The sequence below is a fragment of the Trichosurus vulpecula genome, chromosome 1 (genome assembly GCF_011100635.1).
Source record: "Trichosurus vulpecula isolate mTriVul1 chromosome 1, mTriVul1.pri, whole genome shotgun sequence".
In the NCBI taxonomy this organism is placed as follows: Eukaryota; Metazoa; Chordata; class Mammalia; order Diprotodontia; family Phalangeridae; genus Trichosurus; species Trichosurus vulpecula.
In genome coordinates, this window is record NC_050573.1 from 42,975,679 (window position 1) to 43,119,857 (window position 144,179).

The 144,179-nt window shown below is 39.7% G+C and overlaps 1 protein-coding gene across 1 annotated transcript; it reads left to right on the plus strand.

The window, feature by feature from the left end:
- The first annotated feature begins 10,960 nt into the window (after window positions 1-10,960).
- GLT1D1 (glycosyltransferase 1 domain containing 1) lies at window positions 10,961-120,384 on the plus strand. Its single transcript, XM_036744799.1, has 12 exons — window positions 10,961-11,115; window positions 32,138-32,286; window positions 37,808-37,913; window positions 43,894-43,945; window positions 52,376-52,412; window positions 55,065-55,121; window positions 63,335-63,430; window positions 66,862-66,911; window positions 90,018-90,061; window positions 90,769-90,889; window positions 95,458-95,556; window positions 117,403-120,384. Exons 1-12 carry the CDS (start codon window positions 11,048-11,050, stop codon window positions 117,547-117,549), a joined length of 1,026 nt encoding a protein of 341 aa, XP_036600694.1. The 5' UTR covers window positions 10,961-11,047; the 3' UTR covers window positions 117,550-120,384.
- Window positions 120,385-144,179: the final 23,795 nt, after the last annotated feature.

A 144,179-nucleotide genomic window follows, 5' to 3' on the forward strand; every position in this document is an offset into this window, starting at 1 on the left:
ACACACCCATACACATATTTAAGTATGTGTATATATGTGTGTGTGTGTGTGTATGTGTCTGTGTATACACACACATCAAAAATACATCAAATTCATTAGGTCGGCATGTGGTAGGGAGGTGTTAAGAGGGAGGATAATACCAGGAAGGGAACAAGCATATTTGTGTGTGTATGCATATATGCGTGCTTGCATGCATGCATGTATGTATATATGCATGCATGTCTGCATGTATGTATATATCTACCTGTCTGTATATCTCTATCTATAAAACACCTCAAGTAGAGACAATCTAAGAATAATTGGAATACCTCAAAACCATAATTATAAAAAGACTAGACACTGTAATTCAAGAAATGATAAATGAAAACTACTCTTACATTTTAGAACCAGAGGGAAAAGTGAAAATAGGTGAAAAATATGAAAAAATAGGTTAAAAAAAATCAACTCCTGAAACAAATCCTAAAAGGAAAAGTTCCAGGGATGTCACAGGCAAGATCCAACACTTCCAGGTCAAGGGAAAAAATATCACAAGCAGTAGGAAAGAAAGAGTTCAAGTACTAAGGAATAATATTCAGCATCACACAGGACACAGAAATTTTTCACTGTGAATTAGTGGAGATCTTGGAAGACGATATTCCAAAAGACAATAGCCATAGGCTTACAATGAAGAATGATTTACCACGAAAAGCTAAGTATAACTCTACGAAGGAAAACAAATACACTGCTTGAATGGGATGCAGGACTTTCAGGCATTCCAGATGAACAGACCAAACCTGTATAGAAACTTTGAAATACAAACACAAAGAGTCAAGAGAAATCTAAAAAAGAAAATGTTTTTTGAATACAGAGGCTATTTAATGATCAAGGCATAGCATTCTAATAGGGGGAGAAGAAACAAGGGTCCCTTCAGAACCCTGATGTCTTCAAAAGGTATCACGGGAGTTAAATAAGAATATAAGTGGTGAGTTGTGGTAGTTGTGGTGGGGTATGTTTCTGTTCTGAGGGTTTGAAGAGGACAATGAAAAGGGAAGAGAAAAAGAATACACTAGCAAAGAAAAGAGGATAGAATTCACTATTTCTTATAATTTGGGTATTTGAGAAGATTATACAAACATGGAGGAAAGGATGGGGGAAAAGGTATTAGATAAACCTAATTCATATCTGAAATTGAAAAGGAGGGTTGGACACACATATACATACATATACACATACACATACACATATAGACACACACATATACATAAGTATACACACAAAAGTTTAATGTAGAAATACAGCAAACCCAACAGGGATAAAGGTGATGAGACCAGTGATCAGCATGAGGGGAGTGGTATTAAAAGGGAGGATAATACCAGGAAGGGAATAGTTACAAAGAAAACAACTTTCTGATCTCAAAACAGGGATTAAAAGGGGGGAAGAACTAGAAAGAGACTGCATTTGAACTCAGATCTTCCTGATTCCAGGCCTAGCACTCTATCTACTGTATCACCTAGCCACCCTTTAACAAAACTTAGACTACCAGCTTCATGAGGAAACTGTGAGAAAAGTGCTTGGTAAATCTTAAGTTGCTATAGAAATGTGAATATTACAATTAGTATATAGGGAAGTGCTTATCAAGGTGGTCAATGGCTGAATGTGAATGGAATGGAATATTATTGTGCTGTAAGAAATGATGAAAGATATTTCTGAAAATCCTCAGAAGTTGGACCTGAGGTAAAACAAAGCAAGCAGAACCAGAAAAATAATATACAATGACAACAAATATTTGAAGGAAAACAACTTTGAAAGATTTAAGAACTCATATTAAAGCAATAAATAATTATATTACCAGAGGACTTATGATAAAACGTGTTTCCCATCTCCTGACGAAGAGGTGATGGATTCATCAAGGTGTTGAAGTAAGCAAATACTTTGTTGGCAAGAGTTTTATGTGGATTTGCTTTGTTTGGCAATGCATATTTATTACAAGGATTTCCCCCCCAGTTTTTATTTTTGAGAGGAATGTTTGGGGGAGAGAGAAATAGTGATGGTGATAACACCCCCAAAAAGAAAAGGAGAGCCATTGAAACTTTGAAAAGTGCAGAGAGGTATATAGAAGGATATAGAGAAGGAAACATGGACAAGCAGGGCGGTTTTGAAAGTAATGAGTTATATTTATTGTATCCTTTTCTTTTTAAGCAAGCAGTATGGAATAGATTTGTGTTTTCAAATGCAATTCTCTTTTTGTATTCTATTTTTGTTTAAAGAATGCTTTTTTTGTTGTTAAGTTCAGAATTAAAGCAACAACAAGAAGACTATAAATTGTAGAGAAGGTGCTGTCCTGCATCGTACAGGGAAGTTCCCTGTACCATTTTAATAGCAGGTCCAGTCTCTATCCTATTAGAGGCAGTTAAGTGGTGCAATGATAGCACTCTGGACCTAGGGTGAGTGAGACCTGAGTCCAAATTCTACCTCAGACACTTACTAGCTAAGTGACTGAGTGATCAAGTCATTTAACCTCTAATGCCTCAGTTTCCTCAACAGTAAAATGGGTACAATAACAGCATCTACTTCACAAGGTTGTTGTGAGGATCAAATGAGGTAACAATTATAACATAATGTGTAATATATTAATGCTTTATTCCATTCCCTATGAAAGGCATTGTTGTGTAGCAAATACACCTCTGGACTTGAAGTCAGGAGATGTGTGTTTCGACTTTGGTTCCACCATTCACTAGCTGTAAGACCCTGAACAATTTAAGATTCTTTGAGTCTCAGCTTCCTCATTTGGAAAATGGAGATTAACAAGGCTGGTGGACAGGGAATAAGCATGTATATAGTGCCTACTATGCACCAGGACTGTACTAAGTGCTTCATAAATACAATATCATTTGATCTTCACAACTTTGTGAAATAGGTATGATTATTATCCCCATTTTACAATTGAGGAAACTGAGGCAGACACAAGTTGAGTGACTTACCCGTGGTTATACAGTTGGGAAATATCATGTTTCCAGCCATGTTGTCAAATGCTTTCAATGAGGATGAACTCAGCACCAAGGTCAGCTACCACACTGATGGTAAATTCTTCAACTTGAAAAGGTTACAAGCCAAGACCAAAGTGGAGGGAGTGTTTATGCATGATTTTCTGTTTGCAGATGATTGTGCACTTAATGCAGCCTCTGAAGCTGAGGTGCAATGAAGTATGGATCAATTCTCCGCTGCTTGTGCTAATTTTGGTCCAACAATTAACACCGAGAAAACACAGGTGCTCCATCAGCCGCCACCACACCATCGGTACATGCAACTATCAGTTACAGTAAATGGAGAAGTTCTGAATGGATAAATTCACTTAACTTGGTAGTGTTCTTTCCAGGGATGTACACATTGATAATGAGGTTGACGCATGCATTGCCAGAGTTAGCTCAGTGTTAGGGAGTCTCCAAAGGAAAGTATGGGAGAGAAGAGGTATTAGACTGACTACCAAACTGAAGGTCTACAGTGCTGTGATGCTGACCTCATTGTTGTATGCCTGTGAAATCTGGACAGTCTATCAGAGCCATGCCGAGAAACTGAATCATTTCCATTTGAGTTGTCTTAGGAAGATTCTGAAGATTACCTGGCAGGACAAAGTACCAGACACTGAGGTCCTTACTTGAACTAAACTGCCAAGCATTCGAACTGCTTCAGAGAGTGCAACTCCGATGGGCTGGCCATGTTTGAAAGCAAAATGTTTGTTTGTCAAAAAGATTATTTTATGGAGAACTCACACAGGGCAAGAGTTCACACGGTGGTCAGAAGAAGCAATACAAGGACACTTTCAAAGTCTCTCTTAAGAACTTTGGAACTGATTGTGTGACATAGAAGACACTGGCACAGGCCACTCAGCATGACACCCTCAAGGTGCTGTGCTCTATGATCAAAGCAGAATTGAAGTAGCTCAAAAGAAACATAACATGTGCAAATTTAGAGAATCCACCCCAAATAGTCACATGGACTACTTGTGCCTGACTTGTGGGAGAGCATTCCAAGCTGGTATTGGTCTGATCAGCCACAGTCAGACACACTGTAGCGTGACTCTAGCATAGTGATGTCATTTTGGTTCTCTGAGAATGAAGGACAACAACCAATCAACCAACCACGTGTCTGAGAATGGAACTGAAATCAGATCTTCTTGACTCCAGGCCTAGTGATCTATCCACTGTGCCACCTAGTGGCCATGAACAATAGTCAGAATACAGGTTTCATGGGGAAACTCAGAAAAGCGCTTTGTGAACCTTAAGTTGCAGTAGAAATGTGAATATTACTACTAGTGTTATTTATCCATTCAGCAATCAATGTGAACTTGTTGAGAGCCTTCTAGAAACCCTGAGCTAAACACAGTACATACAATGTCAGAAATTAAACAGTCCCTGATCTCAAGGAGCTTCCATTTTTTTGGTGGGAGGATTGGTTGGGGAAGAAGGCTACCTAAGTAAATACAAAATACAACAAATATAACAGAAGTTTAATTCTCCTATTAAATTGTAATGGGGCTCTTTTCCCTCCCTCTCCAAATCCCACCTCCCCATGTAAGTATTCTTCCCTGATTCAAGTAGGGTTGAGGGGAGCGTCCCATCACATTCCAAATGGATCTATAATCTCATTGGTTTGGTTTTTCCCATTAATAATGCAGAAAAAAATCCAGCCATGGCTGTCCATCTTGTGTGAGTCTTATCCAAGTCTTTCTGCAAGTTGACCACAGTGAGCAATCATAGAACTCTTTCGGGAGGTTCCATAGCATTCTGGGGGTTAGATTCAACCAGTACAAGCAAACTGGAGCATCTGGAGGCCCTTACCACCCAAGGGGAAGAGGGTATTCTTTATCATGGGTGAGGGGTGGGATTAAAAAAAGTTCCACATTGGAGATGGCATTTGAGCTCAATTTTGAAGGAAACTAGGGATTCTAAGGGGTGGAGGTGAGGAGGGAGGGCATTCCAGGCATAGGAGTCAGCCTATACAAAAGTGTAGGGGTAGGAAATGGAATTTAATGTACAGGGAACAGAAAGTAGGCCAGTTTCACTAGAACATATTCCTCCACAAAATTCCTCCTATAATTCATGCTTCATGAGAATTTGAAGATGATCTAGAGGTCTAAAAGGCTCTGCCAGCAGAGCTCAAGTCATGGTAAGTAAGTCTTATCTAAACGGGAAAATTTTAAATATAGCTCAAATATAGGCTGTATGTTTGTCATCTGAAGAACAGTCTAGCTAAGAGTGGATCATAAGGACCATAGACTTACAATCAGTAAGAACTTTGGAGACCACCTAATCCAATATCTTCATTTTACATTTGAGAAAAATAAAGTTCAGAAAGGGGAAGTTTCTTGCCCAGGGCCACACAGCTCAGGTAGCAGAGCTGGGATTCCAAGCTGTGTTGAAGAAAAAAATATTAATACTCTATGCTTTAGGTACAAGTCTGCCAGAAATGATTTTATTTAATTTAAGCACTGTTGGGTCTATATGACTTCTGACAGAGAGAGAGAGAGAGAGAGAGAGACAGAGAGACAGAGAGAGAGACAGAGGGACAGAGAGAGACAGAGAGAGAAATGGAGACAGCTTAGAGACAGACAAACACACAAGACATAGAGAGATATCCAGACTGGAATAGTGTCCCCTATGCCCTCCCCCAAAAGAGCTTGAGGTAATATTTATAGGAATCTTGAAGAAAGAAAATGTTATAACATTTTAAAATATAGGCAATATTTTAATGTCATGATCTTACGCATACCTAGGTACTCTTAGTTCTAAATTTAATTGCCGCCCTTAATTCACCTCCCTAAGAAAGGCCTTTTTGTTCTTAATTTATCACCCATCTTTCTAAGGGAAGGGGACAAGTCTGGCAAAGGCTTTTAGACCAGAGAAATATTTATTTCTAAATAGGTTTTTAGAAAAGAGGTTTTTAATATACTACCATTGAAGAGATTAGGGAACCATGTGTTTTTTGGGGGTGGTCAAGACCCCAAAATACCAACACACCGGGTCCTGCTAGAATGAATTGGACTCAAATCTTCTCACAGCCAAAGAGAGACAAAGTTTATTACAGGTCTGCCATATTGGATTGTCTTAAGAAATCTCACCCTTTGTGATGTTTTCACAAGAGGGTCAGATTCCATCTGAGGTAGATGGAATCTGAGCACCATCATGGAGGCAAGATGAAACTTATATACATAAAGATTGTGGGAGGGATCCAGGGTGGTCTTGGGGTGATTGGAGGAGGGGTTTAGGAGGGTCTTGAGGAGGAGTCTAAGGAGGAGCTTAATGGGACTGGGATGAGGTCAGACTCCAGGAACCAAGTGAATGGGATTAAGGGTGGGAAGTAGCTGGAGGCTACCTGGAGATAACAGACAATGTAGGGCTAGGCTAGTTTAAGGGTAACAGATTTAGGCATAGATATTTTGGTAGGTTTCAAGGGTGGAAACTAGACAGACAATTGAGGGCTAGGCTAGGTTAAGAGTAACCTAGCCTAGAGATTTGGGTCTAGCAATAATGAAAGGTTAATGGCCTCAGTCAAATACCTCATCTAGTGGAAGATTCAAGGAGAGTTCAAGGGGGCTCCCACAATCTAAACCTCATCACCACACCTCTGACTGCAATCCCACCATTGAACTCACTCAATCAGAAGGTTAGCCATGGAGGAGGGGGAGGAGACTTTTTTTTTTAAACACAGCAAATTCATGAAAACTACTAAGCTCTAGAACTCTTGGCTTTCTTCAGGACTAAGCTTAAACACTGTCTTTTTCAGGAGGCCTTTTCTGATCATCCCCCATTTGCTGGTAGTACCTCTTCTTGTGAGATTACCTTTCATTGCTACACTTTATCTATGTCTTGTGTAGACATACTTAGTGTTGCTTTTGTTCAGTCATGTCCGACTCTTCATGACCCTATGGAACATAGCCCCCCAGGTCCTTCTATCCTCTCTATCTCTTGGAGTCTGTCCAAGTTCATGTTCATTGCTTCTATGACAGTATGTCATCCTTTGCTGTCCCCTTCTTCTTCTGCCTTCAATCTTTCCCGACATCAGGGTCTTTTCCAATGAGTCCCGTCTTCTCATTATGTGGTCAAAATATTTAAGCTTCAGTATTTGACCTTCCAGTTGTGCGGGATGAAAAACCCTCATCAATTAACCCTCAGCCATCTCAGGGTGGGAACAGAAATAAATTTTATTCAATTCTCCCAAGAATTGGGTGTCCTCTGCTAGCACAGATAGGTGCCAGCAAAGGAGGTGCTTTACAAGGGGCAAAGCACCAATAATTACACCTAACACAAGAGAATTCCCACCCACCTCTGACCCTTCTCACCATTGGCTGGGAGGTGGGCTTACAATCTGAGCACGAAAGCTAGACAAAGAACTGGGAAATTGAGGCACAGAAACTCCAATTCCCATTCCCTTAGTTAATGATTACAACTGAGGTGACATCTACAAATCTAAACAAGGAGAATAGGATAAGGGGAGGGGAAGACCCTCTCCATTCTTCTACAATACTTTTACAGTAAAGGAAAGCAGGTCACAGTGACCCTATTCTTACTGAACAAATCTTTAAACCAGAACCAGAAGAACGAAAAGTTTCAGAGTAAACTTTCCCAGAGGCTGAGCCATCAGATTCTCACAGCCTCATTTTTTTTTACTACCCTATTTCTTGATTTTTAAATATTTCGTAGTATAGATATAGATATATATTTATACATATCTTCCTTGTGAAGTCTTCACATTTTATTTACCTCACACAATGAAGAGCCTGACTGATTTGATTATGCCTACCCAGATGCACATTGTTTCTCCCATGAAAATTTAAGCCCCTTGTGGACAGGGACTGTTTTTGGATTTTCCTCTGTACCCTGTGCTTAGGGCAATGCCTACCACAGAGTAAGCAGTTACAAAATCATTAATGATTGATTGGTTGGTTGGGAGTCCAATCTCTTCATATCACAGGTGGGGAAGCTAAGACCTAAAAAGGAAAGTAACTGGCATAAGATTATGAACTTAGGAGAGAAATCAATATTTCTTTCCCCTTTTCTATTAGTTTTTTTTATGTTTAAAACTTTTTTTCATTTTCTTGAAATCTTTTGTTTTTTTATCACCCTCATTTTCAGACACATCCTTTCCCTACTTCCCTTACCCAGAGAATCATCCCCAGTATCAAAGAATAAAATAGAGAAGAAAGAAGGAAGTTCACCAAAATAACCTAAATCAGTGTTTGTTGAGGAGTTCAAAAGGACTACCAGACAAGATGAGGTAAACAGTTGAGTGTGTGGTTGTGTGGTTTGTCCTTCTTTCTCAAAGAGGACAATGACATCCGGGAGATGATGACATGACTTGGGGTTGATTTTCATTTGAGTGATGGAGGGCTGTACAAGGTCATGAGCCTTACTTTCTCCTCCAGAGCCCCCTGGATCCGGTGGCCAGATACTTATCAGGAAGACTGGAGATGGCCTAGGATACAGTGGGAGAAAAGGGCCCTTTTAAGCTAAAGTCTTTTCAAGTTCTCGCGTTGAGGGAGGTAAGGTCCATTCAGTGAATAGACCTCTTTTAGAAGTGAATCCAGGGATGGCCCCTTTAGTAACAATAATAATAATAATACATCAAACTGGGAGGGTAAGACCTTCAGGATTGCTGGCCAAAAGAGAAACAGTTCCTATTTACATTCACTCTGAGCCAGGAGGGCCCAAAAAACAACCATTAAGTGGTACTTGGGCAGGGACCTATTGTTGTCCAATCCCTGCAATCCAGAGTGAATTTGGCTTAAGGCTTATCACGTGTGGGAAATTAATTTATCCCTCTCCTAATTAGGATTTTTATTATAGGTTACTTGTTTCCTAAAATATTAAAGTTTTATCATAAAAAGTTTTAATCCTGTACTGTCTTTATGCAACTGACCTTATTCAAGTCTCTACCTCTCTGGGCCACAGTCCCCTCAATAGTAAAATGAAAAGATTGGATTAGATCAGGGATGGGAAGGAGGCCAAGTTCCCCAACCCTGGACTAGCTTCATTCTAAGGTTTCTACCAGCTCTAAATTATATCTTGGGCAGCTAGGTGGTACAGTGGATAGAGTGCTCGGCCTGGAGTCAGGAAGATCCTGAGTTCAAATTTGACTTCAGACTAGCTGTGTGAACCTTGGCAAGTCACTCAACGCTGTTTGCCTCAACTTCCTCATCGGTAAAATGAGCTGGAGAAGGAAATGGCAAACCATACCAGTATCTTTGCCAAGAAAATCTGAAATGAAGTCACAACAACAGAATCCTATCTTCTGTAAAATATAGATGTGGATTGGATCATTTGTTTAGAAATGGATGGAATTCAATCTCCTGCTTCCTCTCCCCACCCTGTTCTCTTTCTACTTTCTCTTCTTGGCTTTATTTTACTGAAGAGCCTGAGGTTCTGAGAAATGATGTGATTTGCTCAAGTTCATTCAGGTAGTAAGTAACAAAATTCAAATTTGAATCTAGATTTCTACATTGTTGCTTTCCAGCTCTAAATTCTATGTATCTGTGCCTTACATGTTTCTTCAAATGGGGGTACCTGGTCACACATCCACAGAAGCATCTGACAGGCAATTCAGTTCAATTCTTGGTGCTATTGAGAAAGGGAATATGCTGTCTGGGAAGTAGAAATAACAACAATACGGCATTTCCAGCTTTAAGATTTGCAAGGGGCTTTACATCCATTTGCTTCTTATTTGAGACACAATAACCCTGTGAAGTCAGTATGGGCACCACCATTATCCTATTTAGAGATGAAGAAACAGATTCAGAGCTGGGGACTTGCTAGGAGGTAATTCACACTATTAGGCACACTATCGTACTACTAGGAAGTGTTAGAGATTAAGTTTGAACTCAAATCTTCTTGATTCCAAGTTCACCACTCTATTCCCTCGATACACCAGGCAATCTCTCCATGGGAGTCTTCAAACTAAGGCTAAGTGATTCCTTATTCAAGTTGGGGATAGTGAATGGCTGGCATTTAGGTAACACTTGAAGATTTACGAAGCACCTTATAAATACTGAGGTCTTACAACAACCCTGGGAGGTAGGTGATCTTATTCTCACTTTGCAGACTAGGTAACTGATGTTAAGTGACTTGCCCGGAGTCACTTAGCTAATGAGTGTATACAGCTGGATTTGAACTCAGGTCTTCCTGATTCCAGGTCCAATGCTGTATTTACTATGCCCCTGGGAAAATCTGGGCTCCTACCCTGCTCTGACCAGCAGTTTCTAACGACATCCATTCCCAGACAGATAGTACCGAGGACATTTCTGTGACCTTATTCTTTAAATCCCTTAATATCACCACTTAGATCCCTTCCAACGCCGAAAAACTGATTCTGAAACATTTAAGTGCCTACCGCACGCACAGCACTGTGCTAACTTCCCAGTATAAGATATTAAAAAAGTCCTGACCCTGTCCTCAAGGAGCTCATACTCTTCTTTGGGGGCAGAGGCTTTCGCTTTTATATTTGTATCCTCAGTTCTTAGCTCTCGGCCTGGCACAAAGGAGGCGCTTGTTGATTGGCTGACAGGAATAGGTAAGCATAAGAAACTGAGCGGTGAAAAACTCCAGGAGGGAGAAGATTACTCCTGGGGGGGTAAGGGTGGGCAATGCCAGAGGATGCTGGTGAACCTGGAGACAAGTTGGCTAGAGATGTCCCGCTGCCTCCTCTCTTCTTCATCTCGTCTTGTCCTGGCACCAGGGGCCGCTCGTGCTCTCGGAGATGCTCGATCAGCTGGGAGCATCCCCAATTCACCTCCCTTAGCCTCTCCTCCTCACCTCCTCCGCCCCGCCCCCATCCCATTCTTCCCCATTGCAGCCAAAGATAGACCCTGGGGATGGATCACGCACTCGCCAGGGTCCCAGGGCGCGCACTGTCTCCTAACCACGTGAGGGGTCCAAGCCGCCTGAGTGAGGGGCTTATCTAGGGGCGGGGGCGGGGCCTGGCTGGAGGCGGGGCTGGGGCCGGGGGCGGCGCTGGGAGCCGGATCCTCGGCCAGGCCGGTCCATGGCCAGGGTTCCTTGTGTCCCCGGCTGGCATCATGCGGATCCTCTTCCTGGCCGTGCTGCGAGCGCACACCGGCAACGCCGTGACGGCCGCGCGGATCCGGTACGTGCGGGGAGGCACGGGGGCCGGAGGGGGGAGGAGGATGCGCAGCCCGGTTCAGCCCGGCCCCAGTTCCCAGGGCCCAGGAGGCCCTGCTCCCAGCTAGCCGAGCTAGGGAGGGCCCCTGGAGCCCCACTGAGGACCCCTCGCCGCCGCCCATTAATGTGCCTTGTGCCTTCATGCCATTGAGGAGCCAATCCCCTTCCTCCATATATCCTTTCTCCCATTAATTTCCCCTCCAAAATGCACCCTGCCCTGCTTATTAATGTGCCTTCTGCCTCCCCCTATTAATATGCCCTTACTCCCAATTTATATGCTCTCTCCCCATTAACGTACCTTCCCCCTGCCCATTGATGTGCGTCCTCCCCATTAATGAAGGCATCCTTTTCCTCCAACAATTCACCCTTCTCCCATTGCCTCTTGTGGCCTTCTGGTTAATGCACCCTTTCACATTCCCAAAATGCACCCTTCTGTTCATTAATGTGCCTTATGCCCATTGATGTGCCTTTCCCCTATTAATGCACCTTCTCCTTCCAAACATGTACCTTTTCCTTCCCATTAATATACCTTATGCCCTTCTACCATTGAGGTACTCTCCCGATATGGCCGTCCCCTCATTGCATTTAATGTACTTTATGCCCTCCTTCCATCAACATACCTTCTAATAATATGCTCTTCTTCCTCCAATAGTGTATACCCCATCCCTGCTCATTAATGTGCCGTATGCCCTCCTTTATTAAAATGCCCTTCCTCCCATTAATATACCCTTTTCCCATTAAGACCTCCCCCACAGTAATATACCTCTCTTCCCAATGATGTGCATTCTCCCATGCTGCCATTAATATGCCCTCTACCACTAATATGACCTTCGTTCCATTAATATTCCCTCTCCCTATTAATGCACCTTCCTCCCTCCAATAAAGCATCCACTACCCAACCCATTAATATGCCTTATCTTCTCCCCCTCTTCCCTTAGGATGCTTCCTCCTGCCATTAGTGTACTTTCAACCCTCTCCTATTAATATACCCTCTCACCTCTTAAAATGCCCCCCACTAATACATTTCCCCCACTTCTTCATTAACACACTCTAAATTTGGGTCAATTCCACATTAATTTGTCAAGAAAAAGAGGCTGATGTTAAAGAACCATCTGGGAAACCAGGAAGACCTGGCTTCAAGTTCTGTCGAATTCTGTGTGACCTGTGACACCAGAGAAGGTGCCCTACCAGCTTTGGGAGAGGGTCTCTCTCTCCCTCTCTCTCTCTCTCTCTCTCTCTCTCTCTCTCTCTCTCTCTCTCCCCCCCTCCCCAGGGAATGCCCTGGATAGAGTACTGGGCTGGGATGACTCATCTTCCTGTGTCCAAATCCATCCTTACTGTGTGACCCTGGGCAAGTCACTTAACCCAGTTTGCCTTATTTTCCTCATCTGCTGAATGAGCTAGAAAAGGAAATGGCAAACCACTTCATTATCTTTGCCAAGAATACCCAAAATGGGGTCATGGAGCGTCAGACGCAACTGAAATGTCTGAACAACAAGAAAATATGTATATATTCATAAAAAGTAAGCTCTGTGAGGGCAAGGTCTATTTCCTTTTTGTCTTTGTCTTTCCAGGGTCTAGCATTGTTCCTGGCAAATGTAGTTCTTAAGAAATGTTTGTTGATTGATCAAGTGAACCTGATGGATCTCAGAAGGACCGATCTTAAAAATTAATTAATTTATTATAATTAATAATTGAATGCCTTTATTGTGTGACTGACTTTCTCTACAAGAATATAAGAATCTCTGTTCCACACACATATACTATATTGTAAACTGTAGTAATAACATTGCTTTACTGGTCTGTATCCTCTCTTGAATTTTCCTTTTATTTTTGATACTGTTTTTAAAAAATTTATATATTTTATATTTATATATAATATAATTATATCTATATCCATATATATTTTCCTTTCTCCTGTCCTAGTATTATAGGCACTACTGTGTAGCAGGCACTGTGCCTGGTGATACAAAGACAAAAACAAAGAAATCATTGCTACCGTAAGGCTAGACATGTGCATTAATACATTTGCTTGCTTTCCCTTTGGGGTGGGGGTGTTTCTAGAGAGAGGCTCAGAAAGCCATAGATTTAGAGCTGAGAGGAACCTTAGAAGTGCACCCTTCCCATTTTATTGATGAAATTGAGGCCCAGAGAGAAGTGAGTTATTCAGGGTCAGGTGGGTTGTAAGTAGGGTGGTGGGATTTGAACCCAGGGCTTCTTTTTTTCCAAATTCAACATTCCATCCAGCAGAGAGCTGACATTTTTTGGCAAGGATGTATCGAGTTACATAAATACAAAACATATACAAAGTATTTTCATCCCCCTACCTCCCCTTCTACCTTGTAGCATCTTATCAGGAAAAAAAATTGTAAGATCACAGACATAGAACTAGAAAGGACTTTGGAAACCATTTAGCCCAACTGTCACATTTTATAGATGAAGAAACTGAGGGCCATAGAGGGGGAAGGTAATTAATTGCCCAAGGTCATAGGGATAGTGGGCAGTTAGGTGGCACAGTGCATAGAGTGCTGGGTTAGCAGGTCAGGAAGACCCACGTTCAAATCTGGCCTCAGACGCTTACTACTTGTGTGACCCTGGGCAAGTCCCTTAACCCTGTTTGCATCAGTTTCCTTACCTGTCAAATGAGCTAGAGAAGAAAATGGCAAACCACTATCTTTGCTAAGAAAACCCCAAAGAGGGTCATGAAGGGTCGGACATGATTGAAAAATGACACAACTTCAGAGAACTTTCCCCTAAGACCTCAGTTCAAATCTCTAGGTTTTAGGACTAAAAAGTACCTTAGAGACTTCTAGGCCAATGCTTTCATTTCAGAAAACTTTCAGATCAATTTGTTTGGCTCTCAGAACAACCCCATAAGGAAAGGGCCATAGAAGGAAGTAATTTGCCCCAGGGCGGTGGCAATTTCAGAGTAGAGAAGGGGATATATTTGAGGGATATTATGAAGGTAAAATCTACAGGTCTTGGCAACAGATTGAAGATGGGGGATGAGAAAAAATGAGAAAGCTGTATGACAACTAGGTTACAAGCTTGAGGGATCTGGGAAGACTAGTGGTAACTTTGATGGGAAGTTTGGAGGTGTGGGAGGGTTTGGGGAAAAAATAATGAATTCAGTTTTGGACCTGTTCAGTTTAAGATGTCTACAGGACATCCGGTTTAAGATATCTGTTAAACAGTTGGAGATGCAAGAATGGAGGTCGGAAGAGACATTAGGGCTGGATAAATAGATCTGAGAATCATTATAAAGATGATAACTGAATGGGGGGGGGCAGCTAATGAGATCTCCAAGTGAAATAGCATAGAGGAAGAAGAAAAAACTTCTCAAGACAGAGCTCTGTGGGGTTTCCATGGTTAGTGGGGATGACCTGGATGAAGAGCCAGCAAAGTAGACCCAAAGGAACAGTCAGACAGGTAGGAGGCGAACCAGGAGAGAGGAGAGTCCTGAATATCTAGAGCTGGGGTAGGGAACCTGCAGTCTCCCCACCTGTGACCTAGGGAGAAGACAATTTCAAGGAAAGGAGGGAGATCTACAGTGTTAGAAGCTGCAGACAAGTCAGGAAGGATGAGGATTGAGAAAAGAAAAAATTTGGTTTGTTAGTGAACAGATCACTGGTAACTTTGGAAAGAGCAGTTTTGGTTGAATGATAAGGTTATACGGCAGACGGCAGAGAGTTTATTTCAATTTCAGATTATTTCCTTTAAAAAAAAACACCATGTAATAAGTACTATACATTATTTTCAAAGCTATTCTGCTTTTCTGTGCTTCTTCCTTAAGTATTCTTTTGCTCTCTGTTGTGCACTTTTTCTTTTTTTCTCTCTCCCTTTCCATCCCACCCTAGAGAAAGCTACAATAAAATATACACACACATATATACATATCTATCTATCTATCTGTAAAACTATAATATATATACTTCACAGTAGTATTACATCACAATCATATACCATAACTTGTTTAGCTATTCCTCAAATGAAGGTCATCTATCATTTTAGCCAATCTAATAGGTGTAAGATAATATCTCAAAGTTATTTTGATTTGCATTTCTATAATCAATAATGATTTAGAGCATTTTTATATGACTATATATGGTTTTGATTTCTTCATCTATAAACTGCCTGTTCACCTCCTTTGACCACTTATCAGTTGGAGAATGACTCATATTCTTATAAACTTGACAAAGTTCTTTATTTACTTGAGAAATGAGACCTTTATCTGAGAGAGTTTCTATGACCAATTTTCTGCTTTCCTTCTAATTTTAGCTACACTGGCTTTATTTGTATAAAAGCCTTTTAATTAAATGTAATCAAAATTATCCATTTTATACCTCACAACGCTCTGTCTCTTGTTTATTCATAAATTGTTCCCCTATACATAAGTCTGATAGGTAATGTGTTCCATGTTCTAATTTTCTTGTGATATCTCTCTTCATATCTAGGTCATGTTTTCATTTTGACCTTGTCTTGGTAAATGTTTTAAGATATCGATCTATGCCCACTTTTGCCAGGTTACTTGCCAGCTCTGAGAGTGAATCCCCACATTATATAGAAGGAAATAGTCCTTGCTTAAGTTCTTAGAGTAGGTTTGCCTGGATTCAGAGTTACAGGTAAGAAAAGGTAAAGTTGGTTTATAGATAATAATACATATAAAATATAGATAATACTGACAAGACATATTTTGCATTAAAGTAGATAGAGCACCAGGTCTGGAGTCAGGAAACTCATCTTCATGAGTTAGAATTTGGCCCCAGACACTTACTAGCTGAGTAACCCTGGCCAAGTCACTTAACTACTTTGTCTCAGGTTCCTCATCAGTAAAATAAGCTGGAGAAGAAAGCGGCAAACCGATCTAGTATTTTTGCCAAGAAAATCCCAAATGGGGTCACAAGAGTCGGAATGACTGACTCAACCACAAGAGCTCTTTGGCTTCTCACCTAAAGGGCTCATCCTATTTACCTCAGTTTTTTCATCCGTAAAATGAGCTGGAGAAGGAAATGGCAAACCACTCCTTCATCTTTACCAAGAAAACCCCAAATGGAGTCACATAGGGTCAGACATTACTGAAAAACAACTGAACAGAGAGGGAGGGGGAGAAAGTGAGAGAGAGAGAGAGAGAGAGAGAGAGAGAGAGAGAGAGAGAAAGTCCCCAGTGCAGTTAAATTGATATTATTTTCCTAACATTAGCTCTTGGCTTTAGAGTAAAATATTTAATTCTTGTCAAATCTGTCTTTAAAATCTCTTAAAATTATTTTTGTCATTTTATGTTAGAGCTGATCATGACCTGTTTTAGGAAGGAAAATTCTATCCAACAACAACAAAAACATTTCATGAAAGTGTTGAGAGCGTCCATCTAAAGTAAACATTTGAAATGCAATCCCAAGCTTGTGAAATATTCTGAAATTTAATCTGGAGTATGTCATTTGCTTGTTTACAACATCCTTGTGAGGTAGTATGTTGTGGTGGAAAGATCCCAGGCGTTAGAGTCAGAAAGCTGAGACCTAAAATTGGTTCGATTACTTAATTACTTCTCTGTCATTGGGCATACCACTGGGGATTGTCGAATGTCAGAGCTGGATGGGTCCTTAGAGATCAGTGAGGAAAAAGCATCTGCTCTGGAGAGAGGCAGCGTGGTCTAGTGGGTAGGGAGCTGGACTTGGGCTCAGGAAGACTTGGGTTCAAGGCCTGCTTCTATCAACTTTCTAGCTAGCTGTGTGATTATGGGCAAGTTGCTTCACTTTTCTGAGAGGCTGTCTCCTTATCTGTGAAATGAGAGGGGTGAAGTAGGTGGTCCCTGAGGCCCCTGGATCTGTGATCCTCTGCTCTTGTACAGCAGCCACAGTGCAGGATACTGAGATACTGAGGGAAACATGAAACCACCCCTGCCCTCAAGGAGTTTCTATTGTATCTGAGAAAAAAATGTGTGTGTGTGTGTGTGTGTGTGTATGTGTGTATAAATATATACAAGGTAACTTTTGAGTGAAGGGTGCTAGATGACACAGTGGGTAGAGTTAGGAAGACTCATCTTCCTGAGTTCAAATACAGCTGCAGACACTTATTGGCTGTGTGACCTTGGACAAGTCATTTAAGCCTGTTTACCCCAGCTTCATTATCTGTAAGATGAGCTTCGGAGAAGGAAATGGCAAACCACTCTAGTATCTTTGCCAAGAAAACCCCAAATGAAGTCACGAAAGAGTTGAACCTGCCTGAACAAGAACAAAGCTTTTGGGTGAAAGCACCAGCTTCTGAAATAATCAGGAGACACCCCAAGTTTTTGGTAAAGAACAAAATATCAGTGCTCTGCATTTTAGGCACAAGCCTGTGAGAAACAATTTTCAATTAACTTAACGCTAATCTAAATTCAAGCGTTGTTCTGCCTGAGACAGAGAGAGATGTCCTAACTGGCAGAACATCCCTGTTGCCCTCTGGTATGCTTGATATGCTCTTGATCCTGAGTCATTTTGGACCCTGCTATTCCTCATGAGTAAGAATCATGAATCCTCTGAAGTGGTCACATGTATTCAAATTCAGATTATTCGAAGAAGCTGTAATGTAAGGAAAATATGGTAATTTGTTCTAGCTCAATGGGAATATGCAGTGCAAATCTGAATAATCTCCCCATTTCAGCGGGATTCATTATGGGAACCTAACTCTTAACATTTATAAGAACAATCATCATGACAGTCAGCATTCGCATTGCATTTTCAGATTTGTAAAACACTTATCTCAATTGTTCCTCACAACAAACCCGTGAACTAGATGCTATTATTGTACACAGTTTATAAACAAGGAAACTGAGGCTGAGAAGTTAAGTGACTTGTCCAGGGTCATAAGACTAGTAAACAAATATTTGAAGGATGATTTGAATTCAGGGCTTCCTGACTTTATATCCAGCAGTCTTACTGCAGTGCTACCTAACTGCCTCAAAATTGAACAAAGAAATCTTGAACAGGGAAAATTTCAAAGTATATTTACAGAGTTTAGAGTTAGCTTTCTACTACATTTCATAGAACAGTAGTCACTTAATCTTTCAAGAAACTCCTGGAAAATCATTGTCCTGGGCAGCTAGTTGGTGCAGGAGATAAGAGCCTTGTCTCTGGAGTCAGGAAGACCTGAGTTCAAATCTGGCCTCAGACATTACCCATGTGACCCTGGGCAAGTCACTTCATCCTGTTTACCTCAGTTTCTTTATCTGTAAAATGATCTGGAGAAGGAAATGGTAAACCAATCCAGTATCTTTGCCAAGAAAACCCCAAATGGGGTCACAAAACTCTACAACAAAATCTCTTTGGCCTCTCACCTAAAGGGCTCTCCCAGAGTTCTCTGATGAATACATACCCTAATCCCTTCCTGGAAATAAATAAATAAATACTAAATAGTAACTTTATTTTTTGGCTGGGAATCCTGAGCGTCTTTCCCTCCCAGTTTGATTTTTTCTTTTTCTTTTTTGGAGTTTCAATTAAAGGGGCCAGCCCTTGATTAACTTCTTAAAGAGGCCTATTCGCTGAATGGCAGTTACCTCACTCAAAGTGAGAACCTGAAAAGACCTTAGCTTGAAAGGGCCAGGAGAAAGTGAGGCCTTGCACAGCCCTCCCTCACACAAGTCAAAGTCAACTGGAAGTCACATCCTCATTTCCCTGATATCACACACCACTAGATGGAAAGACCCTTAGGTTGGTAATTTCTCTAATCCCTTTAAGGGGACCTGTCAAGCCTCACCTGGCTCTGGTCTACACCCTAATTACTTTAAGGGAGGAGCCCTTCTTATAGCTGTCTTGGAGAGTGGAGAGTAGGACTTTGTTCTACAATCTGTAGTTAAAGACTGATAATGGGTTTCTTCAGATTAGCCCAACTGCTTTTGGACTAGGATATTTCTGTAAGGGTGTGTGTGAAGGGTGGGAGAAGAGGAGGCTTTTCTTCAACACTTGGAAATAAACTAGAGATTCTACATTGCACAGTCAAGGTATATTTTAAGTATTTAGAATATGCTAAGTCAGGGCTGTCCAAAACGGCCATGCAGCCCGCCTGTGTCCACCATTTATGTCAGTTTCCACGCCCACGGTAAACACAAGCGGGCTGCATAAAATTGCATTGCAGGCTGCATGCACATTTTGGACAGCCCTGGCTTAAGTAAAGGCATAGAGATGGGAGGACTGTATATCCATAAATGAATCAACAAGTCAAGTTACATCAGCAAATGTCTACTAAGTGTTACTATGTGCCAGGTAGAGTGCTAAGTGGGCAACTAGGTGGCACAGTAGATAAGAGCACTGGGCTGGGGGTTAGGAAGACTCATCTTCCTGATTCAAATCCCGCCTCAGACACTTAATAGCTGGATGACCCCGGTCAAGTCACTTAACCCTGTTTGCCTCAGTTTCCTTATCTGTAAAATGAGTGGGAGAAGGAAATGGCAAATCTTTGCCAAGAAAACCCCAAATGGAGGTCATAAAGAGTCTGACCTGACTGAATAACAATGTCTGTGCTAAGTGCTGCAGACACAAGGGCAAAAAAAATAAACAAAAAACACCGTGCTTGCCCTCAAGAAGCTAACATTCTAATGAGGGAGACCTTGCGAAGTCTGTATACACAGTGTAACTGAGAAGCAGTCTTAGAGGGAAGGCAGTAGTGTTGTGCCGAAAAAAAGCGAGCGAGACGTGGATATAAATTTAGATGTGGATTTATTGAAGCGCGTGATTGTTCGGAGTAATTACTCAAATCGAACAGCCCTGAGCAAAGGGGGAAGAAAGAGTATTTAAAGGGAAAGAACACAGATTTCCGTGGAGATGGAGACACAAACAGTGGGACAAGCTGAGGCAGGATCACTTCTGTGGAGATGGGGACACAAACAGTGGGGCAAGCTGAAGCAGGATCACTTCTGTGGAGATGGGGACACAAACAGTAGAGTGAGCTGGGGCAAGATGGAGAAACTGAAAAGGGGGGGTAGGGCGTAACCATAGCAGTTAGAGTGACTGGAGGAAAGACCTGTTTTGTGTGAAGAACAGGAAAAGTCTATCCTGTAGAGTATGTGAAGGGAAGTAATGTATAAAAAGGGAATAAAGTTGAAATATTGGTTGAAACCAGTTTGCAAAGGACTTTAAATGGCAAACAGAGGAGTTTTTATTTGATACATATGGAACTATTGAAGTTTATTGAGTAGACGAGTGATATAGCCAGACCCATCCTTATGGAATATGAGAGGCAGTTGAGTGAGGGTGGTTTGGAGCCTCTCTGGATCTCAGATTTCTTCAGCTTCTATATATGATTGGTTTAGACTTGATCATTTATAAGTATCCATTTATGTGGGTATATGGTATGAGTTGTTCGTCTACATCTCATTCCTGTCAGACGGCTTTCTAAAGTAGTTTTTGTAGTGGGTCTTTACCCCACTAGTTGAGGATTATGTGCTGTTATGTTCTGGTGGTCTGTTTGTTAACAAAAAGGAAAGACATCTTTAATGCTATAGTTTTGTGGGGGGGTTTTTGTAGTACTGTCCAACTGTTAGATATGTACACGTAGTTTATTTCCCGCATTTTGCTATTACAAATAGTGCTGAATTTTTGGCTCTTCTGTCTGTCATTGCTATGAGAAACGTGGTTTTGGGGATCACTGGACTTCCCCAAATTGTGAGAACATGGGGCTTTGGGGATCATTGGACTTCCTAGGCAGGGCCAAAGTCCTGAGGAAGAACCCTGTGATAATCCCTAGGGAAGGCTGTACAGACCACAGGACTCCCAGAGGAAGACCAAGTGGTAGCCACCCCTTAATCTGTGGGGATTACAGGGACTCCTAGGGGTCAGACCCTAAGGAGGACCCAAGTGATGGCCCCTTAGTACAGAAGATCACAAGGCTCTCAAGACAGGGCTGGAAGTCCCAAGTGATAGCCCCTTAAGAAGGCTGTGCAGACCATAGGGTTCCCCAAGGGAATCCAGAGTGGTTGCCCTCTTAACGCCAGACATCACAGGACACCCCAAGACAAGGTCCACAAGTAAGCCCAGCAAGCTTCTGTTACCTATTGCTTTCCTTCACTTGACCTTAGGAGAAGCCACGTGATTTGCCCATTCTCACCCAAAGAACTCAAGACCAGAGTGGGCAGAGGAAGGCATTTTATTATACTCTTTGAGAGAGCAGGTATAGTGCTTACAAGAATACTCACACTAATACAGCTGCAGGAGCAGGGGTAACCATTCCCTCCACTCCTGCTAGAGTTATGGTTAGTTTACAATCTTTGTTTTTTACTTAGTTTTCCTAGGTTATACAGTTTATACAGGTAGGATAATAAGGATACAGAAGCAAAAGTGATGTTAATTAGATTTTTCTTGTCTTAGTTTAGGATTAAACTATATTCTTTTACTTCCCCTACTTTCCCTCTTTAACATATGCAAATGATGCAAATCAGTAGGCCTGGATTCTTGACCAAGACCAGACCCTAGATAAGCTTGAACTGGTTCAAGTGTTTTTGGCCTCTCTAATTCCCCAGACTGCCTTCTCAAAAAGCATGCACATGTGTACAAGCCTCTGACCTCTCACCTGACCGACCTTGAGGCCTGGTCTCTGCTAAAACTGGGGTGGGGGAGGGCGGGGAAGCACACCTTTAGTTCTGTGGAAACAAAACTCCTCCTCCCATTTCTTACATTGCCTTCTTGGGGAATAAACCTGAACCCCCCAGAAGAATTGCAGGGTCAAAGGGTATGGTAGTTTTTAGTAACTATTTCTCCCTATTTCAAAGTTATTTTTCAAAACTTTTGAATCATTTCACTAGTGAATTAATGTGCTTGTTTTCTCACAGTGGGTGGATGCTTTTTTCCCCCTATAATTTTCAACGACTTAGTCATTTGGGGTAAACACTCCTAAAATCCATGCCCACCCAACTCTAACCTGCTTACATGAGCCAATTGTTATGTTTTCAATGTGAGAATTCACATTTCAGAAATCTAATTTTGAAGCAATTGCTAAAACTTCAGGCTTAATTTTTTGTTTTTTTGATTATCAAGGCATAAAGTGTTAATGATTCAGATTAAATTTAAAATTGTGCATGCATTTTTTTTTTCTGGGAGAGCCCAGTTGTTATAAACATTTATTGGCACACCTATCTGTTGCTCATTAAACATTGCTTGAGCTCAGCCGGAGCTCATAGAAGACTTAGAAGGATTCATCACTGTATTGCAGACCTGGTGATTGGAAGCTAATGATGATGATGATGATGGTGGTGGTGATATAATGATAATAATAATGATAATGGATCTGGCTGGGATTAAGGAGTGGTTAAACAGTTTGGGGTGGGCCAGGTTCCATGGTGAAAGGAATAAGTAGTCTGGTGTGAGTCTAGAGAGACAGTGAACGGACTGTCAAGTAAGCTAATTAAGTGATCTAGGTAGGGGGGCAGATGCCTTGGGCAGAGGTACTGGTGATCTGGGCTGCTGAAATGTATGGGAAAATTCAGGGGCTTGGTCTTTTCCTTTAGGTGTTCAGGTCCCATTATCCCATCAGGTTCACTTATTCATTCGGTAAACCCAGCTTCTATGATATTGGGCCCTAGTAGGGGAGGTACTTAAAAGACTTGTTTTCATCTTTGAGGATTCTCTCTCTTACAACATAGATCACATACCCCATTTTCTGTTTATCAGATTCAAGCCTATTCAAGATAGACTGTAGTTGCAAAATTCAGTCCACTCTGGCCATTATGGGGATGACCCTCTCTAAGTTTAGCTTGACTGCTCATTAGACCTTCCACGTACAACAGCCCATTGCTGGATCTGTACCTGAAGCTTCTTAGTCTTTGTTGGACCTCCCAGAATGCCTGGTTAGATTCTGTGGTTCCTCAGTAGTCTGATTCTTAGGTTATGTGAATTGTAATCAGGTCCTCTTTATACTATCTCTAGATATTGGCCAACTCCTTGGAAATATGGTTGGAATGAAACATGACTAGAGTAACTTATAGGAATGGAAAGAAATAAACAGATCTCAGTTCCACAGGAGAAGCATAGAGTTGAGTTGTGGAGAAAGAACAAATCTGTTGTACAAATATGAGAGAGCATTGATCAGCAGCTGGAGGGGCCCAGGTTCAAATGTTAGCTCTGCCAATTACTACCTGTGTCTCCTTTGGCAAGATGCTTGGGCTAGGGGACCTCAAAAGTCGTCTCAGATCCCACGAAAGCTCTGTGAATTTGAAAGTACAACAGCGGATGGTTCAGAATTAAGCTGAACCCAAGTTGTCAGCAGAAGAACCACAGTGAGAAAGGGATTCAGCCCTTTTGGTGATTGCACAAGAGTCTAGTGTTTAGGAACCATGAAATATCCTTCCTTTTAAAGCAATACTGGAAGGCCTTTGTCCCCTATAGTGTTTCATACCTGACACTGAATTGGTAGAATCTGGAAAGGATATATATAAGGTATAAGAAAACAAAATTATATAAAACAAATAGTTGGCTCAAATGCCAGGAATGAAAGGAAACAAATTACCTCTTTAAGATTCCGAAGTAAATTTCCAGCAGTGGAAGGAGCATTGGGTGAGGAGTCAGATGTATGATCTCCATCTTGGGCTGCTAAGTAACCACCTAGGGAGTAGGGAGGCTGGTGTCTGTCTCTTCATATTACTGAGCCTCAGTATCTGTACCTTAGTAATGAAGGGGTGGGGTCGAAAGGTAAGCACCCTTCCAGCCTGAAGTTTTTATGACTATGATTAAAGTGCTGGAAAACAGGAAAAAGTCAAAGGATTTTTTAGGAGATTTGCTGTTAGGAGGCCTGGCCACCATGCTTGCAGTTAGCTTTGAGAAGAAAGATCATTCAAATGCAGAAGTTCTGCCTTCCCATAGGAGACAGACTTTAATAGGTATTTTTAAAATGTAAGCATTTTAGGTTTAACCGATCCAAAGAAATCAGTGGTCAGAAATTGTTGGAAAGAGTAGAACATAAGAAGTGAGTTAGAAGACCCCCCTCCCCCCAGTATTCCACTGTTTTGGGGGAGCCAAACTAGTTTCATGGTATTATTCTTCTTAATGATCTTACTATTACAAAACATTTAGAAATAAAGAAAAGACAATAAAAAGTTGTTGGGATTTTTTTTTGGGGGGGGGAATGAAATTTTGCCTCTGTATTTCTTGAGGATTAAAATAGCTAGAAAATTATTGTGCCTTTTTCTTTTTCCAGAAGAAATAGTAGCTGCATTTAAATCTAAAGGGAAATACAGCTTCATTTTCAAAAAAATATTAAGTATTGAAAAGTAATCAGAACATTTCTGAAGAATTGATGGCACAGATAATATAACAACAAACAATGAGCCTCTGTAAATGAACACTAAAAGCTTTGGGGTGCATGTGAATTTTACTTGGCTCTCACATAAAAGAAATAATGAATGGTAATACCAGCATAGGAATACTTTGGGGACACCAGTGAGAGAAGACTTGGGGTTGTTAAAATGAAAAAAGAAAGAAATTGCATTTTTTTTTTTTTATGATTAGAGAAAACAGAGTCAGCTTCAGTTTTCTCCTTATTTAGAGCCAGGTTCTGAGAACGGCACTGACTTCTCTTGTTGGAAATGTTGTGAAATGAATGATTTGGTGCACAAATATGCTACTTGTAGGGGCACTGAATTTGGATTTGGGGGCACACGTTCGTCTAGTTATGGTTCTGCCATTAACTCTCCTTGTGTGATCTTGGGGCAGTCAGTTCTTTGAGGGCTAAGGAAATACCTGTATTCATGCAAGAGACATTGATTAAGCACTTACTTCATGTTAGGCACTGTGCTGGGCAATTGTGATAACAGTAATAAAAAAATGCACCACTGACTCATTGTATTCTTAGCCTCACTCCCTTTTCTCCACCCACACATATGGAGGGTGGCTCCTGTTGGGATAGTGTTACCCATACGTGATAACATCATTTGGAACACAGCTCATGTGACTCCAACTGGAGTTTTCTTGGCAAAGATACTAGAGTGGTTTGTATTTCCTTTTCCAACTTACTTTACAGATGAGGAAGCTGAGGCAGACAGGCTGAAGTGACTTGCCCAAGGTCATTTACCCCTAGTAAAAGTCTGAGGCCAGATTTGAACTTATGAAGATAAGTTTTCCTGATTCCAAGCACAGTGTTCTATCTACTGCACCACCTAGCTGCTCATCTGAAGAGCTAGTTGAGTAAGAAGATGGCAACCTTTTGTTCTGCCTCCCCATAGAAGACAGACTTTAATTAGTATTTTAAAAATATGAAGCATTTTAGGTTTAACAGACTCACAGAAGTTAATGGTCAGTCTTTGTTGGTCTGACAAAAAAATGGTCAGAAATTGTTGGAAAGAGTAGAACATAAGAATTAAGTTAGAAGACTCCTCTCCTGCCAATATTTTTATTTCTTTGATAAGTTTGGGAACTAGGTCACTTTGCCTAATGAATTTGAGATGCTTCTTTCTTTCCTAAGAATGTCTGTCTCTCTGTCTGTCTGTCTATCTATCTATCTATCTATCTATCTATCTATCTATATCTTCACCCATCTCTCTATTCATCTATCTACCCAACTCTCTCTTTGTCCATTTGTCTCTTTGTCTGTCTGTCTAACTATATATCTTTCCCTCTATCTTATCTATCCATCGATCCATCTATCCATTTTACAGTTGAAGAAACTGAGACCCAGACAGATTAGTGACTAGCACAGGGTCATATAGCTAGGAAGGGCCTGAAGGATGATTTGAAACCAGGCCTTCCTTCCTCCAGGTTCACATCTCTAGCCATTGTACTCTGTACCTTGTACTCTGCTGCTTATTGAATTGTATATCTAAATTATGTCTTAAGAGGTTTTCCTCATATTGAAGGGCCACATAATAGAGAATATCAATACTTGAGGACAGCATGATATCCAGAATTAGGGAGCTGACAAAGCAGATGCTTCAGGGGTGATTATTTGCATCCCTGAAAGATTTTGCAGCTTTAAGCAAATTTCTTGTGAATAGGAGCATGCCTTGTGAATTTCAGCATACTTACAGGGCTATTTATTGGTTGACAGAAAGAGTAGGGACAGAGCATGTGAACATGGAATGAGCCACTGCTGACTGCAGATCAATCAGAAATTAAAGACCCATCATGTCCAACATTATCAGGCAGTAAGAGAAATGAAATTAGAATCACAAAAGCCTTTTTCTTGCATTTGTCAGGTATCATGATAAAAAGTTGTTGCTAATAGCTTCTTAAGAGGAACAAAATGTTTGGCCCTGTGATTTCTTTGGAAAAGATAACTCCCAGGTAACAAAAGTCCCTCCAGCAATCCAAGTCAGCACCTTCTCAGAAACTTGTTAGCTTAGAGAGTTACCTAGAGAACAGGTGAAATGGTTTGGCCAGGGTTATATAGCCAATATGGGTCAGAGGCACCTCTTGAACTCAGGTCTTCCCAGTCAGTTCTCTATCCACTATGCCAGGCTGTTTCTCTATTTAATTAGTACGTATTAATATATCAAGATCTGTTAGCCGGATAGTGTTAGTTTTACATTTAAATGCATATCCTGTGTACCTTCCCGTCATATTCTTTCTTCTTCTCTGCAGCTCAGCTACAATACTTGCCGCATTTAAACCTGCTACCACCCTTCCTTACTGCCTTAACTACTGAACTTCCTGTTTGGAGAGAGAGGGGGATGGAAGGAGATAGAAACAAAGAGACAGACAGAGACAGAGACCGGCAGAGGGAGGGAGAGACAGAGAAATGGATAGATGGATAGATAAATGTAACATTGATGAAGTACTTCCTGTGTACCAGACACTGTGCTAAATACTGGGGATACAAACATATGCAAGCAAGGTAGTCCCTGCCCTCAAGGAGCTGACATTTCAACAGGAAGAAGACAATGTGTAAAGGAGAGCTTGAAGGGAGAGGGTACCATGAAAGGGCAAGATGGCTGCTGAGGAGGAGGACCTGAAGTCTGGAGAGAATCATGACTGGGTTCCCACCAGAAATAGTGTTTGGGGCAGAGATTGCCCAGTTAGGAGAATGGAGCAGAAGGAATAGTTGCCAGCATGTTGGAAAATAGGAAACAGAACAGGAGAAATGGTGACCAGAGGAACAAAGTTTGAATAGGACAACCCTTAAAATTTCCCTGTAAAATGAGAATGGTGGCACATGTTTCAAGGTACCTATTTATACCTGTGAAAGCTATTGATTAAAAAAAAATACACCTTTCTGTTTCAAGCAAACAAAAAGGATTTTCTCCTTTCTTGATCTCTTGCTTTATTCTTAAAAAAAAGTTTTGTTGATATATTTTGTTTTTTTATACCACCATAATTTTCCCCAGTATCCCACTCCTCCCTTCTAGAGCTGGCCTATGTAACAAAAGGTATTTTAACACCAAAAAAAAAGAAAAAAGAAAAGAAAAAAAAAGAACAGGAAGAATTTGCCTAACTGATTAAGACATTGAAAAAGTCTGAAAATATATACAATGTGAAACACTTGTGGGCCTCCCATCCATGCAAAGGAGTGGGATAGGGAGTGGCTTCTTATATCTTTTCTTTCAAGTCATACTTGTTTAATTTTGCAACATTCATTTTTGATTTTTCTATACTTATTCTTTCCATTTACACTCTTGTAGTTATTGTGCCTATTGTTTTCTTGACTTTGCGTGCTTTACTCTGCATCAGTTCATGTAGCTCTTTCCAGTATTCTCTGTATTATTCACTTTTAGAATTTCTTACAGCACAGTAATATTCTATTGCTTTCATATGTCACAATTTGTTTAGCCATTTTCCAATTGATGGACTTCTATTTTGTTTCTACTTCTTTGCTATCATAAAAAGTTATTTTATCTGTTCAGTAGCCTCCTTGGGGATATAAACCCAAATTCCAAATGGAATCTTTGGGCCAAAGGGTATGGACAATTTAGTCACTTTATGTGCATAACTGTAAATCGCTTTTCCAAAATGGTTATACTGATTGATAGCTCCACCAACAATGTTCTAGTGTGCCCATCTTCCCATAACCCTCCAACATTGACTGTTTCCCATCTTTTTGTCAGCTTTGCCAATTTGCAGAGTGTGAGGTGGTAACAACAATGCTGCTTACTGCTACTGTGACTGTGTAAGACCAATAACACCAGCACACAGGAGGGCTGCTAGCACAGGTTCTTTGATCTACTTTTCTAAGGAAATCAACTTTGAGGGGTTTATAATCTCACTTTAATTAAACATGCGCATATCATTCGCTTAATTCAGGGGAAAAAGTTAGCATCCTGAACTTCAGATTAAAAACAGAAATTACAGAGATTATATAAACAGAGCAAATAACACAAATAAGCAGACAGAGCTTCTGTCTGTCCATAGCAATACATACATATATAGTTACCAGAGAGAGAAGCACCAACATCTGGGTTTTTCAAAGCTGGGGGGCTCCTTAATGGCTACCCTGAGTCTTGTCTGGTCAAATCATATGACACTCTTCCAGAAAGTGAGCCCCAAGCAAAATTCTAACCTCAGAAATATATATGCTTCTTCAAGGTCAGAGGGCTTCACAACCATGAGACTCAAACCCATATGACCTAGGCCTTCCAGTGACTTAAGCAGGTTATCAGAGACTCACAATTCAATCAAAGACTCTTGATTGAAAAAAAGGCAAGACTCATAGGCATTGAGAAACATTCCAAAACAAAGGACAACAAAAAAGTCCCTCTTTGCTTGCCATTACAGAGGTGACACCTGGCTTGTTTTGATTTCCATTTCTCTTATTGTCTTGTTTCATTCTTTGTTGTTCTTATAGCACATTCTCTAGAGTTGTGTTTCTAGAGCCTAGACTTGGGAATGTGTTGGAAATTACAAGAGAGTCCTGTATGATTTGATGGTTTGAGGCCATCTCTTTCACTTCATTTTCTGGAATTTCTTGAATTTCACTTCAATTCTTCATGTAGTGAGTGCTTACTGTGCCCAGTTCAGCTAGGTGAATAGGGGAGTGGCAGAGAAGCAAGAGACATGGACCCTGCTTTCAGGTAACTTGTCATTTCTTTGAGAATCAAGACATATACCCATGACAAGATAGACAAGAGCATTTGATTAAACTCTTTACGGAACAATGCCTTGGAATTCTATAGCAATTGAAAAAAGGCAAAGATCAATATATGCTAGAAGAGTTGGGAAAAACAACAACTATGGAGTAAGTCGAGCTTTGAAGATTAGGTAGGAGGTAGCTGAGTTCCCATAGTGGGAAGAACATGGACCAAAGCCTAGAGATGGGTAGTCAAAGAAACTGGACTTTCAGAGTAGAACCCTCCTATCACCTCCTATCAACTCTGTCCTATAGGATGGATAGGTAGGGTAAGGTGAGGTTTTACAGTCTTGAAATGTCATCTTGGAGAGTAAAAATTTAATTCTTTTTAAAAATTTTTTTATTTTTAGTTTACAATACTCAGTTCCACAAGTTTTTGAGTTCCAAATTTCCTCCCCCTCTCTCCCCTCCCCCCACCCCCTGTTTCAACAATCCAGCTAGCACCAACAACAACCAGCTCACAGAACACTGCAAGCCCAGGTTCTTTTGGTCTCCTTTACTAAGGAAAGTCAAGGGGTTAATAATCTCAATTTAATGCAGCATACAAATATCATTCACTTAGTTCAGGGGAAAAAGCCAGCCCCCTGAACTTCAGAGCAAATACAAACAAATTACAAACATCAACAGACCAAATACAATTCATAGTTACCAAGAAAACCATCAACATCTGGTTCAGCCAGAAGGCCCTTGGAGTGGCTGCCCAGAGTCCCATGCCTCCGGGAGTGAGAGCCTTCAGCAAATAGCTCTGTCTTCCCTTTTTATGCAGTTTCAGACGTCATCAAACATCATCTGAGCAACCAGAATTTAAGCTCCTTTGATTGGCTCTGGTGTTAGCACCTCCCTTCATTGGCCCCACCTGGAGCCCCACCTTAGTTACCAATTCACACTCACATAGGCTTGGCACCTAACAGGAGTTTGGGCCTGGGACTTAGCACCTAGTAAGACTCAATCAAAGACACTGAATTTATCAAAGGAAACAAAGGCCAAACACTTCAAGGATCCCCAATATGCCCCCCCCCCCCAAAACAGCATGGACTCTGATATATGTTCTACATATACCTTCGCATTAAACTTATTTACACAATAGTCAAGTTGTAAGGAAGAATTGTGACCAATGGAATGAATCATGAGAAAGAAGAAACAAAAACAAAAAAGAAGAGAAAAAAAGAGAGCAAATAGTTTTCCTCAATCTGCATTCAGACTCCATAATTCTTTCTCTAGGTGTAGATAGCTCTTTCCATCATGAGTCTTTTGGAGCTGTCTTTGAACCTTGTATTACTGAGAGTTAAAATTTAATTCTGAAAGTTTTGAGTAGGAGATTAACAAGATCAGGATTGTGAATTAGGATGATTCATTGGCAACTTCGTGCAGAATTGATTGGCAGAGGGTGGGGAATGGGATAGGGTAGGACTGAAGAGAGACTAGCCATAGGAGACTATTAATAGTAATTCAAGGGGGCAGCTAGGTGGTGCAGTGAGTAGAGCACTGGCCCTGGAGTCAGGAGGACCTGAGTTCAAATCCGGCCTCAGACACTTGACACACTAGCTGTGTGACCTTGGGCAAGTCACTTAACCCCAATTGCCCTGCTTTCCCCCCTCCAAAAAAAGAAAAAAAGAGAAAAAATAGTAATACAAGGCATGTGTTATTTTCTTTTTTTTTGCTTTTTTTTTTTTAGCAGGGCAGTTGGGGTTAAGTGACTTGCCCAAGCTCACACAGCTAGTACATGTGTCAAGTGTCTGAGGCTGGATTTGAACTCAGGTCCTCCTGACTCCAGGGCTGGTGCTCTATTCACTGTGCCACCTAGTTGCCCCCATGTGTTATTTTCATCAATATTAATTATCATGATTAATAGTAATATAAGCAACAGAATACAGGCACAAAGGCTTGAATTAGGGCAGTAGCAGTGGGAATAAAGCCATTTATAGTTATCCCAACATGGTTTTGATATATCATGGATTGGCATAAGACATTAAATGAGAATTTTGTGGAAGCTGCAGACAACAGAAAAAGTTTAGAAAACTCAGAAATACATAAAATATATGTATAGTATTATATAGTGTCAACATATTTTAGCTTTTAAAACCATAATAATTCCAACTTCTACTCTGGCATGAAGGGAGGGCCAAAAAATTTTAAGCTGATTTTCCAGATCTCAGGGGCACTGCATTTTTCCAGATCACAGGGGCACTGTGTCCATAACCACCTCGATGTGGAAGGGGGTAACTACCCTGTAGAACATTTATAAGGAAGAATGACTGAATATGAGAGTGAAGGAGAGAGTGCAACTCCAAGGTTTATGAAGTCTAGCTGACAGGACCAATGAAAGGGCTATTAACAGAAGAGTGATAAAGGAATTAGTTTGAGGTGGGGAAGATGAAGACTTCATTTTTGGTGATACCGACTTTGAGGTACAACCAGGTGGGAAGATGTTCCTCAGATGATGTGGGTAAGGCAAAGGTCAGGTCTAGAGATTTAAATTTGGGAGTGATCAGTATAGAAGTGACAACTGCAACCATAAGAATGGATGAGCTCTCCAAAGGAAGAGGGTCCAAGGAGAAAGAAGAACCTGTGGACTCCCACAGTTGAAGAGTGAGATGAAGTCAACAAAGTAAATAGGAAATTTATATGTCAAATGTCATGGTGACAAATGGCGGAGTGTTGTGTGGCCACTAAAATTATAAAGACCCAGTGCTCTGTCATCTTTGGTCCTTGGGGAGAGGGGGAGCAAAGACATAACCATAGTCACCAGACCGCCTAGGGGTGGGGGTAAAATGGCATTTGCAATAGCTATTAGGCTTTTGCCAGGGATAACATCTATTTTAAGCCAAATTGCCCAAAAAAGTCAGCTCAGGAACCAAGAATTATTAAAGAAAATCTATTTTGATTAAAGTATTAATCATAACAGCTAGCCTGTAGCATATTAATGTTTGTTTTCTGCCTCTTTTTCTTTTCTGGGCATTTTCTTGATGAAGGGATCATCTAGACGCCGTAGGTCACACATGTATTCTGAAAGACGCCCTTGACTTTGAAAGCTCCTCGGCAGTAGCCCACCTAATTGGCACTGAGAAGTTTGAGGCAGCTCTGGCCCTTCATCTGTATAGAGGAGGCAGACTTTTGCAAGGTAACCTCTTTCTGTTTAATAGTAAGAACCTTGAGAAACCAACAGCAGCCAACACACACCCAGTGACAAATGAAGCATCAGTGTTAAACATGCCTCCAAATGGAATTATTCCCTTTATTGGGGTCTGCAAGTGGGGCTGAGGGGGAACAACACATTATTCTTCCTAATAACTATGGTTTTTGTTTTTGTTTTTTGCCTTTGGGGGAAGGATTATCGGACAAAAGACACAAATGGGAGGGAGAGCAGTCTTCTAATAAATAATATTCTCAAAGATAATGCCAAAGCACATGTACCTACAGATTTACAGAACTTTTTATTATAAGCCTAAAACTCCAAATAACCAAATAAATATGCAAAAGGAGGAGAATAATTGCATTGTATTTTAAAATGAAGTACTTCTACTATATCGAGAGAATTCTGTGGAATGCTTTCAATAGATGTGCTGTTTTCAAGGCCAGATGTAGCAAGCAAGGTAAAAAGACAACAGCCAAAGAGAAATAGAAGATGAGAAAGTTTTTGTTTTTAAAAATTTTTTTTATTTTTTATATTTTACAGTTACTTGCTTTTTTCCTGCCTGAAAGAAATAAAACTGGGTGGTTGTCATTTGTTAGTGAAATTCCAGGAGGCAGCCTATCATTTTATCACTGTCACTCACAGCACAGTAGGCCTAAATTTTTGTGGGCAAAACATGTCTAGTCTCTGAAATTTCATGCATCATTGACAATGATAACTTTGCACATTTGCTTTCTCTGTATTTTAACATTCTTTCTTCAGGTTGTCTTGGTCAGTGTTTCTTTTTTGGGAGGACTTGAAATATACATGGCCAAATCTTACAGGCACAGAGGGTACAGTGCTGGGTATGGAGTCAGGAAGACCCGGGTTCAGATCTAGACTCAGTCAGTGACCCTGGACAAGTCACTTGACCTCACCTTGCCTCAGTTTCCTCAACTGTAAAATGGGAAATGATAATAACTGTAAAGTGATTAACACAGTGCCTGCCACGTTATTGTTGTTGTATGTTGAGTTAACATCCAATTCTTTGTGACCCCATGGTGTTTTCCTGGCAAAGATACTGGAGTGGTTTGCCATTTCCTTTGCTGGTGTATCCCCATTTTACAGATGAAAAACTGAGGCCATTGGGGTTAAGTGACTTGCCCAGGGTCACACAGCTGAGTATCTGAGGATAGTCTTTTAACTCAGACCTTCCTGACTCCAGGCCCTGTGCATGTGTTCCCTTCTTTTCCCTTCTAGTACCAAGTTCTCCTGCTTCATCCTTACATCCTTACATCCATCCTTAGATCACTGGTTTTCTGTAAATGGAGAGAAAACAGTAAAAGCAGCTCCCCTTGATAGAGCACTTTATAATTTACAAAGCATTTTCCTTGCAGCTGCCCTATGAAGTGGCATCACCCCAATTTTACAGAAGAGGAAATAGGCCTAGGGAGGTGATGTCTGACTCCAAGCTGAGTGCACATTCTAAACCCTTTCTCAAAGTGGCCAGTATAAAGCCTTATTTCTCACTCTACAGAAATGCTGTCAAAAGAATATCGTTGGAACATGTCTATCAAATACAGTGACTAAAGCAAGTGACCTTTGTGACCCTGAGAAAATTGCTTCCCATCTCCAAGCCTCAGTTTCCTCATATGTAAAATTAGGGGACTTGACTCAGTGACCTGTAAGGTACCTTCCAGCTTGAAATGCTTGATGCTGTGCTTTTGTAAGAAGTCACTAATTGGAAAATCTCTTGAGGGCTGTTGGCACACCCAGTAGCCCTGTTTTGCCTTTTATTCACTCCAGCCTTTTTCTCTTTGGTGGATTAAAAAAAAATATTTTGCAGATGGTGACCTAGGTGCGACATAGGCTAATGGAAAGAATTGGAGTAAAAAAAAATTGGGTTTAGCTCCTGGCTCCATTTGCCTTGTGACTCTGGGCAAATCATTTCTCCCTTCCAAGGTTCTTTTCTGAATCTATAAAAGGGTGACATCCATCCCTATAGTACCTGCTGGGAGCTTTTGTGAAAAGAGCACTTTGTAAACCTTAAAGCCCAGTATAAATGGGACCTACCCTTATCTTTATTGTGTGTGACCTTTATTTGATGAGGAAACAAAGAGTAAATGATTCTCTCATTCACATGACTAGTGATGGAGCAGTACACCAATGATCTTTTCTGTTTTGTTACACCACCTCTGTTTATGTAATAAAGCACTAGAGATTGTGTGTGCATGTATATTTAAGTGCGATAATACACAGTAGTGGCAGAGCTATGACTCAATCCCAGATCTCTAATGTTCTTTCCACTAGACCTTGCCCTGACAAACTCATAGGTGGTTGTGAGTTAATCAGTAAGAGTTTATTCTATATCTACTATGTGCTGACTTCTGATATTGCATATCCAACTGCTCAAACTGTGTGTCCAGTAGACTGACTTCTTAAATTCAACATGTCCAAATTTCCTGATTACTGTCAGAGGCACTACCTTGTTCTCAATCCTCCAGGCTTGCAACCCAGGTGTTATCCGCCACTCCTCATTCTCTCACACTCAGTCCCCAGCCCTGTCTTATTCGTTGCCAAATCTCGTAGACTGTACTTTCTACTTTCATAACATCTCTTACATATCTAACTTCTCCTGACACCATGGCCACCCTGGTTCAGGCTCATGCATGGACTGTTGCAATAGTCTGCTGGATGGTCTACTTGCCCTCAGTCTGTCCCCACTTCAGTCCAAACGAAGCTATATCTTGCATGTGCATAGTTGTTTTCAAAATTTAGAATGTAAGCTCCTTGAGGGTGGGACCCTGTTTTTGCCTTTCTTTTCTGGCACACTGTAAGCATTTAATAGATGCTTGTTGATGATGATTGACGATGATGATGATGATGGTGAAGATGGAATGCTTCCCAGGCAAGGAGGATAGCCATGCAAATGCATGAGAGATACAGAGCATCATATGTGAGGAACAGCAAGAAGACATATTTGACTGAACCATTGAGTGTGTGCAGGCGTATAATGTATAGTAAGACTGGAGACATAGATTGGAGCAGTTGTGAAGGCCTTTAAATGCCCAACAGGAGTTTGTGCTTGATCTTAAAGCTCACAGAAGCCACTGGAATTTACTGAGTGAGTGAGTATATGAAAATTGAACTGGAGTGGGGAGAGACTTGTGGCAGGGTGGCCACCTAGAAGGCTACTGCAGTATCCCAGGAAAGAGGTGATGGAAGCCTGAACTAAGAAGAACAACAAAACAAAATGAGAATTTGTAGTTTCTAACATACAAATATATTCCCAGATACAAATGCAAACATTTAAAAACAAAAGAAATATAAAAAGCCTGCAATAGATAAAAGGCAGCTATGACAACGTATGCATGTTTAACTGCTCCCCTTCCCCCACACCCCAGCCTCACATAGAAGCCTCTGTCTCTAGTATATATTCACATGCACATGCACATGCACACACACGTATATTTGGTGAGGCAGGAACCAGAGCATGGGGAAATGATTTCTTACTCCTCTTGCTTATTTTAAAATTTACACCATAAGATCATAGATTTTGAGCTGGATAGAAAAGCTCTTACAATTCATTCAGTCCAAACCTCTCATTCCAAAGATGAATTACTTCAGCCTCAGGGAGACAGATAGTGAGGGACAAAGGAGGGATTTGAAGCCAGTTCTTTTCCCAGCATTCCACACTGTAGTAGTTGCAGGGTTGTCCACAAGGCTCCATGATCCATTATTATTATTACTATTTTCTAACTAACAGTCCAGTTGAAGAAACAGCTTCAAATTTCAGGATATAGTTTGCTCTCCTACCCTTGGTTTTATATGCCCAAGGAAAAAACATTTAGACTTAGGTTTGACTTGTCCCAAAGCTCCTGTAACCAATGAAACGGAATTGAATGATGCATTTTGTTGGTCTAACACACAAACACACACACACAGAATATAGTAAAACAGTGCTATTTTGAGTTTGGTGGTCTAACATTTTTGAACATTAATTTCACTGAGACCCATATTTTGAGACTAAGACATGATTGATGCTCAGTCTTAATATGCACAGGCAGGCCCCATCCTGGCCATTGAATGTGTTCCAAAAAGTTCCTGTGTATGTTGTTATTTAGAACTCAGGATGCATTTTTTTTCCATGGATGTAGCATTGTGTGTGCATGTTGGTGTGCCCACAACCATGCAACAGGTGTAGTACAGTGTAGGTGGGGAAATACATTCCAAGTTCCAGGTGCCCAGCCTTCTTTATGAGGTCTTCCAAGATCTTCATCCAATTCCACAATTGGTTTTATGCTTCCTCTTCTCAAAATTACTTATCTGTATACATTTTATGCCACCTACCCCCAATTAGAATGTAAATTCTTTGGGGTGTGGCGGGGAGTCTTTGCTTTTTGTCTCATTATTTCCAGAGGTTGTCAGTGCCTTGCATGTAATAGACACATGATAAATGTTTTTTGAATTGATTTAAATTCATTTGGCACACACCAAAATTATCTCCATGGTGGTTGGGTATGATTGAAAGAATGGTCTATTTCATAGATCTTGTGGATTAAATAGTTTTTTTTGGCCTGGCCTAGATACCTAACATCTATTTATAACACTGTTTCTCTGACAAGTTGCATTTTTAAGTTCTTGTTAGAGATAACAAGTATTTCCCCTAATACCATCTTGGGAGAAGTTTGGGAGAGACTGGATGGGATCTGGGAGTAGATCCTTCTGGTCAACAATAAATGATCTGTTATATTCAGAGAAGGCACCTATCAAATTAAAAAAAATAAATAAAACACAACAAATTAAACAAGAAAAAGCTAGAATGTATTAAAAGGCTTCTTGTAACTTCATGGCTTTGAATGGATTTTGACTAAAATTGCCTTATACAGTTATATTGGGATATGTTTGTGCAGACCTCATAAGGCATTCATCATTGTTTAGGTTTTGATGGCTTAGAATGAGTGTAAATAGCAATTGTTTTCTGTTCTGGCCAGAAAGTCTGAGGGTCTCTCCTTCCCTGATTGATATCTTTTTGATGGTAAATTGAACCATCTTTTGTCTCAACTCTTACCCAACCCTCAGTCATTGAATGGGAGTGGCTGTAGACAAACTGACTCCTGGGAAAGTCCTTAATTTAGAAAAGCCAAGGTCTCCCCATACATGGCCAGTCATCTTGCCACAGGACATTGGTGACTGGAGGAGAGAGTGAGGCTCTTGACTTTATATCCAATTCACTTGCAAGTCAAGACATCACCCTCAAGATGTCATTGGTCCTCTTTGAGAACAAAGGACAAACAACAGCTTACAGCGTTCAAGGGGAAAGAGCTAAAGTCAGCTTTGATTGAGCAGTTCTTGGGTTCAGATATATAGGTAGTGGACCCTTTTTTTTTGACCCTTTTTTAACTAACAAAGAAAAGGTGGCTTTGGATGATACAGTGGGCAATTCCTGTACTACTTAGGAAGCATAATTTTTAAATGTCTTTGCTTTTTTGGCAGTGATTTACTATTTAAAATTATTATTAATTTGCAGGTCAAAGAATACCTTTTGGAATCATCTTTGGAGGAACAGATATAAATGAAGATATTAACCATGAAGAAAAGAAACAGATAATGGGGATTATTCTAGAAGAAGCCAGGTAATTTTTAGAAAATCAGTTATGGGTAATTGGTGTAGTGGAGAGAGCACTGGGCTGAGTCCAGAGATCTTTGGGTTCAAATCCTCCCTCTGACAATTAGTTCTATCACACTGGCTTAATAAGTTTTCCTTTCTACCCTTGTTTTCTTATCTTAAAAATAGGAATCATAGTAACTCTGTAATATGGCCAGCAGTATTATGAAGATCGAATTAGATAATGGCCTAAAGTACTTTGTAAACCTAGCCATAGAATTGTATGCTATTATTATTCCAATATCTTGCACATGATAGGAACTTAATAAATTGTTTGTAAGTTGAATTAAGCTGTATCAACACAAACAAGCCAGCCTGAATGAATTTATTAAAATAAAACAGCTGTACAAACAATTGTATTTAGTTGCATTGACTAGATGCCTTATAACTCATTAGAATTTTCCCTTCAACTATTTGTTTTGGCATTTTGTAGAAACAGTGCATAAGCAGGTTGATTTCTGGGAATACTTCTTTATCTAGAAAAATTACCTTTACCATCAGTGACTATTAATTGAACTAAAATTGAATGTGTTTATTCATATTACTCTTTGGATCATGGAGAATATATGATTCCTGCCCTGCCTTCTGGGAGTTAACAATAGGGAATAGTTATTTTCCTATATTTTGGCTATTTTATGCATCACATTTTATCTCCCTACCCTCCCCAAACCACATCATCTCTCTGATTCCCATGCATCTAGACCTCTGGGTCCTCTAAATTGTTTTAGGTAGGGTCTGACAGCAGTATTTCCAGGCTTTGGCTTGGGCCCCTTCCCCACCTGTCACTGGCCCACCTGTCCAACAGAGAGAGAAACTGGTGAGAAGTGTGAGTGTGTCACTAAAAAAGACTTATGACAAAATGAGGACCTGATAGCTTGATGGAAATGTGGACTGTCCTGATCTTCAAATAATTCACATTCAGTTTGTAGTCCTTAAGGCATCTGAATTCCTATTGAACCTTGTACAAAAAGAAAAAAAAGTTTAGGATCGTAGATTTAGAGCTGATGAGACCTTAGTCCTATAAATGTAGTTCAGTCTTCTAGTTTTGCTGATAAGGAAACCCAGAAATTAAATGACTTGCTCAGAGTCACAGAGATAGTAAGTCACAAAACAAGAATTTGAATCTAGGACTTCAGACTCCCAAGCCAGTGGTCTTTCCAGTGTTTAGTGTTGCCTTCCTGTGTTATGGTAGATGTCAGTCTTGTCCCTTAAAATTAGTGTTATTAAATGTGCCACTGGCTTTAAATGAGCTATCTCCTTGTAAATATTTTCAAGGAATTAGCTAAGATTGGGTCTTTAAAAAAATCTTTGCGAAGTTATTTTGCAACTCTGTAGGCATCAGAGAAATTTTAGGATAATTAATTTACAAATTGAAGGATACTTTATTATAGTAGTTTTGTTCTTATTTGAAAATAATTAGTATGATATCATTCATAATGTATTATCTCATAGAGAAAAAGTCATTCTTTTCCCTAGAAGCAGTATTGAATGAATTCCTCTTGTAGTATTATCACGAGTATTATTCATTGCATAGTTATTAAAACAAACATTGATTTTTCTCCTGTATTGATTGTATGCTAGTGTGTAGGAACATTGCCTGAATCATAGATTACTTGTCCAGCACAATATACCAGAAAATTCTATAAAAACAAAATATTGAACTGCGTCTAGCTTTATAATGAGTGCTTTATTTTTAATCAAATTCCCTTAAATGGTAGCTGTTTTCCTATAAGGTTTATTTTCTCTTTTTGTAGCATTTGGTGAACTTTAGAACAAGTGATTTTCTGCTTGTTTAGGTGAAGTGTTGTGAGTATAATGGCAAAAACTGGACAGTGGAGAGACTTATGTGAAGATAACCATGAGAGAGAGAGAGAGACAAAGACAGAGACAGAAACAGAATGAAAGAGGTTGTAAGGGTACCTGTTTGTTCAAGAACCCAGTAAAAAGAAAAACAGAAATGCCCCAAAGAAATAAATTTGTTCTAAATTCTCAAAAAAAATTAATGCTCACTAAAAATATCACAAACAAGCCCCTTTCTTCTCCTCCCTTCCTTCCCTGCCCACCTCCCCCCCGCCCCAATGATATGAAAAATAGAAAGTGAGAGAAGCAAGGGGAAAACCACCAGGATAAAGACATATCCTTCTTTATCTTTTTGGTGCTATGTGGTGGAGTAGAAAGAACACTGGATTAGAAGTCAGAAGTAATGGGTTTGAATCTGGCTATGCTACTTATTCTGTAGTCTCCCCCTCTGATCTTGGATGATTTCACTTTTCTGGGTACATGTTTCCATACTTAAAATCTCAAAGGGTCCCTTCCTGCCCTAAGATGCTATAACTATTAGAATGCTTCTAGAATTAGGGTCACAAATAATGCAAGAAATGATATTATGTTAGAATGGGTAACACATGTGTTTAAGGAAAGACCCAAATAATCAGAAATTTTGAGGAGATGCCAAAATTTGGCAGAATGAAAAATATTGCAGAGAATTTTTAAAAATCAATGAATGCCACCAAGAGCAGAATTAATATAGTAGAAGACAAAATGGCAGACAATACTATGGAAAATTAAAAAAAAAATAAAAAAGAATTTAAGTAGAAGCGATCAGGAAGCAATTGTAATGACAGTTATGGATTTGGAAGAGAGATTAGGAGAAGAACCCTCAGAGTTACTAGAGTATCTGAAATTAATGAAGAAAAGAATTTGATAGATACATTTCATGAAATTGTACAAGACAATTCCCTAGAATTATCAAAAGGCAGCAGTATTCCACAGATAAAAGAATTCACAGAATCCTGGGGATGGATATTAACTCAGGCTTATTATTGTGAGCTCTCAGGACTAAATCCAGCCTGTCCCATCCATTCCCACCCCCCCCACACCCACAAAAAAAATTCTTTCAAGTTCCAAGAAGGAAGTGACTTATCAAAAACATCGATTAGGATTGCCTAAGCTTTTTGGGTTTTTTTGTTTGTTTTTCCTTCAGTAACCAAAAATGACAGAAGAAATTGGGCAGTGTCTATACAAAATTCAAAACATGGTTGATCCTAGACTTCATTTGGTGTCAAATCTAAGAATTCATTTTGAATATAAAAATTAGACTTTTAAAAGCCAAGAAAACCTTAAAAAATTCATGGGAAAACAAATATAATTCAGTTAGCTATAGAAGCACAAAGATTCAAGTACTTTAGAACATAAACATGAATACTTTACAGCTGTGATTGCCTAGAAGTTATATAATTTACATATATTATATATATGTCATATAGATGTATAGTTTTATAATATTGAATATATATAATAATCACAGTTAAATATCCATATATCTGTACATGTATATGTATATATACATACATACAAATATATATACACATATCTGTACATGTATATGTATATATACATACAAATATATACATATATGTATATGTATACATATGTGTGTGTATATATATGTATATGTATATGTGTGTGTGTGTGTGTGTGTGTATATATATATATATATATATATATATATATATATATATATAGTTATGTTATTGTTAGGTAAATTACTGAATGATAGATACCATTGGTTAAAGTTCCTAAATTGGGGAGGGGTCAAGTTTTAGAGATGAAAATTATAGAAAATGCTCTAGTGTTATAGAGATATTTAGTTTAGAATGTTTTAAAAGAATGGAATCCAGCAGTTTCTAGGAAGGATGATTTCAAAAGAGGGAAGTAAAGTTTAAAACTTTAAAGCTAGTTCCAGAAAATAGAGAATTCTTTGGTAGATAGCAAAGTCAAAATCAAACTAGAAGATACCGAGAGATGAACAAGGAAATCACACTGAAAAGCACAAATGAAAAGGAATGAGTATCGATTTTGGATACATGTGGACCAATTAATTTAGCAGTTCAATTTAAAAAGGAAATATTTGTAATTTTGCAAAAAAGAAATAGATGGAAAATAAGTGAGATTTTAGCACCTCACTATCAGAATATGGCTCATAAAAAAGTAACAGACTTGAGCGTATTGAACAAACTAGATTTAATAACTACATGTATACACGTATGAAGGCAGAAAGAGAGAGATAGAGAGAGAGCGTGAGTGAGAGAGCAAACACTGGGAAAAAGAAAGAATGCACATTTTTGTTCAAGCATACAGGGACTTTCACAATGTGTCTTATTCTTTGTCATAGCTAAGTCCTAGTTAAATTCATAAACGCAGAAAATTTAAATGCTCTATTTTCAGTCAAAGATGTTAGTATTATTAAGGGTTCTATCTACTTGTTGGGGCCTGGTGATTTTCTCAGGTACAGGTACTCCCACCACCAAGGCAGATCCAAGCCCGCCTATAATTTTTCCCTTAGGGAACTGGGTAGGCAGAGGGGGAATTTGCCCTTGTTTGTTTACTTAGAGTCAAGTTTTGAACTAAGGTTTTTCTGGCTTCTGGAGCATTTTATCTCCTTTGCCATGCTGTCCCAATCATTCCTAATGGTGACTAAATGAAACCAGATATTCAATCATTAAAACACATGAACACTATATAAAGACAACTTTAAACCAATTTTGACAGTCAGAAAGAAATGAACAATTATTTCCTCTGCCAGTGGCCAGATCGAGCCAATATTATAAGAATACCCATACTTTTTAATTGATATATAGATTCAATGCAATACTTGACTTTGGAAGAAGTAGACAACACCTCAATGTAAGACTGTATTTAATGATTAATAACCAATCCCATGATATTACATAGCAGCCTTTTATTTTTGGATAAATTCAATTCATTGGAAAATTATTTCCTAGAGGAAAATCTACCTTCAAAAAGTATAATTCGATTCAATGAGCATTTGCTCATTGATGGTGAACCAATGGTGCTCATGGTGCACCAAGCAACGATGGGGATAAATATTTTCATAAACTTGAAAAGAAAATTCATTTGTCATTCAGAAATGAAAGTATCGATGCCCTCAAGGATCTTAACATTCTTACTGGAGGATACAACTGGCATAAGATAGATAAATTTAAAATATACCCAAAGTACATATGAGGTGATTTTGGTGAGGAGAAGGAGCACTAGGGATTCTGTAGTGGGGTAGGGGTGAGGAAATCAGGAAAAGCCTCTGTTGGAAGCAGCACTTAAGTTGAGCCTTTGAAGGTCAGGAGATGGCAGTGAGAGCAGTGTGGAGGTGACCATTGTAGGCCTGGGGGACAGTCTATGCAAAGACATGGAGGTGAGAGATGGAATATTATACATGAGAAATAGCAGGCAAGCATTTTTGGCATGAATTTAGATTATACAAGAGGGAGTAGTGTGTAGTTAACCTGGAAAGATAAGTTAGAAGTAGATTGTAAAGGACCTTCAGTGCTCCATAGAATCTGTTATCCTACACTAAAGGTCCTAGGGAGGTCCTGAAAATTTTGCGTAAGTGAGTGATATGGTCAGACCTGTGTTTTAGGAGTGTCCATTTGACTGCTGTGGAGGATAGAATGGAGAGGGGAGAGGCTGGAGGCAGGCAGTCCTATCAGGAGGCCAATGCAGTAGTCCAGGCCATAGGTGATAAGGGCCTACAACTTACCATTGGTTTTAAAAAAAAAAAATCAGAATCCAACATTTTCTCGAATATTTAATGGTTGATTACAGGCTTTACCTCTTTCCTCCTCAATCTGGTTCTGTGGCATTTGCCTAGGTCCTGGATCAGAATTTTCCAGCACAGGCAGGAAAAATAACAGGCATTGCACCCTGAAGTGACTTGTTTCTCTCTCTGGCAAAACTGTCTCGAAGGGGTTTGAAGGGGGAAAAAATTGAACCTCCCTTGGTGACCATGAAGTAATACTTTCAAGAAAATAGTAAGCATTTTGGTCAGCTTCTTGCTTTTTCTCATATATTTTGCTCCAAAGAGCTATTTCATAGTCATGTGGAAAGGTTTTCATAGTAATTGTCACTACCATTTTTGTCCCTTTTCTTAGATTTGCAGTGGCTTTTACAGAATCAATGAAGGAAATGGCACTAAATAAGTGGGTATGTTTTAATTTTTTATCATTATTTATAGTTGAACAAATGGAATCACGGGCAAAGTGAAAATCAATCTATTGGAAGGGAATCCCATTTGGATGTGGAAATTTTGCCCACTACTACTGATTGTAACAACCAAGTTTAGCGCATTTTGTTTTTCACTTATTAATGTTTTTCTTCTGTGCAGCTACTTTGAACCTTCATGGATTTTTTTCAATGGTAAAAGTAACAACCAACCCTTCAATGCAAACATTAACTTTTTTTCTCTCTCTCCTTTGTGCTTGGCTGGCTCAGGGCCTGTATTATAAATTATTAGTCATGTAAAGATCATTGGCTTCTTATCGACTGATAGCAACAAACTCTTGGTGAATAGATGTCCTTTTCCAAAGTCAGACCATTTAAACCAGTACAGTTCAGTTGAGGAAGTGGTTTCCCTGTAAGTTAAATCCCTTATGGACTCTGGGATTCAGTATTTCAGAGTTGGGAGGCCCTCAGAATACAGCTAGTCCAAAACACGCTTTAAAAATAGTTCCCACTGTTAACACTTCAGACAAATAGCCATGCACCCTCTGCTACAACACCCCCATGAAGGGGAAACTCCTCCTTCATTAACTCCTAAGGCATTCCAGTCCACTTTGGGAACACTCTAATTGTTAGGAAGGTTTCCCTGGGGGTCAGACTTTAATTTACATTCTGGTAACTTCCACCTGTGTCTTCCTGGTTCTTCATTCTGGGACCAGACAAAACAAATCTAATCTCTCTTCCACTGCTCTTTGAATATTTAAGGAATGGTATCATATTTATTCTGAATCTTTTTTCCAGGCTAAACAAGCCAGTTCCTTCATCTACTCCCATAGGACAGAAACTCGGCCCTTCACCACCCTGATAGCCTTCCTCTGAATTCTCCCACTTAGGTAGCAAGAAAGACTTGATAGTTTCACTCGATATTTGTGTTACATTCTTAATAGTTGTTGTAGGTGAATCATTTTTATGAAATCCATTTTCAGTTTCTACTTTTTCCTAATCATGATCAAGATTGTAGTAGGAAAATCGTTTTAAAATCAAAGAACAAAACAGACCGCACAACTAAGCCTTTCCCATCCAGACTGTGGGCCTAGTCCACATCTTTGCATTCCTGCAGTGCCTTGCACACATATAAAAGGCTTTTGATTAAGGTGCTGTTTTAGGAGGATTAATTGTGCAAAATTATTCAGAATGGATGGAAGGAGAGACTTTTGGCAGCAAGACCAGTTGGGAGGCATAGCTCTTGTCCCAGCATGAGAGGCTTAATGCAAATGGGAAGGCATGGATTCAAAGAAAGAATTGGTTACTCTTTGGATATGGGAAGGTACGAAAAAGGTGGAAGAGGCACTAATGGTGAGGTTTTGAAATTGACTGATTAAGAAAGCAGTGGTACCACTAATAGAAATAGAGAAGCTAGTAGGAGGAACTGAGTTTTTTATTTCCTTTCCCTTTTTTTATGGGGAGGGAAGGAAGGATGGTGTTAGTGTGGGGAGGGACATATGGAATTAAGATTTCTATTTTGTACATGTTAAATTTGTGCTGCAGATAGGACACCCAGGTGGAAAAATCTCAAGTGGACATTTGGTGAGCTCATGAAAGAGGCCTGAACTGGAGACAGAGGCCAGAAACTGGGGAGTCACTTACATGAGGTGGTAGTTGAATCTATGAGGGTGACTTACTTTTATACTGCTTTATATTTTGAATAATATGGCAACAAAAAGTACATAAACTCCAACTCCAAATACAAGGTCCATATGTTTTTGGTTTGGGTTTTTTAGGATCAGGCACTTATATAATAATTTCTGTAAAGAACTTACTCCTTTTACATTCTTAACGGTTACATGGTATTTGAGTAATTACAATTTGGTTCTTAATTGCACTATTGTCAGCTAGAGCTTTAATTTTGTAATGCTTATATTAGTGAATGGATTTGCTTTACTGCATAATGGATTAACTAATCCCCTAATTATTATAAAACCACAATAAAATCAACTAATTCCAATAAACCTCAGACAAAAGAAATTTATGAATTTTCTTTGGATACTCTCCTGATTACTAAGGAGGAAGTGTGTGTGTGTGTGTGTGTGTGTGTGTGTGTGTGTGTGTGTATGTGTGTTTATGTAGATGTGATTTTCTCTCTAGAGATATTTTATATATAGACTTAGATGGGTTTTTGTGTATAGGCTTAAATATAGATTATAAATTGGCTTATGTATAGGTTTATATATAAATACATTTATACATACACAAAATTAAAAAACACACACGTATATATGTATATATATGTATATACATATATTATATAGAACCACACACACACACACACATGGCAGCATGGCTTATTGGATAGAGAAATGGCCTTGGATCTAGGAAGACCTGACTTCAAATTCCTCCCCTGAAATATACAGGCTGTGTTACTCTGGCCAAGTCTCTTAACTTCTCAGTGTCAGGGGTAGTTCTCTAAGTTGCAAAGAAGGTACTGATCTGCATTGGCAGAAGGAATTTCCTTACCTGGGAGTTCCCTCTGACAATGAAATCACAAGTCTAGTCTCTCTACACGTGTAGACACATGCATGTACTATGTCCTTGTATGGTCTTGCATGTACATACATATCCACATATTTGTGTATTCATAATTTTGACATGAACTAGTTCAACATTTGTGGTGTTTTTTCTTCCTGAAGTAGGCAAACCTATCTATGTAACCTTTAAGTAGGAATATACTTAGACTTGGTCATTGATAATATGTTGGCCAGTATAGAACTCAAGTAACCATTCTCCTTAGTCACTGTGGTTTTAATTTTGTCCTGTATCTATATCTATGTCTTTATACATACAGGAGCTCTACCAAGGCGAAGGGAAAACCTGCCTTATCATTCTAAAGCAGTTCCTGCTGCAATACTTAATATTAGATGACTTATGCTAATAAAAATATGCCAAGGTAGAGTTTTCTTTGCAATTTAGGCATGTGGTCATTTTTGGCTGGGTATCCATGAACCATGAAGCCATGAAATTTGATCAGATCCCAGTAAGATAATTTGCTTTTTACCATTGTTTTTTCTGGTCCCCTTTCACTGTCTTTTAGAATTGTCTAGACAACACCTCAATGTAAGACTGTATCTAATGGTAAATAATGAATCCCACCATGTTACATAGTAACCTTTTATTTTTGGATAAATTTCAGTTCATATAATGTGATATTTGGCAGAGGTAACTACTGTGTATCGTAATTATTTTTAGTTTGTAGAATTTTATGTGTATTCTTATATATTTCATATATAATTCTTGTTGTATGTTATATATAAATATCATAAGTATAATTTAGGCAACATTTTAACAGTACAAAATTTCTATCATTAGCATTTCGTAAAACTATAATCGAGTGTAGATATATTGCTGCTGTAGATGTGTTGTTGCTCATTATAAATAATGTACTTTACATTTCTGAATTTATAATACTGTGTCTAATTCTGACAACTGCTTCATTTATCAAGGGGAAAAATTCTTTGGTCTGCCTGAAACCTGGCCAAAACATAGGTCACCAAAGGAAGGTTTCTTCCAGCCTGAGTCTATCATCCTAATTCTCTCTACACAGGCCTTGGGTTGTTTCAAAGCCTACAGGCTTATGATAAGTTTCGCCTGGTCCAGTCCAATGGGATGAAGAGGATGCAAACCTGTCTAACTCATGTGATCAATTGTTGTGGGCTCTTTTCCCCATTTCTCTTGTGCTTGCCCAGTTTGGATTTTCCATGGCTGATTTGTGCTTTCAAGTTTAAGCACAAATCATTGGCCCCAGAGATTTAGAAGTAATTGTTTTTTTTTTTTTTTGAGAAAGGGCCTTCAAGACTGTTATATAAAATGGGAATCCAACACAGGAGGAAAAAAAAAATGAATGAATGTTATTTTTTAGAATTTCTTCTGTTAAAACCAACTAACATTTGAGTCCTATGAAACAATGGAAGTGATCACTGAATGCATTTTGGAGTGGTTAGTATTCAGATAGGTTCTTTGGGGCCAGACCATTTAATGATTTTTATTTATTTATTTTGAAAAGTAGCCTCATTTTCATCCTTCTTTGGCCATTTATCTTTCCTTCTGCATCTTAGGTAGAAATTGCTTTTTCTGCGGTAGTTATTGTAGGCAATACATATATGTGCAATTTACTTTCCATCTGTACATAAACTCATCAGAAATTCTTTTGGAAATTGATATGCAGAAAGCAAGACAGGTTTCATTGGCTGTTACAAGAGCAGTTCATACCACAGGTGAGCTCAGAAAGTCAACCTAGTAACTGGTACTAGCCTAACTAAATGAGCTGCTTAATGACTGATTCCCAGCATGTTGGCCCTAATGACTTCTTATGTACTTTTCCTGCATGTTTTTTGTCTCTCTTCTGATCATCTCAAAATATCAGACAATAGTAAAAAGCACACACATGCCCAGCCTACCATGTACCAAGTCCTTTTTATATACATTAATTTCGTCCCCTCCCCCCTTTTGGGTCTTTGGGATTGAGAAGTTTTACACCAACATCACCTCTTAAGTTCCTTTTAAGTGAAACCTCTAGGACTGATCATATCTTAGGCAGCTTTTAGTTTGATAAATATTTAATAAGATATACTCTCTGCAGAGAACTTTTGTTGGAGGAACTGTGGAACTGTCCCAAGTGTTCTTTTTTCATGTGAGACCACAGGAATCTGACGTTCTAAACCGATTAGCATATTCCTAGGTTATGTTACCTGAAAATACCTCATTTTATCTGGGCCTCAAGCCTTGAGAATGAACAGAAAATGTTTCAGTTGGGCCCAAACTGCCAAGGCAGAGGAAAGGCAAAAGTAGCCTCTGAGACATTCACAGAGTATTTGTTTTCTCTTCCAAGTTGGATTTTTATAAAGCCACAACATTCCCTGGAATTTTCCTTGACAATGTGTGTGTAGCTACATCTTCTTTCTGCCACCATGGAGGAACGCACAGCATGTATCACATGATACGGCTTTGTTTCCAGCAGAGTCCATGGATTGTTTTGGTATCACAGCCACCCACCTGTTTGTTTCCATTGTGGATCAGAGCAAATGATTATTTAAATCTCATTGTTCAATTTCCTTCTCATCTTAACTACTCTCTCTCTATTTTGTTTCCTATCTGAAATATTTTCCTTTCACTAGTTTCCTGACCTTGGGGGTAGGCTTGAGAGAATGTTCATTTTTCCTCTTGCTTGTGGGCAGGTGGATGGGAAGGATGTATGGTTGGGCTTAGGGAGGGGGAAGGAGAAATCTTCTCAAGATACGTACATCTATTTCTGTGAGTCATTTCCTTCTATGATGGAGACACATTTGGTAATATGTCAAACCTGCTTTCACTATTTATTATAGGTTTTCAGCTCTTTAAGTCAAAACTTAATCAGAAGCTCGCTAGCAATTTTAAAATTAAATCACTTTTATTTAAGCCCTTTGGGGGAATTACTAAAATTGCATATATCCTTTGAAAAATTTGAATATTATGTATCATCTCCATTTGCAGGTACTTTTCATTTTTATGAAGTGAAAACTGACAAGTTATTATAGAGGTCTTTACATACAAGGCTCATATTTAAATTCCCTTTCAAATTTTGAAAAACATTTTGAGTAATCTTTTAAAAACTTTATCAATAAGGGCTTTGATGAAGAATATTTGGCTCTTTAAACAAATAACTTTTTCTGTCTTTAGGTCAAAGTATACTGCACTTTTAAGTTATTCTTTTTCTAATATTTGTTTCTGTTATTCAACAACAGCATATATTAGAAGAAATTGCCTTAAGGAGATACATTTACATGAATATATGTACATATACCAATTTTTATGTGATAAATCAAGATATAAGTAACAGATATGTCCCAAAAGATTTTTTACTTTTCTGTTCAGTCACACATACATATGTTAATATACGTTATTTCCAAAAGACTCTTTGCCTTTTATAATGGATCAAATTAAACAATAGCTTCTTATTGACTGAAAAAGTATAGATGAGGGTTATTTTAATCTCTTTCAGAAATCACTTGAATTCAGACTCATCGTTATGATCTTTATGGTTTCTGTGATAATTAGAGAATATAACTGCTGGGTAAATATTTTAGTAGGACAAAAGGAGTCGTATCATTTCAAAGAAAGTAAGGACATAATAAGAAATGAGCAAAGAAAGGTAATCTATATATAGGGTATTTTAATATATAAAATCTTTTAAAAATCAATATCAGCCTTTTGGCTGATTTCATTATAAAGATTAAAATAGCCTCAGCCTTTTTGTCCCCTTAACTTTTATTTTTTTTTGCTTTTTCTAGCTGATATTAAAACATCTTTAAAAAAATTGAAAACCATATGTTACTGCAAAATTAAGTAAACTTGATTCTCCCCCACCTCAATTTTTTTTTACCATGTTGTGAAACAGATTTTGGTAAAAGACTGCTTTGATTCATAAGTGCACACTGTACATATACCAAAGGCTTTTCAAAAGATTAATTCATTCCACTTCTGTACTGTGTTTTTTTTCCCCTGTGGGTTGAAAAGTATGCAATATCTTTCTAAGAGGAACGTTTTTGTTTCATTTTATTTTTTTTTAATTTTTAAAAAAATTTAAAAAAATTTTTGTATTTTTACTTTTATTTTTATTTTTTTAAGAGGAACATTTTAAGTCTGTGTGCTAGTGATGACTGTGGACACAAACAACCTGAATAAGAAACAATGATGAGACCGAAATCTTAGCCCCTCAATCCATCTTTTTCTCCTTTGTGTAGAAACTTTTTAGGCCTCTTTATTTCCTTTTACAGTATATTTTAGGGCTGAAGATTAGCAATGTGAATGAGAATCTCAGTTTCTATTACAATTCAGAATTTTGTTATCTTCCTTCACCCAAGTAGTTTTTCCTTTTATTTTTCAGGAAGATTATACTATAGCTTAACACATATCTTTAGAACCATCTTGATTCTTGAAGCATTCAACGCTAAAAGGCCCTGCTGCCTACATGTAATGCACCTGACATTTAAGGAAGATTTTATGACTGTCGGCTTCCAGGATGTTTTCCTATACATAGTCATTCTGGTATACGATTTATATGGGCGGTTATTCTGTGTCCTCCTGCATTTCTGCCAGCTGGATAGTAACCCAGGAAGGCAACTAGTAGAGATGAATTTACAAGTGGTTGCTAAAATGAGGATGTGCTTAAGAACCTACTACCATTTCACATCCCCTCACCCCAACCCCACAGTGTACAGTGCCCCATAATCAAGAGGCCAAGGGGTGATTGTCTTATCTCCTCTACACAGGTGGTCTTTTTATAATTCTTTTCCAGTGTGCTCATGATAGCAATTAAAATTTAGTTCTTGTATGGGCAATGTGAGAGAGGTGGAGCAGAACCACTGGTTGGAATTTGCTCGTAAGTCCAAACTAGAGATTTCATGGAGCACCGGCCCTTTTCTGGGGACAGCCCTGTATACTAATAGGCAGGGCCATTGAGATTTATGTAATGCCAAGATGTCGAAAAGTTTGGGTCCAACAGTCATCATCTGGATATTTACTGAGACACCAAGTTCTCAAACAATCAGGTTGGCTTTTTTATTGAATTTACAGGACCATTTTGATGTCATATAGACACAGTCTCTGATCATATTCCTGACACCAACTCAGAGTCTTTGGCAGTTGAAAATGTGACTTCTCCATATCTTTATCTGCTAAATGTTGTCTTGGTTCTAGATTTGATCATATGTAGGAATTTATGCTAGCATTCTGAAATAGGCCTATTAATCAAGCTGAAAAATTGATTTTTTTTCCCTCTCTGGTAGCTAATTGAAAATTCCTACCCATTTAACCCAAAAGGAATAGTAAATTATGTGCTTGTGGCACATAGTACATGAGTCAGTCATGTTAGGGTTTTTTCCCTCCCCTTTGGAATACTACTTCTAAAGAGAAACCCCACCCCTACCCAATGAAGCAAGATGCCCAAAACAAATTGTCTGAAAAAGTTTTCTCTCCACCTGAATCATCAAGTTAAATAGATGTTCTCTGTTGCTGGCATGTACTCTGTTCAAGCTCGTTTAACTTTTCTACTAGCCTGGTAAGTACAAAATCATCAGCTTGGTTGGTGTCTGTTATAACATGCATTTAATCTAATTTTAGGTTATTCCTTTCACTCTGCTTTTGGCCTAACAAAGATTTTGTTCTTTCTCTTTGTGTGTGTGTGTATGTGTTGTTTTAATGGGCAAAACTCATTAAAATACAAGGATAGCTTTTTGCTTTGGCAAATGTCAAAAGTCTGAATAGCTGCATAGATGATTTTGGATAACTGTTTCCTGAGTAGGCTATTAATGGTTACATTATTATATTTCTGAAATGTCATTGCGGGCCATAAAATTTACCTTTTCTTTTTTCTCTTTTCATAAGCCACATGCTAAGGGCAAAATCCATGTCCAAGGCCAAGGTAAGCATTTTCAAACATAAAAAAGGTATGTTCTTTCTTTGCTTTTACCCTAGGTGGTGGTCAACTTTATTTACTCATTCATTCATTTACTTATTTATTTGTTCATTTATTTATTTATCTTCATTCATGTATTCATTTATCTGTCCATTTATTTTCTATTTATTCATTTATTTATTTGCTTATTTATATCTGCTCTTGAAGTTTTTTTGTTGAGTATAGTTTTAGGATTGCATTGACCTAGTATTCAAAGGGTATTTTCTCTAGCGACTCAGAGTCTCTTGATGGTCACAACCTGTTTCCTTGTTGTCCCTTTTTCCTACCGTAGTCAAATTTCGTTGGTATTAAGAGGCCTATAATTCCCTATGGCATCATAGTTTTCAACTTAGTAAGTTAGATACATCTTCATCATTTTTCTAATGTTTACCAATTGTATTTTTAGTGGAGAACCCGATTTTAAGATTACCTGAAAATGTTATTTTAGAATATCTATTAATAACAAATAGATTAGAATCAGGAGAATGATTTCTATTATAAAATGCCAACTCTGGAAAATTCTGGACAATTTTGAAAGACTTAAGAACTCTGATCAACACAGTGATCAACCATGATTGTAGAGGACCATTGGCGAGGAATGCTGCCCCCTTTCTGACTGAGAGATGAGAGACTCAACATGCATTTTTTAATGGGAATTTTTGCTTGACTGTGGTAATTTTTTATAGAGAGCTTCTTTTTCTTTTTCTTTTTTTTCTAGTGGAGTATGGAGAAAAAAATACAAATCCATAATAATTGAAAAAAATTAAAAATAACAAATAGGTTTCGTTACATAAGTAACAGAAAAACCTGTTTGAAAGAATACTTTCATTCATTTTCATTCCAAAGTCAAGGTCTCAAGGACCTTGTTGAATGGATGAAGATTGGGCCTTTTGACCTTATCCATTTTATGCATACGCAGACTTTGTAACAAAAGAAGATCAGATGAAAGCTCAGGGTGGATTGGTCTAAATCTCATACTAGAAAAAACACTTCAAAAGAATCATGGGCATGATAAAAAAACACCCTAGATGGGGAGAGAGGAATATGTGGCTTATAGTAGTGGCTCTCCTGCTAGCTAGCCATTTCCCTCCCCATGACCCTCAGTTTGCTTGCTTGTTAACTGTTGAGGTTGGGCATGATGACTTTTAGGGCTTCTTCCACTTCTAAGATCCTAGATTGCTGTGACTCAGATTCTTCCTCTTTCTCTTCTCACTGGGCAGGAGCCTTATCTCGATAGTAAGCCCTAGATTCCCTTCGAGCTTTAAGATCTCATAATTCAGTGAAATTTCTCCTTCCACCAAATCTCTGCCCTGATGCCTTATGTTGTGGAGTTGACTTTTGGTTTTTGAAGACTAAGTTTTCTCAGCACAAATTCTTGACAGACCCAACTTAGGCTGTGTTTCTAGCACCTGAATTCCAGACTAGCCAAGGTTGGCTACAAGGTGCTTTTTATTTTTTTGGTCATATCTACTCATGAAACTTGACTATAAAGGTATGAAACAGGGTTGCTTTTGCTATCTGCTTTGATGGGGACTATACCTATAGATGAAATCAGCAGTATTTGAAATATTGAAGTAAATATGGCATTCACTTCAGAAACTGGGATTTTATGTGATTTTCAAATGTAAAAAAGTTGAGACAGGTTTTATGAATTATAAATTTATATAATTCAGCCCTGGGTCTACAATTTGGGATTTTTACTTTCAAAGTGATTATGGCCGTGGTGCCTTAAATGTGAATGGCCCTTTACGGTTTACCCTGGGCATCTAAATGTGTTGTGTTGTGATCTTCACAACTCTATGAGGCAGGTAAAAATATTTAAAACCCCATTTGACAGAGAAGGAAACTGAGGCACAGAAAAATTATATGACTTACCCAAGGGCATAAATCTATTAAATGACAGAAACATGAAGACCCTAGATTTCTCAAAGCTCCAATGCTCACTTGCAAACTTCTAAATGGTCTATAAACATTTCGAATGAAAAGAAAAGTGAACTAAGCATAACACATTTTAAATGGCATTCTGGGGGACTAGAGATTGTTAAACTACCTTGAATTTACTTGATCGACCATTTCATTAAATTTCTGACATTTGAAAGATATCATAGATGTCAGTTATATCTAGCCTATGAAATTTCAGCAACTTGTAACTTCCCAAGTCTCCATGGTCAAGTATTAAATGAGAATTTTTAGGTTCACCAGAAACAAGTGAATTTATAGAAATTTCATAGGAGGCAAAGCAAAACTTCTCTTGCAGTGTGATATCTAAATGGGAGTTTATAATCTAGACTGTTTATAATATATTCACTTGTGCTCACTTCTGTTTAATCTTGTAGTACTTTTTAGTAATAATCAATTACTTCATTTTTCCCATGGATCTCCATATGTTAGAAATTTGGCTCAGTAAGGCCAAGGAAGTGGAAATCAGTATCTGAAATCCAGGGAGCTTGCCAGCTTCTCATAGGTGGTTGCAAGGATTAATGAGAATTCAGCAAAGTGCTTAGGTAGCCTAGCTGCCACATAAGACTCATTCTTATAATTTCAAATTCATAACAGGATAACTTTAATTATATATTGGTAACTTAGTTCAAGTGAAATTTTTTTTCCCCTTCCACTTAGGAATTTCAACTATGCCAAATGTCACCTTTAACTGGAACACATTTCTACAAAGTGCAGGTAATGTATTAACTCTTTTTGTAGGATTTGTCTTAAAATCCCTCTGAGTAAATCAATGTCTGCACGGTCTGCTTATGTTAAGCAGGGCCTGAGATAAGGAAACCTGGTTCTTACAGGTAGGAGAGGAATTAGGACATCAGTGCTTAAGGGACATAGAGCATGGGGGCCTGGATTAGAGCCAGACAGGAAACAATCCTGGTCTCTCTTGATTCCCTGAGATTTCATTAGTTGCTTCAATGATAGGGGGCACAAAACAGGAGGGGAGCAGCAGAACAGCTATGGTTCTTTCTAACCTGGGGGCTGAGGTATCACTTGGAGAATTCTCTTCATCCCTCTTTCTCCCCCTTCATTTTTTTTAGAGGGCAGCCTCTTTTCTCCTATGCACTAACTGAACCTAAACAGTGAGATACAAGCAAATAGAGTTAAGGTGTTTACATTATTCTTTAAAAACAAATCTCTATAAATAAGTAGGTTCTTTTTTTTTAATAGTCGATAATCCTCAGTTACATTTTATTTTGATTATATGTGTCTCACAGTTGTCCTAGAGATGTGAAATTAGCAATGTTGGTAATATAGCCAAGGAGTTAAACTTGACTTTGACTGTATACTTTTATTTTTTGGAGGCAATTGGGGCTAAGTAACTTGTTCAGGGTCACACAGTTAGTAAGTATCTAAGGTTGGATTTGAACTGATTCCAGGGCCGGTGCTTTATCCACTGCACCACCTACCTGCCCCTTGAACATGACTTTGAACATGTAATTCAAGTTATAAAACTCGACCTATATGCTAACACCGTCTCCCTTCCCACCATCCCGCCATCCCCTTCCCAATTTTCCTCGCTAGAGATTACAAACCAGGACTTGTAACAGCTGGGCAAAAAGTGAAGGCTAATGAGGGTGAAAGTTAAATTGTAAATTCTTTTTCTGGGCCTGCAACCATTTTAAATGTGCTCATTTCAAATTGAACAGTTTTCACGCCTCAACACTGGAAATCTACATCACATGCTACATACGAATGTAATGTTTCATCAATAAGAAAAATCCTTCACCATTTGTAAACAGCGCTGATTTTAGATCCCACCCCCATTACTTCCCGACTCAGGGCTTCCGTTTTCTCATTTATAAAATGAAAAGAGTTGGACTAGAATAACTTAGGGTCACTTCCAGTTCTAAACCTATGATTCTCTGATCCTCTGATTAGAAATCATTTTAGTGGTACATTCATCAATTAAATGAATTACAGTAGCTTCTGCTCTCAGCATTACAAAGTACCAGCGTTACTTAGCTTCTTGGTCATGTCAATAAATGTGTGTCATCACTCAAGCCTCATGTGCTCATGTTAAATTGATCACTGTGATGTCTTCTTTTTTTAATGTAAATAGTATTTAATTTTTTTCAATTACATTTAAAGATCATTTTGAACATTCATTTTTTATATGATTTTGAGTTGCAAATTTTTCTCCCTCTCTCTTTCTCCTCCCCCCCACCCCAAGATGGAGAGCAATCTAATGTAGATTATACATGAGCAATCATGTAAAACATATTTCTGCATTAGTCGTATTGTGAAAGAGGAAATAGAAGGAAAAAAACATGAAAAAACAAAGTGAAAATAGTATACTTCAATCTGCATTCAGACTCCATCAGTTATGATGTGTTCTTACAACACAATAGCAACACACTTGAAGTTAGCTATTCTCCAAAATAGAAGAATTCATCATCAAATCTTGTAGTCCTACTGTGGATTGTCTCTGAGCATCACTGTTCAGTAATTAAAAATATAGCCAAGGTATTAAAAAGGCTCTTTTGAAGCTATTTTCTCTTGTAATGTGTTTGATAAAACATGATCTTAAACATCTGTTAGAGTGAAATTCCAGATTTATTTAAAACATATAGACAAGAGGAACTTATTTGAATTACCATCCTATTTGAGCTTGCCTGGTAGTAGCTTGAAAATAGATGTAAAGTTATTCTGACTAGTGGTTTTTATAATCAAAGGACTTCCTGTAATCTTTCTTACCAGTCATTGATATATTTCAGACTCTAGAGATGATGATCTGGGTGTCTCCTCCATGTTCTCCATCATTTCTGAATATTGAGAAGCTTTCCAGTTGTAGCATGTACTTTGGGAATGTCACTTCCAGTTGATACTTCAGACAGCATAAATGTAGTTAAAAGTCCAAAATTAGCAATTCCTCTTAGGAGAAAATTGGCTATTTCTAGGGCAGGTACCCCTACTCAGAATTCTTGGGAAATATTAACAGTTGAGAAGTCAAGGCAGAAGGAGAAGGGAAATACCTAGCAGAATGATACCTAGTATAATTAGAGTGGGTGTTTGGCCATGAGTCATTTTTTTTATTGTATGCTCTTTAAACATCTGTCTCCAATTTTATGATATTCCCAGCTTTCTTATGTTTTCCTATACCATTCCTTAGGAATATTATTTAAAAATTATTGGCCTATAACTATATAAAATATGTACATACATATGCACTTATATATATATACACACACAAATATATAAAATATATACACATGTATACATTTATATATGTACATAAATATAAAAATATATACATACACATCCTTCATATGCCATTGATAACAAATATAAGATATTCAATATTTGTTTAAGGATTAAATTACTTTGCTTGTGCTAAATGGATCCTACCTATCAGTGCAGAACACAGTAACTACCATTAAATTAAGAACCAATAATGCAGGTCAGGTGCCCTTACTACGAATTCTCATGGGATACTTTTACTAGCTGTGCTCATCAGAAGATCTGTTTATAGACATTAAACTAATTACATGTTCCCTAGAACATTTCCCTTTGGAATGCCTATAAATCCTGCATGATGCAACAGCTCTATATTTTCCTAATGGATTTTTTTTTTCTTACTTCAAATACACCTGATGCGAATGAATTCAGGCTGGCTCCTTGACAAGTGGAACTATTTAAAGTACCAAGAACTACATTGGATTGTAGTAGAAGAGATTACTCTTTTCTTCTTTCCTTAGGTTTTTCACTTTGGGAGCTCAAGTTTGCCCAACCTGTTGTTGTGACTTCCTTAGGAACATATTTTTTTAAAATTTATTTTTCACAGGATCATGGATTTAGAGCTGGAAAGAGATAGAACTTAGAGGTCTGATTAAACTGACTTCCATAAAGGGAATAAATGATTTGTTGTTCATTTGTTTTTCAGTTGTGACTGACTCTTTGTGATCCCATTTGGGGTTTTCTTGGCAAAGATACTGGAGTGGTTTGCCATTTCCTTCTTCAGCTCATTTTACAGCTGAGGAAACTGAGGCCAACAGGGTTAAGTGACTTGTCCAGGGTCACCCAGCTAATAAGTGTCTAAGGTCAAATTTGAATTCAGGTCTTCCTGACTCCATGCCCTGTGCTTTGTGCACCATGATGCTACCTAGCCACCCAAGCTACCCAGAGAGTAAGTGGCAGAGGCAGGAATCAAATCCAAGTTGGTCCACTCCCAAACCAGGGTATTTTCCACTGGACCACATTATTATTTCTCTTTCGTTAAAATCCAGGTAGATTTTAGGTAGTAAGTGACTGTTACGTGGCCTTGTTACAGTTTCCCAAGGTGACACTACTTAGGATATATTCTCAAATCCATGCGTTCTCCATTTCAAACTCAGTAAAAACGACACGTTTTGCCTGGAGTGCACAAAGTTTCTTGTGTCCTTGTAACAGTATGTCAAGTTATCTACAGAATCAAAAACCCAGAGAGAACACTGGGGATAGCTTCCAGGGGAAAAGTCGGTTCTAGTAAATTTCTGTTGATGAAATTGACTTCTGAGCCATTCCTCATCTAACCGGCAATTTGATTTGGGGCTACTTCGTATGGGCCTGGAAAACCTGTAAATTTTATTTTTGTATTTTTTGTAATTCACAGATTAATTCTACACTCGAATATTCTCTTGGCTGGTGACTTTAATATGTTGGTATTAGCTTTTTTTTTTAAGTATATGAAAGACAAAATCTACATAGAAAAGAGACAGAAAAAGGGAAATGGTTAGAAAGCATTGCAACATTTAATTGGGTCACATAACTGGTAAATATTGCATCATTAGACACTGGTATATCGACCAAAGTGGAAAGTTGGCACTATGCAGGAAAACTCTCAGGATCAAAGAGGTTTATAGAGTCAATGATGATTACATAGATACTCATGTATCTAATGCTTTAGATACAGTTGTTTTCCCACACATGTAAGTAAGCTCATAGAACAAATAAATATCGTTATTTACATTTTGAAGGTAAGGAGACCCTACTTAGATAGGCATTTGACTTGCCTCTGTTTATGCCACCAGTGCTGGTGGAGCCAGGACTGAGACCCCGGTCTTTTTATTCCCAGCCCAGTGCCAAGAGGCAGTGAGGTATATTGAAAACAACACATGGCTGAATATCATTTGCCTTTAAAAAAACTTGGAACAATAATATATTTGATGATTATTCAAGAATCAAATGAGCTAGCATCCCCCTTACCCAGAGTGTAAGAGAATGTTTTCAGCTGCCAGACTCTTTGTCAAGACCAACCAGCCTAACTTTGGAGGCTGATAAAACCGTCTAGGATCAACGGACTCTCTTGAAGAGAAAAATCCCATTATCCAGAAAATGGCAATCTATGAAAGAAACTTATAGATATGGAAGTGATGAATTGGAATTTTGAGACATTACATTCAGGAAGAATAAATCTTGTCATAGTTTGAAATGAATGAAGAAATAGGATCAGATAAGTTGTTCAGCCTCTCAGTACTGTTTTTAGTTACTTTCTAAATAAAAAGAAGTGACATGGATGAGTTTTCTTAGAACTGGATTGGATCTTAGGGTCTCTAGGCTATAATTGCAAACCAAGGATTGTAAGGATTGATGCCCAAATCAGGGAAGCTTAAATGCTTTTCAGCTCGATCAGGATTTTCTAACCACTATCTTGATTTTCCTGAAAGTGTTGCTTATGTATTATGAGACTACCCAACTTGAATCAAAAATAATGTTTCTGAATTTGTTAAGTTTAATAGAAAAAAGCATCACCGCTACAATTTGTATTTCTGTTCTTTTAAGAAAAAAAAAGATGGCAGGTAGCCTTTCTTCTAATTCCAGTTCCTATTCAGATGTCCTGTGTCATTGTCTCTTCCAATAAAGAGCACACCAACTGACTCACTGTCTGGACAGGGACGCCTGTGAAGTGTGGGGTAGGCTGTGGCCCATATGATAACTCTTATCCAATCCATTGGGAGAGGGAGGTAGTCCGAGTAGCTTTGCAATTGGTTTGATGGGGTTGAGGTCTAGGACACATTAAAAACTCACTCAGCTGGCCAGACTTGCTTAAGGGTGTAGGCTTGGGTTCTTGGACCTAATTGGGCCAAGCAGCTAAGCCTTCCTTGTCATCAGGGAAGGGAGATTTTTCTCTCCTATCCTCATGTCTGAGATTAAGGTATACACGTGCTGTAGAACCTTCTCATGTTTCCTGCATTAGGGATAAGAGATTTCTTCAGACGCTGACTTATGTGTGCCTTATTTTCTTCATGAAGATATTGGGGGATAGATTGAGAAAGGAGAAATGTTAGGGTTTTTTTCTACTTGGTAACATAGCCAAATATATTAATTTTAATGTGTTAATATATACTGTATGATATGAAATATTTATTCATTCTGCCACCACTGTTTCTCAAAAATTTTCCATGTCTAAACACTGATAGTTCTACACTACCCCAAACTGACCAACAAGTGCTTTGATCCTTCCCTGCCCTCTGTATCCTCAGAGATTGTCTTTTACCCTTATTATCTATTAAAGAGCAATGATTTTTTTCATGTCCCCAAATCCAGTTGATACATGATTAACTTTAACCGACTAAAAATTACCGTCAAACCTTCATTTTTATGTCAATATTCAAGCAGCTCAGAGTAGGGCGGTACAGTCTTTTCTCTATACAGACAGAATTCAGGGTCCCTATTGAAACATCAATACTTAATAGAGTAACTGTGTACTGTGAGAACAGTTTAGGCCTTTTTTTTCCTCCAAAAAAGGTGACTTTTGTAAAAAATTCATCTCAGCTTCACATTTGAATAAAATATAGCAGCCAAGCTGATTATGAATTAATTTTTTTTAGCTTTTGTGCTTGTGTCAGAGTAGTATCAATAGCCTTGATTAAATTCCAAAGCAGATGTATTCACCCTGAAGACTGAAAAGCAAAGAGAACATTTATTTTGTGGATCCTGAGCACAGGGAAAATTAAGTTTTGCCAAGAGAGAAACGATAGGAGATTGTCCTGTTTCAGGGCCAAAAAAAAATGGTCATTATAATTATCTTTTTTTCTTACATATTTTAAAGGCCAATTATGGAGGATTGTGGTATCCCAGTTAAAAAAATCTGAAGTTTTAATTTAGTTAATATTAAAAATAACAATAATGTCAGCCTGAAATGGAATCTTTCATGCAAGCATTAGGTACATCTTTGTCTTTTTTTTGTGTGATAGGGTATGGATATACGTTTTTGTACTTGTATAGTTGAATAGGCAGTACTTTTTTGATACTAGAATTACAAGATCATAGAATCATAGATTTAGATCTGAAAAGGACCTCAGAGATCATCTAGCCTGGGTTCTTCTTTTAGAGGTGAGGAAGCTGGGGGCCAGAGAGGTGAGGTCACACAGGCAAATAAATGACCTAGCTAGAAGGGGAGGGTCACTTATCTCTTCTCTACTTATTTCTCCTTTTTCTCAAAACAAGACTCTATTCCTGCTCTCTTGGGTGCTCTTCCATTTCCCCTATTTCATTTCTTTCCATTTCTTTTAGCCTTAGTTCCGGGCTTGTTAATCTGGTAGAGAGTTGTCTGTGTGTGGGAAGATTCTGTCATGGGTAAATTAGGAGGGGGAAAAGGAGGAAGGAAGAAAGGTATGTTGAAATGCCTTCTGCTTCCTTTGTTATGTGTAGGAACATGGGGGTGAGAAGGAGTGGGGCTTGGGTAATGCAATTGACTAACTTCTGTGTCCCCTAGAAGGAATGATAGATGATGCCCAGTGGAGTGAAGCAGAACCCACAGAGTCAGAGCCAGTTTTAGCTAGCCCATCTCATCCACTCAGCTTAGCTCTTTACTCATAATTCTCACCCTGTTCCTTACCCTGAAGTGAGCTTGCATCTCAGTTTTCAAACCACTGCACCCCAGGCTTTCCAGAATGGAACAGGGAAGTAACCATTTCCAGTACCCTAAGTGGGATAGTGTGTAGAAAAAGGGGTGAGGTGGAAGGGGAGAGCTGTTGAACTCATAACAAAAGGATATAGCATTGTAGCATCTTAAATTGGAACACATTTCCTTACAGAAATTCCCTTTGGTTAGACAGGTGCTTTATGGGTTGGGGAGATTTCTGAGAGCCTGCTTCAGACTCTGACCATTATTTTTAAACACTGCTCTATGAGAAAGGGACAGCATGGTATAGCGGATAATGAGTTGGTGTTGAAGTCAGGGAAACCCCCGCTACATACTAGCTGTATGATCCTGGATAAGTCACTTAATCTTTTGGTCTATTGGGCAACTCTCTAAAGTGAGAAGGTGTAGATCTGCACTGGCAGAGGGAGTTTCCTCACCTAGGAATTTCCTCTGTCAGTGAAATCGCAGGCCCACTCCCTGTCCTATGTGAAAATGCATTTGAGGTTCCAAATAATTGACTTCTCAGTGAACTCAGAGTACATCCTTTATGCCCTGTTCATAAACTGTAGGCTGCCTTTCTGTGTACACAGATCTCCTGTTTTCTTGTTTTTTACAAATGAAACCAATCTAAGTAGCCAAATTAAAGGAATGCTCAGAATGTCTTCTTTAAGAAATGATGGGGCTCCTGGAGGGCTGACGGGGGCATGGGGAAAATTTTGGTGATGAGAAAATATATAAATAAAAATATATTAAAAAAAAGAAATAACTAGGGTCAGTTCTCCTCCCCCTCCTCTTCCTCCTGAACTCCATCTTCTCCAGCATGGAGGGAGCCAACCTGTGTACCAGACACACCAGGCTTACAAACTGGAAGAGAAACAGGGCCCAGGAAAATCTGACCTAGAAGTGAAAGACTAGTGAGGGCCAGTGAAACTATGGAGCCACCTCCCTTCTATTTGTGCATATAATCCTTGGTTTTAAAGCTATTTTACAGGGGAAAAAGTTGTTCTTTTTTCATAGCAATAAAAATATTTTAAATATTCTGTTGCAGAGATTAACCAACGTGCAGATAATTTGCACGTATTTATTTTGATATGTGGACTTAGACGAGTCAAAGATCCTCTTTATTTGGTGGATGCTTTCTCAGGTAGGTTTCTTACGTGTACATTCCTTCTGTTCTTTTGTTTATGGAAGAATGGTTGGATAAATCTCTTGATATTTCTAATACACTACATGCTTCTTATACTCTAGGGAATACATTCTCCCTTCTGTCTGTAAAGGGGGTAAGTGGCAGGGCTCCCTGGGATGCTTTGACTAAAGCAAGCTCCATGGAGTGCTGGGAGCCATGGCTTCTTCTGGGGAAATGGTCTGCTCTACTCAACTCTTTGGGGTGATGCTTTCCCTGATGATTGGTTCTGTGGCCAGGCCTCTCTGATGAGCTTTGACCTAAGGACCAGATCCTACAGAGTTGGGTGGAAGTGACCCCAGAAATGATCTTAGCATAGGCCCAGGGTGTGAACCAGTCAGAGGTGAGGGTAGGGGGTCTCCTTAATCTCATCGCATGTACAGGAACAGAGTTTTCCCTAAAATAATAATAACTAGTATTTCAAGGGCAGCTCATTGGAGCATTTCAGCTATGCCTTAAATTTTTTCTGTGAATTTCAGGTGGGAAGAAAATAGTAAAATCAACAAATAAATAACAAAGATATTTTCACATATGACCAAAATGCCTTGACTTACAAATATTTGATATTGACAGTAATCTTCCATTGCTATGTAGTTTAGTAATCTTAAAATAATCATTATTGAATGACAAGAATACCAATAATTCCCAGCTAAATTTCCTATTGTGTTCTAAAGGGATAATTAGAATTACTATTTTTTTCAGTAAAATTTGGGTGTTACATGTGTATTGCAAAAGATTTATGAAGTAAATAATATTTTTGTGTTTAGAAGCATAAGACAGTTTCACCATTCATTTTGTATGGGAGTGGGGATTAAGTTCTAGAGATTCTTTGCAGCCAGACATATCCTCAAATGTTTGATTCTGACCCAGTGCTTATAGTGGGTTTAATACTTTCCATAGTACCCACTTTCTCTTCAGCTCTTTCCTTATTTTCTAGCTTTTTTGGTTTCTAAATTTATATCAGCAAAATTGCCTCATTAGGGACTAATTTGTCTTTAATACTGCTAATCATTTAACCAGAAAATGTGCCTTGGGTTTGTTCCTTGAGTCACCTTTAGACAGCAGGCACAACCACTGAGCGAGAGAGTGACGGGCTGAGTCAAATCCTTGTCAAGGTACATAGGAAATATCCAAAGTCACAATCAAGCAACCATGCAGTCATTCACCAAATATCTATTAAGTGCCTGCTATGTGCCAAGCACTATGTTGGGTGTGAGGGATATAGCTTGAAAAATGAGGAGTCCCTCCCCTCAAGAAACTGACATTCCACTAGGTGGGTATAACCCAACAACAAGTGATAGCCAGGGAAGTAAGAGAGCTTTCATTTAGTCCATCATAAGGATTGGAAGTGGAACCACATGTACTCACCCCCTTTCCAGTAGCAGTTGTGATATTGATTATTCCCAGAGCAAGGGTGTACTATTTAAAAAGTTTCAGAGATACAGTTTCTCGGTACTTTTTAATCATTTTATTAATAATGCTAGCACAGTAATAAAAGAGGTCAGTGGCACTCTTGAATGCTAAAGACAATCATGGTGGCAGGTTCATGGCTTATATGCCCCTGAAAAAGTGGACATTCCATAGATTGACGATCAACTCTGATTGGTCAATAAGTAATGAGAGAGAATGAATGTTACAATATTCTGTGTCTTGAGTTTGGGGACATTGAGCACCAAAATCTTGCTCAAAGGGACTTATCAATTTCTATGGCACCTGTCTGACAAAAGGGAGAATCCACATTTTCCCAGACCTGATTGAGTAAACACAGTGAGCAAGAATCCACCCATTTGCCTAAACTTAAAATTTCCTTACTGTCTTTGATTAGATCTTAGCTTTCCTGGCTGGGCAAGTCTTTGAGCAAGATTTCCCATGGTGGTTGATTTCTGGATGAAATAGAAAAGGGGAAAAACCTTGGTCCTAATTCAGTTATTAGTCATTAAGTACAATAGAGAAATAATCATTTCTCCCAAGGGGAAATGGTAGAGGAGGAGGGGAATGGAAGGCAAATGTGGAGATAGGGCAGATTGCAAGATGCCCCTATTACTTAGACCCTGCTGTCCTGGTGAGTGGCATGAGGGAATGAGATCATTTGGGTTCTAGAAATAAAAGACTGACACACCCTCCAGACTGGACAGCTGTACCCAAATCTTGAATCTTTGAGTCTGAAGGACTTCTTTTGTAGTTAAAGTCTACTGGGTATTAAATGTTTAATGATGTCCGGGCTATCATGTGAGCAAGTGTGAAACTGGTATCCTTTGCTTTACAGAATCAGTGTGTATAAACAGGGAAAAAATGTTATCATGATGCTAATTTTCCCATTGGTTCAATGTAAAATTGGAGGTAGGTCAACACATAATAAAGTGCACTATAGAATGGTCTAAAATGCTGAGGAATAAGTGATGAAGGCAGTCAGTCTTTAGGATTGTTCAGTATTTTGTAGGGCTGTTTGTGAACTGTATGGAAGGAGTGCTTTGTATCATGTTCCTCACTGTGACCTATTTTAGGTCTGCCTTACAGTCCTTCTCCAGACTGAGAATCCCCCAGGTAGGGGAATCCTGATAGCTCCCAGGAACAAGCTCACCATGTTCCTTTGTCTGAATATTGACAAACCCTTTTAGAATTAACTGCAAGCTAACATTCATCGAATACATGACATATCACTCCCTGAAAATCACTTGAATTTACAGTTTTTGGTTCTGTAAGACAAATTGCCACATTATTTAATCGTATCAATTTTAAAATCTTGTAGTATTTGCTCCCTTATGAAGGGTAGCAGTGCTTTCATTTCAAGGGTTACTGACAAAACAGATGCAAGAGAATGAAAAAAAAGAAAATCACAGGGATTCTTTGAGACAAAACTAATTAATATCTCTGGAGATCTAAACTGAGCTGCTAATATACAGCATTATGTTTAGCTTCCTTATTAATCTGCAGTTTTAATAATTATAGAAATCATAAGTGATTGCAAATTATTTCATTTAAAGCATTAATGTCTTCTACAAGAAGCAATTAGAAATAATACCCCTTCTCATAGGAGATGCAAAAATGCAGATATGTAACAATTGTTCACATCTGGAATTTTAATTGAAGAATGATGTCAATAAAGAGAGCATATTGTGCATAAAACTATGCTCTTTTACTTTTAAATTAAATTGTGATAACATGTACAATGAGGTATGACCGAGAACCAATTTTTATTTATTTATTTAATGTATTTAATTTTTCAGCATTCACTTTTAAAAGGTTTTCAGTTATGAATTTTTTCTCCCTCCCTGCCCTCCCCTTCTCCCCAAGAGGGCAAGCAGTCTGATATAGGTCATATATATACAATCATATTAAACATATTTCCACTGAGAAGCAATTTTAAAAGTTTCTTTTCTTTTTCTTTAAAGAGTGGCACCGAGAAGAGCCCAATGTTTACATGGTTATTGTGGGACCTGAAGTAAGTTGATATGTTTGTAAATTACAAGCCATCTTATTTGAATGAGTGAATGATGAATGAAAGAAAAAGCATTTAATAAGTGCCTACTATGTGCCAAGAAATGTGCTAAGCATTGAGGATGCAAATAGAAAAAAGTGAGAAAGTCCCTCCCTGCAGGATCTCCCTTTCTTATAAGGAGATAGAGCATAAAATAAAGTTTGGCTGTAGGGTAGATGCCAATGCCCAAATGTCTTTAGGTTCAATCAGCAGGTCAGATGATAGTACCAAGGATCTTCAGGGCTTGTTGTTTAGACATCCAACTCTCCATGACCCCATTTGGGAGTTTCTCAGCAAAGATACTGGAGTGGTTTGCCATTTCCTTCTCCAGCTCATTTTACACATGAGGAAACTGAAGCAAACAAGGTTATAAGTGACTTGTCTAGGGTCACCCAGCTAATAAGTGTCTGAGGCCAGCTTTGAACTCAGATCCTCCCGACTCCACGCTTGGCATTCTGTCCAGTCACGTATGCCTCTTCAGGGCACAGAGGCCAGCGTATGGTAATGGTAAGGCCTGGTGGTCTGCTCTTTCACCAGAATTAATAGAGTTGTTGACTCCTGTGTTGTTCTCCACAATCCAGAACCATCTATCTTTACACTCTTACCTAATGCTATTATTCCCCTCTATATCTTTTACATATCAGACAAACTGGACCATATCCCCTGTACATACCCAGCCCTTAGCACAGTACCTGGCACAGAGTAGGTGCTTAATGCTGTTGGCTGACTGGCTTCCCTACCTTTGTGCCTTTGCCCACACAGTTCCTTAGGCCTGTAGTTCCCTCCCCTGTGTCTGCCTGTTTAGATCCTTCCAGGTCCAACTTAAGAATTTCTTCCATGAAGTCATCCCTGATTCCCTCAGTCAGAAATGATTCTGTTCCCTCATCTCAAATGAGGCAGCATTTTGCATCGGTCTCATAGCATTTTGTTCTTCTTTTATGTACTTACCATGATAGATTTTGCATTACAGTTATTTGTACATGTTCATTAGGTTAGGAACTGTGTCTTATTTAATCTTTGTCTCTCTTTCAGCATCTAACCTGTTATACACTAGACACTGGGAGAGATGCAAAGCTTAAAGAATTGTATACGAATGAGGGTGTTAAGGAGATCAGAGACATGTAGGCCTGGACAAGGCAGGGCGTTGGTCATGCAGCAAGACTGGGAGAATCCCTTGAGGTCTGGCTGCATATTCCATTGTTATCTATGCAAAGATCAGAAGGTCTAGAGAAAGACCTAGTATAGACTTCTATAGAAGATTAATGGGAATTAGTGGACTAAGGGGGCAGGGGGAGATGGTACCTATGGGTAGTGGTCTCTTTCATTGGAAGGAGCACCCGCACCACTGGAATCATGGATCCACTGAGGCAGCAAACATGGTCCAATATTTATCACAGTATTTTGCATTGTACATCATGGACCTAGGATGTCATTGAGATACAAATGCCCTTCACTGACATGGGCTGTGACTGCTTTTCAACCTAGGAGAATTGTCTTTGAGTGTCACTTTGGCTAAAAAAAATCACTTGAGGCCAACCTGAACTTTTTTAACTTAGCAAGACTGGTCCTTAGATGACATACAATCTGTCCTAGGGCCTGTACAGGAAGTTTTTTCACCTTGGTGGAACCTGCCAAAACCTGAGAACTCGATGTGTCCTATATTGTGACCAGGGATGGAAGCAGCACTGTAGTGGAAGATTCTAAACATGATAAAGGCAGAGTTCAATTGAATTATAGTTGAACCCAACCAGTAGTAGATTTGTACTTTCAAGTGATTTATTGCCAGTGCTATTCTCTGGGATAAAGTTATATAGAAGAAGTATTTGACCTGAAGAAGGACATGGCATTATGGGGATTTGTAAGGATTCGAAATTGTGGAGAAGGCCAGAGATTGAATTTGAGAAGGGGGATTTGAGAGGATTTGAGAACTGATTGAAAGAGAAGAGAATGGTTGGAACAGAAGAAGAATAACTTGAGATGGAGGAGAGGAGTAGAAGGAAGAAAAGAATTCAGGAAGGATGATGAAGAAAAAGATTTGAGGAGAAGATAGTTGGGAAGATAAGAAAGACAAGTTGGCAAGACAAACATAAGAAGTTAGTAAGAGAAGAAAAGGGAAGTTAGGAGTACCTGCTGAGGTGAGATGGAATTGACATCCTACTATTGAATTAGCTCTCATGACCTCCAACATAAAATTTAAAGTCCTCTGATTTTTAAAGCCCTTTATAACTTGACCTTTATCTATCTTTCCAGTCTTGTTACACTGTACTCCTTCCACATATTCTTAAGATCCCGTGACATTGGCTTCCTTGATGTTCCTCGCAAAACACATTCCATCTCCCTTCTTGGGGCATTTTCACGGGCTGTTCTCCATGCTTAGAACACTCTCCATCCTCATTTTTGTCTCTACTTCTCTGGCTTCTTTCAGTTTTCAACTAAAGTCCCACCTTCTATAAGAAACCTTTTCCAGTCCCCCAAAATCTTGGTGCCTTTGATGTCTTTCTCCAATTTATCCTAGATACTATATCTTGTTTGTCTATAGTTGTCTGCATGCTGTCTCCCCTCTTGGATGGTGAGCTCCCTGAGAGCAGGCATTGTCTTTTGCTTTTTTTTTGTCCTTCCAATATTGCTTAGTACAGTGTCTAGCACGTGTTAGGTGCTATCCATGCTGGTTGGCTGACTTGACAGCTTTGAAGACTTCTGACAGCAGAATGCCTTAGTCATCTTCCAGGGAGCTTCAAGGCAGGATGACCTAGGACTGAGGATTTCACTTCTGGCAAATATGGAAAGCAGGGATAATTCTGCAGTAACTTGCATAATATTTGTATCTCTGCCATGTTCAGGTGACTTTCATCTATACTCAAAATGCAGGCTTGTCTTCCTATTAGAAGAGAAGATAAAAGGAGTTTGAAGAATGCCTCTCCACTTTCCTTATTATTAGGGAAAATTAATTCCTTAGAACACACACACACACACACACACACACACACACAAATGGTCTCAGTGTATAAACACTGAAGAAAAAAGATCTGATGAAGGAGAGGAAAAGTTTGACCTATGTCAAAGGATCGTAGATTGAAGGGTCCTTAGTGGTCAACATATCTGACCCCCCCCCCCCCTCCATTTTACAGATGCGGAAACTGGAACCCAGAAAAGTGTAGCAATTTGGCCAAGAGCACAGGCAGTAAGTGGCAGAGCCAAGATTCGAACCCAGGCTCACTGACTCCTAATGAGTTCCCTTTTCACACTGCTAGACAGTTGGAGAACTTTAAAAGAACCATAATCCAAGGCATTATAGAATCTTATTAGTTAAAGGAAACTGTGAGGCTGTAGATTACAGTAATAATAACTCACAGTTAATGCAAAGTTGTGATTTATGCAAATAATGAATCCCCTGAAGTGGTAAATATTCAAATATGAACAGTGTATTTCTATTGGACTGGAACCAATGACTGTATTTCATAAAGTTATAACATTGAATGGTGCAAATTCAAATTGACATGACCACTTCAAGAGATTCATTATTTGCACTAATCAGGTCCTGCATCTAGCTTACTTTAAATGACCAAGTGGTGGGTTTGGATACGGCAAACTGGAACAACAATACTGGTGGTTGTTCATTCAGGAGAAAGAGCTCTTTCATGCATTAGGAATACTTGCCGATTTAGAGCAAATCATTTTGTCTTCCTTGTTGAACATGAAGAATGGTGATAAAACAAACATTTGTCTGTTCATTGTCTTTGATGTGCAGAATGCTGCCCTGGAGACTGGGCAGGCTAATGGTCACTGCCCTCATGGGGCCTACTCAGGGGATAAAACCCATGGGCAAGGGTAACTGTAATACAAGAAATAGATCTAATCTGACTTGAAAGGGAGCAAGAAGTAGCTCACAGAAAGGCAGTATATTATTTCTGGAAATTTTTTATATATTCCTTTAGATGTTAAGTTGAAGTTTTAGAAGGTTTTTCAGGCAGAATTGGAATTTTTAGGGAAGTGTGTGTATTTCGCAAATTCATGCATCTCTTAGGCAGGTTCATGCACTGCGCAGATTCCACCAGTCGACACATCTTGCCCTTTCTCCATCCATGACCTTTCTCATACCTGACTGCTTCTCTCTTCTCAAAGTCTCCCTCTCCACTGCCTAGTTCCATCCCTCATCACACCACACCATAACTCTTAATTGTCCACCTGCCCCAAGCCCTGAATCCATCTCGTCCACAGCTGCCAAAATGATTTTCCTAAAGCTCAGATCTGAAAATGCCTCTCTTCTACTCAGTAAACCCCAGTTGCTATTGATTACCTCTAGGATAAAAATATCAATACCTCAGTCTGGCTTTTAAAGGACTTCGCAATCTGGACCCAATCTGTCTTTGCAGATTCTTTTTACCTAACTCCCTTTCCAGATTTTATAATAAGCCAAACTGACCCTTTCTCTGTTCTTCATGCATGGGGTTTCATTTCCCCTCTCCATGCCATTGTGGCAGCAGTCTTCTATGCCTGGAATTCAATTCCTCTCTTCCTTCAACACACAGCTTAACTAGGGGTGGGACCTCGAAGCCACATGTTAGTCAAACCTGAGTCATGGTGTGAAAGAAAACAGACAAAAAAAACCCCCCAACAACCAGTATGTTTCAATACATTCAGATTCCATCAGTTCTTTGTCTGGAAGTGGATGGCATTTTTCATCATAAGTCCTTCAGAATTATCTTGGATTGTTGTATTGCTGAGAACATCTAAGTCATTCATAGCTGATCATCTTACAATATTGCTGTTACTCTTCTCCTGGTTCTGCTTGCTTTACTTTGCATCAGTTCATGTAAGCCTTTCCAAGTTTTTCTGAAAGCCACATCCTGTTATTTTTTAAGAAAATATGTTATTCCAGATCCCTGTTTCAATTGTGGGTTTCTTCAATAACTCTCAGATCAAATTTGTCTTCTTACATTAGGATCTATTATTCGTCTTGATCTTCATACTTGGCCATTTTTGTAGGCAGCAAACAGAAGGTAGGCATTTTACTGATGGCTGTTTTCTTGGGTTGCTTCCTGTGAATTTCTCATGATTTCCACTAGTCATCTTCCTGCTTTATAGCTAACTGGTGAGGTATTCAACTCAGCAGATATCTCTTTTTTTATTCTCCTTTTTCACTTTAAACCCATTCTGCAAGACTATAGACAAACTTACTAGCCCTAACTAGATACACTTCCTTCCTACTCTGGGAGCCTATCGTTCCTATATTTTAAGGCATGGTCCAGAAATCCAAAATCTGGCATCAGTCAATCAGTAAACATTTATTAAATGCCTACTGTGTGCCAGCCACTGAACTAAGTAACAATGATGAAAGCAACACCTGTGTCCAGGTTTCAATTTCCTGCCCAAGACTTGGTGCTCTCAGTCAATCAGTAAGCATCTATTAAATGCCTACTATGGGCCAGATGCTGTTCTAAATATTGGAGATACAAAGAGAGCTAAAAGATAAATTTTGCCCTCAAGGAGCTCAATATCTAATAGGAGAGACAACACGCAAGCAGCTATGTACAGACAAGCTTATAAAGGATAAATGGGAAATAATCAACAAAGGGAATGTACTAGAACAGAGGTGGGGAACCTACAACCTTGAGGGCACATGTGTCCCTCTAGGTCCTCAAGTACAGGCCTTGGACTGAATCCAGACTTCACTCAAAGGGCTACACTTGAGGACCTAGAGGGCCACAAGTGGACTCTAGGCAGCTGGTTCCCTACCCCTGGACTAGAGTTAAGAGGAGTTGGGAAAGGCTTCCTGTAGAAGGTGGAAGCTTTGTTGAAACTTGAAGGAAGCTGGGGGGTCTGTGGCATTGCTTTATAGAGTCCTCCTGGCAGTATCAGTTATGCCACATGAATTGCCAGAATTAATTAGTCATGATTTAATTTGACAAGTCTTGGGAAGTTCTCTGTCATGCTTTGGAAGACTGTAGGACTTTCTATTATTCACAAGTAGACAAATCAGCTGTCTCAGTATCTCCTAAACAGGAAGTCCCAACCACCGCCATTTCTCTCTTCTTCTGGGGACCCTCATGGATAACTTAACACTTGACAACAGCTATGGATTCATGTCATTTTTTTTTCTTGAAGAACAAATAGCTTCTTCCTCTTTGGAGGATTCAGTTTTCTCTGATTTAGAAACACTTTATCCAGTTAGTGTTTAATCCCAAATCTGGTGGTCCTTCTTCCTTTTCTTTTTTACACACCCCAATCACCTGCAGTGTGAAAGGGTACTGGATTAGGAGTCAGTGAGCCTACGTTTGAATCCCACTTCTGCTCCTTACTACCTATGTCTTTGGGCAAATCTCCCTATTTTTCTGGGTCCCAGTTTTGTTGTCTGTAAAATGGAGAGGGTGACCACTAAGGGCCCTTTCAGCTCTAGATCATTTGGCATGGATCAAACTTTTCCTCCTCTTCTTGAGATCCTTTTTTTCCTGTTTACACACTGAAGCCATTCTCGTATGTGTGAGTGTGTGAGTGTGTGAGTGTGTGGGTGTGTGGGTGTGTGGGTGTGGGTGTGTTAAGGAATTCATTTTCCCTAATAACAAGGAAATTGGAGGGGCATTTTTCAAATGCCTTTTACCTTCTCTTCTAATAGGAAGATCAGCCTGTGTTTTGAACATATATGAAAATTGGAATACGGCAAACATACTACATAATTTGGGACCTCCACACTGTGTTGCAGTGGATGGAGTGATCCATTTGCAGTTAGGAAGACTTGGGTTTAAATCCTACCTCTGCCAAGTATGAGGTCTTGGGTGAGGCATCTCACTCAAGGATCGTTAGTTCCCTCATCTGTAAAGGAGGACTAATGATATGTATATAGACTTTGCTTCTTGGGGTTGTTGTGAGAATCAAATAAGACCATGTCTGTGAAGTACTTTGCAAACCTGAAGGTGCCATATAAACTTGAGCTGTTATTATTAATGGTTTTGCTGCTTGTTGCTATGGCATTCTTCAATTATTTGCAAGGTTGTCATGTGGGAGAGTGATGAAAATTGTTTTGCCTGGGCTCGGCATGGGGAACTAGGAACCATTCTGTTTTGTGGATGGACTGTATTAGATATAAAGGAAGGAAGATCTCTCCTGTAATGAGAGTAGCTTGGACATCTCCAGAGACTCCCCAGAGGAAGGTCTTAAGATGGAGGCTGGATGGCCATTTGTTGGAGATGCTCTAGAATGGTTTCTGGGTCAAGAAGACATTACACTAGTTTGCAGTTCCTTTCAGGCTTTCATGTTATAAGCTTCTTGAAATTTTAGGATTCCTTTTCAGGCTTCCCTTCAGAATTGATTTATACAACTGCGTAGCATAGATATTATTATGTAATCCTCTCATAATATCTTAATTCTAATAAGATAGATTAAAGCTCTCTTGCTATCCGCTGGGTAGTGCTCTATGGATTCAAAAGTGAGAAAACAAGATGGTCCCTGTTCTCAAGAAGCTTACATTCTATTAGGGGAGGACAAGGCATAATGGGGAGCTGGAAGGGGGGGGGGGTAGAGTGGAATCACCCCGAGGGAGCCAGGCAGCTGGTAAGGAGGTGAAGCTGGAGGCAGGAGTGGGCAGTTGTAATTGAGCTTTCTTAGGATAGAGCAGTTCTAGGCAGGGACTCATCAATTATTGAGACTGCCCCAGGGTGGAGTTGTCCCTGGGGGCAGAGCTTTACCATTAATTTTCTGAGACAAGGATTCCCTTTAATGTCACTTGACTATAGAATGAAGAAGAGAATGAAACAATTTCACATTTGATTTTGAATATTTACTACTTATGCTGGGTTATTATGCAGAAAATTTGCTTTAGATTTATAGAAAGTGGTTGAGAGGTCAAATCTTATGATCGCATTAAAATTCATACTTTTAACAGAATTTCTCTTATAATAAATTAAACATCTTGAAGATTGCAATTATATCCGACATTTGCAGTGAGTTCTTTTTAAACACAAGTGAAAAATTATAGTACAGGCTTTTTTAGCCTGCTTTTTTGGTGGCTACAAAGTCAGATGGATGATTACATTGTCTGAGTGTAAATTATATACTTCTGGAGTTGTAATAGCTCTTCCAGGTCAGTCAGGATACCTTTCAGTACAATACTGCAATAGCTAATGAACAGTGCCCTCCTTAGCTTTGTATGGGCTTTTGGTCCAGCTTTGGTATTCACTTGTATGCTACTTTTAACTGTGGCTCCAAGAAGCTGGTAGTCTGTGCTGTGGCCATACCCTGGTAAACTGTCTCTGCAGATGGGCTAAACCAGGTTGAAGGTAGTTGACAGGTTTTAAACCTGTTAATGAATTAGGGAGATGCCTACCCAAATCGTGTGAATACTTTCCTGGTGGAATAGGCAGATAAGAACAATTTGTTTCAATGGCCATAAAGGTGGCTGAAGTAGGCGCCATGGAGCGCTTAGAGCTTGGCAAGACATTGAAGACCCCAAGGTCATCCACTGCATGCTGGGTCATTGCCAGTCATCCTGGCTTTTGTCTTGCCACTTGACTTCGATGACTCTGGAAGAGAGAGTGAGGCTGATGATTTGTGCAACTCCACCTCACTTAAATTCTGTTCACTCAGAAGTCAAGGTATCACTCATTCATAATGTCACTGGTCCGCCTCGAAAACAAGGGACAAACAACAGCAGTGGGACTGTGGAGAGCGTGATAATGCATTGTGCCCTTCAGTGGGAAGCCTTCCCTCTTCTCTCTTCTCCCCAAGGAGCTCTGTGGAACATGAAAAGTTCACAGTGAAGAGCACAAACACTTGGTGGCTCCTTCCTTTTGGTGTGATACAGGGAAAAACCCACCATTTTGGGTATAAGTAAATTCATATCAGTTAACATAGCTAATCTCCTTGCTACCATTGTTGATTTGGCCATGAAGAATTCATTCAATGCTATAATCCCATGGAGCTGTTGAGAGGATGTGGATATGGATATAGTAGCCATGATGTTTAACTCGTATAACTGAACCCCGTCATTACCATCATTCTTTGTTATCTGCCTCTACCATTGTCAGCAGCAAGTGAAATTCTCAAGTGTCTGAAGGAAGTAGGAAAATTTTCTCAACCACTTCAGTATTAGAGAGAGGATGAGTGAAATTTATTAGTCACTTATACTTACTCCTTCTACCCTCTTCATTATAATAACCTTCTAATTGTTCTCCCTTGCTGTAATCCTTTTCTCCCCAGTTCATCCATCCATCCATCTGTCCATCACCTTCTTGCCAATTTAGTCTTCCTCGTGCCTAGTTTTCTCTCTCTTTCTTTCTTTCCTTCCTTCCTTCCTTCCTTTCTTTCTTTCTTTCTTTCTTTCTTTCTTTCTTTCTTTCTTTCTTTCTTTCTTTCTTTCTTTCTCTTTCTTTCTTTCTGGAGAGGGGAAGGCAGGGCAATTGGGGTTAAGTGACTTGCCCAAGGGTCACCCAGCTAGTAAATGTGTCAAGTACCATATTTGAACTCAGGTCCTCCTGACTCCAGGGCCAGTGCTCTACTCACTGTGCCACCTAGCTGCCCCCTCATGTCTAGTTCTCATCATGTCCCTGTGCTACCCAGAATCTACTAATGCTTCCCTGTTTTCATAAGACACAGATCAGTTCTGTGGTTCTAACTTGCTTTTCCAGCCTGTTTCCCATACCTCCCCTGCAGCCAAACTCCATTTTTCCTCTTTCCTGATCTCCAGCTACCTCCTGCTTCTGTACATACATAATAGACCATCTAGCATCCATCACTTACATTTTCATCTTCCAAAGTCTTTCTCTTCCCTTCAAGGCCCAGCTCTCGCTCCATCTCTTTCATGTTGTCTCTTAAACCATTGTTGTATTTCTCATGGTTGTTCTCTGCTCTCTTGGGAGTTCACATGTTTTTTTATTTATATCATATAGTATTAATTCACATTCCCTTGTCTTGAAATACTAGTTAAGAAAGATTCATATTTTCTTCTGGGCTTTACTACTTGTCCTTCCTTTTGGTTTTTGAATCCTATAAAGTATCCTCTTGATTTTTTGTTTTGTTTTTGTTTAGTTCTATCACTTACCATCTGGCTCTTCTCTCTTTGGGGCCTGGAGTCAGGAAGACTTACTTCCCGAGTTCAAATCCTGCCTCAGACACTTACTGTGTGTCCCTGAGCAAATCACTTAACCCTATTGGTCTGTTTGTTCCTCTCTAAAATGAGCTGGAGAAGGAAATGGAAAACCACTCCAAGTATCTTTGCCAAGAAAATCCCCAAAGTCCTGAAGAGTAGGACTTGAGTGAAAAATGGCTAAACACCACCACCACCCATAAGGCCCCTCATTGGGTGTTATAGAGTCACTGATCTTGCTTCCTGCTCTGAATACCCACTGAAGAAGACAGGGCTGCTCCTACCTGGGTTTCAGTCCCTGTTTGTTGGGGCCAGCCTATGCCTGGCACACTGGCTCCTTGCCCCACTTTTTCTCTTGTCTCTTCCCTCTTTCCTTCTCCAGCCTCTCTCATTCACTACTTTTTATAATGTTCAAGCAGGGACAAGAAAGGTGTCCTGGGAAAAGTCCATGTAGCCTTGGGGGTCTTTAACCTAGGGCCAAACCCCAGTCTTAAGGGCTTCATATTTTCAGTCTCCTTGCTTCCACAACCTCTGATGTGGTTGGGCAGAATTAGTTTGTGCTATTTACTGCAGGTTAAGGGATTAGGAAGAGACTAGGCTTGTATCATCAGTCAACAGGGCAGGGAGCCAACCTTTGGTCTTGCTCAAGGATATTGAAGTTTGATGCTGAGTGAGTGCCTTCAGTAGTAGAGTTTTCTAGTGTTAACTCACAAGGATTTTACATAGCAGAGTTTTCTTGGTTCTGTGTATTTAGCTGCAATTTTTCTATGACTGGCACATATTTCTTTTTTTTTTTTTTGGAGGGTTAGAGAATTAAAGAGATCAGGAAAAACTTATTAACTGACCATATTATTGGTCATGTGATGTTCTTTTGTGTAATCTTTGCTGATCCCCCCATCCAGACCTTACTCCTCGTCTTGAGTCTCTTGTGACACTCCTTGACCTGTCCTATGCAATGCAGTACTTTTAACTTGTATATTAATTTTTTGTGTATGGTTTATCGTCACTGTTAGATTTTAAGGTATTAGAGGCCCAGGGCTATGTAATTTTTCTTTTTTATATCTTTAGTTCTTAGCACATTGCCTTGCTCATAGTTAACTATTTAGAGAATTGTTTATTTCATCTGTGTGGACACTCTTTCCACCAAAGCAGATTACTACCCCCTTCATGCCTTAGGAGATAGTTTCATGACGGGCTGTATCCAAAAGAATTCCGTATTGTCTAGACATCCCTCTGTGGATGAACCTTTCTGAAGTGTCTGATACCCACTTCTCAGCCTTGGGGTCATCCTTTGCTTCTCATTCTCCCTCACCTTGCAGATCCAGTAAATTGCCAAATCTTGCTGTTTCTACCTTCACACCATATTTTGCTTGTGTCACTTTCTCTCCGCTCACAAAGCTACCAGCTTAATTCTAGACTTCATCACCTCTCATCTCTTAATTAGTACTTCTCCCTTAAGTCTGTGCCTACTCCATTCCATTTTCCACACATTCTCCAAATCAGTTTTCCTAATGTGGAAAACTGACCATGCCATCACCCCTCCCTCCCTACTCAGTCCATTTTAGTAGCACCTTACTGCTCTGAGGATCCAGTAGCAATTGCTTTGCCATTTAGGGCTCTTCCTAACCTGGTGCCATACTAAATTTCCTGCCTTATTATACAGCTATAGTCCAGCCAAATTGCTCTTCCCACTGTTCTTTACACATAACACTCCATCTCCCATCATTGTGCCTTTGCATTGACTGTCCTTCATGCCTGGAAAGCCCTTCCTCCTCATTTCTCCCTCTGGGAAACTTTAGGTGCCTTCAGGGCTCAGTTCGAGTGACACATTCAGTATGAGGCCCTTCTTGATTCCTTGGCTACTAGTGTCTTCCTTTCCCCTTCCCCCAAAGTTGACCTTGTACCCATTTTGTATATACCTATATTTTTGCATGTTGTCTTTCTTCAAAATGTGTGCTTCTTGAGGACGGTCACTGTTTTGTTTTTATCTTTATATTTTTAGCACTCAGCATAGTGCCTGGCGCATAGGAGGAACTTAATAAATGTTTGTCCATTGATTTTCTACATTAGTGTTCAGGTAACAGACATACAGTCTGTGGCTGGGTTCGTTATTGCAGCTGTCTGGCTTGGTATAGCATGGTGCCTTACATATGGTAGAGTTTTAATAAATGCTTTTTGGTGAGTGAATGGTGTGGCCTTCCAGGGCACCATCTGCCTCCACTGTGGAGAGGTATCAAAAGAGCTTTGTTGGAGGACCTTGTGTGTTGTTATTGTTATTCAGTCATATTTCAGTCCTGTCCGACTCTATGTGACCACATTTGGACTTTTCTTGGTAGAGATACTGGAATAGTTTTGCCATTTCCTTCTTCAGCCCATTTTACAGATGAGGAAACTGAGGCAAAAAGGTTAAGTGATTTGCCTGGGGTCCCACAACTATTTAGTGTCTGAGGCAGGATTCAAGCTCAGGAAGATGAATCTTCCTAACTCCAGGCCTGGCACTGTATCTGCTGAGCCACCTAGCCGTACTGATTTTGTATGTAGTGTCCACTTAATAAGCATTTATTGATTTTAATTCTTCTGACAACTTTCATGCTTGGTTCATTCAACAAACATTAAAAAAATACTCAATAGGCATGAAGCATTGGGCTGAGAGCTGGGAGTCGTTGACAATGTAGTGGGGAAAAGAACAAACATTTTTGTAGCGCCTACTATGTGCCAGGTACTGCTAAGCACTTTGCCAATATTATCTCATTTGATCCTCAGAACAACCCTGTAAAGTAGGTGCTAGTATTATTCCTATTTTACAGTTGAGAGAAACTGAGCAAAACAGGTGTTGTGACTTGCCCAGGGTCACCTAGCTAGTAATTGGCCAATTTGAACTCCTGACTCTAGGATTAGCATTCTATTCACTTTTTCACCCAGCTGCCCAGATTTAAATAAGCTATTGTTCTTGTCCTCATGAAGCTTGAGGAAGGATAAGACATTAATATATGATAATAATAATGTATACCATTAGATGATGAGGGCATTAAAGAGTTGTGAACAAAATGGTTTTATGGATTTTGAGAAAGAAGTTCATGACTAATCTGGGGAATGAAGGGCCACTTTCCTCTGGGTATGAGGTAGTATTCAAATTAGGCTTTAAAGGATGGGTAGAACTTTACCAGTGAAGGGAGTAAGGGAGGATATTTCAGGTGTAGGGGACTGACGAGCAAAGGTATACGGTCAGACAGATGCATGGTGCATTCAGGTCAACATTAAACATCTGGACAGCCAATACAATAGCTGGGATGTAGAATATGCCATATAAATGCAATTCCCTTCTCCTTCCTTTCCCCCTTCTCTTTCTTTCCCTTTCTTGTGATCACACCTTCCTCCTCCTCTTCCATATTTGGATAGCGCTAATGGTTGACTGCTTTCTGTGTTTTGTTCCTGTCATAAATCTCTGCCAGGAAGCAGTGATTTTTACAAATAAATCCAGAGAGTGGACCAGTTTGACTGGTCTACACACCAATGGGAACAAAGGCTTTTTGAATGAATGAATGCTTAGGTGGGTTTTATTGACATTAATTAACATTGTCATTTTTTTTTTGCAAGAAGAATAGATGTAAAGATCTATTGTAGATACAATTTCTGCCTTGAAAGTAGTTGATTCCTTGAATATTTTCAGAAATTAATTTCATTCTAGTGGCTAATGACTAATGACAGAGGTGAATACTAGCTAAAGAAGATTAATGCCTTTTTACCTTAGACACTGTTAATCTCGATGACGTTGGACTCATTTTCTGAAATGTTCTTTTGTTCTTATAACAGGGAGTTTTGTAACATGGTGGCTGTAATCATCAAATCTCAGAACTTAAAGGGAAATAATATCCACTCTGTCCTTGAAGAAGAATCCTGTCTAGATCATCCTCAGCTAGAGATTATCTAGCCTGGGGTGGGGAACCTGCAGCCTCGAGGCCACATGTGGCCCCCTAGGTCCTCAAGTGCAGCCCTTTTGACTGAATCCAAACTTGACAGAACAAATCCCCTTAATAAAAGGATTTGTTCTCTAAAACTTGGACTCAGTCAAAAGGCCGTGCCCAAGCACCTAGAAGGCCACATATGACTTTGAGGCTGCAGGTTCCCCACCCCTGATCTAGTTTTTGCTTGAAGACCTTGAGGCGGCAGCAGGTAGCACAGTAGATAAAGTGTTGGGCCTGGAGTCAGAAAGACCTGAGTTCAGATCCAGCCTCAGACACTTACTAGTTGTGTGACCCTGGGCAAGTTGCTTAACCCTGTTTGCCTCAGTTTCCTCATCTGTGAAATGCAGATAATCATAGCACCTACCTCCCAGACTGTTGTGAGGATCAAATGAAATATTTGTAAAAACCACTTAACACAGTGACTGGCATGTAGTAGGTGTTATATGAATACTTTTTCCTTCTCCCTTCCCCCTAATCAGACGTGCCTCTCTCCCCCCGAATAGCAGATTCTATTTTCGGATAGCTCTAATGGTTGGGTGCTTTATATGTTTCTTTCCTGTCATAAATCTCTGCCAAGAAGCAGTGATTTTTGCCATTAAATACTGGCTTCTGTCTCTTGTCACATGCCCATGAGGCAGAGCTTTCTTGAAGATGGGCCTTTATTACTTCCCTCTGCTTCTGTTCTTTGCCTGTTCTAATCTGTGGCAAAGATTGCATGTCTGGAAATGCTTCTCAGTTTAGAGAAACATGCTCAAATCCCAGTTCACGTGTAGGCGTGGCTTCTTTATCCATACAGCAGCACCTAGAAAATGGCAAAGCCCAATTTAATGTGCTTTGGAAATTTGTTCAAGTCTCTTAATTCATAGTTTCTTCTTATGCAGCATCTCTTTCTTCAGAGAGCTGCAGATGCTTTTCTGTGACCTTTCATATATTTTCCTAGTCTAAAATTGTGAGAAGACTGATAAAAAACCAGAAAGTAAGCTAAAGGAAAATGGTAGATTGTAATAGAAAGTGGGTGCGGGATCTGTTCCATTCTTCCCCAGACTATCTCCATATCTTTTGTAGGTGAGTTGATTGAATGGAATTGGACACAGGGCATATGAAGATCAGGGCAAATTGTAGTATGTACCATTAGAAATCTGATTAGTGAACGTCTAGAAAAGGAAGCATTGATCACATACAGCCAGCATAGAAGCCTCATCGAGGATAGGTCATGCCAGACTAATGTTATTTTCTCTTTTTTGACAGGATTATAAGATTTCCAGGTCAGGACAGTGCCTCAGACATAGTTTATCCAGATTTTAGCAAAGCATTTGATAAAGTTTTGTAGGCTCTTCTTGAGCAAAGGTCATTGCTGTGTGGGTTAGACAATGGTTCAGGAAGTTGGAAATTGGTTGAATGGCTGAACCCAAAGGGTAGTTTTTAATGATTCGGTGTCAGCTGGGAAGCTAGGTCTTCAGTAGGGGGCTCCAGTGTTGGTGTTTAGCCTTGTGCTGCTGCTTATTATCATTATTTTAAAATTAGTGACTTAGATAAAGTCATCGGTGATATGCTTATCAATAATGAATCTGCTAAGACTCTGGATGACAGTAAGGATTCAAAAAGATCTTGACAGGCTAGAATATTAGGCACAATTGAATAAAATGACATTTAATAGGGAAAAATGTAAAGTCTTAAATTTGGGTTTAAAAATCAACCTCATAAATGCAAGGTGTAGACAGTCATGATTCCTTAGTAGTTTGTCTGAAAAAGATCCTGAGGCTTATGTGGTCTCCTGGCCTATTATGAGTAACAGCCAAGAAAAGTAACACAACCTGAGGCTGCATAAAGAGAAGATAGCATCTAAGTAGGTAACGAGGTCATGGGCCTGCTATACTCTGAGTTGTTCAGACCACATATGGAGTATCTTGTTCAGTTCTGGGTGTCGTGGTTTAAGGAGGACACTGGTAAGCTGGAGAGCATCCAGAGGAGGGTAGCCAGCACAGTGCAGGGCTTCATGTTCTTGCCCTCTGAGGTCAGTTGAAGGAACCGGAGAGGTTGAGCCTGGAGAAGAGAAGCCATGGGGAGGATGTGATAATCATCTTCAGTATTTTAAAGGCCAGCAACCGGAAGGTAGAGTAAGCATTGTTGTGATCCTAACAGACAAAACTAGGAATCATGGGCAGAATTCTTAAAGATGCAAATTCAGGCTTGATGTAAGGGAAAACTTCCTAATAATTAGATATGACCCAGAGTGACAGGGGCTGCCCCAGAGGATAGTGGGTTTTCTCTCCCTTAAGATCTTTAAGCACAAGTCCAGTGACTATTTGTCCGGGATATTGTACAATGGCTCCTGTTTCAGATATAGATATAGATGTAGATATAGAAATAGATATAGATATAGATATAGATATAGATATAGATATAGATATAGATATAGATATAGATGTAGATATAGATTCCCCTGAAAGTCTGTGATTCTATAAAGGGGTGGGAGATGTAAAGTCTAATTCCAAGAAGTTATGTCCACAACCCATTGGTTCTGTCTTTATGGCCTCACCCTGTTCCAGAGCATCCTCCCTGACCTCAGGTTTCTTGGAAGGGGTAATGCTCTCACGCTGCTAGACAGACAGGGCTCTGCAGCCTCTTTCTGTGCTTTACGCCTGCCTCAGCATTGCTCCTCCCAGCATTGCTTCAGCTAACTTCCCAAAGGGCCAGGCTGTGACATTACCAAGTTTAAAACATGGATATTTGTCTGTTTTTTAACTTGCGTGGAGTCATGAAATGTTAGAGCTGGAAGGAACCTTAGAAATCATGCTAACTCTAAATTGCTTCACTTTAGACTTGGAAACTGAGGCCAGAGATTTGAAGTGACTTGTCCAAAAGCAAAGAGACTAAGTAGCAGAGCCAACGTCCTCTGGCTTCAAGTACAGCATTCACTTCATTCCACCACATTTATGGTATGAGAATTAATGTTGCTATTTAGTATAGTTTCCAGCAAAGGAAAATTTATAAACTGTGGCCATGCCCTATATCAACCATATTTACAGCATAAACCATTTGTTTTAGATCTATATAAAAGAGAAACCAGTATAATTTGCTGTTGGTATTTCCTTCCTTCCTTCCTTCCTTCCTTCTTCTCTCTCTCTCCCTCCTTCCTTCCTTTTTTTTTTTTAAAGTTCCTTTTATTCTTAATTCACACATCTTAATTCCTATATTGCTCCAGCTTGTAAGAGAGTCATGAATGGATATATTTTCTGAGGCTCCATGATAAATAGTACAATATGGAAGCATGATGCAAGAAATTATCACAGGAAATCTTTCAACCTACCTGACCAAATCCAAGTTTATTTTCTTTAACCCTGAAAACAGAAGCTTTTTTTTTAAATTAGAAAACACACACCCATGGAGGAAATAAGGATTTTCTTTTTTGTTTATAATGCTATTGCCTTTTAAAATGTCCTAATGTGTTTTCATTAAGTCAAAATGCCTACCCTTCATTTTGAATTTGCATTTTGTTCATATCCGCTGCACCAAGAGAGCTGAAAAATGACCTCAAATAAAAGGTAAAACTAGAAATGGAATAAAGCAGTTTGATTTTCACCCTTAAAGATTGTGCTTATGCCTGTAGTTAAGATGTAAAGCATTTCATTGGTCTTTTAAGGTCTGATTCACTTGTTCTTAAATGAATTGTGTTCTAAATAAATGATCACAAGAACAAAATCCAGAATGAACATCTTAGAAAACAAAGAAATAGATTAAGCAAAGTCTTAATGTTTAGAGGAGAGTAAAAACACAGTCTGACACACAGTAGTTTCCCAATAAATATTTGTAGAATTAGAGGAACCATCTTCCTGCACTTGAGTGTGTATATCTATTTACATACGAGACTAATTTATCTTGGGCCTATCCATATGTGATATTCAACTTTCATTTTTTTTGAAAGAAAATTTTAAAAATTAGGCATATCACCTAATTCATGTGTATAAGACAAAAATGGGAAAACAAGAGTAAACTTCATCGGAATTCTTATTTTCAGTGCTGGAAAGGATCTTGAAGGCTCTCATCCTGACCCAGATAAATGCCTTCCATAACATGCCCAACAAGTGGTGATGCAACCTTTACTTCCAGTGATGAAGAATTCCAGTGATGGAGAATTTGATACTTTATGACCTGGGCCATGTTGAACAGCTCTGTCGTTAGTCCCTTTTTTCTTCCTGACATCAAACTTAAATCTGCTTCTCTGAAGCTTGACCTGCTGCTTCTAGTTGTTTCTGGTTGTGTCATTGATATGTCTAGTATATCATGCAGCTGTTCCCTTAGAAGAGAATTTTGGTGGATGGTGTTGCCCATTGGTGAGGGAGTATGTTCCCAGAGCCAGGAATTTCCCAGAATTATTGCACATGCTTGCTGACTCATCCCAGGCCCTAGAGAGTGGAGAGCTTGGAGTGAACCTAGGAAACAGTGGCTGCCTTCAGTTGACTTTGGACTTCCCACACCTGAACCTCAGCCTTTTGCTTTCTAAGAAGGGAATCAAGAAATGTAGTGATCATTTTGAAGGTGTTGAGGACAAAGAGGCCAGGTGAAGAGGTCAAAGAGAATAAGGAAACCATGCAAGAAGCAAATAATGGTTTGTTTTGCTCAGAGGGAGGAGTGGAATAGGAGTTTGAAGTCTTTTTCTGTAATCTAAATTTAGGATCAGAGGTTACCTTCCATCTACTTTGTACATACTTTGCATGCACATATTTATTTTCATGTCTCCCCTGTAAGAAGATGAGTGTGAGAACTTTTTTTTTTGCCTTTCTTTGTATCTCCTATGTGCCTGGCACATAGTAGATGCTCCATAAATGCTAAGTGACTGGCTAAGTGACTCAGTATTCCCACACTGTACTAGCATTTATAAATGTGAGGAAGTACTGTGAAGTATGAATGTTAATAGGAAATAATCATAAAATAATTCACAGAATCCCTTACAATTCAGAATGCTATCTTTTCTAAGCTGACTTACCCATTGATCCAACAGATTGATCTTATAATGAGCTTTGGAAGGCTTCCCTAAATTGGTTGGACTGGCGAGTGATTGAATCATCTATTTACTCACTCATCAAATGTTTTCTTAGTGCCTGTTCTGTGGTAGGGTCCTGTGCTGTATGTTAAGCAGTTACTCAGTCTATAGAACAGCAATAGCTTCAAATTAAAGTGGGGAGACAAAGTGGATAATTAGGATGCAGGTAATAGATGAAGTGTGTCACAAAAATTGTACAGAGTTCAGGAGGAGGGGGAGAGAGTGTATGGAGAGGTGGTGACCAGCAGAGCAGGAATGGAGCCGGTAGCATTTGAGTTGGCAGAGATGAAAGCCTTCGCTTCCAGATGGAGAAAGCTGGCGAACGGTATTGGGTGAAATAAATGTCTGGGTTATGGCATAGCAACAGATGAGTAGGTTTTCCATAGTTTTAATGAACCTACTGTTATGTAACTTGGGCAGAACTATTTCAAAACTGTTTTTAGGCTTGAAAGACATTTGAGAAAAGTTTTTAGAAGTGTCTTTCAAATGTATCACAACTTCATGTTTTATGCTTCCAAAGCGATTTAATCATTTAAGTGATACAGATGAGTTTTTACCACTTCACCAGCCTCTCAAGGTTAAAAAAGAAAAGAAAAAAAAAAGAAAACAACTGCTGTATCACCCAAGCTGTCTGAAAATTCACAAGTTAAAAAATAACCAAAGCGAATTCAAATATCCGCTACACACTTTGTTCGAGAATCATCTGTGAAATGAAATACTTGGAGTTCACAACGGCATTTTGTCAGCATAAACAGCATTTATACTTCTGGATTGCCATCCTCTCTTTTGCAACCACTGTATTTGAAGCTCCTTGTAGGTACAATGTGTCAATGAGATTCGATTTCAATCGGATTGTGTTACTAGCTCATCACTGACAAAAATAAAGATGGTACTAGGAATAGAATATTAGCTAAACATGTTCACACTCTCATCCTTCACAAGGAAACTGACATTTTTTTGTTGTGCTCCCATCAATTTACAGATTTTTGCCTTCACCTTTGTCTTTCTTTGGTTGTACTCGTGGATAGCAACTGGAGAAGGAGTAAATTTATTGGAGAAAAAGCAGACACCTCTATTATGATGCCGAAGAGTTAGTTGTATTTAGATGAGTCAGATGTGCTAAACAGATGCTGGTTCGAAATCTGCCCTGGAGGTTCCTGCTGTGGAACTTTTGTTGCAGTTGAAAAGGTCTTTTAATTAAGTTCTCTCTGTACTTCTAGGAAGTAAACTTACTACATGCTGGGAACAAGATCTACCCTCTGCTAAATTTGGCTCTTCAGCAAATAGAATTTTAGTTAGGTTCTCAAGTATTGGAAGAATTGGTAGATTATATTTATGATTTGGTTGAAATGGGAGAAAAATGACAGGTCTTTATTTAAAAAGAAATTGCCTTCAAGGCATTAAGGAATATCTTTATTACTAAGCTTTGGAGAGTTCACGAGAATGATGATAGCAGTTATTGAAGTAGCTAAACACATTTGACACTTTCTCTTACATGCTTGTGGATTTAGATAAAATTCCATTTGCTACAATAATCTTAGTCTTATTACTTCCTAGAAAGTCTTCTGTAATAGAATTCAGGTAACTCACCCTTAATTAGATTGTATTCACTTGGTTTTATCTCCCCTACAAGATTGCAAGCTTTTGGAGGGTAGGGAATTGCGTGCTCTAAATTTGACTGTTTGGGAAGCACTGTTGTATGAATCAGTCTTGAGAATGAGAAGTGGTTATTGTAATAGATCCTTTTGGAAACATGCTTATTAAGCCTTTGATCCCTAGATATGTAATGGAAGAAGAATTTGAAATTGGGAGTCTCAGAATCACCAGATTTTATATTTGGAATCGTAGTTATCTAGGCCAACCAGTTTTGGAGCTTGAAAACTTGTCCTCAACCTGTCATGTGGTCATCCAGTCTTGCTTGAAGACTTGAAGTGAGGGGAGAACCCACTACTTCCTGAGCTGTTCCACTTTGAGATAGCTCTTATTGTCAGGAAGTTCTTCCTTTTTGCCTCTTTGCAACTTCCTCCCATTGGTCCCACTTCTTCCTCCTGGGAACAAGCCAGTCCTTCCACATGACAGGACTATGGTCCTTGTAAAGCATGAACAGGGCTACGGTCTCCCTCTCGCTGTCCTCATTTGGTTTCCCTCTTCCAGGGAATCCATAGTTCTTCATCCAAAGTTCTACATCCTCATATGGCACCATCCTGGTCATCTACTTATGGATATTGACTCTTACCAATGCCCTTCCTAAAATGTGGCACTCAGAACTGCTGAATGCACTACTCCAGATGTATTCTTACCATTGTAGAGTACAATGGGACTATTGCTTTGTAACTCCTGACTTGGACTCTCTTAATGCAGCCTAATTTTAAGTCACATTGTTGACGCAGACAGACCTTGCTGTCCACAGTAACTCCTAGGTGCTTTTCGGATTACCTGTTTTCTAGCCATACTTTTGGGGATAGACTTGAGGTGAGGAAACCAATTAGGAAGCTGTTGGGATAATCCAGGTGATGGCCAATAAGGATCTGAACTAGGATGGTAGCTGTGTGAGCGGAGGGAGGGGAAGGGATGGATGGGAGGAAATGCTGTAGGGGTAGAATTGACGAGACTTGGCATCTGATTAGATATGGAGGGTGAGAGTGAAGAACAGATGCCATCTCTGAGGTTATGAACCTATATGACTGGAAAGATGGTGGTACCCTCAACAGAAATACAATGTCATCTGCAAATTTTATAAATACGCCATCAATGCCTTCACTGAAGACATCAGTAAAAAAAAAAAATTAAATAGCACAGGCACAGGGCCAGATCACAAGCCACTGGGAAATTCTGTTGGATCCCTCCTTCCTAACCAACACAAAGGCATTATTCTTTTGGCCTAGCCATTTAGTCATTTCTAAGTCCATCTAAAATTATATTGTTGTCTAGCTCACATCTTGTCTTCTTTTCCAGCACAATATCGTGAGAGATTTTACCAAAAGCTTTGCTAAAATCCTAGTAAATTATTTCTGCTGCGTTTCCTAGATCTGTCAGTTACCAAGTACTTTATTAGAACGGAAATAAAGAAATGAAGTTAGTCTGGCACGATCTGTTCTTGGTCTGTAGTGCCCTGTTCTTGATGAAACCATGTTTGGGCTTTGTGAGCTGTGGCCTCTTCTAGCTGTCCATCCCAATAAAGGATAATACAATCTAGAATTTTGCCTGGAATGGAAGTCAAGATCTCTGGCCTATATTTAGCCAATTCCATTATCTTCCCTGACAGACTGAGCATAATTATGTAGTTGTATATTGCTAGTTACAGAAAATTAAAAAAAAAACCCATCATTTAAAAAGAAAACCCAGTGTTAGTCTTTCCTGATCTTCGTTCACTTAGCTCTTGTGCAGTCTTAGTAGTGTTGACTTAATTTCAGTGTGATTTCATATTAGAAAAAAATCAACTCTAATCATAGAATTTAGAATTGGAATTATTTAGAATGAGAAAAGAATTTAGAGGCCAGTTAGTTCAAGCTTCTGACTTGACAGCTAAGGAAAATGTGGCCCACAGGGGGGCAGTAGCTAGCCCATGGTCACATAAGTATTAAATATGCAGATTCTGGTTTTTGAATCTAGGTCCTTTCATTCTAAATTTAGCCCTCCTGTCCATTACATGATGGATATTTTGGCTTGGCTGAAACATTCTGTTGCTCCTTGAGGTTTCATTTGCTTCAAACTGTGGCCGAATACTCTTTTGACATGGTCCTTCCTCTCTGGAGGATGCTTTTGGTTGGGTGAAAAGACTTTATCGATTGATTTATTGTTCAATTTTGCTTCCCCTTGCCTGATTTCTGGGCATCTTTTGACTTGAATGTAAGAAAGTAGCTGCCTTTTCTTGCCTCGTTAGACCTGCTTCTGTCCTTCATGTATGAAGTAACCATGTAGAGATGTATGTGACAATTCACTGTGTGGCGTTTTTCAGACTGTTCTTTATTTCCTTCTCCTAGGTTGATCCAGTGTTTACAAGAGAAGTGAAAGCCAGAGTGAAAAGGTAGGGGGATTGTCCTGCTGTACACCTAAAGAGAGAAAAATAGCGAAACCATCTTTCTAGCCTTCCTTCAAAGTACCAACAAGGCAGCAGGCCAGAGTTCGTCTGTTATCGTCATATATTTCAGAACAGATGGCAGCAGTCCTAGGAGCTAATTTTAAAAGATAAGTACCGAAACTGGGCTTTGAATGTGAGATTTCCTTAGCTTTTCTATCACAGGGGCACTTTGAACCTGTACTTCCCTCCCTCCATATGGACTTGAAGAGAGAGAAATGCATAAAGAGGTTTCCCCAGTAGAAATCTGGGTCACCATCTTCATACAACTTTGAGTGCAGAATAATGATAATAACAATACATAACTAGCATTTGTGTAGCATTTACTATGTGGCAGGCACTGTGCTAAGTGCTTTATACGTATTATCTCAGTTGGTCCGCACAACAACCTTATGAGATAGGTGCTCTTATCTTCATTTTACAGGGGAGGAAACTGAGACAGGCAAAAGGGCGAGGTGACTTGGCCAGGGTCGTACAGCTAGTATATGAAGCCAGATTTGAATTCAAGCTTCCTGACTCCACGTCCAGGTCTCTACTGTACTGCCAGCTGCCTTGAATTGGTCATAATATCTGTTTACTTATGGCATTTTCTTATCTTTTCCCACCCCTGCAAGAAAGTTGAGGGAGATGCCCTTCATGACTTGCTTAATTTCTAGGGCAGCTGGGGTACAACTGATAGGGGAGATGTCTCGAGAAGATCTTCACGCCATTGTGAAAAATTGCTTCGCTGTTGTGAATAGCTCCATTTCAGAAGGAATGTCGGCTGCAGTTCTGGAGGTAATTATATATCACTTGATGGTTGAATGTAGGAACCTGAAATTGCCCGTCACTCCTTGGCTTATTTATAGAGGTGAAGTCTTTGTCAATAAAGTTCTGCCCATTTCACAATTGAGAGGGCGATGCTGTGTTTTCTGGAGTCTAAAAGGAACTTTTCCATAGTTGATATTTTAAATAAATCACTTAATTTCTTATTGCTACTTCCCTTTTCAAGGGACAAAATAAAATAAAACCAAGAGTGCGCTCAGTGCCTTTCTGTCCCTGCAAATATCTTTGTTTGGGAAAGAAGCCGACTTAAGAGAGGTCTGAGTAAGAACTCAGGCATAAAAATGGTGTGCTTCTGATAGAACAATGTCATCTGTAAATTTTATAAATATGCCATCGATGGCATATTTTTTCCTTCTACTACCTACTTTGAAGTTTTAGAGACTGATAAGACAGTTCTGAGCAGTGGTTTGGTCAAATCTGGGGAAAAAAATGGTAGTTGGGAAGGGGAATCCTAGTAGTTATCAACCTGGTTGATCCTCTGTTTACCCATGACAATGCTGGACTTCGAGCAGAGAGCAAGAAGAGACCTTCCTACTGGGTTAGGTTTCTGTATTTTTTAATACTCATTAGTACCAATGACCAACCTCTTTGGGAAGGACACACTAAAGACTAATAGGCCTCTGGAGATGACACTCATGGAGCTTTGATGAAGGTGTAATAGGGGTCATATATGAACATCTTCAATGTTTCCATATTCAGCCATGATAGACAATGATACAGCCTCCTCTGCTTTAGCCAAGTTTTGTGTAATATGGGAGATCTTGCCTTGTGAGATTACTAGTGCTCTCCATATCTGAGGAGTTACCATTAATAAGCCAGGAGTACAGATGATGGACAGTGCATTTCTGGAATAAAAAAGTTGTGCTACTAAATACTAGTACTACAACTTTAGCAAAATGACTTTCATATAGAGAAACATACCTTATACCTAAATTTAATCCATCAGAAAAATCATGTCTTATATAACAGCAAATCTCACCCCCCAAAACAGCTGGCTATCCCAGCCTTATTCAAAGGGTTAGTGTGAGCCTCAATGTGATCATATATGGAAAATCCTCTAGAAACCCTTAGAAGCTACAGAAATTTCAGTTACTCTTCTTATACCTTGGGTAGGTGGTAGGGTGCAGTAAGTCACTAGTATTTTCCCTAATAGCAAGCATTTTCCATGCTTTGTTTTTCAGTTCAACATGTTCTAGCATCCTGGAGGGTAATCTCAGGGTGGAAGGTCCTTAAGTAACTCCTGATAAAATCAGCCGTTATTCTTCATTGAGTATCAGATAAATAAACCCATCATTTTAGAGCCCTTCCAGGACTATGCTTAATTTACTATTCTAAATATAGTATTTTATAATAGGACAGCATACGAGACCTATTTTGCTCGTCTCCTCTAACCTACCAAAGAGGGCTCTCAAATATTCGTTAACTTAAGGTATAAAATGTCGTCTTGTGTTTGAGCACAAGTCAGAAAGATTAGATCATCAAATCTCCGTGCTGTCTGAGACCTAGATGAAGGACATGAAGTCCAACTGCCCACAAATCTCTCCACAGCCTCCCTGAGCAGTGCTCACCTTTTGTCCATATGCATCCTATTTTCTGTTTCTGTAAATGCATTTCTTGCAGTTGTATTTCGAGTTCTCTTTTATATTTTCCATTATGTCTGCATCAGTCCTTGCTGGGTTATTATTTCTCACAGGTACTTCTACCATACTTCTATTTATTCAGCTGGATACCAGTTACCCTCACATTAAGATCTAAAAGACATTCTGTTATTTTACCAGAGCTTGGTGTTCCTAAAACTGCATGGAGTTGAAGCAGGGGACAAAAAATAAACCAGTCATAGCAGAACTAACCTACATTGTTCATCTGATATTTTCTTTGAATATGATGCCATTTAATAAAACAAAATGGAAAAGACAGAAGAGGTCTGCCCATTTCTCCCTCTACGATGATAAGAAAAATTTCCATAGCTCAGAATCACTTGTTTTGGTTTTCTCCTAGTGTTCACGTACAGCTAGATGTCAAGAATCCAAACATTTCCAAGGTCTGTAGCCTAGTATTTAGTCTTTACTATGTTTTGGAATTTGCTTTTTAGCTATAGCTGTTGACATAAAATGTTTAGCTACCTTTTTTAACCTTGAAAAGGTGAATTCTTGCAATAACAGTCATAAGGTTTTTGTTGAATTGATATCTTATACGTAAATATATTTCTTCCTTTTTAAAAATCAGTTTTCATTTTGTTGAGGGAATGGGGTGGAATTCATCGAGTAATTTGCTAGCATATACATGTCACACGGCAATCCACTATCATTTCAGTGGAACTCTTTAGTGAATTGCCGTCAAACCTTATTTCTTTCTAAGACAGGGCTATTCTGACTGCCTTAAAATGTTGATTTTTTTGTTCTTCTTAAAACTCTTAAACCATCTTTGGCCCTAGACTTTCAATTAAATCAGGTCTAAAAAGCCTAGAAGGTATATGAAATTAAAATTAACTCACCCAAAATGCTTAATCATTGAATAAGTGTTTTGTGTTTTTTTGTTTAACTTCAAAGGAAGTAATCTCTTGGTCCCTCAGTGAGATATATTTTCCAAAAGACATGTAAGAAATAAAATTCTATTTGTTAACTTGCTTCTCTTTGAGATCGTCCTATAACAGCCAAAATTTTGTTTTGGTTAGGTAGCAGGGAGAAGGATAGATATTGACTAAAATATCTCTTTAGTGGGCTGTGGAAACCATCTTTGACGGAAACACTATGACATATTTTGAAGACACAGTAAAGCAATATAAATGGATTGCCAATTTATATTTATGGTCTATATACCCAGATTCTTCCACCATAGACCTTACTCCCTACTGCCAAATTCTAGCAAGTAAGCAGATTCTTTTGGGTCACAGCCATAGTCGAAAGGGACCATTCAGCGTAGAGCTGTAGTCCTATGAGAAATTGGGATTTTTAAAGTTATCCATTAATGGAATTTATATATTAGGATTATAAGCCTGGTCATCTCTGGAAACAATTTACAGCCCCATTATGAGAGCTCATTATTAACATGGAATTCCTGATACCATGTCATTGCCAGAACAAAGTTCCTGATGCAAGACACCAATCAAGCCATTTAATTTAGTCGTATTCCCTAAAACATTGGCCAGCAGAAGCCTGGTAGAGTATAGCTGCTTGCCAACAAAGCAGGTTCGTTCATTCCCAGACACCAGGTAAACAAGAAGGGGTCAGCTGTTCTTTCTGTAAATAATAATTGCTGATCCCTGCAAAAGAATTTTATGTAATTTATGTGTTCATTTGTGTGTGCACTCACACACACACACACACACACATGCACACACACATATACAAACTTGATCTCTGTCTGCCTCAGTTTCTTCAACTATAAAATGAAGATGATAATTGTTGTGAGGATCAAATATGATATTTGTAAAGTACTTAGGATGGTGCCAGGCCCATAGCTGGCACTTAATAAATGCTGGTTTCCTTCCTTCTTCCCATCCTTCTGTGAGCTAAGTGCTAGAGGTCTTGTTCATTTGCTTTTCAGTGGTGTCTGACTCTTCATGAGTCCCTTTGGAGTTTTCTCAGCAAAGATACTGGAGTGGTTTGCTTTTTCAGCTCATTTTACAGAAAAGGAGACTGAGGCAAACAAGAATAAGTGACTTGCTCAGGGTCACACAGCTAGTCAATGTCTGAGGCTGGGTTTGAACTCACAAAGAGGAATCTTTCTGACTCCAGGCCCTGCGCTGTATCCACCGTGCCATCTAGCTGCCCTAGAGGTCTTATTATCCCTGTTTTGTAGATGAAGAAATTGAAATTGCCAGGGCAAAATGACATGTCTTGCCCAAAGGCAATAAGGAGCAGAATTGGAATTCGAACCCAGGCCCTTTCAATCCAAATCTTGTGCTCTCTCCACGGCCTCCCTCTGCTTGAGTAAGGCTGGGTCAGCCCATCAACCCCTTGGATGGTCTGTTTTTCAGAATGTTCTTGACATATCAGTCCGTGATTCCACCTATCATTCTTAGGAAGGGAAGGCATGCTCAGTGCACAATCAGCGTGATCTTTCAGGTTCCTTCTTTGTCCTGTCTGCCTGCCAAAGAAACACATTCAGTCCTCATGGCACTCAGCCCACTTGCACTGGAGGAAAATTACTCATCAGGGAAAGTAATGATGGTAATTAAAAATGTATTCTCCAACCTGTCGGTGAATCAGTTTAAAATGTACCCACTGAGAGGTAGGTTTTCTCAGTGTCACCCCAGTAATTGTGCCCAGAATGCTGTTTTCATCTATGAGCTTTCCAGGTTTCCAAATCTGCTTACAGCGATTAAAAATTCAGGTGTCTTTCAAACATGTGACAGGCAGAAACGTCTGAACAGTCCCCAAGGCTGCATTCTTGTGAAGTTCTGGAGTCCAGTTAATGGGAGGGAGTGCTTTTGCAAATTAGGTTCTTCTCTGTGCAAACACTTCTCAAAATGATTGCTATCAACCCACCTGTCTTCTTTTCCTCTTTTCGTTCTTTAGGCAATGGACCTGGAAGTTCCTGTGTTGGTAAGAAACATCCCTGGCAATGCAGCCATTGTTAAACATGAAGAGACAGGATTATTGTTCTCCCATCCTCAGGTAATAAACACACCTAGGCCTAACTAAACATGTCAATAAAAGTTTATTTCCCTTTTGAAAGGGAAATAATAATCTTTCTGGTTGATCTGCCTGTCTGTAGATGAGAGTGAAAGCATTGCTTTCTCCTGTGAAAAGCTATGTTCATGGCTTAACTCATTCTATGAATCAAAGCTCTAAACTAGGTTCACATGGGCAGATACAGTGAACTCTGCATTAGGGAAAGGTAGCTTTCTAGAAGAAGATAACAAATAGAACAAGTTATAGTATATGAATGTAATGGAATACTGTTGTTCTATAAGAAATGATGAGCAGGCGGGCTTCAGAAAAACCTGGAAAGACTTATATGAACTGATGCTGAGTGAAGTGAGCAGAACCAAGAAAACACTGTACATAGTAACAGCCATATTGTGCTATGATCAACTTTGATAGACTTAGCTGTGCTTAGCAATGCAAGGATCTAAGACAACTCCAAATGACTCATGATGGAAAATGCTATTCACATCCAGAGAAAGGACTATGGCATCTAAATGCAGATGGAAGAATACTATTTGCTTTCTCTCTCTCTCTCTCTCGTTTCTTCTGTCTCATTGTTTTCTCATTGGTTCTAATTCTTCTTTACAACATGAGTAATGTGAAAATGTTTAATATGAATATACAAATAGAGCCTGTATCAGATTACACACTGTCCTAGTGTGAGGGGAGGATTGGGGAGAAAATTTGGAACTCAAAATCTTATGGAAGTGAATGGTGAAAACTAAAAATAAATAAATTAATTAATTTTTAGAAAAAGAAGATAACAAATAGAAAACTCCATTTTAGGGTCCTAGACCATAAAATTGTAGATTTGCAGTGCCTCAGAGGTCCTTGGGTCAAACCCCTTCATTTTGAAATTGGAGAAACTGAGGCCCCAGATTGCCTATGTGACCTGACCTTACTGAGCGTAAGGCTAAAAAGTCAGGATTTGAACCCACAATCTCTGCCTCCAAATCCAGCATTCTTCCCCCTGTACCACAAATTTTAGACTTGTTTTAGAACTTGAAATTAAAAAAAAAAAAACATAGGTTCTGATTATTAACCTGAAACTATGAACCAAAGAAATATGCTATAGAAATTAACCCTTGAAGATTACAAGCAACACAAACAGATGTATGGTGGTTGTTTGCTTTCTCAATTGTCCCTAAATGAATTTTAATCCATCCTCTAATTGTTCAAAAATAGTCTTGAGCCTGCTATCCTCAATACCCAATGAAGGTGTACTCTTGGATGCAAACAATTTCTGCCATCAGCACAGGCAGGAGGGAAGAAACCTTGCTGATGAGAAAGAATCTTTCGCAAGGACTTGTAGTCGGGGTTCAGTGGGGCCTTGTGCGGAACAGAGGAAGGAAGGCTAATTGGGTTTTTTCTGATCTCATGTAACTGCTTGTTAGGTTGTTCCTTTTAATGTCTGGAAAGCCATCTTAGGCCTGGGAGGTTTATGATTGTTTTTTTACCAGTCACTGCTTTAGTCACATGGCAAAGGCATAGCATAGGCCTACCCTGTCCACAGGCTGGAATACCTATCCTTTAATAGGACTCCTACAAAGCGTGTCAGATTCTGGCATTGAGCTTCCTGATGCCCTTTCTGCATTTTTTACTTCCAACACGCTTTGAAAGATTCGTGCTAGACAGCAGATGTCTCACACGGCTTTTTGTTGAATAGACATGCTCGTACTTTGCCTATCACAGGATAGCAGCTGTTACTTTAAAAACAAGCCTTTTAATTAAGTCAGTGACTATGGTTATATTAAAATCTAAACTAAGAAACTCAGGTGAGATTAAGTAGTGGTTTCATCACTACTAGGCTTTTAAAAATCTATTTGGTATATAAGTAAATAATGGTTTCTGTGTTAGCTTTGAGGCCACCTGCGCTTTCAAAGTTAATGTCACCATAATAGGTATTTTTAGGATTCAGGCGAAATCTTAACTTCATGGCAACTACAGTGATTTTTCTCCTGTAATTCAACTTATAAAAGAAGCCAGGGTGTTATATATCAAGATGAACCTGTCCATCCCTACCCTTCATCTCCCTCATCCTCTCCTCTCCTTCCCCCACCCCTGCTCATGTCTAATCACTTTGTTGATTCTATCTTTGCAAATATCTTACTCATTTATTTCTTCCTTCCCATCGTTCTCGTCACTTCCTTACTGTAGTAACTTCCTTCTGTAGTAACTTTCTGAGTGATCTTTGTCCTCATTTTCTCTCAATTCCATTGCATCTTCTCTATTAGTGTGAGTGTAATGTTTGATGGGGTATAATTATGCCAGTCATCCTGCCCAGAGCTTGTCATTTTCAAATGCAGCCTCAGACCCTTACTAGCTGTGTAACCCTAGGCAAGTCACTCGAACACTGTTTGCCTCAGTTTCCTCATCTGTAAAATAGGGATAATAATAGCCCCAACCTTGCAGGATCGTTGTGAGGATCAAATAAGGTGGTATTTGTAATGTGCTTAGCACAGTGCCTGGCACATAGTAAATGCTATATAAATGTTGGTTGTTATCATTCTTATTATTTTCCTACTTTATCTGCCTCTACGCCCACTCCAACCAACTAATTCATTCACCCAAATACCCACTCTACTCTCTCACCTCCATGCTTTTATCCATGCGGTTCCATCTGCCTACAATGCCTTTCCTTCCCCCGACTTCTCCTGTTATTATATCCTGCCAATCCCTCAAGGACCTGTGTTCAGTGCTATGCCCTTTCTAAAACCTCTCTTGACCACACCTAGGTCATTTCTTATTTCTTCTGTGTTCCCATAGAACGCTAGAGCTCTTCTGAAGTGCCTACCAGGGGCCTAAGATCCTTGTCATTTCATGTTTTATCTTGCCTGCTAATCTGCACATTGCTAGAGGGCTGGGTGGTGGCTTAATCTTTTTTTATCTTTCCTATAACCATGGGCTTAACAAACATTTGTTGAATTGAATCAATTATTTATAGAGCTGTTTGATCACACATTCATCATGTGTATCTGCAGTTGGTCTATCTCTGAAATACTTTTCTTCATTTTGTCAGTCTTTCTTTTAAAACGTCCACACCTGTGACAAATAAAAACCCAATTTTCTGGTTTTTCCTTCCTGAGTATATGGAGAGTCCATTTAGTGATGTTTTTATGATAGCTACAGCATCAGCTCTCCCTTGCCCTTCCTGTAATTCAGTCCATTATAGGTGGAGATTTTTACATATAACATCTGAACCATTTTTGTACATTGGACTAGCAGCCACCAAGGTGGTATAATTTGAAGGACATCACAGTCCTCTTGTTGTTCTTTCATTTCGGTCACATGTGATTCTTTGTGACTTCATTTGGGGTTTTCGTGGCAGAGATACTGGAGTAGTTTGCCATTTTCTTCTCCAGCACATTTTATAGATAAGGAAACAGGCAAACAGGGCTAAGTGACTTGCCCAGGGTCACCCGGCTAGTAAGTGTCTGAGGCTGGACTTGAACTCAGGGAGACTCATCTTCCTGACTCCAGGCTCAGGACGCTATCCGCACCACCTACCTGCTTATCATAGTCATCACCTGTTGCCAATATCTCCTTTACTATCTATAATAGTATTAGCAATTCTTATTAGTGAACCTTTGGGAAATGGGATTTTATTTCGCAGAGTTCCTGTGTAAATTGAAATATATCATCTTGCAGGGAAATATATATAGAGAGATGAACTGGTATTAGCACGTAGACTAGTTTATCAGTTGAGTAGAATCCTGGTAAAAGGACATGGGATGGATAAGTTCTGATGTGGAGATAGATAGGGGAAGAAATGGATCCGTGATTCATAAGTATGGGCGATCTCTTCCAATTCAGATCATAATCCCTCAGTGATGTCATAGATCATATATCACAGATTTCAAGCTACAAAGAGGTATGACAGAGACCCTCTAGATTAGTCCCCTTCTTTGAACGATGAGGAAACTGAAGCCTGGAGAGTTGAGGTCACATAGGTAGTGATTAACAGAGATGAGATTTGAAACTCCAAATCTGTTGTCTTAACCCATGGGGTTCTTTTCCTAAATCCTCCTGAAGGAAGCTACCCAACATGTTAGAGGTCTTCCCCCTCATTCCTAGCATACCCTGAGGTCACCAGTGTAGCACCTGGGTCATCTATCTTCTTTCTCAATTTTTTTGCATTACTTAACTGGTCCATTGCCTGGTCCCAACCATAGGGACCTCATTCTTTCTCAGCCACCAGAGTTGCAGAACTATCCAAGAGCTTCTGACCTTGGGGAAGTCAGAGTTGGTGAGGGTCTGGACTTGTTTTGTTGACAGGACCCTAGACTGTGTGTCCCCCTATCCAATGTTCATTCCCTCTCCTGTGATGGACAGGTTCTCAGCTCCTGCTCTCCTTAGCACTGTGCTTCATAGTCAACATCTATGGAGTTGAAAAATACTCTTTTTCTCCCTGTGGTCTCATAATGACAACAGCTAGCACTTCTGGAGTGCTTTGAGGTTTTCAAACTGCTTTGTAAACATCTCATTTTATCCTTATGACAACCCTAGAGCCATAAAATAGAGTATCTAGTACAGATAAATTGACATAATTTTAAAGGTAACTTAGTTTATTTTCCAGATGTCTCAAAAATAAGATTATTCCATAAGCATAGAAAAGATTACATATTATACTTCTACCCAAAACCAATCATCCAGAGTCTTAGCATAACCCATGAGGTGTGGATGTTATTAGTCATCTGGATTTAGAAGTCAGGAAACTGATGCCCAGAGAAGTGAGATGTTTTGCACATGATCACATAGATTTTAAGTATCGACGACTTGATTTCAGCCCCAACTCTTTGTTACTCATGTTTGTACCATGAATACTAGCAATAGGGTCTTGCACATGGAGGACGCAAAAACAATGTTCGTGAATGTCTTATTGAAGGGAACAGGGTCAGAGGATAGATGGAGTTTGATTTTATACTTCCTGATTTGATGTGATAGCAGAGCATGAAGAATCATAGAAATCTTAGAGCTGGGTGTGAAACCAACAGTCTTTTAGTACAGCCACCCAATCCGTGCTTTGATATTTCCAATACTTAGTAGAAAATTGGAAATCCTGGATTGCCACACAGGTGTGTGGTCAGGTCTGGAGAAAATTTGAGAGTCATATAGTCATTACCAAAGAGTTGGAATGGCCTCAGAAGTATCTAATCCAGTGTACCTGTAAGAGAATACTCCTCCTCAGTAGCCGTTTTCCTGACACTAAGCCTAGATTTGCCACTTCACAACTTCCATACACTTCTCTTTCCATTCTCAGGGGTTAATCTGATTGAGTCTTAATCTCTTACAGAATAATATTTCTGATACTTGAAGACAGCTATCATATGCCCTCAATTCTTCTCTTTTCCAGGGTAAATACTCCCATTTCTTTTAGCTTATCCCTAGAGAGCAAGAACTCAAGGCTTTCATCATCCTGATAATCCTCCTCAGCTTGCCAGGGGCCTTCCTAAAGTCTGGTCTTTTCATCATGAATGCTTGGAAGTCCTCTATTTCATTAAATATCATTTCTTCCCCCACCCTCGTAGGATCATATCCACTTTTGCTGGGTGCATTATTCCTCCTTGTAAATCCTGGTTCCTTTGCCTTCTCTTAGAATAGAATATTCCACGCCTTCTGCTCCTTCTATTGTTAGCTGCTAAATCTTGTGTGATACTGACTGAAGCTTCACCATATTTGAGTGATTTCTTTCTGACTTCATATAGTATTTTCTCCTTGACCTGACAGCTCTGGAATTTGGCTATAGTATTCCTGGGATTTTTCATTTTGGGACCTCAAAGGTCATAGGTGAATTCTTTAAATTTCTACTCTACCTTCTGGTTTTGAGATATCAGGACAGGTTTCCTTCATAATTTCTTGTAACATGATGTTTAGGCTCTCTCTTTGATATTGGCTTTCAGGTAGTCAGGTATTTCTTACATTATCTTTCCTCAATTTATTTTCTAGGTCAGTTGTTTTTTTCCAATGAGATAGTTCACATTTTCTTTTATATTTTCATTCTTTTGACTTTGTTTTTTTGTTTCTTTATCTCTTGTGAAATCACTACCTTCCACTTGACCAATTCTAATTTTTAAGGAATTGTTTTCTTCAGTGAATTTTTGTACCTATTTTTTTTTCTTATTTGTCCAATTCTGCTTTTTAAGGAGTTGTTTTCTTCAGGGTGTGTTTGTGTGTGTGTGTGTGTGTGTGTGTGTGTGTGTGTGTGTGTGTGTGTGTATGTTTGTGCCTCTTTGACCGAGCTGTCAATTCTTTTTTCATAATTTTTTAACATTGCTCTCATTTCTTTTCCTATTTTTTCTCTACTATTCTTATTTGGTTTTTAAAGTCATATTTTTCTGTTTTTGCTATTTTAGCTCTTTTTTTAGTTTTTCTAGGAATTCTTGTTGGATTTGTGTCCATTCTGCAATTTTTCTTTGAGGCTTTGCTTGTAGCTGTTTTACATTCTTGTCTTTTTTTGAATTTGTGTCCTGATCTTCCCTGTCAGCATTGTACCTTTTTGTAGTCAGGTTCTTTTTTTGTTGTTTGCTCATTTTTTAAGCCTGTTTCTTGACTCTGAACTTTATGTTAAAGTTGGGCGTTGTTCACCTGGGACAGGGTGTTGGCAGTGGGATCATTGTCCCAAACTTCAGGATTTTTTGCAGTGGTGTTTTCCTAGCTAGTTCTGGGAGTCTGTAAGTTTTTGTTGCTTCTAAGGTGGTGTGATTTAGGGAGAGCTGTGATCACTGCTCCTCTGGTCTGCATTCGGGTCCTTACCCAGTAAAAGCCTCTGCTCCCTTGCGACCACAAGTGCTAGCAGTCCTCTATGCCCTGAAACTGCACTCTAGAATTGGGTAATGGGCAATGGAATTGCTAGACGGCACTCAGTCTTACCCCAGTTCCCACATAGGTATCTCCTGCCATTTCTTTCTGACTAGATGTCGAATCCCTGAGAGAGCTCCTGGTACTGCTGCTGCTGCTAGTGTTGCCAGAAATGTTTCACTCTGAACTTTTATTGGCTCTGCTGCTCCAGAATTCAGTTTGATATGTTATTTTAAAGTTGTTTAGAGGAAAGAAAAAGGAGAGTTTGGCTAAAATGCTCCTCCTCCACCCCTTTTACTCCCTCTGGTCTACAGAGGCCTTCTTGCCTCTGCCCTAAAGTTTGTTTTTGTTTTTTTTAACCTGGAACTGAATACAGTGCTCCAGATTTGATCTGTCTAGGGCAGAAAACAGTGTATCTATTACTTCCATAGTCCTAGATACTGTTAATCAACCAATCCATAAACATTTATTAAACACTTATTACATGCTGAGCACTGTCCTAAGTCTTGAGAATACAAACAAAAAAGTAGGAGCTTATATTCAAATAGGGAAGAGAACATGAACATATAGGAATAAATGCAAAATATATGTGAGGACACCAGCAGCTTGGATCAGCAGAGTTTTCTCGTGGTAGGTGATATCTGAACTGAGCTCTGAAGGAAACCATAGTTTCTGAGAAGTGGAAGGGGGAAGGGGAAGAGCATTTCAGGCATTGCCAAGGTCAGGAGATTAGAGATGGAGTTTCAGTTGATTCTGATTTCCATAAATGATACTGGTGATTTGTCTTAAAAAATAAAATAGAAAATCTGAACTAGAATTTCCCAATGTATGTTGTAGGTAGGCAGGGTCTGTTCCCAGCATCTGGCACAATGCCTGGTACATTGGAGCTGCTATACAGATGCCTGTTGATATTGACAAGACTGATATTGATCATTCCTTCAAAACTGAAACCTCATCATTTAAGAGAAGATGGGTGCATATATGCTCTATGTGAAACACTTTTAGTGGGATCAAGCTTTTTATTTTTGTGTGTGCTAATTCTTGTATTTGTTCAGCTCCAGGTTAAATTAATTTTTAGTTATTGGGTAATTTTTTTTCCCTGTGTCATTATGGTTTTGACAGACAGTTTAATGTTTGAGCTCACAATACTATGAAATTTTAATTCCAACTCAAATAGAAATATAGTCCCAATTTGTTATTCACAGTAATAGAATAATAGGGATAACTAACATTTATGTAGCACTTTAGAAATGGCAAATCCAGAAGCTCATTTGATCCTCATAGCAGCCCAGGGAGGTAGGTGCTACTAATGTCATGATTTTACAGTTGAAGAAACTTAAAATTCAGAGAAATTAAAGTGATCTGCACAGCTAGTAAGTGTCAGAGAAAGGATTTGAACCTAATTCCTCCTAGGTTGGGATTCAGTGCTCTTCCGTGGCACCAAACTGCCTTTCTAAAAAAGTGGAAGTGGGTCTGAACCAGTATGTCAGAGATCTGTGCTTTCATTGGTTTAGCCTCCCTTCACAACAAAGGTTGTCTAGGACCCCTATACAGGGTATGGGAATTGTCATGACTAAAATGTTCGTCACCCTATGGTCTGGTGACAAGCTTCTACAAACTTACCTGAACTCAGACAACCAGGCAGTAGCCCAGCCACCGTGAGGTCCATTTCTGGCTTGGGAAAACTTTCGGGAGCTTGCATGACTCTGGTCTCATCTTACAAAGCTCATGGTCACTTCAGTGCTTCAGTGAGGCAATGGGAAAGGACTTTGGTAGAGGAGGTGAGCCAAATGAATAAATTCAATGATCATTTATGTCTAGTATTGGTCTTTGCTTTGGTACTTATTTTCAGGATTTTCTGCATCTTTATTTTTTTGTTTATTTTGTTTTTACTTTATATTTTATATTTTATTTATTTTATTGTACCTTTAGTTTCTGTACCTGATATTTTGGAAAATCACTTCCAATCAAGGGATGGAAAGTTGCTGCCCTACCCTGGGTCCTGCTTATCTCTTCTTTGTAGTCTTCTCCAAGACGGTCACTTGCCATCTTTTTCTGAGCCTGACCAAAAATAGCAGCCTAAAGAGAGTTGTTTCCTTTTCACTTTTCTTGTAATGGCTTCAAGAGTTTCTACCTGCATAGGCTTCTTCCAAAGTCCAGAGCTAGGTGTTCATTACTTTAATCAGTGCTGAGGATACAAATACAAATAAAAAGAAAGGTGGCTCCTGCCCTCAAGGAGTTTGTAATCTAATGGAGAAACATTACACACCAAAGGAAGCTGAAAAGCTGGAGGGAATGGAGGAGGGAGATGGTCCCTGGTGCTGGGGCATGATCATGATGGATAAGTTGAAAGAAGTCCAAAGGACTCTACTGGGGTAGGAAATGAGGAGGTGGCCAGCCTGGGCCCCCTCTTTAGATGGAGATCTGGGAGATCCAATCAGAGGAACAGAGAGTTGTGAGACCCAAGGCTGATTAGATCTAGCAGAAGGATGAGATTTCCCAATGATGAAGTTCCTAGGATGATGGCATGATGGGCATTCACTGACTCTGGGGAAAAAAATGGTGCAGAGTGGTTCTGACAAATAAGAAAACAGAAGTTGCCAGAGAATTCAGGTAAGGGATCAGGCCTCTAATTTCTTGTAGCACTTAGCATAATCTAATTTGCATTAGGTATCTTATCTCCCCTACTTGGTGGTAGGCTTCTTGAGGCTGGGGAATAAGTCTTTTTTTGTCTTTGTGTCCCCAGGCATAGAATAATACCTTTCCCATTAGGAGGGCTTATTAAGTGGTCACTGGAATGAAACTGAATCAGATATGTGATAAAAGAAATAATCAACAGTCTGGCTGTGGTTGTACCTTTAAAAGGATCTGTGATTTTATTGCTATGGAGAACTCCTGGGTGAGGAAGGTGCAGGTTGGCAGCTTCTTTGAATTTAGATTCTTAGAGAATTGCCCAGGGGGCTGAAGCCAAGTGACTTACCCAGAGTCACAAAGCTTGTGATAGGCAGGACTTGAACCCAGGTCTTCCTGGCTCCTAGGCCATCTCTTCATTCCTTGTGCCAAGCTACAAGTACCTTTGTGGATGACTCAGATCATGCCACAATCTCTCACTGTCTGTCTACTTCTACATCCCATTTAAAAAACAAAGCCAACAAGTTATCTTCCGCATCTTCTAGGAAGCCAAAAGCAGAGACAGAGGAGTCTTTTCCCAGGTCTCTGTCCCCATTGAGGGGTGTGCCCTGATTCCTCTCAGCTCCCACATCCTGAATGAACTAGAATGAACAGTGAGTGCAGGCATGTCTCTGTGGGCCATGAAGCCACCAGAATGGGAATGAGCATTGAGCCCACGGGGGCAGTGTTAGCTCAGGATAAAAAATACAGATGAAGCCACAAGGTGGGGCTCACTCCTCAGAAAAGCCGAGCGCCTGGGACCAGGCAAAATGGGCTCTGTGTGTGTGCCAGGCTTTCTTTCGGGAGGTACAGCACATCCACTGTTCCCAGCAATAATAGTAGCCGTGTGTGGCACTCTGGGTGGCACAGGGAACATTCTGCTTCTGATGCATGATATCTGGAGCCCTCTTAAAATATGGGCAAGAGGTGAAGGTTCATTTCCTGTCCTCTTTTTTTTTTTCACATTGGTGAACTCAATTCCCCTTTGATTTGGGCTGGGAAAAAGGCAGCTTTTTTCCCTAGACTTAGCAGTCTAGTCTCTTAACAATTTTTAGTCTGAATTTTCTCTTGGCATTTGCTTCTCACTGTGTTACTCCCCGGGTTTGGGTTCAGCCTGAGGGCATACTTGGCATACTGAGCCAATACTGAGCCCTTCTTGAGGGACATTAGACAGAAACAGGAACTGGTCATAGCACAGAGTGACCACGTTCTTTTACCAACCCATCTCTGCTTCGCCTAGAGAAAATATTTTCCAGGTTCCCATGAAGCTTTTCTTCCTTTTGGTTTTAAAATAGAAAATAGTGTTGGAGTGGTCATTATTGGACAACCTCAGTTTACCAGGTGTTGATATAGAGCCCGTATTACAACATGCTGTTGGGTAAATATTACGTTGAATTAATCCATCAGTGTTTATACCTCATACAGTTCCAACAGATGGAGGAATGAGCTGGGTCTGGACGTAAATGGAAGGAGATCAGGGTGAATCACAAATTACCCAGTAGCAAGAGATGGGTGCTGTTGTTTTGGGACCATGGTGTCACATACCTTGAGAGCTAGAGCAAAGAGGTATTTTGGGGAAAAGGGGGTGTTGTATTTGAACAAAACACACAATACTCAGGGGTTTTCATTTTAACTAATTAGGTGCTTTGTTTTCAAAAGGAGCAGATGTTAACAGTGGCCTTGCCACATTTCTCAGGTCACTGAGAAAGATCCCTGATTCAGAAGACTTGGGTCTTAGTCCCGGCTAGCTGGGTGACCTTGCACCGAATACCTTCACTTTCTTGGGCTTCTCTTTCATTAGTTGTACAAATAGCAGGACTTAAATCACCACCTTTGAATCTACCCACGTGAACTTAGAGAAGTTGCCTCTTGGTTCTCTCCCTCATAAAAAGAGAGGATCGAACCCAATGGCCCCTGAGATCCCTGCCCCTTTTAGGTATGTGATCCTATGACATGCTGTACTAAGTCACAGGGTTGATATCAGATGAGAGAGATAGGTTGAAAAATCCCTTTGAAAATGATTCTGCAGACTTGAGGGAATTTAAAGCTTCTCATCCCCTCCCTCTCACTTGAGAGGTCCTTCTTTAAGAGTATTTCCTATTTCTAATGTACCTGGTCTCATGTTTGAAGCTCCAGTGGCTCTCTGTGGACTCTCAGATAAAATACAGGCTCCTTTCTTGGCATTTAGAACCTTTCACAGCCTGGGAATGGGAAGGAAATGAGTATTTTTATAGTAACCTACTATGTGCCAGGCACTATTCTAAACACCTTTAACAAATATGACCTCATTTGATCCCACAACAACCCTTCAAAGAAGGTGCTATTATCATTCTCATCCTACAGTTGAGGAAACTAAGGCAAACAACTGAAATGATTTGCCCAGAGTCACCCAATTTAGAAGTATCTGAGACCAGATTGGAACTCAGGTCTTCCTGTCTCCAGGCCCAATGCTATAATCATTGCAACGCCAGCTGCCTCTAAAGAAAGGCTGGCTCCTGCCCATCTTTCTAGTCTTGTTGTATATTACCATCCTTCATGGACTGGTCCAGGTCCCATTCCCCGCATATGACATGCTGTCTCCTGAGCCCCACCCCTTACATGCAATTCCTCCTCCTCCTCTTGGCCTCATTGAATATTTCCAGTTCTGGTGTCACCCCTAGTAGGTCCCTACTAGCTGCTCATACCATTCCCAAGAAATTACTTTGTATATTTTTTATATTTAATCTTCTGTGTACATTGCTGTTTTTCCCAAGTAGAATATAAGATTGTTGAAGGCAGAGACTTTTGTTTTTTGTCTTTGTGTCCCCAGTTCCTAACACAGTGCCTGGCACGTAGTAGGTGCTTTATAAATGCTGCTGCTTCTTATTTTTATGTAGGTTAACAAGTGTGTTACCTGCTTTGTAGGAGCTTGTAATCTAAGACAGATAACTCTGGCATGGATCAATCTTTTTTTTTTTTTAAATTAGCAGCTAGTATTCCATTCATTCATTTATCAAACATTTATTGAAGGCCTACTAGACACAAGGCACTGTTTTTAAATAGCATCAGTGAAATCATAAGGTCTGTCATTGTTCTCCACCTGATTCTGTCTTTAAGAATTCTAGGATGTATTTGTCCTAGCTTACAGTGCTTAGTGGGAAAACCTTTATACCAGAAGGTCAGAGGTCACTTTCCCTTCCCCTGTCTCCCACAGAACTTCAGCAACCTATCCCAAAAAACTAATGTGCATCCTGTTCTTAAATTGTCGGTAATGTAAGGAATGGGACACCCCACCCCCATCCCCACCCTACCCTGTGTCATTAAAGGCGTTTCCATGACTTAGCTGTCATTGGCATTATTATACCACTGCCGCATAGATTCTCCACAGGTGAGGAATGCAAACATGTTACTGCTGAGTTTACTGAGACCAGGGGCCTTGTTTATGAAATATTGCCATACCCAGAGGTCACATATATGCAGTAAGCCAGAGCTGCTTATCTACCAAAGAGCACATTTTCCTTGATACCAATAGAGCTGTTTATTTACCAGTTAAAAAGCCCTGTTTCATCCCTGATACAGCTCGGGCTTGGAAAGTTTGCGAAATAGGCAAGTGGGCTGAGCTAATGTGACCTGGGGGATAAGTGGTCACTAAGAAATGGGGCAGCAGGAACCAGGCCATCCATGGCATCCATCATATGGGTGGAGAAATAAATCCAGTGAGGATATGCACCAGCTTTTCCTGGTGAAAACCCTGGGGGTTCAAAGCCTTGATTTGGGCAGATTTGTCTGTTTAGCAGGGTGATGCAGCTCAGTACCTGGGAAGGGCCTGCTGCAGGTGGTGAGCCTCACACTGCCTCAGAGCTGTTTCTCTCCATAATTGCTCCTTTAATCACACAGCTAAAGTTAGGCTTCCCTTGGGTCACCATTAGCCATTTAGTTTCCAGCTTCATTTTTATCTCCCAAAGGCATAACTACAATGACTTCATTGCAAATTTGCTTTCATTTTTTCTAATGCACCTGCTTTTCTGCTCTGCCTCTTCTCCCTATCGTTTTGCCAAGACAGCTTCCGCATTCAGTGGAGGTGTCTCTGGGCCTACCCTCTCCCCAGAAAGCCTCCAGGGCCACATCCAGGTACTATCACAAGCGGCTTTGCCTTCCTGATGGCAAGTGCGGAGGCTTCAGCAATGCGTGAACTCTGTTTACATACTTAAAAAAAGGAGTATGAAATGGAAAATCACAGTTTTTTCATATTCAGTTCTCCTTTTTGTGTTGTAGCAATGCTCCTTTTTTTTGGTGTTGAAGTTCAGAATAAAATAAAATTAAAAAGAAAAAGAAATGCAAATGAACTCTGCGGGATGGTAAACATAATGATGAGACTTGTAGAGTAAATGAAACCATTTCTTCATCTTATTAAGCACTTACCTAAAAACGGTGGATAGAGTGCTGGGCCTGGAGTGGGGAAAATTTGAGTTAAAATCCACTAGTGATTCCCATTAAGTATGTCACCTCTGTCTGCCTCAGCTTCAACTGTAAAATGGGGGGTGCAGCTATATATAGTATACAATCGAGGGTTGTTGTGAGGATCAAATGAGATAATATTACAGTCACAGAGGCTGAGTGCTTAATAAATGCTTGTTTCCTTTTTTCCTCCCTCCTTCCCCCCTTCCTTCCTAGACTGTTCCCTCCCACCCTTCTTTCCTTCTCTCTTCCTTTTGCTCTCTTCCTCCTTTCCCTTCCTTCCTTCCTTCCTTCCTTCCTTCCTTCCTTCCTTCCTTCCTTCCTTCCTCCCTCCCTTCCTCCCTCCCTCCCTCCCTCTCTCCCTCCTTTTCTTCCTTCCTCCCTTCCTTCTTTCCTTCCTTCTTTCTTTCTATCCTCAGAAAGGGAACACTATTTTCAGCATTCTAGATCTAGCACGCTGTATGTAGACCACAGGAGGACCCTGAATGTTGTGATAGAACACTCAACAGAGTTAGGAAGCCTCAGTTCCCAGTTCAGCTCCTCTTTTTGCTGGGTCGCCTTTACACGAGAAAGTCCTGGTCTCTCAGAACCTCAGGTGCCTCATCTGTAAAATAGAGATTGTATAACATCTGTTCTGTCTGCCTCATAGGGTTAGGGTACAAAAAGCACTTTATAAGGAAAGCACTTCATAAATGTAAGCTCTTATTAGGCAGTGATAATTAGGTATTAGCATTAAGAACATCAACTGCACCCTAAAGTATATGACAGGAAAAGAAGATGAACTGGCCCTGTGGTGAGGGTGAGGTGTGCTAGGTGAACAGCTCTGCTGTAATCCTGGTCCCACATGTCCTGTGGCAAACTGGGGGGAGCACGTGGATGGGAGGCACACAGAATGGATGGTTGGGACGGTTGGTGATCTGAATCATTGGAAAGGACATGATCCCAGATCCAGGAGAGTATTTTAATGGAGTCTCTACCAGCACATGCTCACCACCAGTATCACTAAGTAGGGGAGGCAGTCTACAAATTAGATTCTTTCTTTTGGATTGAAAGCATCCTTCTGGTAGCAACATCTCCCCGTGTTTTCTGGCACTGCATTAGGCTCTCTGCAGATAAAGATAAGACTATTATGCTCATCATTTATTTTAAACTCTAATCTCCCTCATTTCTAGTCACAGATTATGGTTTTCCCCCCTACTCAGTTTCCATCTGTAAAAGCATTTTAATAGCTATTTTTTATATTTAATTTTAAAATAATTTATGTAAATTGCTAAGTTTCTCTAGGAAGCCATGGTATTATTTTGGCATGTTATTGAGGATAAAAATGATTTCCGTTGCTGTGATTTAGGAGAAAGGATGAAGACCTGTTGTGTTGTTGAAGGCGCTGCTCATGTGTCTCCCAAGGGTCACTTGCTGCTGCCCTTTCTTCATTTCCCTTTCCCAGTTAGTTCATATTCATGACAAGAGTCCACAGGAAGACATCTACTTCATACACTTGAGTGGAATTTCACAGAGTAGCTATTTATATGTTACTACGTGGCAGCGTACAGTACATTGCATGTGGTACTAATTGGCATCCATGTAACCAAGGTATAATAATGCCTGGAGTTGGCAGCCAGGTGAGATATGATAGCAAGGATAATGGTTGACCTTATCTAGCACTGTAAGATTTGCTGAGGGCTTTACTTACTGCAGAGCAGGGATAGATAATCAGACGTATCATTTCATTGGTGTCTGGAACATGAGTGAAGAGACTCCCTCTATCAATTCGGGTTGGCACCTTCTCTGAAACTTATCATCGTAGAGAGTTTGACTAAGTCCTTCAGAGATGAAGCGACTCACCCCAGGTCACACAGCCAGTATGTGTCCAAAGTAGGACTCCAACTTAGGTCTTCTGAGTGGCCATTGTGCCACACACTTCCTCTCTTGATGTACAGAACATTCTCAATATTGTGCCAATATGACGTTTCACTCTGAGGTAAACTTATTCTGTATTCTCATTTCTTACATCATCATTCTATCCCTTCTTTTTTCCCCTAGCCCATCACACCAGTTCTGTCTTCATTGTATTCTCTTATAGTTTTGCCATAGTTAGTCCATTCATTTGGCCCCCTTTGTCTTCTCTGTGCTCAGCCAGTCCTCGGCCTATACATATTTTCCTGTTTTTAAGGTTGTAGCCCCACCTGCTAAAGGGTAGGAGGCTATTTTGTTTTGTCTTTGGATCCACAGCATGTAACCCAGTATTTTGCACATAGGAGGTGTTGAACTGAACTGGCCATTGGGCATTCTTCATCCACCTGGTTTTTCCAGTGCTGATCACTAGGATAATTTCTTAAATCACAGTGGGTATCATTAAAAAGACCCTTTAGTTTTCCCATGCTGGAGTTAATCAGCACAAGTTATCCTGGAAACAAGGGCATCTGAAGGACTTTGCCATCTGTAGGAAGTCTTCCATTTTGCCTTTGGACAAGAGAATATCCAGGACGCTCAGGAAAACCTTTAGTGAGCAGATTTTTCTATTTTATTCCTTCCTTGAAAATGATGAGTGGCCCTTCCAGTTGCTGATGAAAGAAACTTTTGAAAAATTATTTTCTGACCGATCCTCATATCATATACTATTCAATTCACAGTTGATCTCATGAGTGGTAAGAGCTTGATCTTTGGCATGGACTTTATAAACCCCCTCTAGTTTTGCTTGATTCTTTCAGCAGACAGAATTCTCACACGTGCACAGTCCATTTCCTTTTTTTTTCCTGGCTTCCATTATTTGCTATTATTTCGAGCTTTATCCATATTTTATATTTGTATGCTGCCACAGAAATGATTCCAAGAAATATTTGGCAGTAGAATAACACCAGTGAGAGAGACCAGCTCATGGGGGGGCGAGGGCTGGAATAAATGTTTGACAAGCAGTAGATCTGTTTCATGGCAGCTTATACAACCCAAAATTGCGTGATAAAAGCCTTGAGGAATTTTACCAGGTGGCTTGGAAGTTTGGGCCACGAAACTGCGGCTTTATTCTGAATGCTTGTTTCACAGAGGTAAAGAACGCTACATACTAAATGCCTCTCCTCCAGATTCTATCATACAATTAGATGAGGTGTTAGTATGTGCATTCTTTTATATACAGAAGCCCATTTCTCATTATCTCTTAAGTAGCTTACTCAAAAAGATCTCACTAATAACCGGTTAGAATTCAGTTTGGCCTAGAGGAAAATAATCTTCAAGCTAAAATAGACCATGAGAAATGATCCAGTCCGCCCCCTGCCCTCAGGCACCCAGAAGAGATGACTGGCTCTTGTCTTATTGAAACTTCCAGACACCTAGACTTAACCTCCTTAAAATCTCTCATTCTAATAAAAATCTTGTGTGTGTGTGTATACATATATACATACATAAATATAATGTATATATATGTAAAAAGTCTTGGGTGTGTATGTATGCATATATACATACACACACATAAATATAGTGTATATATGTATATACTTATAAAAGTCTTGTGTCTATTTATAAATCTTGCATATATGTAGGACTAAAACCTTCATTTTACTCTCAAATCATAATTTGCTTCATGGATGTAGACTATAAAGTCCTTGGGGGAAGAGATATTGTACCTTATTTAACTGTATCTCTCCAGAACCTGGCAGGCTGTCATGCCCACATTAAGGGCTTAGTAAGTATTTGTCTCATTGTATTTGTCAGGCCAAATCTTTACTTGTACCAGATATCCATATCTGTTTTTTATTAGAAGTCGCGGCCTTTGTGAGGATTGTGAGACCTCTCTTCCTTATCTGAAAAAAAAAATGGTGATAACAGAATTTAAACCTAGAAGGACTTTGAGATATCATCTAGTCTGTATCTTTAAATTTACAGCTTCATTTAGTCATTCAACAACCTACTTTCTAGCCTTGTTACACATCACTCCCTTTCAAGCACGCTGTGCTCCAGTCTAGCCAAATTGGCCACCTGGCTGGTCTACATACACATTCAGTGCCTGTCGCTGTGTCTCTGCACTGGCCATCCCCCATGTCTAGATTATACTCAAAGGAACTGAGAGATTAAAGGGACCCCAGCAGCCATCTAGTACGCCCTATGCACTAAAGAAATCCTGACCATAATATACCTGACTAGGACTTGTACAGCCTTTGTTTGAAGATGTCTAAGGAGGGGGAGCCTGTTGCCTCTCAAGGTAGCCCAATCCATTTTTTTCTGAAATATAGCCTAAATTAGTTCTTTTTAACATCTACCCTGAGGCAGCTAAGTGACTCAGTGGATAGAGCACTGGGCCTGGAATGAAGAAGACCTGAGTTCAAATGTGGCCTCAGACACTATGTATGTGTGACCCTGCGCAAGTCTCTTAACATCTTTTTGCCTTAATCCATTGGAGAAGGAAATGGCAAGCCATTCTGTCTTTGCCAGGAGAACTGCCTGGACAGTATGGTCCGCAGGGTCATGAGGAGTTGGACACAACCTAACAAACACACAGCAACAACAGCATCTGCTAATTATTCCTGGTTCTGCTTCAAGGATCAAACAGACCAGGTCTGATACCACCTCAGTGAGATAGTCCTTTATGTACTTGAACGCAGCTGTGTGAACCTTTTCAGCCCCCTGAACCTTTTCTTCCTCAGGCCAAACATCCTTAATGTCTTTGACTGACTATCATATGACATGAACTCCAGGCTCTTCACCATGCTTTCTGCTCCCCTCTGGACACTCAATCTTAACATTTTTCTTCTTAAACAGAGACACTCAGAACTGAACGCAAGACTCCAGATAAAGTCTGACAAAAACCAGACAGTGCGACTCACCTTCCTATCGAGGAATCTTTGCCTCTAAATATAGCTCAAGGTTGCATTGGCTTTGATGCCATGTCATAATTATGATTAATATGAACTTGTAGTCCATTAAAACCTTTAGGTTGTTGTTGTTGTTTTCAAAACAAATACTACCTAACTGTGCTTCTAAATCAGCAAGGCAATAAACACAACGTCAACAATAATGGTGAATATGCCTATGTAGTTCTGTATCACAAAGTATGAGAGACTCTCCATAAAGAAGGTAAAAGAAGTATAACATTTATTCAGACACCAGAAGATCATATCCCATAACCAAATGTTCAGCTCCCACAGCCAGTCAGCCCACTTTATCATAACACAAAGGAACTTAAAACACCATATCATAGCCTGGAAACTCATCATCCCCAAACCTCTCCGACTCCCTGCTGGGGTCCTCCCCAAAACAAACTCACAGTTCACCTAAGTCAGCCTGTTCAGTTCTAACAATCATGAGGGCAGCCATTAGCAGCCACCAGCTGCCATATTCTCTCTCTCTCTCTCTCTCTCTCTCTCTCTCTCTCTCAGAATTTTCCTTTGATATTGCTTCCTTTTCCTGTCACAAAGCTCCTCCCACCATGTAACTTAGGCTTCCTGTAATGTAAGCAGGTCACATGGCCTATTAATGGGTGGGAAAGATTTTCAAATCAAAATTGCTAATACAGCCTCCTCCATATTTTTCCAATGAAGCTGATTTTTTTGGACCCAAGTGTAAGATTTTACATTTTTCCTATCAAATTTCATCTTATTAGATTAAGCCCAATGCTTTAGCCTGTCAAAATCCCTTTGTGTCTATCACTTTTGTCACCATTTTGTTACTTTTTCTCCAAGCTTTTTGTCTTTTGGAAACTTAATGAATATGACATCTACATCTTTTACTAAGTCATTGATATAAATGTGCAGGGCCAAGAACATCCCTGGGTTACTCCCTTGGAGTAACCCTTCCATGTTAGCCTTGAACCATTGGTAACAACTCTGAATTCAGCCACCCATCCAACTCTAACTTTATATCTAATGGCATTCTACTCCAGTCTCTATCTCTCCATATTGTCCACAATGAAATTCCGGTATGAAATTCTTGGTCAAAGCTTCCCTAAAATCTAAGTAGGCGATATCCACACCATTCCCCCATCACCAAGTTCAGTAATCCTGACAAAAAAGGTAGTGATGCCTGTGTCAGGAGGTGTGTGACATTCCATCATGAGTCCTCTGAAGCCACAGTTGATCATCGTGCTTACCAAGGATCCGAAGTTGTTAGTCTTTACAAAGTGGTTAATGTATAAATTGTTCTCCTTGTTCTGCTCACTTCACTCTGTATCAGTTCACACAAATCTCTCTGGGTGTCTCTGAAAGCTTCCCCTTCACCATTTCTTACAGCACAATAACTTTCCATCGCATTCAGACACTCCATAGTTTGTCCAGCCATTCCCCAATGGGTGGGCATGTTGCGTGACCTGATCTTGATGAAAACATGGCTGCTCTTTGTTATGACTACTGCCTGAGCTAGATATTCACAAAGCATCTTTTTAACTTTGGTCCGTTCTAGAAGTTTTCCAGGAATCAGTTAAGCTCATTGACCTATGGTTTGAAGGCTCTGTTCTCTCCCCTTTTTGGGGAAATGGACCATTTGCCTTTCTCCAGTCATATTGTTGCTCTCCTGTTCTCAGTGATCTTGCAGGTATTGAAAGTGGTTCAGCAGTCACGTCTGCCAGGTTTCTCAGTACCAAGGATGTAGTTCATCTGGGTGAAGTGACTTAAATTCATCAAGGGTAGATGTAATGTGCTCTTTTTACATCTTACCTAAAGTATCATCTCACTGTTAGTCTTTTGTGTCCTGCTATTTGCTGTGCAAAAGTCATTCCAGTGGTTGAGAAAACAGAAATAAAAGATTTGAGCAGCTCTGCTTTCTCTCTTCCTTAGTTTTGTCTCATCCACTTCAAACAAAGGCCTCATCCCTTCTTTAAACTTTTTTTCCTCCCAATCTAACCTATCTCCTTCTCCTAAAAAAAAAAAAAACCCTCTCTGTTGACTTTAGTTTCCCTTTCTAGTCTCAGCTCCTTCGGAGACCAGAACTCCAATACCATTCCATGCTCTTCTCTCCATCCTCTGTCACTTGGCTTTGCTTCCATCTTCTGTATATTTCTCTTTAAATTTACCTCTTGGAAACCTTGATTTTCTTCAAGGCTCAGCTCAGGTGTCACATTCTACATGCAGCCTTTCCTGATTCTTTCACTGTTCCCCAGCTTCTAGTATTCTTCCTCTCTATCTCTATCATATATATTTCTATCTCTGTTTCTACATAGATATATATATATATAGATGGATATACACATATACCTGTAAAGTCCCCCCCCATATGTGTATTTTTATACATCCATCTGCCCATTTCTCTTCATATCTATCATCTTATCTAGTTTGTCCAGTGTCTGTCTATCTGTCTATCTATCTATCTATCTATCTATCTATCTATCTATCTATCTATCTATCTATCTATCTATCTATGTATCTATCTATCTATCTACCTTACCAAAGGTTTTTATCAAACCATACCCCATAGCAAATAGACTAGGTAAAGAGGGGCCTTTCTTCTCTGCCTTATTGTGATGGGCAGGTGATGCTGGTTTTGTTGGTGTTTAGCTATTATGCCAGTGGAGGGCAAACAGACCTTGGCATAAATACAAGTTAGAAAGACTTTGGGGTCCAGTGTCCATTTGTGTGCCTGACATCTGAAGACTATCTCAGCTAAGTTTACAAAGACTTGTGCCCAGAAAGGTTGGCCACTAGGGGATTTCCCTTCAGGAACAGCAGCTAACAGAAACAGTCTCCTGAGGCATCCTCGAGGGACTGTGCTTTGTGTTGGCAGTGGGAGCTCCTGACCTGACCCAGTCCTGCATCCTTGAAGTATCAAAAGTCAGTAACAGTTTATCCTGGGAAGGGGGAGAAAGGCAGAAGGAAGACCAGAAGGTCAAGAAGATAAATGATCTTGCAGGTATTTGCAGAGATTGTATTCCTAATGAGTGATTTGTGTTTGTTTCTTTCCTTCCCACCACCACCCATCCCTTCCTCTCAGGAATTTGTTCAGCTGGCCACCAGACTGGTCAATGATCCTGCATTAGAAAAGAAAATCGTGACAAAAGGAAAAGAATATGTCAGATTGTGTCATTCATGGAAATCTGAAAAAGACACCTATCAAAATCTTATGCGGAAACTTCAATGAATCATCAAGTATTAGGAAAATGTGCATGGCATCCATTATGTGTCACTTCAAGTCAATTACAAACCACAACCCGCTGGTGTTACATCCAGACCTGGTTTTAAGTCAGTGGGGTCCATTTCAGTAAAATCAGACATGTTTCATTGGAATCTTAGAGGGAGCCAGATGTTCAGTCATGGAATGGGCATTCAAACTCTAAAGTTAGACATCCATCCAGTATTTTACTACTGTGCTGTCAAGTAACATCTACAGTGAATTGTATCAACCGATTGTGATGGAAATTCAGAAGCTAATTTCAGAGGAACTGGTTTTTAGGAGAACTGGGGTTTACAGAATCTGTCCCAGCAGAGCATAGTTATAGATTTCAGGCAGACAAACCTCCGATGCACACATACTCAACACCCCCTGCCCCACCTCATTCATACATCTTTTTTTTTTAATTTATGGAATAAAACAGGCATTTCCATAACATGGTACAATAAAAAAGATGATTGCACATGAAATTGCAAATCTACTATGCACAACTTGCTATTCCTTTCAAATATACAACAAAATTATCATGTAAATTTCTTTTTTTTTCTTCCTCCCCCTCCACCCCCCCTTCCTAGAGATGGCTACCGTTAGGTTGGCCAATAAACAACAGCATTTTTTAAAGTGGGAAGAAAACCTTAAGGGAAAAAATGTCCTTTATGGTCTTTTTTGTAAAGTGAATTAAATTCGTATTTTGGCATTTAAATCTTAGGAATGCAGATACAAAGTGAGGTTTGAAATACTAGATATAAGGACTGGCAATCTGTTGGTTGGTTTGTACTTAGTGTTTTGAAGACCTGCGGGTGGACTTCCTCTACTAATGATCCCTTGTGGCTTGGAGACGATTTTGAGGTTCTCTGAGGACCACCCCAGGTTCGGAGAGGCCCATCAGATTGGCTTCAGGATGCTGCATGTTTTGGCCAAGCCAGTCACGAGGGCCATCTACTAAATCTTGGATGGGGTGTGATCTGTGCCTGGGGAGGGAGTGCTCTTACTCGTGAAATCCCAGATCTTAGAAGCATTGAAGTGAGATACACTATCCATAACACTCAAAACAGTGATATGAAATGGTTCATTGCTCAGGCATCTAGTAACTCATCAGTTACGTAAAGGTAAAGTTATATAAAAGGTGCCAACCAGAGTCCAGAGGAAAGCAACAAAACTCAGAATAGTTGACTTGTTCCAGTTCGAGGGGCTGAAGAAGATTGAGCCTTGGAAGAGGCCGTGGGATCTGAAATAGCCTAGAGTTGCCCTCAGTCTGGAAGAGGCTGATCTGGGGTACACAAGGCCTGTGCCTCCCTTTCCCCCAGGATTGAGGAGGCTATCTGGGTCCAATTCAGAACTTCCTTCTCCTACCCACCCTCAGGACCATGGCAGACACAGGCGGCCCATGTTGGCAAGAAAACCATATCCTGTTTGTTACATGCATTGTTCAACTTAACTCTTTTGATTGTGCCATATCTTCAATATCATCATCAATATATTTTAGGGATAGGAATGGGACCTGTGATTTCACTGGGATAGAGAACTCCCAGGGGTAGAAATTACCCCTAGTAATTCATGTGGCAGCTGCCCCGTACCTTAATGTGCTTTAATGTCAGAGAGGTTAGAGGTTGTGACTGGTTCATGGTAAAAGCCAGCTGTCTGAGGCAGGAGGTGAACCCTACTCTTTCTGGTTTTTGTGACTGTTCCCTATCCATTCTGCTACACTGCCTTTGTGTTAATACATATGAATCCTTTATAGTCATGTTCCTTAACCAGCAACCATGAACAGTTAGTATTTATAGAGCACTTTCAGATTTGTAAAGTGCTTTAAATATATTTTCTCAATCCTTACAACAAGCCTTGCGAGGTCAATGCTTTTTACAGATTAGATGACTGAGGCTGAAAGAGTTAAATGACTTTCCCAAGGTCATGGAGATAGTATCTGAGTCAGGATTCAAACTCAGGTCTTCCCAGCTCCTAAATTTGTGATTCCCGTCTCCTACCTGCCTCTGAATTTGCCTTGAAAAATCCCTGTCATAGATAGCTGTCTGTTTATTTGCATGGATGTGCTGTCATCTCCTAATTAAGGGGGAGGGAACAAAACTATCAATTACAACCCATGGTGTAGGCACTCAAGGCTTTCTGTAGAAAGGGAGAGAAAAGTAGGCAAATGTTATCTGATGCCATCCATGTCCCGTTTGAGAAGGTCTTTTGTTTAAAGAGGTTTTGCTTCTGCGATGCCTTCCAGGAGTGATCAGAGCTGACTGTGCTCTAACATGCAGGTTAGGATCTTATGGATTCATGGCTTTTCAGTCTTTCTATTTTTAAAATAATCGGTTAAAACTATATCTGTTTTGAAATTTTAAAAATAGATCTCAAAGCAAAGATATTCCAATAACAGCTTGCAAATCAGAGGAAGGTGTTTCCCTTTCCTACTCAGCCCTTTGGTATAACATTCTGCCATCTTTATCTCAGGTGTTTCTTCTGAACACAGTCCCATTCCCCAAAGGCCTTTGCTGGTGAGTGGCGGGGTCTCTGCAGAACTGAAAACATCTGCTTAGAGCCTTTGGCAGAGGGCTTTACAGCAACCTCCACTTTATCTAAGGGTCTTAGGGGCTTGAGAAGCCATGGCTGTGGCCAGAGATAGGATGGCAAAGCCCATCAGCTGTATTCAGGCAGTGAGTATCCAGTGTGTCGATGTGACTGAATGCACCTGAATCTGGCTTGAGCAAAATGGCCCAAATAGGAGGGACCACTGTATCTTGCGTTCATTTCTCTACTGTCAAGTGTTGCTGCTATTATAAAATGCTGATTGTTTGGAAACCTGCCTCAGTCTTTCATTGAATGGCATTAAAGATGCCAGGCTTCCCTATCCTTAATTTATGGTTTTATTTTCAAAGTGTAAACTAGAGTCCTTTGGGAAAGGGACATATTTTTAAGACAATAAAAAAATGTTTCACCATCAATATACAGAAAAAAGTTGCCATAGTTTATGTTGTAAGTTTCGTGTTATGTAAAGATGCTTTCTCCCCCTCTTCCATCTTAATAAGAAACCAGGATTCAGAGGGATTTAAAATGCAGACCATTTAAAAATAGATTAGGGGCATAAAATGAATTGTAGTTTTCTATGAAGCTTCTGCTCGCGACTGTTTCATACTCAGTTAAGTCCATGTTTAAATATTCCATTTATAGCTTTCACTTAGCCATGGTACATACACAGCATACACTAAGCAGGGTTTTAAACCTTGACATGATGACTGAATTTCCAGATAAAATTGAGATGCTAAAATTTAAAAATGGTAGGGTGGTGTCTGTGTGAATGTGGTGTAATTGTGAAGGCATTCAGGCTACTTAATTATCAGACCAAGTCTTGTGGTCAGTGAAATTAGGGGAAGTGTACCACTTCCATCCAGAATGTTCCTCATTTGGCTTTTGCTGGGATGGGCTTAGGAAGCAGGGAACCAGGCAGGGACATGAACCATGTCTTAGATTTGGATGGGTCGTCCATTCTGAGGACTCTAAAAATGTGGCTTTTTGTAGTAAAACCAAAATTGTGATCATGTTTAACAAAGTTAAGTACACACATCAGTCAGTGAGTACGTGATTGGCCCACTGACATGGTTGGGAGTTTTCATTCGACAAACATCTATTAAGTGTCTACTGAGGCAGCTAGATGGCTCTGTACGTAGAGCTTTGGGTCTGCAGTGAGAAAATCTGAGATCAAATCTGTCCTTGGACACTTAATAGCTGTGTCACCCTGGGTAAGTCCCTTAACCTTTGTTCGCCTTAATCCACTGGAGAAGAAAATGGCAAACCACTCTAGTATCTTTGCCAAGAAAACCCCATAGACAATATGGTCCATGGAGTCATGAAGAGTCAGATATACTGACTCTTCAACAAAACAACCGAACGACAATGTGCAAGCTACTATGCTAGGTATTAAATGTAAAAAAACAAAATAGTCCTGGCCCTCAAAGAGCTTACATTCTACTGGGAAGAAGAAATAGGTGCACAGATGTCAGTGTGGTAATTGAAGGCATTTATCCAGCACAAGACTTTCAAACCATTTTCTGTATACGTATATTACATATGTGTGATACATATACGCATGCACACGTGTACATATGTGTATGAATACATGCATATGTATTGTGTGTATGTACACACACATATGCACATATATCCTTATTAAATCCTCACAACTCTGAGAGGTAGGCACTATTTCCATTTTATAGACTAAGAAACAAGCCAAAATAAGTGAAGTGACTTAACCAGGGTCATGCTGCTCTTAAATATCTTGAGTCAGGATTTGAACTCGTGTCTTCCCAAATGCAAGTCCAGTGCTCTAGCTGCCTACCAAATCATTTCTGAATTTAGAGAGAACACTAAGTTTGAGAGTCAGGAATCAGGAAAAGCCTTATATATTTCCATTAGCAAGAAACTGTCCCAGCAGTATGAATAAAAGTTTTGCAAACTATGATCTATGGGCCAGATCTGGCTTTGTCTGTTTTTGTATGGCCCCCACACAGAATCCATTCTTAACTGTACAAAAACCATCAAAAGTGAGTGACATTTGGCCTGCAGGCCATCACTTGCTGACCCGTCATTACAAATCATGCAATGAGATTTCTGGGCAAATAATATAAAAATCGAAATGCAAACACCAAATGTTATGTGTGTATATGCATGTACAGATATATGTGATATGTATACATATTACATTCACTTACATATAATGTGTGTGTATTTATATGCATATATGTCTATGATTTAATAAGTTTAAAATTACATTATTTTTGGGGGGCCCTGTACGTGTATATGTGTCATGTTTATGTGTACATACAAGTAGCATACACATATATGGACTATATGGCTACACAGATGCATTTATATGTACGTGCATGTGTATATGCATGTGTGTGCATGTATATATATATATATATATATGTGCGTGCTCATACATATCTGTGGAACTTGTTGCAGGATTTTAACCTTTCCGAGTCATTAGGACACAGCGTTCTAGTCCACAGCCCTCATTCAGTCAGCTCCCTGATTCGTATATAAAATACTGCTCTTAGACCACAAAAGATGAAACTCTAAATTCAGCCCAAGCTCCTTAACTTTTCCATTGAGTTGTTTTTTTCATTAGTTCCCTGACCCTGGTAACAGGGAATGCCACAGCTAATATTTCAACCAACTGTCTCTCAAGCTCCCCTTTAGGAAAATAGGCCTCACGTGGTCCTTCCCGTCTCCAGTAAGTTCAGCAGCACCCAAAGCCTCCATTGTACTCTAGGCAAGCCCGCACTCTTATCAAAGCCACACATAAAACCTGTTCACCATTTTTCCTCCATTGCCTGTCCCATGAGGTAAATACCCCCATCTCGCATTTGTTAGCAATTTCCAATGCCAAGACCACTTCCCTTCCGTGTCTTGCCCCCTCTTCCTGGGTACCTCTGGCAGACTAAGCCTCATTATACCTGCCTATTCCAGTAGATTACACTTGGTGTAGACCCCAGAATTACAGCCCCAAAAGGAGGCCTCAGGTACTTATGCATTTGTGTAACCTTTACAGTAAAATGTTTTTGGAGGCCACATTGCCCTGAACTGGCAGAAATGCCTTTTCCCTGAGCTCTGGTCAATGTTTTTTTAATACAGCAAATCATTTTTTTGGGGGGAGGGGGGAGTTTTTTTTAACTTCATTTTTCAGACCAGTCTTCTACAGCTTCCCTACATATTCCCTAAATCCTTTATTTGTAATACAAGTTCTAAGCCATTGCATTCTATTGATTAACCCCTCAAGCCCTGTGTCTTCTGAATTAAAAACACACAGCCAAGGAGGACGTGCTTTCAGCTTGTACTCCCTGAATGTTCCTTCAGGTAAGTGAAACATGACTATAAAATTAAGGTTTTATTGACCATTCTGATCGAAATAAACTCTGGTAATTGTGGAAGTTCTTACCACCAATAAAAAGGCAGCCAGCATGTTATTGGAAGTGCTAGAAAGGCAGGTGAAGTGGGATTCTTTAACATAGAACAGTGTAGAGCAGGTGAGATAATTGAATTCATATTTGACTAAAAGTATGCAAGAAATTGAAATAGAGGACATTTATGGGTAATTTTAAATGTGGGGCTTTTAACCGTGCTGCCGGGGACGGGAATCAGGCTAGCCCTTAGACATTATGCATTGGGCTGACCTCTTTGTTTGGGTATAATGCAGGGGTGGGGAACCTGGGACCTTAAGGCCACATGTGGCCTTCTAGGTCCTCAGGTGCAGCCTTTTGACTGAGTCCAAGTTTCATAGAACAAATCCTTTTATTAAGGGCATTTGTTTCGTGACATTTGGATTCAGTCAAAGGGCTGCACTTGAGGACCTAGAAGGCCTCACATGGCCTTTAAGCCGCAGGTTTCCCACCCCGATACAATATACTTCCTGTTTCACAGAAATGGCTCAAGATGCCACAGACTATTTCTAATAGCCTTTATGGTTTTCCACAGCTAGGTGGTGCAGTTTATATGGGGTGTCCCTAAAGTCTGGACACATAGCCAAACATGCATATTTTGAAATATTTGGAATATTAACAGACCTTAGGCCCCTTGACTTCTTTTTCTGGGGTATGCTAAAGGAGAAGGTGTACTCAATTAAAATTACAGATGCAACACACTTGATTGAGTGCATAAAGAGTGAATGTGCTAAAATTGATGGCAGTGTGGAGTTACTGCATCGAGGTCACGTGAATCTTGCAAAGCGCATAGATGTTTGCATCACAAATGATGGAAATCATATTGAAGATGTTATTTGTTAATATTCCAATTAAATAAAATGTTGATGAAAATTTCATTCGTTTTATTTCTTGAAAGTACGCATTTTTACCTATGTGTCCAGACTTTAGGAACACCTTGTAGAACACTAGGCTTGAAGCCAGGAAGACCTGAGTTCAAATTTGACCTTAGATGCTTACTAGCTGTGTAACCCTGGGCATAGGAATTAACTTCTATCTACTTCAGTGTCCTCTTCTGTAAAATGGGAATAGAAATAGCACCTATCTTACAGGGCCAATGTGAGAATCAAGTGAGATAATATTTGTAAAGCTCTCATCACGGTGCTTGGCACATAGTAGGTGCTTAATAAGTGTTTGTGCCCTCCCCTCACCCTCTTTTTCCTCCCCCCGATGGATGCTGGCAGAACCTTTGGCAACCTGTCCCTTTAAGAAAAAAAGAGATTTTGTAGGGGAGGCCCTCCTCTTTGTCAATTACCACCAGCTTTTTGAAAGATTATTTTATAACTCAACCCATTCCGGGCTGAGATGTCCATGAGCTGAAAGCAATACTACTTTCTCACGAATTACACAATTCTGCTCTTCCTCTTAAGCTTCCTCTTAAGAAAAAGTATTTCTAACACAATCATGCCTTCCTAGGCATGGAAACATTAGAAATAGCTCTAAGCTCTTTGGGAAAAGATGCCCTATTACAAAAATCATGCTTGCCATGAAATAAGCTTTCCACATTGACTTGTTTCTGTATATTTGATTTCATGGTTTTATTATTATTATTTTTTACACTTTAGGGCAGAAATATATTAGATATTTCCTAAAATCAGATAGACTAATAACAATATTTGTTTGTAAGGGAGTGGAAAAGTGGGGGAATGTAAATTAGAAGGTGAACTAGGAAGCCTGTTCGCTGATTTGGTCTCTTTATTCTAAATCCAAGCCTAAGAAGAGCCCATAGAGACATTTTCATCTAGGCAATTCTAGGTGAAACTGCCTGCCTACCTCTGTGGACTCCTCTGCTCATCTTCTTCCTCTCCACACCTCTTCTCCCACCCCAATTATTTCTTGGCTTCCAAGGTATACGCATTCATTCAAACACCCAGAGCAACTCATGTCTTACCTTCATGATAACTTAATCTGGTTATTGGAAAAATAGATCCAAAATGACTCATATGAGTATCTTTCAAATGCATATCTTTCTGAAATTAAATCAATAATGGAATACACAACTAGATGGCCTCTGAGATGCCTCCCATTTCTAAATCTAAGAGGGGAAGGTAGCTGGGTGAATAACAATAACTGGTTTGTGTTATGGCAGTTAGGTGGCAGCAGTCAGCTGGACCTGGAATCAGCAATACCCAAATTCAAATCTGACCTCAGACACCTCCTAACTGTGTGATCCTGGGCCAATTGCTGAACTGCTGCCTGCCTCAGTTTCTTTATCTGTAAAATGGGGATAAAAATAGCACCTACCTCCCAGCAGAGTACTGTGAGGAAATGAAAAAACACTTGTAAAGCTCATTGCAAACCTTAAAGTACTATATAAATGCTAGCTATTATTATTAGTGTAGAACATTTTTTTTTATGGGAGAATATACAAAAAGACTTAAATAATTGCATTATTGAATGACTCTTTGCATCTACAATCAGTAGTAAATCTGAGAAAGCTGAATGACAAGGCCAGGGCACAGGTAGGAATAGTTTGGATGGGGAGATGGTAGGGATGCCATTTGATGGTAGAACAAGGAATGAAAGAATCTGAGAGATGGCAAAGAATTGAGGAGTTTTATAGGAAGGATCTCAGAGATGGAAGATCATTTAGTATAACTCATTATACAAATGAGAAAACAGGCTTAGAAAAGTGAAGTAATTTGAATAAGGTCATACTAGTCGAGCTGGAGTTCAAAATAAGGTCTGGTGTTAAAACCAGGGCTTTCCTTTTTGTACAGTATTGTCTGTAATACTAATTTGTATTAATATCAGGGTACAATAAACCCTATACTCTTTGAGTATCTGTAACAACAATGTTACTAGCAGCTGCTTTAGGGGTGTAAGACCCAACAAGACCAGCAACAAGAGCTGCCAGCACAGGTTCTTTGATCTGCTTTTCTAAGAAAAGCAATTTTAAGGGGTTAACAATCTTACTTTAATTAAACACACACACACACACACACACACACGTGTGTGTGTGTGTGTGTGTATATATATATAAAATTAATTCAGGGGGGAAGCCAGCACCTTGAACTTCAGAGCAAATACAAATAGAAATTACAAACAGAAAATATCAACAGATCAAACAACAATTCAACAGACAGGCTTTGTCTGATCAAGACATCACATACATAGTTATCAAAAAGTGAAGCACCAACATCTGGGTTTTCTTCAGAGCCAGGGGGTTCCAGTGGCTACCCAGAGTCTCTACATCAACACTCTTCCAGTGAGTGAGAGCCCCAAACAAAATGCTAACCTCTGAGTTTACATACCCTTCTTGGGGCCTGAATGCTTCATACCTAATAAGCAAAAGAGTGTGGGCCTGGGGCTTTGCACCTAGTAAGACTTAATCAAAGGCACTTGATTACTTTAGCATTCTAAAAGAGAAAACAGTAAAAAAGTTTCACCCTATTTAACATTACCCTATCCAGGCCTGGAATAGCCTCCTTCTTCTTCCCACCCACCTGTGGGATTAATCCTGTCAATCATCCTTGGATCATAGATTTGTACCTAGAAGGAACATGGGAATTTATCTAATTCAAACCCATCATCTTTACCTGCCAGGAAATCAGGTCCCAGAGAAATTAGGGTGCTTGCCCAATGTCACACAGGTTTTAAATGGTGAACTTAGCATTTGAACTCAGATCCTTCATCTCTAAATTCACTTTCTATTGTTCCATCATGAAACATAATCCAAATAGTGCCTCTTCCTTAAAGCCTTCCTCTCATCCTCCCTGGTGGATTAGCACCTACAACCGCAAACATCCCCTCCCCACTTCATTTTCTGCTCTTTTGCACTTTAATAATGCACAACTTCAACTAATGCACAGAATTAAATGTTTTTTGTCTTTTGTGTCTTCTCCTCATAAAGATCTATGAACTCTGAGAGGCCAGGATTGTGTCTTAAGTAAACTTAGTGCCTTATACAATGGTCTGCATAGAGCACATTGAATGCATGAAAGTATCTATCCTTTCTACCTTGTTCCTGGCAAGTGGGTATACAGTCTCTGCTTAAATGCAGATTGTCTCTATTGGGCAAGCAGGGCATGCAAGGATCCAGGAGATTACCGATCTTTGAATCCCAGCCTTGTCCTCACTCCATCCTTAAATGACACTTTTTTGAAATATAAACTCCTTGACAGTTTTGTTTGGTCTTTGAATCCCTGGCTCTTTGTGCATACCCAATGCTTTACAAAGGTTTTTTGAATTGAATTTGTGCCTTAGAGTCCTCAGAGGAAATAAAACTTTATGCCCCAATTTAAGGAGGTGTGCTTGGTTCTGTGCTGTTTAACATTTTTATCAAAAGAATTGGATAAAGGCATAGTAAGCAGGCCCATCAAATCTGTAGGTGACACAAAACTGTGAGAAATAGAGATGGATAACACTTTTCTCAACTGACTGTGGCTCTCTGAGACTAGGAAGCTCATTATTAGGAAAACCTCATCATCCTCTAAGATCCCATCAGCCTTGGTATTCTACCTCATCACCACACTCGGTCCTTCTGATTGGAAGGTGGAACCATGAACTCTAAACACCTCCATTTAAGTAGGGAACTTACCTCAGACCATTTTCTCATTTCTCACCTGGCTGCATTACTTTAGGACCAAAATGACAAAGCCAATATCCAAAAGGATCTTTGCAGGCTAGAACTTTGGGTTGAGTTTTCATAAGATGTTATATAGCTACTCAGCATTCGTAAGCTTTAAAGTTTAGTCAGTCAGGCAATAAACATCTATTAAGTGCCAGGCACTGTACTAAGTGCCAGGGGTAGAAAATAGAGGCAAAAGACAGTATTTGCCCTCAAGGAGCTAACAGTATAATGGAAGAAACTATAAGCAAATAAATATATACAAACAAGCTATTTATAGGATAAATAGGAAATAATAGAGGAAAAGCACAAGAATTAAGAGTTTGTAAAGCTGCTTTACAAATGTTATCTCATTTGATCCTAATAACAACCCTAGGAGATAGTGCTATTATCATCCCTATTTCTCAGATAAGGAAACTGAGGCAGGCAGAGATCAATTCAGCCAGTTAGTCTATAAACACTTATTAAGGACTTATTTTATGCCAGTCATTGTGGTAAGCACTAAGGACACACAAAAAACTAAAAGATATTCCTTACTCTCAAGGAACTCTCAATCTAATGGAGGAGGCAACCTGCAAATGACTATGTACAAATATATGAACTATTGCTCAAGGCCACACAGCTAGTGTCAGAGTCTAGATTTGAACTAAGATCTTCCTGACTGCAGTTCCAATGCTCCACCCATTGGACTTCTTAGTTGCTTCCTATACATTTACTTGGGTTAAAAAATCAATGTCAAAGGTACGAGATGAGGGAGGCACAGCTAAATAGTAGTTCATCTGAAAAAAGATTCGTAAGTCTTTGTGGGCTACAGGCTCAATATAAGTCCATCAGTTACGGCCAGTTATGGAGGCCAAAAAGCTAATCTGATCTGTTTGGTATGCTTGAAGAAAAGCATGGGGCCCAAGATTAGTGAAATGATAGTTCCACTGTATTCCGTCGTGGTCAGACCAGATAAAAAAATATCGTGTTCAACTCTGGTGGGTGCCCCCATTTAATCAGGATGTTAAAAAGTTAGAACAGGTCAAGAGAAGGGCTATCAGTATGCTGAAAGGCCTTGAAAGCATGCCTTTATGCAGACTAGTTGAAGGAACTAGGGTTGTTTAGCCTGTAGAAGAAAAGACTTACAGGAGACATGACAGCTCTCCTAATTGCCAAATCTGTCTCTACACTTATCCCTTCCACATCTCTGGGGTTAGGGGAACTGGTGCTCCCTCCCCACCTTCCTGTGGTCTGGAAAATCTACATAAATGGTTTTTTTTGCCCTTCCTCCATATCAGAGGAGAAGTCTGAATTTTTTTTTCTTTTTCTTTTGTGGGGTGTTTGCAGTACTTTATTGTAAAATTTGGGTAAGTATTTGGTCATAGGCTCTGTGTCATCTGTTGGTCTTTGTGTGTTGTCTTTGGCTTCTGCAAAACTCCCCCCAAAATTCCCATTTAATTTCTTACATTGACACAGGATATAATGAAACCACCACAATGGGGAAAATTGTGTTGTGGAAGGGATAATTGTACTCATTACCTCCACTTCCTCTCCTCTCACTCCTCAACCATTTGCAATATGGCTTCTGACCTCTGCTCAAATGAAACTTGTCTCTCTTATCTCCTGAATCTGGTGGTCTTTTCTCAGCCATCTCTGTTGACCCATCTCCAACTTTCTCTTCCTTCCAGATACCTTCTCCATGAGCCTTCATAATACTGCTGTCCCATTGTTCTCCTACCTATTGATGGCTCCTTCCCAGTCTCCTTTCTAGCATCATCATTCTTGTCCCATGCTCTATCACTTGGCATATCCTTTGGCTCTGTACTTGGTGCCCCCTTCTCTCTCCTCTTTCTGTCTCTCTCTGTCTCTCTGTCTCTCTCTCTCTCTCTGTGTCTCTCTCTGTCTTCTCTCTTCCTCTCCCTCTCCCTCTCTCCTTCTTGCTCTCAATCCCTCCCTCTCCCCTCTGTTTCTCCCATTCCCCCAACTCTCACTTTTCTCCTTCTCCTCCCCTTCTCTGTGGGCTAACTGAGTCCATCAACTCCCATGGGTTCAATGATCACCTCTATGCAGTTGACTCTCGGATCAATGATCTAGCCTTAATCTTTCTCCTGGACTCAAATGCCACACCTCCTACCTCTTATTGGACATCTCCAACTGGATGTCTCACAGACATCTCAAACTTAGCATGCCCAAAACAGAACTCATTCTCTTCTCCCTCCACTCTCTCCTCCTCTTGATTCTCCATTTCTGTTGAGGATACCACCCTCCTTCCAGTAACCCAGGTTGAGAGTCTTCTCAACTCTTCATTCTCCCTCATCTTTGTCTGATCAGTTGCCAAGCCTTGTTAATTGTACCTTCACAGTATTTCTGACATCTGTCCCTTTCTTTCTATTCATGTGACCATCACCCTCATTCAGGCCCCCATTATTTGTCATCTAGACTATTTCAATAGCCTCTTAATTGGTCTCCTTGCCTCCTGTCTTTCTTCTCTCTTCCAACCAGCAGCCAAATCAATTGCACAATGCCTGGCACATAGTAGGCACTTAAATACTTGTTTCCTTCTCCTTCTTATGTGCGCTAAATTCCAGACAAATTGGATTATCTTGCTTGCAATATCCTATACCTGACATTCCATCTGCTGTCTACATGCATTTATACCAACAACTCCCCATGCCTAGAATGCACTCACATAGCCACTTCTGCTTTATTGAACCCCCAGCTATTTTTAAAGCTCAGTTCAAGTACCACTTCCTCTAGGAAACCTGGGCTAATTTCCTCCCCACCCCTACCATCCTAGTTGAAAAGTGTTTTTTTAATACTTAAGTTTAATGCTTACATAAATATGTAATATTTATTTATAATAAATAAATATGTAATATAACAAATTATACACACACACACACATATATACATACTATATATATTATATATAGTAAGTACTATAAAGGGGCATAGTGGATAGAATTCCAGACCTGAAGTCAGAAAGACTCATCTCCCTGAGTTAAAATCTGGCCTCAGACACTTATTAGGTGTGTGACCCTGGGCAAGTCACTTAACCTTGTTTGCCTCAGTTTCCTCATCTGTAAAATGAGCTGGAGAAACGAATGGCAAACTGCTCCAGCATTTTTGCCCCCCAAAAAATCCAAATGGGGTCACAGAGAGTAAGACATGATTGAAATGACTGGACAACAAAAACAGTAAATACTACAAAAGTACTTACTTGTATATATACATGGTTCCTCCCTCCCCTTAATAGAATATGTTTCTTGAAGGTAGGCATTGTTTCATTCCTGTCATTTTAAGTCTAGTGCCTAACATATAGGAATAGAGCCTAGCCCTGCTGTTTCACTGGCATAGTGAGCTCCCAGGCAAGGGTCCTCCCTCTACCTTGCAGGTCAGTACCTGCTCTACAACTCAGGAACTTAGAGAATCAACCAGAGCACTAAGAGGTTAAGTGACTTATCCAGGGTCACACAACCCATCTGTATGTGTCAAAGGTGGGATAGGAATACAAATCTTCCTTGCTTCAGGTTTGGATATACACTGTTCAAAATGGTTGATTATTGTCCTTCATTCTCATAGAGGATTAAAATGACATTACTATGTTAGAGTCAAGTTACAATGCATCCTACTGTGGCTGATCAGATCAGTACAAGCTCAGAATATTCTACCACAGGTTGGGGTGGGTACTCTAAATTTGGGGTGGGTACTCTAAATTTATGCATCCTGCATTTCCTTTGAGCTATTTCAATTCTGCTTTGCTCATAGAACACAGAACCTTCTCTGATGAAGTCACGCCATGCTGAGCAGTCCTGTTCCAGAATCTCCCATGTCACACAATTGATTCCAAAGTCCTTCAAAGAATGCAAAATAAGCGCATAACAAATTTTTTTTGATTAAAAGAATGAATGAATGAATAAATGAAATGGAGGAAAGGGAACATGCATTTATTAAGTACCTACTATATGTCAGGCACTATGCTAAGTATTTAACAAAAATCATCTCATTTCATCCTCACCAAGCTCTGGGAGGTAGGTGCTCTTACGATCCCCATTTTATACTTGAAGAATCTGAGGCAGACAGAAGTTAGGTGACTTGCCCAGGGTCACACAGCTAGTAAGGGTCTGAGGCTGGACTGGAACTCTGGTCTTCTAGACTATAGGCCAGGTGCTCCATCCATTGTACCACCTAGTTGCCTCTAGGGATGGATGGAATGAATGAAGAGGATTCTTCTTAAGGCAATAGGTTGAATGAGTCTTTGCCATCCCTTTCATCTCTGAGATTCTATAATTTTAATTCTCTGAAAATATGACCTGAATAAGAATCCCCACTGTAATACACACTCAAAAAATTTTTGAATGAGGAGTGATGGTGTCTTCTACTGAGGTAGCATGGCAATTTTCCTGAATGTCAAGTCTCCTAATACAGCTCTAGATCCCCAAACACCACTTTTTTCTGGGTTGTCACCTAGGAACTCATAGCAAGCAGAGAGACCAAGCTCAGAAAACTTAATCTCTCAAATAAAGAAGGCCCCATTCAAGGTATTTCTGTAGTTAATGACTTCATGCTATAGGAAAAATTGGGCATCCTTTCTCTGTTTCCACATGTTTCACTGGACAGTGCTGCAGTGCCCACATTCTAACCAGCCACCTCATGATGTGCAGCCACATATAAACCAACCTGGTATTGGAAATTCCTCGAAAGGCCAAATTAGATTTTGTTTTCGTTGCTTTCTGGAGCTCTGAATGAGATCTGCATCCCCTTCCCTCCTGGCTCATAGGAATAGTGGCCATCCCACCCAACCCTTCTCATTTAACATACACGGAACTACCCAGTGTCACATAGCTAGTAAGCAGCTGAAGTGGGATTTGTTCCAATTCGATCCTGACTCTAGGCCCAGCACCCTATCTACTACAGCATGTTGCTATAGCTAATAGCATTACAATACAGCAGGAATTTTAATAAATTCAGCTATATAAATAAGAAAGACATCTTTTTATTCTAGAAGTTCACTGCAATGCCCAGCTATATCCTTACCCTGTGATCTTCTTCAGCATCTGGAATCTTCTCACCCTAGAATATACATCCACCATACCAGCCTCCTGCTCTTTCTGGTGAGTTCCTACTGAGGTCTCAGTTTTGGGGACTGGCTCAGGCTGGCCTTGCTTCATTCTTCTCCCTGCTCTGCTTTTGACTTATAGGACTTTTCTACCACCCTCCCACTTACCTACCTTGCCCCCTCTCCTCCTCCCTTTCCAGTTCCCTTTTGTTGTTGTCTTCCCCTACTAAAATGTAAGTTCCGTTAAAAAGAAAATTCTTTGTTCATTCAGGCTTTTGACCTGATTAACGAGGCAAAACTCAGGCTAAAGAAAATATCAAAGGCGTTTATTTAAGTAGTTCAAGGTAGCAACATGGAGCTGATCGCTGGAGATCAGCAAGGGATTCAGTATAGAGCCAGCTTTTCTTAATAACTTTCATAATAAGATAAAGACAATTTAGATAGGTCCATGGTAGCAAAACAGAATGAGCTGATGCATCTCAGTTTCTCCCCAATTGCCAATAGGTGATGTTTATCAGGTAGGGTACAAACATCACAGGTAGGGGTAGGTGTAGAAGAGCAGATAATACAAAAGCTACCACTTGGGTGATGCCTCCCCCTATGTCTCCCCCAACACTGATTTAAAATCTGGACTGAGAACAATGGGGTCACTGAGTCAGTATAACTTTCAATATTCCCTAAGGACAGAAACCTTCCTACTTGTATTTGTAACCCCAGCACTTAGCATAATGCCTGACATGTAGTAAGTGCTTAATAAATGCCTTGGGCCTTTTCTTGCCTTTACTCAAGTGAAATGCCTTGATATTTGAAAGCTGAAATCTTCATTTCATACCTAATAATAATAATAATATCTATCATTTTATATGCTATTTTATATTATTTATTTTGTTTTATTATTATTATTATCATATTATATTATATTATGTTATATTATACCATATCATATTATATCATATCATATCATATTATATTATGTTATATTATATTATAATATTATATTATGTTATGTTATATTATGTTATATTATATTATATTACATTATATTATATCATATCATATCATATCATATCATCATATCATTACATTACATTACATTATATTATACTATATTATATCATATCATATCATATTATATCATATTATATTATGTTATATTATTATATTATATTACATTATATTATATTATATTATATTATATTATATTATATTATATTATATTATATTATATTATATTATATTATATTATATTATATTATATTATATTATATTTTTTATGTACACACACATATGCTGAGCTCTGTGCTAAACACTACCATTAGTATGTCAATTGAATCTCACAGCAATCCTAGGAGGTGAGTGCTATTACTTTCCCCATTTTACAGATGAGGAAGCTGAGGGAAACACAGGTTAAATGATTTGTCCAGGGTCACACAGTTGGTAAGTGTCTGAGGCTGGATCTGAATGCAGGTCTTCCTGATTCCAGGCCCAGTGCTCTATGCACTGGGCCACACCGCTGCCCTAGCCTAGCCTGTGACTGCTGTCTCCAAGGCTTTGAAGAGCAGACTTGGAACAGCTTCCCAGTCAAACATGGTGTGATGCTTCATGGACCAACACCACCGAGGTGGCTTCCCATCCCTTCTGAAGTAAGCTGATGGGAGAGCGAGACTGTCAGTTTATCAGAAGTGTCAGGGCCTGAGCATCTTCCAACGTGTTAAGCTGTAATATTCTGTAGTTCCTTTGAAAGCTCAGTAGATTAATTACAGACCTTTGGGAGACCAGTTTCAACCTGAAATTGAGTAGAGTGATTTAAAATCTTAACTAATGGCTCAGTGGTACCAAATTAGCCAAACATAGTTCTTTTTTCCAAGCTGTAGAAAATGAATTTCTCTCCTCATTATCCAATGCCCTCAAACACTAGAATCTGAAAAAGCCAGTTGTGGGGAAGATGAATGAATTCTGTCTTAAGACTAGAAGATGTTGATGGTAAATTGTAATTTTCTTTTAAAGATAATAATAACCAGCATTTGTATAATGCTACAGGGCATGTAGGTAGCACAGGAAATAAAAGCAACAGGCCTGGAGTCAGGAAGACTTGACTTCATATCTGGCCTCAGACACTTCCTAGCTGTGTGACCCTGGGCAAGTTACTTCACCCTGTTTGCCTCAGTTTCCTCATCTGTAAAATGAGCTGGAGAAGGAAATGGCAAACCACTCCAATATCTTTGCCAAGAAAACCCCAAATGGGGTCACAAAGAGTCAGACACAACTGAAACATGACTCGATAACAAACAACACATAACGCTGTAAGATTTGCAAAGCACTTCACACATATTAACCTGTTTGATCCTCACAACAATGTTAGGGAGTAGGGGCTATTTTTATGTCCATTTTATAGGTGAGGAACATGAGGCTGATAGAGTTTAAGTGCCTTGCTCAGGGTTACACAGCTAGTAAGTCTTTGAGGTTGGATTTGAACTCAAATCTTCCTCACTCCAAGTCCTGTGCTCCATTCATTGCACTATCCCATCATTTTATTGGAGCAAACCCTTATATAGGCAGCATGAATGGGGAGGAAAGAAAGATGGCTCTGGAGGATATCTCCCTGCTTTGTGCAGGCCAAGAGTATTTGGCTTTTTACCCCAAGCATGTAGCACAGAACCATGCACATATTCAATCACTCAAACAGATTTGCGGGCTCATTGGTTTACATGGTTCCTCCAGCAATACTGATTGCAACTCATTGTGTGCATATAGCATGAATAACACTTGATACATTAATTTGCATTTGTTGGATTGCATTAGAGCTGAAATACCTGGTTTCAAATCCTAGACTGAAGATGAAACAGATCAGCGGCCTCCTGGCAGAAAGGTGATGAACTTCCCAATATGTGGCTAATGTAGGAATTTGGTTTTTTTGCGAGACTATGCATGTATGTATGGATTAAAGGTTTTCTTTTTTGTTTTTGAGTTGGATTTTTCATTTCATCTGTTTCATTTCAAAAACTGCTCGATGAGGGATGGGTAACAGGAAGGACTCATCCATAAAGAAAATGAATCAATCCTAGCTCTGCTACCCATCACTTTTGTGACCGGTATGTATGTTGTTTTAGCTCTCTGTGCCTCAGTCTCCTGATCTGTAAAAGGAAGAGGTTGTAGTGGATGATCTGAGAGATCTCTTCTAGTTTTGAATCTGTGATCCTATGAAATCAACTAAGAATATATAATTAGTGCCTCCTGTTGACTGGATGTGAAAGAACAAGGCTTTCTTAGCCATGCCCTTGTCCCAGCTCCTCAGATGGGTCTTTACTGCTGTGAAATGAAACTCACAAGGCAGGTTCTGCTTTTCTTTGGGTTAATCTTTTAAATCCAGAATGGTTCCATGGAAAAATAAAGAAACAGTTTGTCAAAGACTTGTCACCCGAGATGGGTGCTTCCATGTGGAAACCAATCATTAATGGCTCAGTGGGAACTGAGCATTTTTTCATTAAGATGTCTACTATAATTTCATCAGCCTGGAATTTATTCCTTTTTTCTTGTCTCATTCTTTCTGGTTGGTCAGAGTCCAGTGGCTAGAAAATCAACAGCTCTATCTTAGCATATACCCATGTCCTGTGCCCTGGCTGGTTTGTCTTGACATTTTGAATCTAGGAAAGGCATATGGTTGTCTGTCCTCTTGGGATTGGATATCTGTTGATTCCTGGATGTATGCTTTCCAGGTTTCCTCTTCCCATTGGCTGTGATGGCTCAATGCTATCCCTTCTACTGCCTACCCACTCCCAGACTTATTCAATTAAGTCACTTTAATTCAGTGAACATTTGTTAAGGACCCACTTTGTGCCAGAAACAATTGTTAAAGACCTTAGCTTAAAAAGGTCAAGGCCTCCCAGTGCATGTAGGGCCATGTCCAGTCTTCTTGAGCTATATCTTGTCATTGGACCCAGATGGCTCCAGAGGAGAATTTTGCACAGTGATTTTGCACAGCCCTCCCTCACTTAAATCCAATTCACTTCAATGTCCTGCATCACCTCCCTGATGTCATGGTCCTCCTCCAGAACAAAGGACAAACAACAACAATAGCTACAACAACAACTTTGTTCCGGACACTTGGATAAGAATACAAAGACAAAAATGAGCAGCTAAGCTCTTAAGGCGCTTATATTTTAGAGGGGAAGTGAATAATGTATACAGACACATCAATATAAAATATACGCAAAGGAAGGGATATGAATTACAGCTGTGATTTCATTGGCATAGGGAACTCCTGTTACCAATATGAATCAGGATCTTAATCTTAGAGTTGGCTAGAATGGCGTCAAACTGGAATAGACATTGGGGCCACCAAACTATATATATATAAGGATGCCCATGGGCTGTATATTGGCTTACAAAACCATATATTTACACTATCTATATTCTATTGTAGCTTTATTTTGTTAAGTGTGTCTCAATTACATTTTAATCTGGTTCAACAGAACTCTGGAGTGTTGCCCTACAATGCGGTCAAGATGGCCACTATTTTGATCTCTCTGGGTTAGAGCACTGAGAGGTTAAGTTACTCGCCCAGGGCCACGTAGCCAACATGTGTCAGGGTTAGGGTAAAAATGACCCCATTATTCGTGTTCTAAAAACAATAAAAATAGTTCCTTTCTCTATGAACTGAGGAAATAACAAGAGCAGGGCCCCTCCCTGCCAGCATTTCATTTGATACTACCTACTATACATACTATAGATCCCAGTGCATAACAAGAAAAACTTGACGAGGAACAAGTGGGGAAAACAATGTGGTCAGATTTATTAGCTACAGAACCTTTTTTTTTTAATGTTTAGGACTACATTGATAGATGTCCCAGAAGCTAACGAGTAAGAAATGAGAAAAGTGACTTACACTTTTTGAGACTCACTTTCCTGACTTGTAGAATGGGAATGATAGTAACCACGTGATCTACCTTAGAAGACTGCTGTGAGTGTAAGCTGTAGCCTGTCATCCTTAGCTCTAGGCTTATATAGACCAAGTTTAATATCAGGACTATCCTCCTCATGTTTTACATATCTATCTGTCTATCTATCTATCTATCAATCTATATCTATATCTATATCTGTATCTATGTCTATATCTATATCTATATCTATATATCTATCTGTATATATCTATCTATATATCTATCTGTATATATCTATATCTATATATCTATCTGTATATATATGTGTGTGTGTGTATATATATATATATATATACACACATATATACATACTCTTATTTCCCCCGCTCAGGGATATATTAGGGATATCTAATTTCCCCCTCTAGGTTATCTCAGAACACAGCTCAAATATAGATTTTTGTCTGCCCAGATGTGGGGTCCCCAGATGATGAACAAATCACTCAAGGTAATAATGCATACATCAGATGCAGGGCAGCCTTTATTTTACTCCAGAGAAGATGTAAAAACAACAAAGAGGGTTCATAATAGCCATAAAACTGTTGGTGAGATTTATTTCCTTCTCTGGTGAGTTTCTACTCCCTAGAGTCTTAATGCCTTTCATAATCATAGCACTACACTGTGGTTTAGACTCTACTCAGAAAGGATATGAACTCGGGTTACTAGCAAGGCAACCCACTAATATTCCATGGAGTCCTTCTTTTACTCCAGTGACCTATCAAGGTATCCATTCTTAGGTTACTACACTAAGGGAATCTGGGGGATATTATATATTTAACTCTCTTCCCAGAGGACAATATCCTATGTGATACCTTCCCTAGTCCCTCCAGTTTCTAGTGTCTACCCCTGAAACACCCTCTTATCTTTTTGTGCAACAATCGGCCCATGTAACAAAGCACCGAATGCCCCTCATGTAACACTTCCATCATTGTTAGTAGTTAGTCGGAGGATGGCCAATGCTGGGCCATCTTCCCCTTACTCTCCCATCTTCAATAGGAATATTGGGCTGGAATCATAGCTAACTTTTATATAGAAGACATTTGAAATCTAGAAGAATTATTCTCTTGGTGTTCAGGGAAAAAGCTACTTCCCTTGGTTGCTCTGAGAGAAAATAGTTCTGCCCCAATCCTGAAGGATAACAGCTTATCTCATTCAGTTTAGCTTTCCCTTCCCACCATAATCTTATTACACCAAAGTTAGTCATGGATATAGAGCAAATCTATTCATCAGAACAAGCCAGGTAGACAGTAATCAGGAAACTACACAGATTAGTTTAGGTGACAGAATGCACAAGAGTTAGCCTGGGAGTGAGATTAAATTTCAGCTCCCAGATAGGATTGTACCCAATGAATCCATTCTGAGCAATCTCTAGGGATGCGAGCGCTGATAATAAAGGGACGTGAGAGCAGGGTACTGTCTTGTCCAAGAGTAGTGATGCTCCTGACATTTCTAGTCCCCCTACCCCCTGTGCCTTGCAGAGCTCTCTGCATATAGTGGGCAGTTAATAAATATTTGTGAAATTGAACAGGAGATAAAGCAAAGCTGTTTCACATTTATATAGTGCACAAGAATGACAAAGCTTTTTAAACACCCAATATCTCACTGAATCCCTACAGGAACTCTGTGAGGCAGGTAATAAGAATAATAATAATTAATAGTATTAATAATAACAATCAATAATAACTATCATTTACATGGGGCAGCTAGGAGCTAGTGGAGAGAATTCTGGACCTTAAGTCAGGAGGACCTGAGTTCAAATCCACCCTTGAGCACTCACTAGCTGTGTGACCCTTGGCAAGTCAATGTTTGCCTCAGTTTCCTCACCTGTAAGATGAGCTGGAGAAGGAAATAGCAAACTACTCTGGTATCTTTGCCTAGAAAACCCCCAATGGGGTCATGAAGAGTCAGACATGACAGAACAATAGTGCATTTACGTAATACTTTGAGTTCTGTAAAGCACTTTACAAATATTATCTCGTTTCATCCCCACAATAACCATGGGAGGTAAGTGCTATTATTAATTTTAAATGTGAGAAAATTGAGGCATTCAGAGGTTGAGACTTGCCCAAAGTCACACAGCTAGTAAGTATCTGAGAGGTCACATTTGAACTCAAGTCTTCTGACTTCAGGCCCAGTGCTTTCCACTGAACTACTGAGGTAGGGATAGTATTATTATGTATATTTTTAAAATGACGAAACTGGATTTTAGAGACGCAACCTGGTAGAAGAGATAGAGTAGGGTACTTAAATTTCTGCTCTAGAGTTGGAAAGGGACCTCAGAGGCCATCTAGTCTTATCCCCCTCCTTTTACAAATGAGGACATTGAGACCCTAGAGTGGTAAAGGGAATTGAGCAAGGCCAAATTGGTAATAAGCATCAGAGTTGGGCTTCGAACCCAGGTCTTCTAATTCAAAAGATAGGCCACTTTTGCCAATGGCCATCAAATCCAACTCCCCCCACCCCCCAAAAAAGTCCTCACTGCAACACACTGGATACTTGTGGTCATCAGGCCTTTGCCTGAAGATCCTTAGTGACCAGCTCCCCAGACAGTCTAATCTGCTGATAGCTCTAATCACCAGGAAACAAACGAATGAATGAATGAGCAAACAAAAAAAATAAATTCACACAAATATATATGTGTGTGTTACACACACACACATTCATATATACATATATATGTGTATATATATATACGTATGTACATATACTCTCTCTCTTTTTTTCTCTCTCTGTCTCCATATATATTGGTCTTCCATCAAGCCTATATCTGAAGCTCTTATCAGAGGATGTTGTCACTTTTTGTCTCACTCACACCACCAACAATCTACTTCGCATTGTTGGGTATCAGTCTGTAATGTCCTTTGTAAATCATTTTCTCTTCTAGTGCCCAGCAATGACTGTTTTCATATAGTGGGCACTCTACTAATGGGGGCCACCTCGAGTCATCTTGCCTCTGGATCCAAGTGGCTCTGGACGAGGAAGTGAGGCTGTTGACTTTGCACAGCCCTCCCTCACTTAACTCCAATTCACTTGCAAGTCATAGCATCGCCTTCCTGATGTCATGGTCCTCTTCAAGAATGAAGGACAAACTACAACCACTCTATTAATATTTGAATGAACAAATCCTATTAAAAAGTAAGGCTTGGTGGGATCCAGGCAAGAAAAACCCCACATACTTTTTGCAAAATTTCCACATTCTAAGAAGGATGTTGATAATCAATTAATCAATGAACATTTTTCAAATACCTACTATGTGTCAAGTACTGTGCTAAGCACGGCCCTCAAAGATTTTACAACCTAATGGGGGAGACAACATGCAAACAGCTATATATAAAGCAAGCTGTATACAGGATAAGTGGGAAATAATTAAGAGAGGGAAGGCACCGGAATTAAGAGGAGTTGGGAAGGCTTCCTGTGGAAGATAAGATTTTAGGATTTAAAGGAAAATTTCCAGATGAAGGCAACAGATCTGGTAAAGGGCCTCAAGGTCATGCCCTGTGAGGATCAAGAGGAGGGACTGGGGATGTTAAGCCCAGAGGAAAGAAAAAAGACTTAAGGGAGCCATGCTACCTGCTTTCATATATTTGAAGGCTACCATGTGAAAGAAGGATTAGCTGTAGGCTGCTTGTCCCCAGAGGGCAAAACCGGGATAAACTGGTGCACATTGTTGGAAGGGAGATTTTGGCTTGATATCAGGGAAAAAGCTCCTAGCAATTAGGGTTTTTCTCAAGTAGAGTGGCTTGTCAGAGGCATAGTGGGCTCCTCCCCATTGGAATTTGTCAAGCAGAGGCCAGAAAATGGCACCTATGGGGTGTTTTAGAGAGCCTCATTTAGGTCCAGGTTGGACTTGCAAGCCCCTGAACTCTCTGCCCATAGTGAGATTCTGAGAGAACACCCTAGAGCAGGTCCAGATGGCTCACCGAAAGCAATCAGATCAAAAGCTAAGGTACTGTATCTGCAATGGAAGTGGAAACAAAAACAAAACAGCTGAAATACAGAGTTTTCTCTCCGAGCTGTTCTGTATCCAGCCAGAAAAAAAGCAAAAACTCTCCTGGTGTGTGAAGGAACTTCCTGGCATCAAAGGCTTGGTCATGAGGGTATGAGAAGATGATGAGACTGGGAGACAAAAGACACACATCAAAAAATTAAAAAATTCCCCCACAACTCAAGAGGAGTCCCTTAGTGCTCTCAGATGCACTGGAGAAGGCTGTGGCTAGTCTCTTTCTCAGATCACCTGCTTGTTCACATTCCTCACTACTACAAACTGTTGCTAAGTATTTTTAGTGAGGCCAAAAGTTCCCTTAAGCACCGTAATTATCTCAGTTGGGGATGTCAGGAGAGTTTACAGTGAAAGAAGGCTCCTGCCTGCTGCAAACATGATAATAAGGTACATTCTGCTCTGTTTTTAGAGCTGTGGAACAGAAAGTCACTGCCTGCCGCTCCTACATATGGACCAGGGGATTCTATTGTCCTACAGGGAGCCATCGACATAACGTCTCTGCTGCGGAACAGAGTAAGGTATTCGCCCTGCACCAATTACGTCCTAGGAGGGAGCAAAAATGCATTCACATTTTGCAGAAAAATCTTTGCTCATTAGTTGCTGGCTGCTGATGAGACTCTTGGTCTTGGGGAAGAGGAAGGAATGCAAACTAGCTCCCAAAAAAGATCGAACAAAACCCTGAAGCTATTGAGAGCAGGGTGTACCCATAACAACAATAACCATATGAGGGTAGAAGCCCCCAGTCCAGCACTGAGCATCCCCCCCCCGCCCCCAGTAGGACACTGCAAAATGCACACACACAAGCATGATCCCTACCTCCCAGGGAAGACCCAGGCGAAGGCGTAATGATACATCTTGTACTTTGTTCTAGGCAATCACCCAGAAAAGGGTGTATGTGGTTGGCTTTATCCCGGGGTGGGCAGGGTGGGGGAATGTCGCCTTTACGGTTTCCCTTCTGTAGCATGGATAGGTGTCTTTTCCCATTGGAATATATGCTCCTTGAGGACAAAGGCTGTCTTTCTGCTTGTATTTTTGTATTCCTAGCACTTAGCACAGTGATAGCACATAGTAAGCACTTAATAACTGCTTTCTCATCTATCCCTCTATCCATCTGTCCACTGTCTATCTTTCTATTATCTATTATCTGTCATCTATTGATAGATGTATTATCTGTCTATTATTTATCATTTGCCTGTCTATTACCTATCTACCTATCTGTCATCTAGTCCAAACCTATCCTTTTATAGATGTAGAATCTAAGACCCATAGACATTAAGTGACTTATGCAAGGTTACATGACCTCAATATCTTATTAGCAAGTATCAAGTGCCTATGTACACACTCTTTATGAGTAGTAGGGATAGGATTGGGTGGGTAAAAAAGTGTCTGACCTGCAAGAGCTTATACTGGAGTAGGGGAGATAACCTATTTACACTTATGACAATAAGGTTGAATATGCTAAGTATCATAGTTTTGATTTAATTCAATAAACATTTATTAAGCACCTACTGTATCCTGATTGCTTCAACAACAATAAAAAGATAAAAGGAAAGGATGTCGTAAAGTGCTTTAAATGACAACCAGAGCTCTCTATATGTGATCTTGTGGGTGATAAGGAGGTAGTAGAGTACAGGATTCTTTTTTTGTTTGTTTTTTCTTTTGTTTTTTGGAGGGAGGGAAGGCAGGGCAATTGGGTTTAAGTGACTTGCCCAAGGTCACGCAGCTAGTAAGTGTGTCAAGTGTCTGAGGCCAGATTTGAACTCAGGTCCTCCTGACTCCAAGGCTGGTGCTATACTCACTGTGCCACCTAGCTGCCCCTAGTATAGGATTCTTGAAGGCAAGAATTTTTTTTCTTTATATCCCTATCTTAGCAGGGTAACTGGTATGTAGTTAAGATAAATAAAGAGTTTCTAGAGAAGGGGAGAGGAAAATAGTCAGATCTATACTAAAGATGAACATTTTGGCACCTAAGTGAAGGATGGATTGGATATGGGAGAAACTTGAGGCAGAGAAACCTTAGACATAATGAATAATTCAGTTAGATTAGATAAAGCATTTATTAGGCACTTTC

Bases quoted from the DNA above. Each gene is read 5' to 3' on its own strand.
- GLT1D1 (XM_036744799.1), top strand. From the start codon at position 11,048: ATGCGGATCCTCTTCCTGGCCGTGCTGCGAGCGCACACCGGCAACGCC. The intron at 37,914-43,893 runs GTAATTTTTAGA...CCCTTTTCTTAG, and splicing joins ATTATTCTAGAAGAAGCCAG to ATTTGCAGTGGCTTTTACAG. The intron at 63,431-66,861 runs GTAGGTTTCTTA...TTTTCTTTAAAG, and splicing joins TTTGGTGGATGCTTTCTCAG to AGTGGCACCGAGAAGAGCCC.